The sequence below is a fragment of the Nelumbo nucifera genome, chromosome 1 (assembly GCF_055504915.1).
Source record: "Nelumbo nucifera cultivar China Antique chromosome 1, China Antique-T2T, whole genome shotgun sequence".
Taxonomy (NCBI): Eukaryota; Viridiplantae; Streptophyta; class Magnoliopsida; order Proteales; family Nelumbonaceae; genus Nelumbo; species Nelumbo nucifera.
The window spans coordinates 199,434,619-199,578,797 of NC_142649.1; the positions used below are offsets into that span (position 1 = coordinate 199,434,619).

General features: G+C 39.2%; 8 protein-coding genes and 1 long non-coding RNA gene across 13 annotated transcripts; 4 read left to right on the plus strand and 5 right to left on the minus strand.

Moving 5' to 3' along the window:
* Nucleotides 1–4,562: 4,562 nt before the first annotated feature.
* Nucleotides 4,563–47,325, plus strand: LOC104602385 (Oxidoreductase family protein). Its single transcript, XM_010266063.3, has 7 exons — nt 4,563–4,857; nt 26,414–26,584; nt 34,896–35,060; nt 35,155–35,319; nt 46,467–46,601; nt 46,712–46,809; nt 46,970–47,325. The coding sequence occupies exons 1-7, from the start codon at nt 4,681–4,683 to the stop codon at nt 47,160–47,162; spliced, it is 1,104 nt and encodes a 367-aa protein (XP_010264365.1). The 5' UTR covers nt 4,563–4,680; the 3' UTR covers nt 47,163–47,325.
* An 846-nt stretch (nt 47,326–48,171) lies between these two features.
* On the plus strand, nt 48,172–53,040 carry LOC104602386 (GPI-anchored protein LLG1-like). Its single transcript, XM_010266064.3, has 3 exons — nt 48,172–49,793; nt 49,879–49,935; nt 52,531–53,040. Exons 1-3 carry the CDS (start codon nt 49,712–49,714, stop codon nt 52,890–52,892), a joined length of 501 nt encoding a protein of 166 aa, XP_010264366.1. The 5' UTR covers nt 48,172–49,711; the 3' UTR covers nt 52,893–53,040.
* A 122-nt stretch (nt 53,041–53,162) lies between these two features.
* LOC104602387 (polygalacturonase-like) lies at nt 53,163–58,770 on the minus strand. The gene is made up of 4 exons (XM_010266066.3): nt 57,483–58,770; nt 57,083–57,372; nt 56,515–56,743; nt 53,163–56,199 (listed from the first exon to the last, which is right to left on the minus strand). Exons 1-4 carry the CDS (start codon nt 57,906–57,908, stop codon nt 55,975–55,977), a joined length of 1,170 nt encoding a protein of 389 aa, XP_010264368.1. The 5' UTR covers nt 57,909–58,770; the 3' UTR covers nt 53,163–55,974.
* A 1,568-nt stretch (nt 58,771–60,338) lies between these two features.
* LOC104602388 (large ribosomal subunit protein eL15-like) lies at nt 60,339–63,337 on the minus strand. Its single transcript, XM_010266069.3, has 4 exons — nt 63,198–63,337; nt 62,512–62,678; nt 60,826–61,023; nt 60,339–60,735 (listed from the first exon to the last, which is right to left on the minus strand). The coding sequence occupies exons 1-4, from the start codon at nt 63,199–63,201 to the stop codon at nt 60,490–60,492; spliced, it is 615 nt and encodes a 204-aa protein (XP_010264371.1). The 5' UTR covers nt 63,202–63,337; the 3' UTR covers nt 60,339–60,489.
* Nucleotides 63,338–89,063: 25,726 nt separating this feature from the next.
* LOC104602389 (uncharacterized) lies at nt 89,064–93,030 on the plus strand. Of its 3 annotated transcripts, XM_088895823.1 has the most exons (5): nt 89,064–89,790; nt 89,942–90,009; nt 90,115–90,185; nt 91,153–91,246; nt 92,531–93,030. In XM_088895823.1, the coding sequence occupies exons 1-5, from the start codon at nt 89,420–89,422 to the stop codon at nt 92,770–92,772; spliced, it is 846 nt and encodes a 281-aa protein (XP_088751949.1). In that variant the 5' UTR covers nt 89,064–89,419; the 3' UTR covers nt 92,773–93,030. The 3 variants fall into 3 exon arrangements, with proteins under 3 accessions (XP_088751949.1, XP_010264373.1, XP_010264372.1); XM_010266071.3 differs by having other exon boundaries at nt 89,066–89,790; nt 89,942–90,185; nt 91,364–93,030; XM_010266070.3 differs by having other exon boundaries at nt 89,068–89,790; nt 89,942–90,185.
* LOC148804340 (uncharacterized) lies at nt 91,445–94,433 on the minus strand. The gene is made up of 2 exons (XR_016080893.1): nt 93,093–94,433; nt 91,445–92,816 (listed from the first exon to the last, which is right to left on the minus strand). It is a non-coding gene; the product is annotated as an uncharacterized LOC148804340 (long non-coding RNA).
* Nucleotides 94,434–94,577: 144 nt separating this feature from the next.
* On the plus strand, nt 94,578–104,258 carry LOC104602390 (Exostosin family protein). Of its 3 annotated transcripts, none has more exons than XR_016080892.1 (6): nt 94,578–94,863; nt 95,408–96,106; nt 96,204–96,334; nt 100,199–100,547; nt 101,916–102,897; nt 103,842–104,258. XR_016080892.1 is itself a non-coding variant. In XM_088895822.1 (6 exons), the coding sequence occupies exons 2-6, from the start codon at nt 95,722–95,724 to the stop codon at nt 102,597–102,599; spliced, it is 1,443 nt and encodes a 480-aa protein (XP_088751948.1). In that variant the 5' UTR covers nt 94,595–94,863; nt 95,408–95,721; the 3' UTR covers nt 102,600–103,441. The 3 variants fall into 3 exon arrangements, 2 of the variants coding, with proteins under 2 accessions (XP_088751947.1, XP_088751948.1); XM_088895822.1 differs by lacking the exon at nt 103,842–104,258 and having other exon boundaries at nt 94,595–94,863; nt 95,408–95,869; nt 95,976–96,106; nt 101,916–103,441; XM_088895821.1 differs by lacking the exon at nt 103,842–104,258 and having other exon boundaries at nt 101,916–103,441.
* A 4,480-nt stretch (nt 104,259–108,738) lies between these two features.
* On the minus strand, nt 108,739–110,023 carry LOC104602391 (transcription factor MYB114-like). Its single transcript, XM_010266075.3, has 3 exons — nt 109,751–110,023; nt 109,518–109,647; nt 108,739–109,320 (listed from the first exon to the last, which is right to left on the minus strand). The coding sequence occupies exons 1-3, from the start codon at nt 109,884–109,886 to the stop codon at nt 108,993–108,995; spliced, it is 594 nt and encodes a 197-aa protein (XP_010264377.1). The 5' UTR covers nt 109,887–110,023; the 3' UTR covers nt 108,739–108,992.
* A 16,497-nt stretch (nt 110,024–126,520) lies between these two features.
* On the minus strand, nt 126,521–130,004 carry LOC104602392 (splicing factor-like protein). Its single transcript, XM_010266076.3, has 2 exons — nt 127,280–130,004; nt 126,521–126,889 (listed from the first exon to the last, which is right to left on the minus strand). The coding sequence occupies exon 1, from the start codon at nt 129,868–129,870 to the stop codon at nt 127,315–127,317; it is 2,556 nt and encodes an 851-aa protein (XP_010264378.1). The 5' UTR covers nt 129,871–130,004; the 3' UTR covers nt 126,521–126,889; nt 127,280–127,314.
* Between the last annotated feature and the right edge of the window lie 14,175 nt (nt 130,005–144,179).

Below are 144,179 nucleotides of genomic sequence, written 5' to 3' on the forward strand. Positions count from 1 at the left end.
ATGCGAGCTGACACTCTTCGGTCCATGAAAAATCTTTATTCTTTTTTTATTGCCTTAAAGAAAAGTAGGCACCGACCCGCCGATTTAGACATAAACCGGTTTAGGGCAGCTACCCGACTAGTTAGCCTTTGGACTTCCTTTATCTTTTGGGGTGGTCTCATATCTAATATAGCCCCGGTCTTGTTTGAGTTGGCTTCGATGCCACGTCGGTTCACTATGTAACCGAGGAATTTACCTGAGGTGACCCCAAAGACACACTTGTTCAGGTTGAGCTTCATGTTAAATTTTCTCAAAATTTGAAAAACATAATTTAAATCATCAATCAAGGAATTCGAAAACTGTGTCTTCACAACCATGTCATCAACATAACATTCCATCTTATTACCAATCAACGGCTCAAAAATCTTGTTTACAAGTCGTTGGAAAGTTGCTCCAATGTTTTTTAACCCGAAGGGCATTACTTTGTAACAATACAGCCCTAGCTCGGTTACAAAAGTGGTCTTGTCCTGGTTGGCTATGTACATCCTAATTTGGTTATAGCTGCAGTAGGAGTCTATGAAACTCAGCAACTCGTGCACCGAGGTCGCGTTCACTAGGTAGTTTATTCTGGGAAAGGGGAAACAGTCATTCAAGCAGGCTCTATTAAGGTCAGTGTAGTCGACGCACATGCGCCACTTCTCATTGGCCTTTTTTACCAGCACGGGGTTGACCACCCAGCTCGGGTAATGGACTTCCCTAACGAAGTCTACTGCGAGGAGCTTCCCGACCTCCTCGTCGACTACCCTTTACCATTCCGGGGCGAGGTTGCGTTTTCTTTGTCTAATTGGCATGACTAAATGGTCCACATTTAGTTTGTGAGTAATCACACTAGGGTCAATACCGGGCATTTCTGTTGCAGACCAAGCGAAAACATCTAAATTATTAAGTAAGAAACTTACCAGTTGTGATCGGAGCGGTTCACTTATCAGGGCACCGATCTAGAAGGTCTTCGTCGGCTCAATTTTGGAAACCAGTACATGGACTATTTCCTCCATTGGAGTAGCTTGCTCCTCCGAGTAGTCAGATGGTTGCTCCAGTTCGACGTCATCTGCTTAATGTTGCCACATAGCACTTACGCGACTCCAGCTGGTCACCTCGTACTACCCCCACTCCACAATTCGTCAGGAACTTCATCGACAAGTAATAGGTGGACACTACTGCTCGCAGAGCATGCAGAACAGGTCAAATACCCGCGGCAGATAAGCTCTTCAATCTCGTCATGAAGGTTCCGATAGTTCTTAGTGATGTGCCTGATGTCATGATGGAAGTGATAGTAGACATTTAGGTTCCTGGTTGCCGGATCTCCTCGTAGCTTGGGTGGCCACTTGACAAACGAAGAATCCTTGATCTCCATCAGGATCTCACCTCGCTTTGTATTGAGGGGGTGTAAGATGTTCTTTCAATAGGAGGGGTCATAGATCACCGACCTAACCTAGAACCCCTAGATGGTGACTTGCTTCTTTGATGAGGAGACTTACTTCTCCTCGGGGACTTACTCTTCTTCCACCTATACTTGTTGCTGCTTGCTCCTTCGTCTTCTCTCTTCCTCTTCTCGCCTTGTTGGACTTCTGCCTTCGAGCCGAGTGCTTTCTTTTGTACTCATGAACTGCTCAGTGAGGTCGAGGAACTCCTTGAATGTCCTTGGGTGGTGTACTTCGATGTACCACGCGAACTCCTTGTGTTTTACTCCCTTTCGTGCCGCAGTGAGGCACACGGCTGGGTCGAGGTCTGGTATCTGCTGACATTTTTCATTGAAACAGTTGATGTAGCTCCGAATTGGTTCGTTCTCCCTCTGGACCATGTTCAGAAGGCTTTCTTGTAATTTTGGGCACTTCTTACTAGTGACAAAGTGGGCAGTGAACATGTCGGCAAACTGGGCCCAACTTTTGATTGAGCCTGGTGCTATGTTTCTATACCACTACCTTGCTAGTCCTCTGAAGGTGGTGGAGAAGACCACGCATGTGCACCCTTCGTCTACTTTGGCAAGGTGCATTTGTGACTAGAATGCATCGATGTGGTCATTGGGGTCGAACTTCCCATTGAACGTCTCTAGAGTAGGTGTCTTGAAGCCTTTTGGCCTCGGTGCTGCTAGTATCTCGGGTGACAAGGGGGAGGGCCGGCTCAACAATGCTAGAGCCAGCTGTGCAACTACTGAGCTCACTTCCTCCCTCACCTTGTTCAGTTGTAACGGTTGACTGCTTCTTGGTGGCAAACTATTCCTAGTAAAAGATTGGCGCATCTTGCAACGTATTCGCTGCTTCTTTACTGCTGTTGACCTCTTATCAGGTACTTCTACTTGGGTTCGTTTGAGCCCCGAACTTTGTCGCGAGGTGGGAGTGGGTTCCTACCAGCCCGCGCCTCTCGCCCTGAGCTGGTGATCGTTGGCTTGCAACCCGTGATTGTTAGGCCGCGAGTGTTGTTGCTGATTGGTCCTTGCAACCTCTATCTTTTGGGTTTCCTCTTTGAGAAGGTTGGGGTGTGCGCTGACCGTCAACTCTATCCCGAGGTGGGGCCCGATCCCGAGGAGGGACTAGGACCTGTGAGTTTCCCACACTTCGAGGAGGAGATCGGCATACGCCCTGGTGCTGCTGTTGATCATGGGCCTGATGCTGGTTCTGGTTCTGATTCTGAGGCCGATGTTGATACTGGTGCTGACGCTGGGGCTGCAGCGGTGGGAACTGTTGTTGATACTGTTGGTAGAAGTAGTACTGCTGGAACTAGTGCATCTGCTGCATTTATAGCTGCATGGTTCAAACACTCTAGACCAGCTTGTCGAACTGTTGATGCCCAACCCTAGGAGGGACAACGGAGGGTTCTGGCACGGAGAAAGTGGTGCTTACCTGGGGAAGGGGAACATTCAATGACTGGGTTCAGTACTAGGCCTGTTGTGTTGATATAATTGGGACCCCCAAAACAGTGAAGGGGATAGTAAACTGGCCGGTACAGACCATGGGGAACTCTTGGCTAGTTGAGGTCTGTTCCTATCCCTAGAGGCGGTCATGTCTACGCTCCTTGTGGTGTTGCTTGTAGAGGCCATTGAGTGGATGAGAAAATAGGGAATAGAGATTGGCTTTTTAATCAATTCCCACAGATGGTGCCAATTGATCGTGCGCGATTTGGATGCTCCTAGCTGTAAAGCAACTCGGACGTCAGTTGCCAAGTGGATCGTTCGAACTGCAAGAAAGAGGGAACAGAGAACTCGGAGTGACTAACCCGGCGAGGTCGCTCCGATGCTTAAGTTAGTACTCAATAGGTAGATGCGAGCTGGGAATCAGTAAGTAGAAAGCTAGAATGCACTTAATCGTGCATACCTTATGCTATGGGGTGAGTGCCCTTATATAGTTGAACTGCCGTGAGCCCTAAGGAGACTTCTCTGGGATCTTCGAATAGGGTGGTAGGAGTCTGTTCCACTCCAGGAAGTGGATAACATGCTGGCTGATAAGGCTCATCGTCTCATCCGAAATCGGGCGGAATGAGGATAAGGCCTATAGTTCCGCGTCATGATTCCAGAGAGCTCAGAGATAGTTGGCGATCTTCTAGAATTTGCTACATACCACTTTGCCAGTCTCAGCCATCCGAGATGCCCAGAGTTCGATGCTATCTGAGGTGACTGGGACTCCTGAAGTGACTTGACTTGCTGAGGTGGCTTGATTCTTTGAGGTGACCGTAGTGCTAAATCATTGTCCAGTTGGTGGGCTACATCCACGTGTCCCCTACTTATCAGGTCGGGCCAAATCACCCCTCATCAAAAACATTTCTCAATATTTCAGAAATACCTCATTTATTATTCAACCCAAAACCCATTTTTCAATTCTTTGGAATACTTTAAAGCATCACAATGAGAGCAAATTGTCCCTTAACAAATAAAAATCTTTAGGCAGTTGGGCATTTAAGGGCATTCTAATCATAAAAATATGTTTAATGAGGTTGACTTACCATTTAGGGGTAGTTTGATCATGAAAATCTCATTTATGCTGGCATGGACAATTTTCGTCAATGTACACTCTAACACTGGAGAATACAAACTCACTGACATGGGGTTTTTTAGACATTTTAAAAAGTTATGATGAATTAAAGAGAAATGCTGAAAAATCATGGTGGATTTTAGATAATTTAGTTATTGATTAATTGGCTCACCAAACGGTGTAATCCAAATAATTACTTAAAAAAATGTAAGTGAGTGTAGAAAGGACTCCGAACACTAATAACTATTTTTTCAAATAAAAAATTAAGAATCTAAGAAAGGACTCCAAACACTAAGAACTATTTATTCGAATAGTTAGTTACTCATGAAATAAGTAGTTATATTATAAAAAATTCTAGACCGATTCAGTCAGAGCAAAGTCCATTCGAACGGATATCATACCTTGCATTGGAAATATCTCGCAGAACTACGGAGATATTCCCGATGAAAGGTTGTAAAGGCTGTTCGAACACTGTTCGAACGGGCGTTGCTCCGGACTGTACCGATAGGCAAAAGAGTCTAGATACACTGATACCTGCGGCTGATATAAAAATGTCAGGTCATGGTTCTCAGTTTTGTTGTGTATTCCCCGTTGGGCGTTTCAGCCGGGAAGAAGATAATATAAACCAAGCCAAGGCCGTAGTGAGACTGATAGTCTGACTCTGAGAGACTGAAACATGGCGGGAATAGTGAAGTACGGAATCGTAGGCGTGGGGATGATGGGGAGGGAACACCTGATCAATTTAGCCCATCTTCGGACGGAAGGCGTCGCCGTCGTTGGTATCGCCGACCCTCACGTCCCTTCTCAGAAACTCGCTCTGGATGTAGCCAAATCCTTTAACTGGGCACCGGAGGTATGTATGCATGATGATCAGATTTACAAATTTTCTTTCCGAAATTCCACTTCTACTAAACAGTAAGCACTCTTTAATATCCTCCATATTTGATATTTGGAGCAACTATCTGTCAACAGTCAACAGAGTAGGGTGGGTTTCAAGTTTCAATTTCCAATTTCGGCCATTCTTTAATTAATATAATAAATAAGTAACCAGGCCTCATTCTCTTAATTTTTGCTCATTCTAGCTAAGAATAAATAACATTAGAGAAAATTTCCGATAAGATCATGTACTTTGGCTCGAGTGACAATTTGGTTCCCAAACTTTAAATGGGACAATCAGTACTCAAACATTCAAAATGTGATAATCTAATACCTGAAATTTCAAAATGTGACAATCCAAAACCTATGTTAATCAGTCCGTTAATAAGCCTTTAAGTGACATTTGAAAAGTAAAAGTTGCCCTAATAATACAATCTAATTCTCTTTATCAAGCACCCAAACATTGATAATAAAATGAACAGTCCTAAATTCTAGATTCTTCTAAGTCACCAACTTTTTTGAATAGAAGAGGCTAATATTTGGGACTGTTCAGTTTTTTGTCAATGTTTGGATGGTTCATAAAGAGAATTAGATGCCATTCGAAGGGCATTTTTGACTTTTCAAATGCCACTTAACGGCTGATTAAAGGACTAATTAACAATAGGTACTGGATTGTCACATTTTGAAAGTTTGGGTACTAGATTGTCACATTTTGAAAGTTCGGGTACCGGATTGTTGCATTTTAAAGTTTGGGGACCAAATTGTCACTCGATCCTAAGTACATTGTATTGATCGGGAATTTTCTCTTCTTTTTAGAATGAAAAATCAGCTTCGTAGCACAAAAATTGAGTAGCTTGTAGCATGAAAAATAATCATGCCCCATCTTGCTCATTTCATTCTTTGAGGAAACTTTGTCTACAAAATTGCTGCCATAAATGTTTAATTTTGTAAAAGCACTTTTACAAAAACACTTTTATGAAAGTACTTTTACATGAAAGCACTTTTATGAATCCACTTTTACGAAAGCACTTTTACGAAAGTACTTTTATGAAAGCACTTTTTTTGGAAGTACTTTTACAAAAGTACTTATATAAAAGCACTTTTATTGAAGTACTTTTCAAAAGCACTTTTACGAAAGTACTTTTATAAAAGTACTTCTACGAAAGCACTTTTATAAAAGTACTTTACTAAAGCACTTTTATGAAAGTATTTTTATAAAAGCACTTTTATAAAAACACTTTTATAAAAGCACTTTTATAAGAGCACTTACGAAAGCACTGCTACAAAAGTACTTTTACAAAATCACTATTATAAAAGCACTTTTATGAATACTTTTATAAAAGCACTTTTACGGAGTACTTTTATGAAAGCACTTTTACGAAAATACTTTTATAAAAGCACTTTTATGGAAGTACTTTTACGGAAAGCACTTTTACAAAAGTACTTTACAAAAGCACTTTTACAAAAACACTTTTATAAAGCACTTTTATAAAAGGACTTACAAAAGTATTTTTACAAAAGCACTTTTATGGAAGTACTTTTACAAAAACACTTTTATGGAAGCACTTTTATGAAAGTACTTTTATGAAAGCACCTTTACGGAAGTACTTTTACAAAAGCACTTTTAAGAAAGTACTTTTATAAAAGCACTTTTACGAAAGTACTTTTATTAAAGCACTTTTGTGAAAGTACTTTTACAAAACATCTATGCCAAGTGGTAAACATTGACTGTTGAAGACCTAGGCTGGCAGTTTGTGAATACTGGCATGATTTTTTTTTTTTTTTGAAGAATGAAAATGAGCAACATAGGACATTTGTCAATATGACAAGAATTCATTTTTAGGAAATAAATGTTTGGTTCATAGAAATATTTTCTCATTCTGCCTATTTTTACCAATTCTTTTCCATTTTAGAATTTCATCTTGGGTAAGAATGAGAAAGAATGAGAATTGAACCAAACATGGCCTAAATAGTCTCTGATAAGTAGACTTGGCAAGAAAAGTTTACCCAACCCGAAAGGCGGGTTCGAGTTGTGTTGGAACACAGGTCGCTACGGGTCACTTCTTTTCGAGTTGTCATTGAACTGGGTGGTTGAATTATTCAAACCGTTTGAACCAGTCAGTTATACCCGTATTTTTTACCCGTCTGACCTGTGGGTCACTCCTAACTTGAATATTTAGGATTAGGGTGTAGCTATTGTCAGCTGACCCAAATTGACCCGAAATTACCTACATCCAACCCAACATGACTCGATCCAATTGCCATGGATAAGGATAAGGTTGGTCAGGTCTAGATAATGTCCATGAATGCTAGGCTGACGTTTGATCTCTTTGCTCGATTATTAGTTGGGTGGAGCTAGAACAAGACGAAGTTGAGATCTACACGTCGTAATTGGTCGGACCAAGGAGTGCTGGACTTTTTCTGCTAAGTAGTTTAAGGGCATATGTGCAAGTAAAGATGAAAGGATAAAAACATAAAAAGATGAAAAGATATTTAGATTTTGAATTTTTTACTATATTTCTTTAAATATTAATCATAGAAAATGCTAGTGTAGAAAAAATCTCCAGTATGTTAAAACCAAAGCCATTAACCAATGACAATCATCCACTACCCACGATGCCTGATACCTATAATGGTGGGTAACAATACAGGTGTGACCCACCCTTATTAATGATCATCAGCTCAATTTTGGCTTTATGGTGTGGCAAAAAATTTTCTCTTCATTGCAATAGGACTCTTTTAACCTATTTATATATGATGCTGTAATTTAACATTTTTGGCCTGCACAAAAACCTAAGGCAAGTATATACATCATTATATAGTACTAGTGTAAAAGGACATGTTGTGCACCAATGCAAGTATTAACCATATATGATACATGGTATTTGGATTTAACTTTTATGACCTGTATCAAAACCAAGGCAAGTATTTGTTTTATATAGTATAATAGATAGATAGATAGATAGATGACTAGGTGCATCAGTGCATCCAATTTGAGTCACCCCAATACTAAAAGTGAAATACAATTATAGAAACTGACCCATGAACACCTGTTCTTAATCTTGATGAAGATTGTGTTGTCTAGAAGAAAAGAAGGAAGGAAGAGAGAAGAAAGAAAAGAGATTTGGAGTCTCAAAAGGATGCTGGCGACGCCAACTTTTTACTATTTTACTAGGGCGACAACTTAAAATAAAAGATGCTGAAAGTACCAAAGTACCCTTGCGGTACTAAACTTACAGAATAATAACCTTTCAACATTCCCTCTCGAGTTGGGACATAGATATCAATCATGCCCAACTTGTCACATAAATTATAATGTCGCAAGTGATGTAACCCTTTTGTGAAGATGTCTGCAAGTTAGTCTTCAGAACTGACATAGGGAGTATACATTTCCCCTGTGACAACCTTTTCTCTAATGAAATGTTTGTCAACTTTGATATGCTTAGTAGATAGTAGAAACCACTATTTGCTGATTCGGTCAAGCTTCTTGTGGAAGGAAGAGGTGAAAGCTGTAGATTTCAGCAATAGAAGAGGAAAGGAAAGAAGAGAGAAGAAGGTCAACTAGGATTGTGTATCATAACCCTAGCCGCCAGCCCCTCATTCTATTTATAATTAACTTAAATATGAGATATTACAAAGATGCCCTTAGTAGGGCGGCAACTCAAACTAAATAGTTACAACTCTTTAAAAAATAAAAACTAATGGGCCCAAGGCCCAACAACTTCTTAATTTAAAAGAAAATAAACTAAACACAAATCGGCCCACTCAACACTCCCCCTCAAGTTGGGAGTAGATGTCACACATTCCCAACTTGCGTAGATCATGCTCCAGCTTATTCTTTGCAATGCTTTTTGTGAGAACATCAACAAGCTGCAGATCAGAAGAAATGTATGGAAGACAAACTTCTCCAGAAGTTACCCTTTCTCTGATAAAATGTCTATCTACTTCAATGTGCTTAGTTCGGTCATGCTGGACTGGATTATGGGCAATATTAATTGCTGCCTGGTTATCGCAGTATAGCATCATAGGTTCTTCTGCCTGTACATCGATTTCTTCAAACAGAGAACGGATCCAGAGAAGTTCTGAAACTCCATGTGCCATGGCCCTATATTCGGCTTGTGCACTTGATCTTGCCACAATTGTTTGTTTTTTACTCTTCCATGAGACTAGGTTACCCCCAACTAGGGTGCACACTCCTGAAGTTGATCTTCCGTCATCAAGGCATCCTGCCCAATCCGCATCTGTATAGGTCTCTAGCTTCAGCTGTCCATGATCAGTAAACAATATGCCTCTACCTGGATGCCCCTTCAAATAAGTAAGGATCTTGTCAACTGCCTTCCAGTGCTGGTCTCGTGGAGCATGCATGTATTGAATCACTACACTTACTGCATAGGAGATGTCCGGTCTTGTTATACACAAGTATAGTAGTCGACTCACAAGTCTTTGGTACCTCCCAAGGTCCTTTACTGGTTCACCTTCTGATGCACTGATTCCATGGTTCTGATCAATGGGGGTGCTAGCTGCCTTTGTTCCAAGCTTCCCTGTCTCTTGGAGAAGGTCCAAGACATACTTCCTTTGAGAGATAAAAATTCCATGTTTCGATCTTGCAACTTCGATGCCTAAGAAGTATCTCAGTTCTCCAAGATCCTTAATCTCAAATTCCTTATGCAGGTTCCTCTTCAGACTATCAATCTCACTTAGATCATTCTCAGTGACAACAATATCATCCACATAAACAATTAGGATTGACACCAAAGATCCCCTGCGCTTCACAAACAAGGTGTGATCAGATTGAGTTTGAGTGTAGCCAAAAACAATCAAGGCCTTTCTGAATCTGTCAAACCATGCTCTGGGAGATTGTTTCAAGCCATATAGTGACTTCTTTAGCTTTCATACCTTTCCTTTTTCAGCATTATCATAAAAACCAGCTGGAAGATCCATATACACCTCTTCTTGCAGATCCCCATTTAGGAAAGCATTCTTCACATCCAGTTGAAACAAAGGCCAAGAGTATGAGGCAGCAAGAGAAAGGAGTATCCGAACAGAGGTCATCTTTGCAACTGGCACAAATGTCTCTAGATAATCAATGCCATAGGTCTGTGTGTACCCTTTTGCAACAAGTCTTGCCTTGTACCTTTCTATACTTCCATCTGCCTTATACTTTACTGTGTAAGCCCATCTGCATCCAACTGTCTCCTTGCCTTCTGGTAGGTCCACAATCTCCCATGTCTAATTCTTAATCAAAGCCTCCATCTCTTCCTGCATAGCTGTCTTCCACTCAGGTTTGGAGAGAGCCTCACTAACACTCTTGGGTATAGACACTGAATCAAGAGAAGAGAGAAAAGCACGGTAGGAAGGAGAAAGTCCATTGTAGGATAAGTATTGTGAAATGCAATGAGCAGTGCACTTTCTCTTCCCTTTTCTAAGAGCAATAGGGAGATCAAGGTTATCTGTAACAGTGTTAGTAGGACTAATGGGAACTGAAATAGTAGTGGGATCAAGAAGAATACCTGAATCTGTATTAGCCGAATCTGAAGTCTCCAAGGGATCGACAGGAAGTGGTGTGAGTTCTGCTCTAGTGGAATCAACCGCCTAATGAAGTCTCTGCTGTGAGTAATGCTGTGAGACGGAACGCAAAGGAGGTGGCAAGGTAGGTGACATCGGGTGGTGGTCAAGCACAATAGTAGACACAGGGACTGGAACTGGGAGAGGGATAGACTGCTGACTTACTTCCCTAAAACACTCCCCCTGAGAAGGATTCCTTGAGAAGAAGTACGCAGATTCAAAAAAGGTAATGTCCATAGTAACAAACCGGTTCCCAGAGACTGGATCATAGCAGCGGTACCCTTTCTGATTCTCTGCATATCCAAGGAAGACACATTTCTTTGCCTTGGGATCAAGATTCGAACGGTAAGGACCAAGGATATGTGCAAAGCAGACACACCCAAACACCCTTAGAGGAATATGAAACATCTCCCCCCTGAGGAAAAAGAAAGCCGAATGGAGTGCTGAATCCAAGTATACGAGAAGGCACCCTGTTAATCAGATATACTGCTGTGAGAACAGCATCACCCCAAAAACGAACCGGAACTGTAGCTGTGATCATCATGCTTCTTGCCGTCTCAACAATGTGTCTGTTTTTCCTCTCTGCAACACCATTCTGCTGTGGACTGTAGGAGCAACTACTCTGATGGACAACACCATACTCCAACATATATGAGGCAAGATGTCTCTCAAAATATTCCCTAGCATTGTTAGATCTGAACATCTTTATTCTGGTTCCAAACTGTGTTAATACCATCTGGTGGAATTGCCTCACCAAGGATGGTACTTCATCGTGGGATTTCATCAGGTAAATCTAGGAATATCGAGAGAAATAATCCACAAACAGGAGAAAATAGCGATAGCCGCCCATAGAGGGAACATGATAAGGGCCCCACACATCCGAATGAATAACATCAAAAGGAGAAGAACATCTTTTATTACTAGGTTTAAAAGAGTGTCTACAATGCTTTCCAGGTTCACAACCTTCACACTTCAACCTTGACAAACTCACAGACTCAAACAGTTTTGGAAACAAAGAACATAAAGAAGAAAAAGACAAATGACCCAGATGATTATGCCAAAGTATAATCTGATCCACAGATTTTGACTCACTGTCCTTGCAAACATGATGACTTTGGTGAATTGGAAGAGCATCCAGGAGGTAGATTCCATTCACTTCACGACCACTCCCAATCGTCCTCTTTGAATCCAGATCCTGCAAAATACAATGTCCAGGAGAAAAAATTACTGAGCAGTTCAGGTTCTTAGTCAAACTACTAACAGATAATAAATTGGTGCTCAATCTAGGAACATGGAGGACAGAGGGTAAACAAATGGAATCATTAATCTTGACAGATCCCTTCCCAGCAATAAGAACATGGGATCCATCAGCTGTGGAGACCCTATCTCTGCCAGAACAGAGCTGGTAAGAAGAGAAAATAGTGGAGCAATGGGTCATGTGCTCTGAGGCTCCAGAGTCTATAATCCAAGGAGATCTCTCCTTACCTGAAGCAGAAACATAGTTTGCAGTGACATGTTGAATACCTGTGTGGGCAAAGGAGGTAGAGTGAGCTCCACCTATGCTACCTGTACCTTGTTGTCCGCTTGCGGCTGAACTGGAACTAGTTGTATTCCTCTGATTCAGGAGTAACCCAAACCTTTCAAGCTCGGCCCTTACTACAACAACTGCAACAGACTCCAAAGCAGCTGTAGTAAGGGGGGCCGGAGTGTCACCGGTAACTGCCATGTGCGCATTTCCTTTCTTATTCTTCAATTTGGTTGGCACAAGATGTGGGTGAAGCTTCCAACAAGTATCTCTTGTATGCTTAGGCTTCTTACAGTAGTCACAGACTAAGTCCCTTTTGTCTTCCTTGTTTTCATTGCCATTCTGTTTAGATTTCACAGCACTTACCATAGCGGACTGATCAGACATGAGATTCTTCATCATTACATCCCTCCTGCACTTCTCTCCTGACACAAATGCATATGCTTGGGAGAGAGTGACACTGTCCCTGGAAAGAAGATGTTGTCGTGCAATGTCATACTCAGGGTTAAGGCCAGCAAGGAATTCGAACACCCTATACTTCTCTAAGTGTCTTTGATAGGTAGCTGCATCCTTGGTGGTTTCCCAAGCAAAGGTCTCTAGATGGTCGATCTCCTACCACAGGGTCTTAAGGACTGAAAAATAAGCTGCAACAAATCTATTTCTCTGCCTTGTAGCAATAATCTGATTTCTCAGTTGATAAGCCCTAGCAACATTCTTCTTTTGTGAATAGGTTTCTGCAACCACATCCCATATCTCCTTAGCAGTATTTGCTCATAAAAAAATTTTACTTATATGTGGCAACATGGAATTACACAACCATGTCATTACCATATAATTTTCTTGCACCCACCGGGAGTTGCCAGTTTCAGGTTTCACCTCCACCAGTAATATACCCCAATTTTCCACGAGCCCCAATGGCCATCTTTGCAGATTGGGACCATTCCAAGTAGTTTGTACCATCCAACCTAACTGTAGTAATGGTCCTAGCTCCGAAGGGGTCTCCAGCACCTTCTCCCACAGGTCCCATTTCATTCCCGGGCTTATATTCAACTTTGTGTCCCTCCATACTTCTCAAAAGGGTATAGAAAACAAATAAAAAATGCAGCAAAAACAAACAAAACACCTTCTGGAACCAACAACACTTCTTTGGTGTCCTGAACTTTCTCCCCACGAAAGATTCCCTTTCTGTGGAATGGGAGAAGAGAGAGAAAAGGCAACCGCCCTCTCTAGAAGCCTCCAAACCACATGGGACTTGAATTGCCCCTTATAAAAAACTCCAAGGAACCTTAAAAAAATAGGGCGCCACTACCTAGGTCAAAATTGAAGAGTCTAACAAAAACAGGACTTTTCCCCTTTCTCTAGTTTTTCCTGATTTTGATGAGAAACCCTAGACCAGCTACAGGGCATATAGATCCATCAAGAAAATCCAAAAACTGGGCTTACCTGAGAGCTTCAATCTGCCTCTTAAATCTCCATGTAGTCGGCCTTCTAGGGCTGCATGAGAGAATCACTTCCAGAACCTTCAACCTGCTCTGATACCGAGTAGAAACCACTGTCTGCTGATTCGATCAAGCTTCTTGTGGAAGGAAGAGGTGAAAGCTGTAGATTTCAGCAATAGAAGAGGAAAGGAAAGAAGAGAGAAGAAGGTCAACTAGGATTGTGTATCATAACCCTAGCCGCCAACCCCTTATTCTATTTATAATTAACTTAAATATGAGATATTACAAAGATGCCCTTAGTAGGGCGGCAACTCAAACTAAATAGTTACAACTCTTTAAAAAATAAAAACTAATGGGCCCAAGGCCCAACAATTTCTTAATTTAAAAGAAAATAAACTAAACACAAATCGGCCCACTCAACAGTTCTATCATGTAGCACAAGATTAGCAGCGATGTTTATGGTTGCTTTGTTATCACAGTAAAGAGTCGTAGGTCCATCAACTGGAAAGCCCAATTCACTCAACAAATTTTTTAGCCACATAATTTCAGCCACTCCATGAGACATTACCTGATATTCAGCTTCAACACTAGACCTAGCTACCACATTCTGCTTTTTTCTTCTCTAGGTAACTAGGTTCCCTCCTATAAAGGTACAATAGCCACTGGTTGACTTCCTGTCATTCAAGAATCCTGCCCAATCTGCATCGGTATACACTAACTTTCAAATGCCTATTCTTTTGAAACAACAAACCTGCACTTGGGAACTTCTTAAGATATTTGAGAACTCTTTCTGCTACTTCAAGGTGGGTTTAAGATATTTGAGAACTCTTTCTACTGCTTCAAGGTGGGTAGTCTTAGGGGCATGCATGAACTAGCTAAGAACACCCATTGCATAAGCAATGTCTGGTCGAGTCATAGAAAGATATAGGAATCTTCCTACAAGTCTTTGAAACTATTTCACATCCTTAATGGGTTCACCTTGACAGTCTCCTAATTTGTGGTTAGGATCAATAGGGGAATCAACAGACTTCACTCCCAATTTTCCTGTATCCTGGAGTAGATCTAAGACATACTTTCTTTGGGAAATGAAGATACTCTTTTGTGAGCGAGCCACTTCAATTCCAATGAAGTACCTTAGAAGACCTAGATCCTTCACTTCAAACTGGGTAGCAAGGAACTCTTCAACTTTTGAATTTCATCATTCCAATCACCAGTGATAACTATATCATCAACATATACTATTAGTGTTGCAATCTTTCCTTCCCCTATTTTCACAAAGTGTGTGATCAGATTGACACAACTTGTATCCTCTTTGCTGAATTGCTACATGGAACCTACTGAACTAGGCTCTCAGTGATTGTTTCAGTCCATATAATGATTTTTTTAACCTACACACTTTCTGTTCATTACCTTGAGCCCGGAAACCAGGGGGTTGTACCATGTATACTTCCTTCCTCTTCAGGTCACCATTTAAGAATGCATTATTGATGTCAAATTGATGAAGGTCTCAGTCAAGATTAGTAGCTAAGGAGAAAAGAACTCTAATGAGTTCATCTTAGCAACGGTTGCAAAAGTTTTTGCATAATCCACTCCATACACTTATGTAAACCCTTTTGCCACTAAACGAACTTTATACCGCTCCATTGTGCTATCGGCCATATGTTTTAATGTGAAAACCCATTTACACCCAATTGGTTCCTTCCCCTTAGGAAGATCTATAAGTTCCCATGTGCCATTTTTATGTAAAGCATTAATCTCTTCCTTCATAACATCTGTCCATTCAGGTATCAAAAGAGCTTCTGCTACATTCTTAGGAATAGGAACACTGTCAATGGAAGAGAGAAATGCTCGAAATGAAGGTGAAATGTTCTCAAAGGAAACAAAGTGGGACATGGGGTGTTTAGTGGTGCAAGACCTAACACCTTTCCGGTGAGCAATAGGAAGGTCAAGGTCATCAGCAATAGAGGTATCAATGGCAATAGGGTTAGGAACATCAATGGGAACCAAGGTACCTAGTTGGGAAGGATCCACCCCGGAGAGTTTGATGGCATTGGTGGTACAACTTCTATATGCTCCACAGCTCTTGAACTTGGCTAGCCTTTGCGACGTCGAAAGAAAACACGAAAGGGAGGAGGACCAGGAAGAGGAGGTAGCTGAACTAGTTTCTCCTCATTCCTACACTCCCTCTGAGGAGAAACAGGGAAGAAAGGCTCACTCTTAAAGAAAGAGACATCCATAGAAACATAATATCTCCGAAAGACGGGATCAAAGCATCAATACCCCTTTTGAGTGAGGGAGTATCCCAAGAAGATGCAAGGAATAGCACGAGGATCCAATTTTCCACGGGTGGGTGCCAAATTTTGAACAAAGCAACGACAACCAAACACACGAGGAGGAATAGAAAAAAAAGGGGCCTTAGGAAAAAGAAGCTGATGTGGGGCTTTGCACTCTAACCAGTGAGAGGGCATACAGTTAATGAGATAGGTAGCACAAAGGACAGCCTCAAGCCAAAACCGTTTCGGGACATTCATATGAATGAGTAAACCCTTGGCCACTTCAAGAAGGTGTCGGTTCTTTCTTTCAATAACACCATTTTGTTGTGGTGTTCGGGCACATGACCTACGGTGAAGTGATCCATGCGAAGCAAAGAATTCCGTGAGATCATTATGAAAATATTCTTTGGCGTTATTGGATTGGAAAATTTAGATCTCAGTTTGAAATTGGGTGATATATCCATGTGTATCTAGAGTAATCATCAATAAAGGTAATAAAATATTTGTAGCCATTCTTGGACGGTAAAGTAACAGGGCCCCAAACATCAGAATGAATAATATGACAAGGAAATTCAAATTTATTATTCTTTGAAGAAAAATGAGTTCTACAATGCTTACTCAATTGACAAGTTTGACATGTAAATTGTGACACTAACATTGACTTAAATAATTCTGGAAACACCAATTTTAAAGACTCAAAAGACAAATGACCGAGATGACTGTGCCATAAATAGACCTGACTCGTACTAGACTGACTCTTGGACTCTGTAACTGTAAGACCAGCCTTATTCTCCAGCATGTAGAGTCCATCCACCATACGTCCTCTACCAATCGTCTTCCCCAAGGCCAAATCCTAGAGTACACAATAAGAGGGGAAAAAAGGTTACTGAGCAGTTTAAAGAATTAGTGATACTAACAGAGAACAAATTAATAGGGAATTTTGGAACATGTAAGACATTAGTCAGGGTGAGGCCAAAGGGAAGAGAAATGGTTCCTTGACCAGCTATGGTAGAATATGAACCATCAGCTAGTCTCACCTTGTCTCTTCTAGAGAGGAGGTGGTAAGTCTGGAAATAAGTGGACTTACTAGTCATATGTTTTGACGCTCCAGAATCAATTATCCAAGGAGAGTTAGGGGAATGAGACGATACATGGAAAGCTGTGGCAGAGTTACTTGATGTAGACGCAAAAGAAGTTGAAGGAGGAGAATCCATCTGAAGAATTGCTCCACCATAGATTTCTAAATGGTCACAGAAGGAATTAATAATATCCTCCCTCGGGTCAGAACCAGAAGTGTGTGTTTGAGTCATAGTAGTGGTGGGGGGCTGATTTTCCTGAGAAGCCATATTTGCTGTGGTGAACTTTCTTGGACCTTGCTGTCTTGACTTCTTATTCAGATCTGAACCTTGCTTCTTGTTCAATTCCTGGGCCCATTTTGGTTTCCCATGAAGATCCTAACATGTTTCACAGGTGTGTCGGGGTTTCTGGCAATGGGTGCACCATAGTTTGTCTTTGTCTTTGTCTTTCACCCTTTTTTGAAGGTCCCCCTTCTTAAAAAAATTTCCCCCACCTGTAGTAACATTCCCTTTTGCTGCCAACACAACTGCATCCCGTCCAGAGTTGTTCATTAAATTTCTTCTACTTTCTTCTGACTGTACTAATGCATAAACCTCCTGGACAGATAGAAGATCTTTGCTGCCTAAGATCTGGACTCTGATGGATTCATACACTGGGTTCAAGCCATGGAGAAATGCAAACACTCTTTGTTGGGAAACAAGCTTCTTGTACACTTTTGCATCTTCATCACACTTCCAATGCACTTTGATAGTGATAGTTGAAAAACAACCCACTTGATGTATGGAACTGTTTGAGATTAGATGCAAACCAGAAAATAAACAAACAAGAGAGGAAGAGAAGAGAGAGCTGGCGGCAGTGAGTGTTAGAGAGTAAGAGGTTCGAACATAACCTCTCTCTAACACTCTAAGCATCTTATTAATAAGTTAATCTTTGACAAATTACAGAGAGGCCCTTGAGTGGGCAAGAAAATACAAAAACAGAACATTACAGAGTATGGGCCCAGAATGAGGCACACAATAGAGAGAAACATAACATAACATGAAATGACAGTCTATGGGCCATTCGGCTCATCTTCTCTACACTCCCCCTCAAGCTGAGCATAGATGTTAATCATGCCCAGCTTGCTAGTGTCATGTTGAAGCCTTACCTTGGAAATGCCCTTGGTGAGGAAATCTGCCAATTGTCCTTCAGAAGTAATGAATGGAAGACACACTTCACCGGAGGAGACTCTTTCTCGAATAAAGTGTCTATCAACCTCAATATGTTTGGTTCTATCATGTTGTACCGAGTTGTGAGCAATGTTGATGGCAGCCTGATTATCACAGTACATCATGGGTTTGTCATGATCAATTCCAAGTTCTTTCATTAAGGACCTTAGCCACAATAATTCCGAGACTCCATGTGCCATGGCTCTATATTCTGCTTCTGCGGAGGATCGGGCCATAACTAATTGTTTCTTACTCCTCCAAGAAACAACATTACCAGCCACCAAACTGCAATACTCTGAAGTAGATCTTCTATCATCAATATTTCCAACCCAATCAGCATCAGTATAGGCTTCAAGTTTCAGATGACCATGTTTGGCAAATAAAATTCCTTTTCCTGGAGAGCCTTTTAGATATAGCACAAAATCCGTTATGCTGCTGCCATATGGGTATCTCTAGGAGCATGCATGAGCTGGCTAATGCAACTGGCAGCGTACGCAATATCTGGCCTAGTCATGCACAGGTACAGAAGCTTCCCAAGAAGTCTCTGAAAGACCCCTTTGTCTTCCAACAAAGTTCCATCCGAAGCTAAAAGTTTGTGACTCATATCAATAGGAGTTGCAGCTGGTCTTGCACCCAATTTTCCAGTTTCAGACAACAAATCAAGGACATATTTCCTCTGGGAAATAAGAATCCCATCCCTGGATTTGACAACTTCTATGCCAAGGAAGTATCTCAATTCCCCCAGATCCTTAATCTCAAATTCTGTACGGAGGAAAGACTTAAGGGCCAGAATGCCTGAGGCATCATCATCAGTCACTATAATGTCATCAACATACACAATGAGATACACTGCTAGAGATCCACTTTTCTTCACAAAAAGAGTATGATCTGACTGTGTCTGAACATAACCGAATTTAACAAGTGCAGCTCTAAATCTCTCAAACCAGGCTCTAGGAGATTGTTTGAGGCCATAAAGAGATTTCTTCAGTTTACATACTTTTCCTTGCATATCTTTCCCATACATTCCTGGAGGAAGACACATGTAGACCTCCTCATGTAAGTCACCATTCAGAAATGCATTCTTTACATCTAACTGATAGAGAGGCCAATCAAAGTGAGCTGCCAGAGATAAAAGAACCCTTACAGATGTCATCTTAGCAACAGGGGCAAAAGTCTCCAGATAGTCAATCCCATATGTCTGTGTGTAGCCTTTTGCAACAAGTCTGGCCTTGTACCTCTCAATAGTCCCATCTGCCCTGTATTTAATGGTAAAAACCCACTTGCACCCAACTGAATCCTTCCCTTCAGGCAAATCCACCACCTCCCAAGTACCATTTTCATGTAGAGCATCCATTTCAGTCTGCATGGCATCTCTCCATTCTGGAATCCCAAGAGCTTCTGATACAGACCTAGGAATGGGGTTAGAAGCAACTGAGGAGAGGTAGGCACAGTATGAGGGGGAAAGTAGGTCATAAGAAAGGTGTTTGGGAATGCAGTGTGCAGTACACTTCCGCTTTCCTTTCCTAACACCAATGGGGACATCAAGATCTGGGAAGGATGATTCCAAGGGAGCTGAAGCAGTAGTTGTTATCTCATCTGTGATTGGGAGTGTATGAGCCTCATCTGTTGTAAGGGAAACCACTTGCTCATTCCTGGATCTCTGCCTTTGATACACTTTGGGATTATGGGTAGAACGAGGAGGTAAAGAAATAGGAGCACTAGGACAAGAGGAATGAAGTGGCTGATCCTCCTTTGATTCATTTGGTGAGGATACAGGTTTGTCAAGAGACTCAACTGGGACAGGAAGGGGAAGAGCAAAAACTTGTGACAGACTCTCCCCCTATTGACAATGTCCTTCTTGAGAGGAACCATAAAAAGGAGAAAGTTCATCAAAGGTAACATCCATAGAGACATGTCGGGTGCCAGTCTTTGGATCAAAACAACAATAACCCTTTTGTGTGGGGGAGTAACCAAGGAAGATGCACTTGTGGGCTTTTGGTTCAAATTTGTGTTTCTGCACACTTGGAATGTGAACATAATAGGTACAGCCAAACACACGAAGAGGAATTGGGAAGAGATCCTTGTCTGAATGAAGAAGACTGAAGGGGGATTTAAACCCTAAAACCCTGGATGGCATACGGTTTATGAGATAGGTAGCAGTAAGTACAGCATCACCCCAAAATCTTGTGGGAACATGTGAGGCAAATAAAGGCTCCTTGCAGCTTCAACAATATGTCTATTTTTCCTCTCAGCAACTCCATTTTGTTCAGGGGTTCTAACACAGGAGCTTTGGTGAATAACCCCCATGTCAGAGAGACACAAGGATAAACTCTTCTCAAAATACTCTTTTGCATTGTCAGATCTGAAAACCTTAATTCTGGTATCAAATTGAGTTAAAACAAATTCATGAAATTGCCTTACAAGTCTCGGGATTTCATTAAGTATATCCAAGTGAATCTAGAAAAGTCATCAATAAACAAGATAAAATATCTATAACCCCCCATAGATGATAAGTGGTAAGGCCCCCACACATCAGAGTGTATGATATGAAAAGGAAAAGAAGATCTTTTATTGCTCACAGGGTAATTTTTTCTACAATGCTTTGACAACTAACATGACTCACAATTGAGACTGGACACACTGACTCCCTTAAACAGTTTGGGAAGCAAATGACTTAAAGCAGAAAAAGGTAAATGACCCAACCGACAATGACTCAACATAATTTGACTGACAGACTCTGAAGAAGTAGAACCAAAAGCAACATTCTTGGGATGATCAAAGCATTGGCCAGGGGTGTCGAGCAAGTATATTCCATTCGCTTCATGGCCACTCCCAATCACCTTCCGAGACTTCAGGTCCTGAAACACACAGTGAGAAGGGAAAAAGGTTACACAACAATTCAATGACTTGGTCAAGATACTTACAGATAACAAGTTGGTATTTAACTTAGGTACATGAAGAGTGGAAGATAAGAGTAAAGAGTCTGTAGGCTTGACAGTTCCCTTGCCAGAAATAGGGGCAAGAGAACCATCAGCTAAGGTGATTTTGTCACGACCAGTAAGCAAATCATATGACACAAACAAAGTGGAAAGGTTGGTCATGTGATCAGAAGCACCTGAGTCAATGATCCAAGGGGTCTTGGGATTACCTGAGGTGGATGCATGGTTAGCAGAAGCCCTTATACCTGAGTGAGCAAATGCGGTGGTGGCTGGACTTCCAGAAGGGTTGGATGATGAAGTTACACCTTCAAGCTGGCTGATCATCTTTCCAAACTTCTCATATTCAGCTTTCATGGCTGCCAATTGTGCACTGGCAGACTCCACCTCTGTATCTGTACTTGTGGCTGCATGTGCACTTCCTGTCTTTCTACTATCATTCTTCTTCTGGAATCGGATAGGGACAAGACTGGGATGCAATTTCCAACACTTGTCCTTGGTGTGTTTCGGCTTCTTGCAATATTCACACACCACCTCCTTCTTTCCTGTGCCACGCTCCTGTAACCCCTTTGGGTTTAATTCTCATATTTGCAAAATGATCATTGGTACCGACTCCTTGAACCTGCACTTGCCTCCTACTTTCTTCACTGTTGACCAAAGCATATGCTTGAGACAATGAAACATCTTCTTTGGACAAGATGTTTTGCTTTGTAATGTCATATTCAGAATTCAGCCCTGTCAAGAACTCAAAGACCCTATTCCTTTCAACCAATTTCCTGTATGTTTCAGCATCCTTAGGGGTATCCCATGTCATAGCCTCTATCAAATCAATCTCTTGCCATAGAGATTTTAGGGCTGAGAAGTATGCTGCAAGTGACTTCTCCCCCTGTCTTAGATTCTTCACATCACTTCTCAGTTTGTAAGCTCTCGCAACATTCAACTTATGGGAGTAAGTTTCTGCAACACTATCTCAGATTTCTTTGGCCGAGTTCATCCACAGATAGTGCTGACTAACTGTGGCTGCATTGAGTTCACAAGCCACCCAATCACTGTGTAGTTTTCTTGCACCCATCTCTCATAAGATGGATCATCATCTGGAGGAGCTTTCTTGCTCCCAGAAATAAAACCCCATTTTCCTTTGCTACAAATATGGATTTTCACTGATTGTGACCAAGCCAAGTAGTTGGTCCCATCTAGCTTAACTGTAGTTACAGCCAGCATAGAATCGGTTGGGGTTCCCAAAATCTGTCCATATTCAGCAGCATTCTTGTTTTCAAGGCTTGAGAAATCCATCATGTAAAGGCTCCAATTAGGATTTTCAATAGGTTTCCCAAAGTACTGGGGTCTTGATGAGTTTAGTTTGAGCTGAATAGGCAACAACAACTAGCTCACAGAATCAGTTCAATCTTGATAACTGTGACAGTCCAGTTCGGTGGTAGTTCTTTCTATACTGTTTCAGCCTTAAAAGGACACCCAACAAACCTCCAAACACAAGGTATTTCAGGTTCCCAACAGCCGTTGTCCCAAAGAGAAGAAGAAAAAAAAAGGTCACAGTTCTTAAGAGACCTTTTGTCGAACACTCAGAGTGCAGTAGTTAACAGCCTACTGCTAACTAGAAGAAACCACTTCAAAGTGTTCAGTATAGGTCCAAGAAGAGGCTGGGATGAAGATGAGACTAGTACCACTTAGTTTAGATCAGTTTCAGTAGCTTGGCAGTCCAATAATCAGCCGAATAGCACTTCCAAAACAACCCAGAAATTTCTGAGTAGAATCAGTCCAGCAACAGTGGGTCGAATGGAGGTGGGCTTTGAATGCTTTAACAGTCCTCCCAAACAACAAAAAGTAACCCAGCAAAGGACTGAGAAAAGACTTACAGTAAGAGAGTCTCTGGTTTGAACTATAAACCAGGCCGAACACTTGTTCTCTGAGATAACTTCGAAATTCTTTTTCTCTGATTTCAAATCAGGCCAAACAACTTGCTCTCTAATTCTTCCTGGTCACCGAACCCTTCTCCAAGTTTATAGAAACTTGGGCACCCTCCAATGACCTCCAAGAACCAGGCAGATGACTGTAAACTTTCAGCCCTAGAACTTCCTCATACAGTTGGCTGAACAGCCCACTTGAAAAACAACCCACTTGATGTATGGAACTGTTTGAGATTAGATGCAAACCAGAAAATAAACAAACAAGAGAGGAAGAGAAGAGAGAGCTGGCGGCAATGAGTGTTAGAGAGTAAGAGGTTCGAACATAACCTCTCTCTAACACTCTAAACATCTTATTAATAAGTTAATCTTTGACAAATTACAGAGAGGCCCTTGAGTGGGCAGGAAAATACAAAAACAGAACATTACAGAGTATGGGCCCAGAATGAGGCCCACAACAGAGAGAAACATAACATAACATGAAATGATGGTCTATGGGCCATTCGGCCCATCTTCTCTACAGTGATCTAACTCCTTCCAGACAGAGGTCAAGTCTGAATAGTACGTAGAAAGGTTCCTCTCCCCCTGTTTACAAGTGGATGATTCTGCCTGTAACTGATAGATTTTTGCATAGTGACGTAGTTCAGAATAGGTCGATTTTGCCTGCTCCCAAATCTCATAAGCTGTTTTAGCCCACATAAAGTTCCTTCTTACCTGAGGTTGCATAGACACCAAAAGCCAGGACATAACCATGCTATTTTCCTGGTTCCATCTATCATACTCAGCACTCCCAAAATTCGATTCTTTAATTCTCCCATTTATATACCCTATCTTCCCCTTGCAGTAATGTATAACTTGATCCCCCTCGACCATTCTAAATAATTCAAGCCATCTAGGGGTATAACAGCCATAGGGAAGGATAAATCTATACCCCCACTTATTCCGTTTTGCATTGAAGAGACTCCAGATGTGGCAGAGTCTTCACCACTCATAATCACAACTTCAGGTTACACTCCAGGTGAACACAAAATCCCTAAAAAAAACAGCCGAACACCCCAACAAAACTCTTTGCACCAGGGAATTAGAGACAATCTGTTATGGATGCATTCGTGGGAAGGGCATACCGCCGCCGCCGGCAGCAGCAGTGAGGAGGGCTCACACAGCAACTTATCTTGCCACGTCAGCTTATCCTGCCAGCTCTCCATTAGCTTACTTTATCCAGTTCTGTTCTTACTTATCTATTAGAGATAGGAGTTAAGTTCTGTTCTTAGTAAGAGTCTGTTTACCTATTAGAAGTAGGAGTTTGATTTTAAATTGGATTGTCCTAGCTTAGCCGAATGGAATAAGGAGTCACCTCTTGTAATCTCCTATTTAAGGAGCTGTGAATTGGGAATAAAAGCATTCAGTTTTCCAGTTAAGAGAAGAGTGAGGAGAGTTCGGGTGGTCTCTTGGACAAATCACCCATTCGGTTGCCACAATAGGGTCTGCATGCAAGGGAAGGCGCAAGGGGAAGCAAGAGGTTCTCCCCGTGGACCGACCCGTGACGAGATCCTACGCCCGGGCCCATAACACAATCACTCCCCTCCTTTTTCCCCTTTTAAAGCTCAGTTCTTCAAACAAAACCAGCTGTTGTTACAGAACTAACAGGTCATCACCGGCCTACCATAAATCAGGTATGGCTGCTGTCGCAGCATGTACAGGTCCTCTCTTGACCTACAAATCAAGTGTGGCTGCTGTTGCAGCATATACAGGTCATCCCTGACCTACAAATTCATCAGAAGGCTGCTGTCACAGCATATAAAGGTCATGTCCGACCTACAGTTTGTTACAGGGATCAGCCAATCCCACAAAAAAGGAAAGGAAGTGCTGCTCACCGCACATTAACTAACTGAACCTATTACAGGTTCTGTTCTGGCACATGACCAGAAAAAATAAAAAAAAGAGAAAGGGAGAGAGAGTACTTCAGTCCGATGCAGAAATGAAAACTGGATCTGGATCTTCAATAAATCTCACTGTAGCTGGCGAAGGAAGAAGACAGAAAAGGTTTGCTCGATCTCTTCTTTCAGATCTGACAGTCCCGCTCTGATACCATGTTGTCCAGAAGAGAAGAAGGAAGAAAGGAAGAGAGAAGAAAGAAAAGAGATTTGGAGTCTTAAAAAGATGCTAGCGGCGCCAACTTTTTATTATTTATACTAGGGCGACACAACTTAAAATAAAAGATGCTGGAAGTACCAAAGTACCCCTGCGGTACTAAACTTACAGAATAATAACCTTTCAACAGATTGTATTCGTAAGTTTTTCAATTCAATTTCATTGTCTAATACAGAGTCATGCAGTCACTGTCATAATGCTAATAAAAAATGAGTTTGTTTCCTAGAGTTCCAAAATGTATCTGTATTGTTGTAAACTAAGAAAAGTGCATATTTTCCATTGGTTTTCAATGTTGCATAATGTATGTGTAATATTGTTATCTAAATTCCAATTAGGTATGAAATTATAGTGTGTTCTCATTTGTACCACAAATCACAGTACACATACAACATGTCTTGGAAGGGTAATGCACATGAGTGGTTTTACTGCTTTTAGCACGTTTCTTGTATAAAAATGTTTCCATGAGGCATGGAACCTCTATAATTCAACCAATGAGTTCAAATTGTAAAAGTAATACTATGAAAAAAATAATACAGTAATATACATGTTCTCCATCAAAACTTATGACAATCTCTTTGGTGAGCTGTGAATTTCCATCAGCCCACACAGATCTTGTAGAACAACCCTATACTATCTTACCATCTCCTGAAAAGAAAACTCTGATTTTGCAAAATTACCCCCTAACCAACTTAATATAGTCCTTGAAGGCTGCATTTGTTTCCAGTGCAAAAACAAATATGTACCATTCAAAATTCCTTCTAACTGGTTTAATTTTGTACTAATAAATTTTGAATTTCAACCAAACGGTTTTTGGTTGTAATGAGTACAAACATGGGTTCCAAGAGTAAAACTCATCTTTTTTTTCTACATTTACCAACCATGAGTGCAAAGTTTGTATCCAAAAAATTGATATAAACTTTGTATTCAATTGTGAGTGCAAACATATCTTGAAAGTTGTGATAGCCGTCATTATCAGTACACAAATGTATGCTTAATAAGTGCTTGCAAAACTGAACCAGAGTACATTTATGCATTGAACTGGCATTTGCACTGCAAACAAACGCAGCCCATATGAACCATTGAAAATTGAAAAGATGCTATTAAGTTGAATTTCGGCAGTTTCTAATAAATTACCATATGGTACTTGCATTCCTTAAATCTCCCTCCACTACCAAGGAATGATCTGTACAGCTATCACTTCTTAACAAATGTATCCCATGGTACAGTAGTACTTTGGTGGGAATTGCACATGCTTTTCGTATTCTGTCTACTCTGTATGTGACTTTGAGAGTTCTGTAGGTTTTCTCAGGACACAAGGAATCTGTACAGCTATCACTTCTTAATAAATGTATCCCATGGTACAATAGTACTTTGGTGGGATTTGCACATGCTTTTCATATTCTGTCTACTCTGTATGTGACTTTGAGAATTCTGTAGGTTTTCTCAGGACACAAGGAATTATTGGAGAGTGGACTTTGTGATGTAGTGATTGTATCAACTCCAAACATGACTCACTATCAAATCCTTATGGATATCATCAACCACCCAAGGCCCCATCATGTACTTGTGGAGAAGCCATTGTGCACAACAGTTGCAGATTGCAAAAAGGTCGAGCATATGTGGCTATTATTCTATGGTGTTCTAACTCCATGATATAATTATCTTTCCTTGCTTTATTTACTTGAATCATATTAAATGGAACATGAAGTCTATCACTGTTAATTATCTTGTTCTTTGTAGTTAGTGATATTGACTATAACATACACTACCTAACCTGAATTTGTGCATCACCCTCCACATTTTCCCTATATTTGAAAACTGAAATTAGAAAACTCTAGCTAGGATATACAATGGGAAGTTGAGAATTTGAGATGTCTTTTCCATTCATCCCCTCTTGATATGCACATTCCATCATTTCTTTTTTCTTTTAATTGACAATTTTATTATTTCTACATTGTAAACAAAAAAACTAATTGCACATAATTGAAAATTTTGTATCTTGACTGTCAGAGTGGACATCTCGTTCTGCTGGAGCAGACAATTGGGTTGGGAATGGATGGGAAATTTTTGATTGGATCTCAGCCCGTCTGGGTTAGCTTGTTGGGTATCTAAGGGTTTTGTTGCATTGCTCAAGCTTGGTCTGTGGTGTTTGGCCTAGGTTCTTGACCATCTTGTTCTGATGATCTTATCTTCTCTTTTATTTCTCTTTTCTTCTGATTTTGGTATTAATAAAGTTGCCTTTACTAGTACAAGAAATAATAGTGAAATTTGCTTAGGTTTTAAAATTTCCTGATATAATTGCTAAGGTACTTAGACAACATCAATTTGGTTATAGGGAAATCCTTGCTGCAATATCCCTTTTCTCAAGGGTTTATTGTATTGTCATTGGATAATCTTAATGTTTATCTTGTAGTTTTGATCGACCTATTCAAATCTTTAGTTCTAAGAACAGCCCTCCATCGTTCCCACACAGTCCTCTAAAGTCAAGGCAGGTAAGCCTGAAGGTAAGGGAATGGAGTTCGTGCAGGCAGGTCAGTGGAGGAGATCCTTGAAGGTAGAAGCAAAAAATTTCCTGTTCGAAGAGATGAGAATCAAGGGGAAGGTAAGCCTGAAGGTAAGGGAAGCGAAAAAGGGTACAATATTGCTGGAAGGATTAGAAGTGATCGAGTGGCTAAGAGAGTTCATAGCTGGAGCCTATTCAAAAGGTAAGCAGATAAACTGACAGGATTTTAGTACATTAGAAGGGAGAAGATATGTTGTTGAATGTAAGAGGAATAGAAAAGGCTTCTTCATAGCTTTGTCTTAATTTTTTGGTAAGGGACGAAGGCAACTGGTGTGTCTACCAGCAGGAAAACAGAGCCAAGGATGGGGGGAAGTTGACTGGTTGCTCAAAGAGTAGCAAATGATAAAAAAGCTTCCATAAGGGAGGAGAAGGCATATCTCAGCAACAGCAGGGTAGAACAAGGGCCAGTGGTCATGGCAAAAACAAAAGGCCAATGTAGAACGGTGGGAGGTCTAGAGAGAGAGAAGAGTGGGATAGTAAGTTTGTGATACAAGCCAAAGAAAAGGTTAATGATTGGAGGAGGGTAGCTGACTTACTGGCAACCAGGTTGATGCTGAAGAGTGTCTTCATAGTAACCCCCTTCGATAACTGTAAAGCCCTCCTAGATCCAGTAGAGAATGAATTGGAAATATCAACTATCAATATTCAGGCTGATTTCGGATCATTCACAGTCTTTAAATGGAATCCAACATCCAACTCCAAGGATTTATTTGTCGAAGATGGTGTGGTGGTGCGTGTAATAGGCTTGCCATTTCATCTGTGGAAACAAGAAGTAGCAGAGTCTATAGCAGTATTGTGTGGAGGAATCTTGAAAGGAGCTTTCTCAGGTGATATTTATTCAGTAGTAGTCCTGTTAAGTGGTGTGAAGCCAGAAGACATTCCACGAAAGATAGAGGTATGAACAGAGGGGAGTTTTGTCTCTGTGTGGCTAGCATCCTCCGTTGAAGCAGGGCTATGGAAGGAGACTCGTATGGTAGGAGGGGAGGAGGAAGAAGAAGCATTACGTGGACTTGTGAGATTGGTTAATTCAAATGGGAAGGAATGTTTCACTAAAAAGGGCCAACAAATTCTGGGAAGCCAAAAATCTTTGGGGCAGATGGAAGGTCAAACCTGTAGAAAGCAAGAAAAGGCTATGACAAATGGCAGATCTTTTGTGCAGGTGGTGTCAGGGAAAATAGTAAAAAATATACCAGTGTCTAAAGGGAGAGGGCTGAACCAGCAACCTCAGGCAGGGAGGGTTGCTGGTTCGACCATTAAAATAGGGGGCGTAACTTGTTAAGAGGTCATGTGGGAGGAAAAGACTTAGAAAATGGACCCAGTCGTGTGGATCCGTTTTCTGGTAGGCCGGAGAAGGCCACTCAATTTAAGGTTTTAAAGCTGGGTTCTTATATTACAAGTTTTGAGCCCAAGGCCCATTACAAGACAGATGGGCCAAGGGACCCTTTAAGTAAGCACGTGACTGGGAGGAGGGATGAGCTGATAGACGAGATTAAGCGTCTATCTTCTTCTACCTCAAATCCCTCCTTTCGGTTGAACAGTTCAGGTGCAAAATCTCAAGACTCTCAGTCTTGAGGCTCTTTACAGTGGGTCCCATCCAACCTGGCGAACCGTCTCTCACCAGATAGGTGCAACCCGAGATATCTAAAGCCTAGTGATTTGAACAGAACAGGGTTTGAAGATTGGTTGAGTGAACAAAACAGCAGTGGCGATTCTAATAGAGACGAAACTGTAAGTTTGGGAAGTCTGTTTCCGAAAAGCAATAAAGATTTACTTGAAATAGAAAGTTTGCATACAAAGTTGTTGTTTTTAGAGGAAGAGATTGAAGAGGCAGGTGGCGGGAAGACTAGAAATGGCGAAGAAAGTGGTCCTAAAGCTGTGAAAACTCTTCTTCCCTTCGTCGAGGGAGCTGACCTTGAGTCTAATGAATTACAGGATGTTGGTGGAGAGGGACAAGAATCGGACGTGAGGATGGATGTGGGTATTCTAGTGTCGGAAACACAGAGAAAGGATTTCCAAGTGGGTAGGTCGTCAGGAAGTGATTCTTTCACTATGTCTACTTCACAACTTTGTCCAAAAAGGGGAAAGGCTTTAAAACCATTTGTCGCCTGTCAGCAACTCAATTCCAGTGATTCTAGTCCTACCCCCGTCCTACCAGGTATGGGTGTCAATTCTTTTTTAGGTACTGACTCGTGTGCTATGCCTGTAACAGATATTCTAGCTTCCCATCCAGGAGGTTCTGGTGCAAGAGAGAGGGTGATAGTGGAAGGAGGAGAGAGGGTGATGGAAGGAAGTAGTAAGGGGGAGGCAGACAGAATTTGGGAGTTGATCTGTACAATGATGGAGGAACTAAAAAAAAGGAAGGATTCTTAGAGAGATGTTGTAGCCAAAATAAGTGTGAGCAGGGTAAAATTCTTCCTCAGACATTGGCTAGAAAGGATGGAGAAAGAAAGAGGATGATTGTTGTATTAGGAAGGGGGGGGGGGGGGGGGAAAGGAACAAAGAAGAAAAAAAGATCTGAAGTGGAAAGGCTAATCTCAGACATTGAGGGAGATTTAGAATTTAGAGGTAGAGGGGATAGGGGGAAGGGCCTAAAATGAGGAGATTATGGCCTTTTCATGGGTGTTTTTGCTATTTTGTCTCGATGAAAATTATTAGCTGGAATGTAAGAGGATTAGGGAGTGCAAGAAAGAGAAGGGTGATTAAAGATCTACTCCGAAGGGAAAAACCCGTTATTGTGTTGTTACAAGAATCCAAAATGATGGAATTAGATGGGAGATGGGTGAGGAGTTTTTGGAGGTCTAGAGGTTTAGTTGGAGCTTGTCTCCTTCTTGGGGAGCCTCGGGGGGGGGGGGGGGGATCGTAACACTGTGGAGGGAGGATGTGGTGGAAGTAGTGGAAGAATTGATAGGCAGATTCTCAGTTTCCATTAAGTGTAAGAATGTAGAGGATGGGTGTGTATGGGTCTTAACCAATGTGTATGGCCCTAATTCCTATAGAGAGAGGAATGAGATGTGGGAGGAACTATATGCAATCAAGGGGCTATGGGATGTCCCTTGGTGCCTGGGCGGGGATTTTAATGTCATTAGATTCTCTGATGAAACCAATAATCCCCAACGGGTAATTACAACAAGCATGAGGAAATTTAATGGTTTTATTGAAGAATGTGAATTGAAGGAAATACCTCTGTTGCAAGCCAGTTACACTTGGGCCAACCTTTAGGAAACCCCTTTGTGTTCGAAGTTGGATAGGTTCTTATTTAACCTTGCCTGGGAGAATAGTTTGGAAAACTTGGTTGCTAGAGCGCTACCCAGGGTCACCTTCGAAATCACTGTCCTATCTAGATAGGTATTGAGTTTTTTCCTACAGGACCCAAACCCTTTAGATTCGAAAATATGTGGCTTACCCATCCAGATTTTGTAAAAAAAGTGAAGGAATGGTGGGGTGAGGAGGAGAGGGGGGTAAGATGGAAGGGGATCAAGTTTCATAAGAAATTAAAAAGGTTGAGAGCCAAAATAAAATAGTGGAATAGAGATCATTTTGGTAGAATTGAGGAGCAAAAATTGTGCCTAATCTCTCGAATAGAAAACTTGGATGTAAAGGAATCTCAAAATGGGTTGACCGAGGAGGACAGATTGTTAAGGAGACAATTGAAAAAGGATTTGGAAGAGGTGTTACTGAGGGAAGAAATCAGTTGGAGACAAAAATCTAGACACAAGTGGATTAAGGAAGGCGATGGGAACACTAGATTTTTCCATGATTTGGCAAATGGGAGACGAAGAAAGAATCTTGTGACTAAGCTAGAGATAGGCGAGGAGGTGATTACCAACCAGGATGACTTAGCCAGAAAATTTGTGGACCACTTCAAATCGATTTATAAAAGACCTTTGAGTGAGAGAGCAGTCGTGGAAGGGGTGGAATGGCCAAGAATTGATGACGGAGTGGCAAGGTGGCTGGAAAGGGATTTCGAGGAAGAGGAGATTAAGAAGGCCATCTTTCTAATGGATAGATCCAAGGCTCCAGGTCCAGATGGCTTTACAATGGGTTTTTATCAATACTGTTGGGAGGTGTTGAAAGAGGATTTAGTTGAAGTCTTTAAGGAATTTGCAGACAATCACATTATAAGCCCTGGAATCAATGCCACCTTTTTGGCCTTGATACCTAAGAAGAATGATGCCAACCACCCAAAAGATTATAGGCCTATTAGTCTGGTGACAAGCATCTATAAAATTCTGGCTAAAGTGCTCTCGTTGAGGATCAAAACAGTCCTCCCTTCTATCATTAGTGAAACCTAGGGGGCTTTCATTCAAGGGCGACAAATAACAGATCAGATCTTAATTGCGAATGAGTGTGTGGAGGAAATGAAAAGGTCTAGGAAGAGAGGTTTCATTTGTAAATTGGATCTTGAAAAGGCCTATGATTTGGTGGACTAGGAGTTTCTATTAGAGGTTATGCGAAACTGTGGATTTGGGGACAAGTGGTGTAGTTGGATTTTTGGGTGTATCAGTACTTGTCACTACTCTATTATGGTAAATGGTATGGTGAGGGACTTTTTTCCAGCTTGTAGGGGTGTCAGGAAAGGGGATCCACTCTCACCCTTCCGTTTTACCTTAGTAGCTGATGTGATTAGTAGGATCATTACTAAGGCTGACAGTGAAGATGCCATTAGGGGTTGGAGAATAGGGAGACACCAAGTCCCCGTCACCCACCTTCAGTTTGCAGATGACCTAATGATCTTTTGTGAAGGAGGTTTTAGCGAAAAGGTAGCAAACCTAAAGGAGCTAATCAAGGATTTGAAAGTATTTCTAATTTGAGAATTAATTTGGAAAAGAGCTGCATAGCGGGTATAAATTTGGAGGTAGGGGAGGTCGAGGCTATTGCGGAGTGTCTTGAGTGTTCCACCTCTGCTTGGCCTATGTCATACTTAGGGCTTCCTTTAGGGGCAAATCCTAGGGAGAGTAGATTTTGGACCCCAGTGATAGAAAAGTTTGAGAAGAGATTGGCCTCATGGAAGAGGAATTATGTCTCTTTAGGAGGGAGAACTACCCTAATAAGAGCTACCTTGGCTAACTTACCTACCTATTTTTTGTCTGTATTTATGATACCAGTTAGGGAAGCTAGGAAATTGTAGAAGTTGATGAGAGATTTCTTATGGGAGCTGGGACAAGAAAAAAAGGATCACTTGGTTAATTGGGAAATTGTGTGCAGAAGTAAAGAAGAGGGGGGTTTGGGACTTGGGAGGGTAACTAGAAAAAATCAAGCTCTGTTAGGGAAATGGTTGTGTTAATGGCCATTGGAAAGAGAGAGATTGTGGCATGAGGTGGTGGGAAGCATTCATGGGAGGTCAGAGAATGGATGGGATGTTGGTGTATCAAGGCAAGCTAACCTTGCAACACCTTGGAAGGCCATTCACAACACCCTTCCTCAATTCCTCAATTTTATCAGGTATGAAGTTTGTTCTGGCAACACTGTTCATTTTTGGGAGGTATTTGGGTAGGAGACACACCTTTAAAGGATCTGTTCCCTTCGCTATTTTCTGTTTCTTTGTACAAAAAAGAGGTGGTCTCAAAATTTGTCTCACCTTTGGGAACACCCTTAGATCCTACTTGGGATTTTGGGTTTCGTAGAGGACTTAGGGATGATGAAATTGAATCTCTTTCTATCTTGCTTGGTCGTCTTAATCAAGTTTGTTTGGATCCCTCCAAGCCAGATAAGAGGGTATGGACTCCTAGACCCAATGGAACCTTCACTTGTGCTTCTTTCCTCAAGTCCATCTCTCAACTTTCTACTCACCAACCCTTTCCGTCAACATAAATTTGGTGCAGGCCAGTTCCCCAAAAAATTATGGCGTTTTGTTGGAAAGTATTCCATGGGAAAGTAAACAATCTAGATAACCTACAAAAGAGAAGGCCTTTCCTCTGTATTTGTCCTAATTGGTGTATCCTCTGTAGAGCTCACGGTGAGGATTGTTACCACCTATTAATATCTTGTCCCTTTTCTACAGACCTTTGGGCTTGGCTACTTTCGTTGTTTGGGAGCAGTTGGAGTCTACCAGCAGATGTTCACATGCTCTTCAACCATTCTACCTTTTATTGGCCTACAAAAATAGGGAGAATTATGTGGAGATGTGCTCGTGCTGCCTTGATTTGGACTCTTTGGGAAGAAAGGAATGCTAGAATTTTTCAAGAAAAGGAAAGGAGCAGTCAAGAATTGAAAGGCTGTGTGTTAAATAGGGCAATACCTTGGCTGAAGACCGTGGAAATCTTTCATCAATTCTCCTTTGATGACCTTTGGAGACATTGGTCAGCAGTAGCGAGGTGCTCATCCCTAAAGGACAAATCAATTACAAGTTGGTCTCCTCCATCCGAAGGCTCACTGAAGTTGAACTTTGATGGAAGTAGCTTGGGTAATCCAGGATTATCCGGAATGGGGGGTGCTTTGAGAAATGAGAAGGGAGAGATTTTGTTGCTCTACTCAAGTCCCTTGGGAACTGGGGACTCCATCAGGGCAGAACTTTTAGCTGTTGTACAAGGGGTGCAATTTGCAAACCAGCTGGGGGTACAACACCTAACGATCGAGGGGGATTCCAAAGTGGTGGTGGGTTGGTTGAAAAATCCTGAAGAGGCTATGTGGCGTTACAAGAATGAAATGAAGAAATTTAGTTGGTTGACAAGGAATATGTTGGTCACTGTAGAGTGGGTGGGGAGATCAGCAAATACTTTGTCAGATGTGTTAGCCAAGCAAGGGGTAAATAGGGAAGAATTGTTTTGGGCTCAGTTGTGATTCTTGCTTTTCTTTCCTAGTTTACTTGTAAGATTCAAGGAGGGGCTGCAGCTCGTGCCTCTCCCTAGGATCTTGTATGAACTCACTCTAAATCTGCTTCTGAATTAATAAATTTATTATCATTCATAAAAAAAAAAATCTTAATGTTTATCTTTTGGTCAGAAGAAGATTTCATTCTGACACAAGCATTCTTTGAATGTTGTTTCTACCTTTGTACTAGAATTATAGTGATGCCGGAATTATAAAAGTTCATTATGCTGGAATAATTGTGCGAAAGGGGGCTATCGTCATTGCCTTTGTAATGGACTTATGAGAAATAAATAAAATTATGTTTGTTTTCCTAAGCCCCTACACATAAACCTTCTTAACCCCCCTTAGGGATTATGATTCTGCATCTACACAAACACACATGTAGTATCCATATACATTCACATATTGTGTATATTTTTACTGTTTCTCATGTTTACTTCCCTTGTAAAATTGCCTTCAGCTACCTTAGGCTAGTTTCTGTCACTTCTGTTATTAACATATATTGGGGTTACATCAAAGTCTCAGTGAAACCTGGGGTTCTCCTAGGTAATAGATGCTGCTGGTAGGAGGCCAGAGATATTGGTGCAAGTTGGCCTGGAGTATAGGTACATGCCACCTGTGGCTAAGCTGATAGAAATAGTTAATGGTGGAATACTTGGACAAGTCAAAATGGTGGCAATACGTGAACACCGGTTTCCTTTTCTGGTTAAGGTAGCATGTGCTATTCTCTCTTTGTTCTTTCCTTTGTCACTTCCAAACTTGCTACTATATTAATGGATTTTTGTTTCCTTCCTTTTTATAACAGGTCAAAAATTGGAATCGTTTTAATTGTAATACAGGAGGAACTCTGGTAGAGAAGTGCTGTCACTTTTTTGATCTCATGAGACTGTTTGCAGCTGCAAATCCAGTTCGGGTGATGGCTTCTGGAGATATTGATGTTAACCACAAGGATGAAATCTATGAGGGAAAGGTAAGTCTTAATGAACCGGGAGAACCAAATTGTAAGCATAAAGGGATAACCGGATAAGTAAAACAAGTCAAGCAGTAACTTACAAATTATTTTTCTGGTATATATTGATACTATTTATAAGGTACACGAGCAGAAGGGCACTTGAGGAACCTGGCACTTGAGGAACCTGAGTGCAATATGAACTTTTCTTTTTGAAGATAAATAAAGAAAAAACTTTATTGCTAAATAGAAGAAAATACAACAAAAAACAAGTGAGACAACACAGAAACCACAAAAAACGAAACTTTCAGGATCAAAAACAGACATCAGAACTCCTTTATGAGTTCAGAGAAGTCCAGAAATCAGCACAAAAGTCTTCTTTCTTCCAGCCCATGAAACTCTGGAAGCAGCAGCACCAACCAATAACTGTCAAACTGATGACATCCACCACCTCTTCCATTTTTTTTTATTTTTCTCCTAAGAAATTCTTCTGTTTCTTTCCTTCCAGATCTCCCAAAAAACAGCAAAGGGAATACAGGTCCATAAATCTTAGTTTTAACACCAACTTGGATTCTTGGCCAGAAACTAAAGATTTCGGCTGGATTTGACATAGAGCACCTGTCCACCTTGAACAGCTTGAAAAAATAGGACCAAACTGGAGTTGCAAAGCTGCATTGAAGCATTAGGTGAAGAACATCTTCCTCTCCAGCAAAACACAGTGCACACCTACTTGGAAACTGAAAACCTCCGAACTTTAAGTTGTTTTGAGTTAAAATGCAACCTCTAGCAATCAGCCAAGCAAAGGCTTTAGCCCTTGGTGGCACTGGTTTCCCCCAAACACCCCTAACTGGATCAGCTGCCACCTGATTTCCGATCAGAGCCATATACATTGACTTGACTGTGAACACCCCATCCTTACACTCTTTCCATAATCTGATATCTGCAGCTGAGGGATTGATCTCCAAGGCCTGAAGCTTTGCCAACAGCTCCAAACACTCTCCACCTCCCAATCGAAAAGAGGCCTTCTGAAATTTGGATTCCAAACCACAGCACCATTAATTACTTCATAGCATTCTGAAATAGGCACTTCCTTCTTGCCCAGATTGTATGACCTTGCATGGGCAGATTTCGCAGAATTTCCCAACCCCTGACCAATCATCTTCCCAAAACCTTATACTCGAACCACTTCCTACTTTCCATGTATAAAAAGGAATTGTCAAAGAGTCAAATCTCATGATCCCTTTCCATACACTAACTCCATACAAGTGTCTCACTTCCTTTGAATCCCACCCAAAGTTCACTACCCCATACTTACATGCCACCACTCTCCTCCAAAGTTTCTCCCTTTCTCTCCCAAACCTCCAAACCCACTTCCCCAATATGAACTTATACCTTATCTTCATTTATTATATATTGATGTTACTCCATTGAAACTGCTCTTATTTTCATATTGATAGGCAGATTTGTTAATGAACCAAGTTTAGCTGAGCTTTTCCAGTCCAGCTTGATTTGGGCATGTTACCAACCTAAGGCTTAATTTCTCAGTTCAGCTCACCTAAGTTAATTTTGGGTCTCTTTATGACCTGGAGTTGGAAGCTTGCCAGATTCATGTGGCAAAACATTTGTTTCATGTCAGTAAAGTGAGCAAAAGAAAATAAAGAAGTTTGTCAAGTCAAAATATGGTATATTTAGGCCATGTTTGGTTCAACCCTCATTCTTTCTCATTCTTGCCCAAGATGAAATTCTAAAATGGACAATAATGGGTAAAAATGGGTAAAATGAGAAAATATTGCTATGAATGAACCAAACACTTTTTTCCTGAAAAATGAATTCTTTTCAAACTGGCAAGTGCCTTACATTGTTTATTTTCATTGTTAAAAAAAAAAATTGTGTTAGCAGTCATAAACCACCAACCTAGGTCTCCAAAATCATTAGCATAGATGTTTACCGGTAGGGCTGTCAATTGGACTGGATTTGGTCCAATCCAATATTGGTCCATTTATAAATGGACTGGACCAAATCCAAACAAACCAAGTCCAATCTAGTCCAAATAAAATGCAAGTGGACCGGATTGGGTCCAATCCAATCCAAATTGAATCAAACACCAAAGTAACATGAGAAATCCAGAAAATATATAAAAAACTACAACACCTGCCACAATCCAATCCGGTCCAATTAAAATGCAAATAGACCGGATTGGGTACAATTCAATCCAAAGTGAATGAATAAAAGCACTTTTGTAAAAAGTACTTAAAGTGCTTTCATAAAAGTACTTCGATAAAAATACTTTCACAAAAGTGCTTCTATAAAAGTACTTTTGTTATAGAAGTGCTTACGTAAAAGTTTTTTCATAAAAGTGCTTTTCTAAAAGTACTTTCCTAAAAGTGCTTTCATAAAAGTACTTTTCATAGTACTTTTATGAGTGCTTCTGTAAAAGTGCTTTCATAAAAGTGCTTTCGTAAATGTACTTTTGTAAAAGTGCTTTCGTAAAAATACTTACGTAAATGTACTTTTCATAAAATTACTTTTATAAAAGTGCTTTCATGTAAAAGTACTTTTGTAAAAGTGCTCTCGTAAAAGTACTTTACTTACGTAAAAATACTTTTCATAAAATTACTTTTATAAAAGTACTTTTGTAAAAGTGCTAATTTTGGGGGTTTGTTTTTTAGAGGCTACTAGGGCCTATGATTGCCCGTTTTCTAAGGGCTTTGTTTGGGGGTTGGGTTTTAAGTGGTGTTTTGTTTTTTCTTTGGGTTCTTGGCCTAACCTGGGAGGTTGGGTTCCTAGGGAACTTTCCTCATCCTTTTGATGTATACAACTTGTATACCTTTTTTCTTTAATATACTTTCCCTTTTTCAAAAAAAAAAGTACTTTTGTAAAAGTACTTTGCTTTCATAAAAGTATTTTTCATAAAATTACTTTTATAAAAGTGTTTTTATGCTGGTGGTTAGCTAGCATAGATTTTCTTGGGAAACACTTACCCAAGTAAGTGTATTTACCCATGTTCTTTTATTTCCCAAGTAAAAAAAGGAAATGACCATTTTAGCCATAAAAATCCATTATTAAAAGGGGCATTTTTGTCCCATTCAAGTGTTGGAAACTTCCCCCCCTGGTGGGAAAGTTATTTACCCACCTAGGAGATGGGTATCACTTACCCGGGAAAATAAACTTTCCCTAGTTCCCACATTAATATGAAAAAAGAACATGGGATTCTTGGTCAATGGGAACCAAAATCCCATTGACCAACTTTCCCCCCTCTCAAAATCCAAAAACAGAAGGCCCCCAAATATTTAAAGAACTGGTCATGAACCAAGCTAAAGCCACCCTCTTTTAGCTTGAGCTCATTTAGCTAAATGAGATGGACTCTATAGTCAGTCTTGGCTTCTTTACAACCTTAAATAGGAATTAGGGTGGAGTATTAAATCAGTAAGATGGTGTAATTGAATAAAAAATCTAAGAAGTTCCATCAGCTAATGGTCTATAATCTATTCAGTTAGTATTTGCCCACCAAGCCGTTGCATGACTCATGTATGCACGGTTCACTCAACATAACCTGTTAGGACCTATCTCTTTCCCTGTATCTTATCTTTCTGCTCTCTTGTACATATATGCCTGAACAAATATAGAGAAATACAATTTTTACTCTCCACATAAAGTTTTCAGTTACGCACCATTCTGTTTCTCTATCATTGTTTATATGGAGTTATATATTAGCTTCATTGTGCAACTTGGCCAAAGCTGAAACTACTAGAACTCTCTATAAGTAAATCTATGTGGGTTATCATATTAATAGTTATTTTGATATGTCATTCAGAGACATTTGTTTCATGTCAAAACATCTAGTCAATCAAATAGAAGGGCTAGTAAGCCATATATTTCCTATGCTGAAGCTTACAACCTGATGCTTCTAGTTACCATCTTTCTATATTTCTGTTTTGTCTACAATTGCATTTGATTTTTCTGATGAGCTTATGGTTGTCTTCAAAGTTCAAACTAGTTGAAGGTTCAAGAGGCCAAGTATATATTTTTTAGTTCACTCTCAGGATTTAGCATCTCTATTCATGGAATCTCATCAATAAGCTTATACTACCACTACTATAGAACCCCTGATCATGTTGCATACCTGTCTTGTGCATATTATATATGGCGTATGGTATGGTTACTGCATGGGCACTTCAAAACTATACATGGACACTTCTAAAAATATATAAAAGTACCTTTATGAATCATAGCATAAGAATTTAAAATATTACACCCATAAAATTTGGCAATATATAATCATTGAATAATGAGATTACTGAAACTACATGTAAGGCTATGTTTGGGTTCGTGACATCAGGGGATGGAATGGAGCAGGACAGAAAGGGCAGAGGAGCCATAAATGGAATGATCAGCTTTCTTTAGGATGTGTTTAGTTTGAAAGAAAAGGTAGGGAAACCTGTACAAACCTTGTATAGGTTTCCCTACCTTTTCTTTCAAACCAAACACAGCCTTAAGGATTTCAAAATCCTTTAAAATGGCAAACAACCACTGCTATGTGCCATCTGGAGTCTACTCTCTTCTTTTTCCAAGCCAAATGGTGAAAACTCAGAGCGCAGCTGATTCACATATCCCCTTGAATCTCACCTTGTTGTTTCCGCTGCAATCCATACACAGCCCAAAGTCATGTTATCATCATATTAATCGAGTTACTCATCAAAATATCCATGTCTTAGATCTGAAAAGTGAGAGTAGTATTCCTTTTTTCCTTTACTCAATGCTCATGTTTGTATACTTGGGCATCTCATCTAACAAGTAACAAGAAGAGCAACTAAGACTTCACTTCCTGAAGCCTATGTGTCTAGGCGGTTGGATACTATGTTACCCAGATATAGCAAGGCACAGCTGGATACAGTGCCAGATATGAAATTTAAACTAAAAATTGAGGTATCCAACATGATATAGAGCCTTTGTACAGGTATTCTAGGACCACAAGTTGAACAGTGTTTTAAAGGCGTGCAAGGCGTGTGCCTGGTTGTGTGCCTCCTGCAGGCAAAGCACCCACATAACGCCCTGATGTGACGGATCAGCCACCATCAGCATGCCATCTAAGTGTCTTGGGTTGGGTCCTTGTACTCTTTTTGTAAAGGGGGGTATGCCAATGGCAATTATGTAAATAGTAGTATGAATATTCAGTATTTTGATGTATCATTCTGTCACTCCCCCAAAAGCTTAACGTACTCTTTGAGGGGAGGTAGGTAGTCGAGTGAGCTCATAAGCGTGTAAAGGTTAAGCACGAGATCCCCTCGACACTGTATTGTGTGTTTGTGCTTACTACTGATTAATGCAATACAAGTTGCCTTTTGTCTAATTTGTGTGCATTCTTGTTTCCTTTTGTGTGTTGTTGCTTGCATTTGTAGGCTTTCTCGACCCCATCGAGCGCCGCACAGGGCCCCGTCGATTAGCCCCCGTGACAGTTGGTATCAGAGCCTCGTTTACACTAGCGGCTGTCAAGCCCAACGAGTCCCTGTTGTGCCCCGCAACAACACCAGCCCGATGAAGAAGCATGATATGCGAGAGGAGATCCAGGAAGGGATCTCACGGGTCTATGATGAGGACGAGCCTAGAGGTAGCTCTCCCAAAGACAAAGGCGTCAGCTCAAAGCCTAGCAAGCATGACAAGTCAGTTGGCAAGCTTGCGACCATGGACAAGCGCATCATGCGCTGTGAAGCAGTGGTTGGTGAAACTCGTAACCGTGCGGACGAGCTTCAACTCAACCTTGAGACCGTAGCAGCGGTTGTGGAAAGATTGGAGGACCAGCTCGGTGACAGCTCCAACAGGCCAGACAACCCACTAGAAGACCTAGTGAAGGGCATACAGATCCAGCTCGACGACTTGAAGGGCGAGGTGACCCTTCTGAAGAGACTGATGGCCAGTACAGCCAGTGCACCTGCTGCTCCAGCCCCTCCAAAGATCAAAGTCCGCGAGCCTACCTCATATGCAGGGACCCGCGATGCCCGGGAACTTGACAACTTCCTGTGGCAAATGGAACAATATTTCACTGCCGCCGAACTCGTTGAGGAGGCGGCCAAGGTGCGTACTGTTGTTATGTATCTTACTAATGTTGCTATGTTATGGTGGCGCAGGAGATGTGCCGATGCGGAGCGAGGATTATGCTCCATTGATACTTGGTCCGTGTTCAAGAGCGAGATAAAACGCCAGTTCTATCCAGAGAACGTGGAGTACCAAGCCCGTCGGAAGCTCAAGAACCTAAAGCACACAGGCTCATTGCATGAGTACGTGAAGGAGTTCTCTGCACTATCGCTCGAGATCACGAACATGTTAGACAAGGACTTGCTCTTCAACTTTATGGACGGCCTACAACAATGGGCCGAGCTTGAACTCCAGAGACGAGGTATGAAGGACCTCGCCACAGCCATGGCCGTTGCTGAACAACTAGTAGACAACAGGCGACCAAGCAAAGATGGCCCCAAACCCAACTCATATCAGGGCCTAGGGAAGATAGGAGGTGATAGGAAACCTTACTATGGGCCCAAGGGAGACTCCGGGCCAAGTAAACCCAACACTTTTTAAGTTCAACAGGAGACCGGAAGGGGACTCTGGAGGGTGGTCAGTTTGTGAAGAGAACACCTCCAGCACCATGCTTCATCTGTGAGGGAAAACATTGGACCAAGGATTGTCCTAGTCGGGGGAAGCTCAATGCCTTGCTTGCAAAGCTTAGTGATGATGAGCACAGCGAGGAGGAGAAGGAACTAGAGGAGACAAGAATGGGGGCTCTACGAAGACTCAATGCAATGAAGAAGAAGGCGAACCCGCATGAAGCACCGAAGTTCAAGCCGAAGGGACTGATGCATGTAAACATTCGCTTGAATGGTAAGCCCACAAGAGCCATGGTGGATACAGGTGCTACACACAACTTTATCTCTATGGAGGAGGCATCCCGAGTAGAACTTGCACCTACCAAGGAAGTCGGATGGTTGAAGGCTGTGAACTCTAATGCCAAACCCATACAAGGTGTAACTCGTGGAGTGGTCTTGCAACTTGGTGACTGGGAAGGGATGATAGACCTCTCAGTCGTGCCCATGGATGATTTTCAGGTTGTTCTCGGCATGAACTTCTTAATCCAAGTAAACGCGGTGCCCATGCCCTTCCTCAACTCAGTGTGCATATTTGAAGATCAGGCTCCTTGCATGGTTCCAGTTGTGCCAGAGACCAAGTCCACCCCCAAGATGCTCTCAGCATTGCAACTCAAGGGTGGAGTGTGGAAAGGAGAGACCACTTACCTAGCCACATTGGTGGACTCCGACTTGCCTGGCCCACCAACCGGGCATATCCCGCCAGCAATTACAATGGCACTAGAAGAATTCCAGGATGTCATGCCTCCCACATTGTCGAAGAAGCTTCCCCCAAGGAGAGAAGTTGATCACAAGATTGAGTTGGAGCCTAGAACCAAATCATCGGCACGCCCGCCATACAGAATGTCTCCTCCCGAGCTGGCCGAGCTACGAAAGCAGTTGAATGAGTTGTTGGATGCTGGGTTGATTCAGCCTTCTAAGGCCCCTTTTGGAGCACCAGTCCTGTTTCAAAAGAAGCATGATGGATCTCTTCGGCTCTGTATTGACTACCGAGCTCTCAACAAGCTCACCATCAAGAACAAATATCCCATACCTTTGGTGGCCGACCTCTTTGACCACCTCAGCAGGGCCAAGTACTTCACCAAGCTAGACCTGAGGTCGGGGTACTATCAAGTGCGTATAGCCGAAGGGGATGAACACAAAACAGCTTGTGTTACCCGATACGAGTCCTTTGAGTTTCTTGTCATGCCCTTTGGGCTCACTAATGCTCCAGCCACCTTTTGTACATTGATGAACAGAATATTTCATCCCTACTTGGACCAATTTGTTGTTATGTATATTGATGATATTGTAATTTACAGTAGAACCTTGGAGGAACATGTTGACCACCTCCGTACTGTTTTCTAGGTCTTGCGGGACAACGACCTGTTTGTTAAGAAGGAGAAATGCTCTTTCGCCACAGAAGAGGTGGCCTTCCTCGGCCATATAATTCGAGCAGGCACAATCAGCATGGATCCAGCTAAAGTCAGGGCCATTCAAGATTGGGCACCTCCCACCAGGGTCACCGAACTTCGCTCCTTCCTTGGCCTCGTGAACTACTATCGAAGATTCATCTCTGGATTCTCAGCACGAGCCACTGCCCTCACCAACTTACTGAAGAAGACTAGCATGTGGATCTGGAATGAATGTTGCCGAACAGCTTTTGATGATTTGAAGAGAGCTATCTCAGTAGAACCTGTCCTCGACTTGCCTGACCCAAGCAATCCGTGTGAGCTACACACAGATGCTTCTGACTTTGCCATTGGTGGGGTCTTGATGCAAGAAGGACATCCCGTCGCCTATGAGAGCCGCAAATTGAATGATACAGAGAGGAGGTACACTGTGCAAGAGAAGGAGATGACAGCCATCGTCCACTGCCTCCGCACATGGTGACACTACCTGCTTGGCTCCAAGTTCATGGTCAAGACTGACAACATAGCTACTAGTTACTTTCAGTCACAGAAGAAGCTGAGCCCTAAGCAAGTTCGATGGCAAGATTTCTTAGTGGAATTTGACATGACTCTAGAATACAAGCAGGGCCGATGAACAGGGTTGCTGATGCACTTAGCAGGAAGGCCGAGCTTGCAACATTATCCACAGGTGAAGGTCCCTCTAAAAGTCAGATCAGACTGGACCTCATTGAGCGCATTAAGAAAGGACTCCAAAAGGACCCCATTGCTCAGAGCTTATTGACAGCTGCTCGTGAAGGGAAGACTAGGCGATTTTGGGTTGAAGAAGGCCTTCTTTTGACAAAGGGAAGGCGGATATTTGTACCGAGAGTTGAAGACTTGAGGAAGACTCTCCTACGTGAATGTCACGACAGCTTATGGGCAGGACACCCTGGGTGGCAGCGTACCTTGGCACTTCTACAACATGCCTACTATTGGCCTCATATGGAGCAAGATGTTCGAGAATACACAAGGGCATGCCTGATTTGCCAGTAAGACAAGCCTGAGCGTGCCAAGCCTCTTGAACTCCTACAACCTCTTCCAACGCCCTCACAACCTTGGGAGAGTGTTTCCATGGACTTCATCAACAGTCTTCCTAAGGTGGGAGACTATGCATCCATTATTGTTGTTGTTGATAGATTTTCCAAGTATGCCACTTTCATCCCAGCACCAAAGTACTTTTCAGCTGAAGACACGGCATACCTTTTCTTCAAGCACGTGGTGAAATATTGGGGAGTCCCACAGAACATTGTTAGTGATCGGGATCCCCGATTCACTAGTGCTTTCTGGACAGAGCTATTCAAGCTTCTTGGTTCGAACTTGAACTTCTCCAGCAGCATCCATCCAGAGTCAGATGGGCAGACAGAGAGAATGAACTCCCTCCTTGAAGAGTACCTCTGCCATTTTGTATCAGCTACACAGAAGAATTGGGTTCGATTGTTGGACATTGCACAGTTCTCCGTCAATACACAGAAGAGCTCCTCCACCAATCAGAGTCCTTTTGAAGTCATCACCGGCCAACTACCAAGATGTCCGCACAGCATCGTCAACGACCATCAAGGGAGAAGCCCTCGAGCCTTCACTTTCACCAGGGAATGGAAAGAATGCCTTGACCTCACACGAGCCTCACTAGAGAAAGCCTCCAAAAGAATGAAGAAATGGGCCAATTTGGGTAGACGACCCGAGAACTTCCAAGTAGGTGACCTGGCCTTAGTAAAACTCCATACCCATTGCCTTAGGTTCTTTCGAAGAGTACACCCCAGGCTTGTGAGAAAATATGAGGGACCCTGTGAAATCTTAGCCAAAGTAGGAGCATCAACCTATAGACTTAAACTACCTCCTTGGCTAAAAGTGCACCTGTCTTTCATGTAAGCCAACTTAAACCCTACCATGCCGACAGCCAAGATACCTCCCGAAACCAAAGCCAACGCCCACACCCATCCTACCAACCACCCAAGAACCGATCCCTTGACTCCATCCTCAACCATAGGTTGTCCCAATCCTCCCAAACATCAGAATGGGAGTACCTGGTGAAGTGGAAGGGACCTGCAGAAGAAGTCACCTGGGAGCTTGCAGAAGACCTTCTGTTCGCAGTGAAGCTGGACAAGTACCTGAGGAAGAATCTTCGAGGACGAAGATTGAATTGAGTGGGGGAGACTGTGACGGATCAGCCACCATCAGCACGCCATCTAAGTGTCTTGGGTTGGGTCCTTGTACTCTTTTTGTAAAGGGGGGTATGCCAATGGCAATTATGTAAATAGTAGTATGAATATTCAGTATTTTGATGTATCATTCTGTCACTCCCCCAAAAGCTTAACGTACTCTTTGATGGGAGGTAGGTAGTCGAGTGAGCTCATAAGCATGTAAAGGTTAAGCACGAGATCCCCTCGACACTGTACTGTGTGCTTGTGCTTACCACTGATTAATGCAATACAAGTTGCCTTTTGTCTAATTTGTGTGCACTCTTGTTTCCTTTTGTGTGTTGTTGCTTGCATTTATAGGCTTTCTCGACCCCATTGAGCACTGCACGGGGCCCCGTCGATTAGCCCCCGTGACACTGAGGCATATGCCAGAGGTGTTAATACCTCTGAGGCATATTCCTCAGGTGCAAGAGGCGTACGCGTCATACGCCTTTTTCATGAGGCGTGCTAGAGGCATACGCGATAGGCCTCATATGCCTCTTTCATGGGGTGTGCTAGAGGCATATGCCTCATGCACCTCACAAACACCTCATACAAAAAGACAGAAAAAAAGAAAGAATAGAAAGAAAAAAGAAAGGTAAGGAAGATAAATAAAAAGAAAGAAAAAAGAGAAAAGAAAAAAAAAAAAAGAAAAGGGAAGGGAAGATAAGGGGAAAGAAAGTGGGCCTCCTCCCCTGCATGTTAGCTGCTTAATTGAACTTTGGAGACAAATTTCCCAGCCAGAGTAAAATATTATATGTTTTATCTTTATGTAGTTTAAAAATTAAAATGAAGACCTGGAAGCATTTGATCTGTATTGTGTTGAAATTGAGTTGTTTCAGATAATAATTCCTGAAATGTAATAGTTTTTGCTCTTATCTTGTTGCTTCCTTTTGTCTGTACTCACAACTTACCTCTGGAAGCAGGTACCTGATATCATTGATAATGCATTTGTTATCATTGAATTTGACAATGGTTCTCGTGGCATGCTTGACCTCTGCATGTTTGCTGAAGGGAGTAAAAATGAGCAAGAAATATCTGTTGTTGGTGACATTGGGAAGGTAGACCACTCTTTCTTCCTAACTGAGAATCTGAGATAGACAGCCAGTGGATATTGGGTATTTGGTTTTTTACTGGTCCCATCATGACCCAACTTAACACTTGTTTACAGGGTGAGGCCTTTGTTCCTGAGAGTATCGTGCGGGTGGGCAGTCGAGCAACAGGGAGAGATGGAGTGCAAACTTTAAAAGCTGAGGACAAACGGATTAAGTGTGTATAGACTCTGTTTTGATATTTCTTGCTCTTTTCATCTTTTGTCAGCTTCCCCATGATGCATGTTGATGCACTAGTTGGTCAACTAAAATCAATTATTGACTATGGAAAATATTCTGACCACTCTTTTGAAACTCACTGGGATTGCATTCACCAGATACGATGGGCTGCATCATGGATCGAGCTATTTGGAACACCTCAATTTCCTGTCTCTGCTGAGAGCTCAAGGTGTCCGAGCCCCTGCAGTAGATTTGCAGGATGGATTGCTTTCTGTCGCCATGGGTGTTGCAGCCCAGCTTTCAATAGAGAATGGCCGTTATGTTACCATTGAAGAAGTAATGAAGGAATAGATCCAAATCATACAATAAATAAAGCTTCTCTGTTTTGATTCCTTTCACATCTGTATGTTTTACTTGCTCTATTATATTATGGTTCTGTTTAAGTGTATTAAACAGAATTTTGTCTTCATGTACTATCAAAATAAATTTGTAAATCTGTAATGAATTGGAACCACGGGCCTGGCTAGTTGGCTTCTACCCAAAGTAAAAAAGAAAAAAAGAAAGCCACTGATATGGGAGGTAGAGCTGTCAATGCTTGGAGCCAACCTGTAAGACCCGGATCAACCGGATCCTATATCACACAGGGTCTGGCTCTGCATTTGAGTCCCGATTATTAAGAGGGTCAATTCTGGGTTTGCATTTGAGTTGCAATTAAGACCTGAACTACTAATATATGAAGAAGGTTATTCTACGCTATTTTTCTCAACATTGCACTTAAAAATTTTTCCAAGTTACACCCCCCCCCCCTCAAAAAAAAAAAAAAGACCTCTCTGGGGCAATGTAGGTCGCCAATCTAGATCATGGGCCTTCTTCATTGAATTTGCATCTGTACCCTCACAGTACATCCCAATCGTATATTGAAAATATTTTGCAATAACAACAGGGAAATATTCTTAATGCACGGGGGCGCTGATGTAAACTCTTCTTCATCACCCATAGACCCCATCCAGGTAAGTATATTCTTTTGAGAAAACTTAACATAAGCACTTCTAACTATGCTGGACAAATCAAACCCGGTGTAGTTGAAATGGATTGATGGTGGTGTGGGAGATTATGGTTAGGGACTTGGGGGTACTACAACTTGAGTTGGGTTGCATCAAGAATTTGTTAAATTTTCAATGGGCTCGAACCTGGTCTACTTGAAATTCTTTTCAAGTTGGGCAATCCAATTTACAGCCCTAATTGTAGTAAGACTCCGTTTGGTCTGTGGGATGGGAATGAGAATCTCTTATTTGTTTTGAGGGAAATAGAAAAATGCAATGAGAAAAAAGATCTCAAAATCGTAAAATCGGCGTCACACCAAAACAGTGGAATCCAATGGAAAAACTCAAAAAACCACTGTTCATTGCCTTCCAGCGACAACGAGGAACAATGATGACGACAAACAACTCCGTTACTGATTCGCTATGCAAACACAATGGCCTCGTTCTCTGCATTGCATCCTTCCCAAACGACTCCGAATCTACCTACGAAGCTGCATGCAATCTCTTGCAGCTTTCCTCATTATCGGTCTGCATTTCTCTCCTTCACTTCCAGAACCTGAATTCCTCGCCGCAGTCTCCAAATCAGAGCTCTCAATGCTGTTCAACCCTATGATTACGAGGCAAAGATAAATGACCGCTTAGAGAAGAGCACGAAGCTAAAGATCGCCATTATTGGGTTCGGAAATTTCGGTCAATTCTTGGCTAAGACCTTGGTTCGACAAGGGCACACTGTTTTAGCACATTCTCGATCGAACTATTTGGCCGTGGCTCGTGAATTAGGGGTTTCGTCCTTTTCTGATCCTGATGATCTCTATGAAAAGCACCCAGAGGTAATCCTTCTTTGTACTTCAATTACTTCCACCGAGTCCGTTCTTAGGTCGTCTACATAATGAAGCAATTAGAGAGGTTGGGTCAAGCTTTTGAGTCACTAAAAAAACAGCTTTTCGGTCACTATATAATTAAGGAGCGAATCAGTGCGGCGGTGACAAGAAAACCAAGCGGCAGTGCGGCGGTGGCAGGAGAACCAGGTCGTGAAAGTATTTTTTTCATATATAAAATTAAATTTTGAAAAGTTAAATTTTTACATTTTCCCATTTCATCCCATCTTATTCGAATCTTCCTACAAACCAAAGCAACCAACATCTTTTTCGCATCTCATCCAATCTTCGTACAAACCAAACCAACTAATATGAGATTGACTGCATCTGAATTCCAACATTTTATTCTTCTAGGAAACATCAAATGTGATTTTGCCCCTTCACCTTTCCTAGAATTTCCTTGTTTTTTATACCCTTATTTTTATTTTTGTTGAAGCCAATAGAATTTGCTTGGTTAAGCGTTGCAAGATTTATCTACCCTACGTCATGTGAAGTCAAAGCTCGAAGCCATTGGTTGAACGTTGAAGCACATGGGCTCCACACCTGAGCCACCGCCAGTTCAATCATCAATGCCAGTGACAGCCCGGCTGGACATCAGTGGGATCCACCGGAAAAAGGCAAAATCGATTTAGGTAACCTGTAACCGGACGACTGAATAATCTTAATTAGTAGTTAACACTAATTATGAAAACATTTAGTCAATTTATTTCGGTAAACAGTTACCATATCTTTCCTTAATCATGATGAAAGCAACATTTCTCACTTCTCACAAGTCACAATTCACAACTCGCAATCCGCAAGATACAGAAACGCGTTTCTACTACAGTTGAGTTGATATACAGCTCAGAATCTGGAATTGGGCGCGGTCATCATCTAATTCTATTTCCTTTACCCAAAACGAAAGCATCTTTTTGAGAGCTCCGTGGAAAGGAAGATCAAAAGATCTCTTGAAACAAGAGGAAAAAAAATTAAAATTAAAATGGTGCCGAATCGCTGCTTGTCTGCAGCTCTGTTGTTCCTCCTTTGGATGGGCTTGGCTGATTCTTCGAGCTTCATTTCAGGTGACTTTAAATACGTTTCGAGTTTGGCCTCCCGTTTGTGCGGTTGTTTGTTTTCTCATGTTTGGTTTCAATCCAATCTTTGCAGATAATGTCTTTGATTGTCACGGATCTACCGGTCGGAACCTCCTTCAGGCGAAAAAAAGTTAGTTTTCTGCGCTTTCACTCTCAAATTCTTTCGTTTTTTCTCATGGAACTTCGGTATACTTCTGTTGCATTTTCAAGATCATAATATCTGAAGTGGGTTCAGAGTCCCTTTTATTTTTCTGGAAATGTAGACAGTTCGTTGTGAACTTGGGGCTTTTATGGATTGACTAACTTAGCGGTATAGCGTTTACTTGTAATGCTCTATTCCGTGCTGGAGTTTTCAGATATCCGAAAATATCCTTGTTGATTTCAGGAAAGAAAGGTAGGAAAAAAATCAGAGTATGGAATTTCAATCGGGAAAGAAGCAATTCACTTGAATGATTTTTATTTTCTTTATACGAACTAGTGCTATAATTTGAGTTGTTATTGAAAATTTGCATAAGCTTCTCATGTGCAAGAATTATTCACAGTTCTTCGCACAAAATAGAGAAATCAGGTTTGCCCAACCCCACATATTGGGTGTTGATTTCTGGGTTTGGTGGCAGCAATGTTGTCGATGAGCTCCAGCTTGCCAGGTCAAACATACGCGTTAGACTATTGAACAGCAAAAATGTGGTTGGTTTAAGCTCAATGCAGCTGGTTCCAGCTGGCAACCGTCACATTGTGCAAACCTAGTTTGCTCACCAAAAGAATGAAAAAATAAAAGAAGGAATTATTTCACATTTTTTTATGGGAAATTCTCAGTCAATCTTGAATCTCCCCAGCCCCAAACCCCCCAATTTCGTTGCCAGTTCTGTTGTTCTAATTGGCTTATTGTTTATGATGTGATTTAATATCAAAATAATTATGTTGATTGAGTAAATCGGTGTGATTAATCTTCTATATTTTCAATAAGTGAAAGTGACTGCTTGCTGCATAAAGTGACATGTATAAGATGATAAGATTTGTTATTTGGAATAACACTTTTACAGTTGCATTTGTTACCTTAATACAGTGCATTATCTCTTGTGATATATAGACTGCTGGTGCAAAGAATTAGTGGAATTATTCCTTTCTGGATATCTGGTTTTGTGCTTTCTGTGGGCTTTTTTAAATTAGATTATAATGAGCTTTATATGGATCTTTTTTTGTGTGTGAAAAGCTTATGTTAGTTTGGATAGTGTTTCATTGCAAATGCAGATGTGTTTTTTTTTCACAATTTTAGTATATCTGTCAGTATCATAGTTTTTAATTAGTATTCATAATTAAGATAACTGTATAGAAAAATTCGACCTTTTGATTTGAGTGCACTGATTTATTTAGTAGCCCATTGACTCTGTATCTCTGATTGATTAATTATTTGTTTTGGTGTTTGATCATATGAACCACTAAGGTTACTGTGACTTGTGAGGGAAAATCGGTGGCTTTAGGAAAATGTGTGAACAATAACTATCCTTATTGTATATTAGGCTGCGTTTGGTTGCAATGCAAATTTATTTGCACTGATGTAAAATTATGGTAGTGCAAATGATTTAGGTCCAAATTCTGATTTATTTTTCTTTCAAAATTTTCCGTATTTTGTTTGATTTCAGTAAAAAATGAAGTAAAATAAGACTTGAAGCAGAATAAAGTAAAACCCAAAACAAAATCAAATCAGAATTTGCATTCTTTTCATTTGCACTCCCATGCATTTGTATTAGTGCAAATAAAATTGCACAGCAACCAAACACAGCCTTAATATCAAAATTTATTCTGTTGTATGACAAATCTGTTCCTAAAGTATAAAACATTGAAAAAATTGCATCTTTAAGTGTAAAATACTAAAGGTACACTAGTATTAATGATAAGAGGTGGAAGATGTTATAAGATATGCCAAGTTTTTATTATTTTCTATTTTCAGTAATAGCAGTATCACTTGTAGCCTATCATCTGAGTTCAAGCAATCAACAAAACTCTCGAATCAAATGCTTCAAAACTTGATGTGTGGCTAAAGATGCACTTGATTTTAAGAATCTTGGTTACAAGTGCACTGATTGGAAAAAATAAAAGTATACATAACATTTGAAACCTGAGATGTACAAGGTTTTTATGACTTATCATTTTATTTAAAAAAAAAAAAAAAACTTGAAAGGTATGTTTTGCACATACATTTAAATTTTTAGAGCCATCAATTGGCCAATTCATGTATCTAATATAAGTTTCAAGACATTTAAAGAATAGCCATAGTCAGTTCATGAATAATGATGCCCTGAATAGGAATAGACCAATATAGGTTAGTTCATGTATGTTAATAATTTATTAGAAAAAAATGTAGCCAGGGTCAGTTCATTGAGTAGACTAACTGATTTTGCCAGATCTGATAGGCGCAATTGGTGAACACATTGAGTAGGCACACTGATTGCCATTCTCCATGTGTGCTCAATTCACTGCACATATGGGATGGGAGTCATGCTGGTGGTTCAGGTGTTGCACACTGATTGTGTGCTTTCTCAGTGTACTCACTTAGCGTGCCTCGCAGATCTGGACTCCAAAACAGAACAAACTGGTAGTTAATTGGGGTATAGCTAAAGCCATGTTTGAATGTATCCGATAGCAATAGTTTTGTAATAATTGCATCATGTTTCCAGATGTTAAAATGATGGTGAAATAATGTTCTTCCTCTGGTGATCTGCAGGTTGCCCCGTGAACTTTGAGTTCCTGAACTACTCAGTAATAACAAGCCAGTGCAAAGGGCCCAAGTACTCTCCAAATCTCTGTTGTGGAGCTTTTAAGGAGTTTGCATGCCCCTATGCAGTGGAGTTGAATGACTTGACCAATGATTGTTCATCGACCATGTTCAGCTACATTAACCTCTATGGGAAATATCCCCCTGGCCTTTTTTCCAGCGAGTGTCGTGAAGGAAAGGAAGGGCTAGCATGCCCTTTAGCACCTGAGGTATCTCCTAATGATGCAATCAGAGGTCAGATTGGTCTAACTGTATTTCCACTCTTAGTTCTTATAAGCTCAATCCTCATGTTTCTATTCCAAATGTTGTGAAGCCCAGATGTTAATATCATTCAGATGGTGCTTGTTTGTTCTTGAAAACTTTATGGTTTTCTTGAGCCAGTCAATGTTGTACTACTTTGTGTATCAAACAGCTTTAAATTCCACATTCTTTAATCAAGATAACCCCAAAAAGTATTATTTCTAATATCCGTTCGTGCATAGAGCATTACCAGTTCCGTACATGTAGGATGCATGCCAAGTGAGTCCCTAAGCAGCAACCCATGCATGAGCATAGCCAAGCAGAGTCTTTGACCTACATATGATGGGAAAAAATCTTAATTTTCTAAACAGAAAAACTACTGTAATAATGGTGTGAAAATAAAAGCCCTTCAGTAAAACTTAAAACAACCAAATAAATGCATCAGGTTACATGAATCATATAAATTGTAAGATTTCTTTAAGAAATGGTTTAAATGTAAGATTCAAATATATAAAAATAATAAAATTTTCACAACAATGAATATTAGTGCCACATTCATTTTTCACTTCTTATAATCTTAAATATACCCGTGGGGGTGGGGAGCGCAGATGAATTGAATTCTAGGCCTCCATCTTTCTGATACATTATTTGCCAGAATTGCCCTAAAGAAGGACAATTGCCACCTTAGCTATCATTCTGCTACCAGCAAAAAAGTCCTGTAGCAATTTCACTGTCCCACATCCTCTAGTCTTATCTAGCATAGACCACTATAATCAGAGTCCTTACGCCATGGTAACTACCCGTGGTTCAAAGTAGCCTAAGCCCTGAGATCACAGAGCACCTGGTTCAGATTAGATTACGAAATGCTATAAATGGTTATCATATAAGCACCATTCTCAAAGATGATGTTCGGAGATTTTAGGCAACTAGATTATCAGCAGGTCATTCCTGTTAATAGCTTGTTACATACATAATGAGCAGATCAGGTGCTCGGTGTTGTGCAAGCAAGACACCATACTTTCTTCTGGTGAAATTCTTTGCCGGGAATATACTTTTCAAGCTTAGACACGGTGGAATCAAATAATTAATGCCTGGTGGCTGTTCAAAACAATATATACATTGGGAACCGGTCCCGATCCGATAATAATCAGGACCAAAAAACAAGAACCGGAATCGATCCATCAGTCCAAATCCTGAAAGTAGAACCAATACAATCAATTCGGTTCAGACCCAATCCATTGACAGCCCTAATTCGGCCCGATACTTCAGGTCAATGGCTCTAATTGACCAATGACCATGTATCCATCCCTTGGGTCATATTACAAAATGTGTAACTCATCATTTTCCTATACTTGTAATATTGCAAAAATGTGTCAAAGTGAGATAGGGCTGTTCATAAGAAGGCCCGACCTAATTTGAGTTGGTTGGGTTTTCATCAGTATGGGTCGGTTTCAGGTTGTGCAAATTCCTAAATCGATTATTCGGGTCGGTTTCGGTTTTTACACAAGGAAACCGAAACCGACCCAAACTAAACCGACTTAGTTCCTAGTTCAAACATGAAGTTCCAAAGCCCATTAGGCCACCTAGTTTTTGAATGGTTGCAAGAAACTTTGGATTAGTGAATTAATGAACAACTTTTGTGATTAACTTTTCATTTAAATTTTATCATAGGAGATGGCTGAAGTGATGTTCAATTTATGATTGTTTTTAAAATTAGCAAGATTTTATCACAGGGATGAACTTAGAACCGAAACTGATCCAAACCGACCCAAGCCGAATCAAACCGACCAAGTCAGTTTTGCTTAACACTGGGTCGGTTTCGGTTTCTATGTCAGGTAACCCAATCAGGTCGGGTTGGTTGAAAAAATCGCAGTAAACAGACCCAACCCGACCCGTGAAACAGTCCTAAAAGTGAGATATGCTTGTTCGTCTCAGCTACAAAATGTTTCCATTTCGCATGTCTATAGATCAAGGAATTTGCCAGCCCATGACATTTCTAAGCATGCTCTATACTTGGGTCAGTCTGAATCTTGGGAGGTCTACCGGATTTTATTCTCTGATTTTCAGGCTAATTGTACCAAGACTCGGGTGGTGTTTGATAACACTTTTCAGACTTCTGAAATCTGAAAATGTTGCTTTTCAAACATCAAAGGTGTTTGGAAGTGTATCTGAATTTGGGTCTAAAAATTATCTTCAGATCTGAAATAATAAGACATGGGTCAGGCGTTGAACGCGTTCAAATGTGTTTCAGACCTTGTTGAAAGTCCAAAATACCCTTGATCTCTCTCTCTCTCTTCGTTGCAACCGAATAGTCTAATTTAGGGGTAAAATAGTAAAATTAGTGAATTTCATATGCTAAAGGTTTGATCCAACACAAACAACCTTCTTTATTCAGAGCCTCTAAAAAGTCAAAAAACAACTCTCTAAAAAGTCAAAAAACAACCACCTCAATTGAATCAACGAATTTTCCTTCCGGCTTAAAAAAAAAATAAAATAATGTTTATTAGGAGTGCCATTCAACAATTAGTTTTATATGGACTGAGCAGGAAATATTTTTAGACAAAAAGGGTCAGAAAGTGCATGAAAACCCTAATCTAGTTTTGGCAGTCCAGGTATGCACGGAGATTAATGTTTAGCTCACTGAGACACCATTGTTAAACCCTAATCTACCTTTGCATCAAATGAATCCAAGTCACCATCAAAATGAAATTATGACATACTCTATCCATGTTCATCGTTGTGTCTCTTTACAGAAGACAGATCTCCTCAAATGAAACTTGTACATTGTGCAAACTTGTAGAATTGTACTGTATGAGGGAGCCTAAGGCATCTTGTGGTCTGCAATACATGATCCAAAATGAGGAATTGCAACAGTCTTTCTTCAGATCTAATTACACTTAAATATTGGGGAAAATATAGGAGAACAGGATATCTTTTTACAACACAGGCTTTTATTCTCTCAGACATGGGTTTATATAAATTATATACAATTGTTGAACATTTTTCTTTGCTTTACAGTAACAAATGTACATGATCTAATATTTTGTCCTGATTTCTACCCAAAAAAAAAATTATTTTGTCCTGATTTACAAGGAGAAACAAACAATCAATTAAAAAGATAAGTAATTTCTGCTGTTACGTTTGAAATAACAATTATTGTATTAAACAGCTTGGTGGGACGATCACACCATGAGCTACTCCACGTGCATTCTGACAGGAGGACTGTGCTGGTTTACTCTGGTAAGTGAGATTTATATCTTGTAAGCCGATATCTTTGCATGGAGCAGTTGGACTGCAATCGAACTTCACAGCAACTTTAGTAGCTGATGTTCCTTTAATGTCTCTATACGAGATTCCACTTATTTGCACTCCAGAGTCCTGTAGAAAATATCATAACAGATACGCTGACTAGATCACATCAATGTGAACTGAACCAATAGCACTTTGCCATTTACTTCTATACAACTTCTGCACCCGCCAAAGAAAAAGAGAAAACGAATTCAACAAATTAAAGCTGAGGACTACCATCATAGGAGTCCATACAGACTATAGCTGATGAAGAAAATCCCTCATCAAATGGAAGATAATGGATTATTATTCATGTTCTCCCTATTCTAAGACTCTGTACTTTGTAGGCTTCAAAGCTCAGAGATACAAAAGAAACCTCTAACTGAAAATTATGTAATTGTTTACCTGGTAAGGACAATTCTCATTACGTGGGCAGTAATTTTGATCGATAACAATTGGGTTTTTGACATTTTTCATCACAACGTGCTTGTACACCACGCCTCTCACAAACCCATTACTGGGTCTACCCCAAGATTTGATCCTTAGACCATTTTGAGTTCCTGTGAACACCACTCTCTGCACCACCACGTTTTGCACACCTTCTTCTTCCAGGTCTTTAGCCAAGCTCCCAATGCTGCAACATGCACAAACACCCCTTCAGAATTCAGATTCAATACATGAAAACTCATTGGACAGGTCAAATACGAATAGGATTAGGAGCTGCACAGCCTGAATCTTGATAGCCGGCGGCCAGAGCCCGGATGGCCAGGCAACCGACCGGATTGGCTTCATCGGCAGTTCAGATCGATTGAGAATTGCCGCCCAAAAGAGAGAAGCAGGTATATATGACAATGGCTCAAAATCAAGGGCTAAGCCTCTGAAATCTGATTCTGATACTGAGGTCAGAATAATTCTGACCAAATCAGACGTGAAAAACAAAAACGATGGATATGCAAGAAATGTAGCATCTCACCTTATGCCATGTCCAGGCCCGCAAGCAACACCTTGAACCTGCAAGTTCGTTGTTCCAGGACCAATGGAGATACAGTCATCACCGGTCTTGATGCCTGTGTTGAATACGCTGATATTAATCGAATTCTGCACATGTATGCCATCTGTATGCGGGCTCTGGTCTGCGGCATGAATCAGAACTTTCTGTAATACTACATTCTGACATGTATGGACAACAATATGGCCTAGTTTGGAGTTGATCGATGTCAATTTCTGGACAGCTATATTTTTCGAGCTGTAGAAACCAAGTGACTGCACAAATGGATCATCATCGATCGTTATTCAAACGCAATTGATGATTAATCTATTACATGAAAAATAGATCAAGACCATGGCGATGATATGTGTATATATATACGTACCGTTGCAGCACCAGGACAATTCTTCGATACACTTTTGCACTTCCACAAGCTTGAGCCTCGTCCATCCAGATACCCTCCGAGAACAGACACCCCATCGACATCATCGAACATGAGCCAGTTCTCAGAAGATGGCATCTCCTTATAATCCGGAGCGACCAGGATGGCATCCATTCGAAATGTAATCCCAGAATTGTTACACGGCCCACGGAAGACCACTGGACGAAGGAAATACTTCTTGGGTGGTACGTATATAGTTGCTGGCTTTGAAGAGCTGCAGGCGGCCGCCCATGCTGCGAGAAAAGCCTCACTTGCATCTGTCTTCCCATCTCCCTTGGCCCCAAAGTCTGCAACATTGATATCTGCATCGGTTGATGACAGTAAGAAGAGGAGTACTGAAAGAAGAGGGCTCTTTAGTAGTCTTGCCATGTTAAACAATTAATAAAGACTACTTGCAGGTAGTTTTGTAGGGGAGGGAGCTTCTCTGGTCAGGTTGAGGCAGATGAAGGGAAGATATCTAAGAAAGAAGGAGAAAGGTTTTAGCCTTTTAGGGGTTGATGGTGAGAAGCTACAGACAACAGCCAGCTTGGGTCCTTGTTCTTTAAATAGAAACGGAGAAAGCTCAGGCCTCAGGTGGCCAAAACACAAAGCAATACATGCCGAAAATGACAGAGAGGTTCAAAGGCAAAGGCACGTACGGCCGTTAACTTGATGAAGGGTGGGTGAGTAGTGATGCATGCATGATTTATATCTTTCGGTATAAGAAACGGCTTCGACGATGAGTAAGTATATGTCTATACTACCAGAGGAGAGAACGGTTGGAAAAGAGAAGACGTGCGTGTGCACGGCCGGCCGTATTGCCCCGGTTGTACTCTACGTACTGAAAACTGAAAAGCCAAAGCTAGTCCTAGAAGTATTCATTCTTTTAATAACTCTTCTTCTTTTGTTTCTTTTTAAAGAAAACCAGCTTTTAACACTATCTTTGGGCATAAGCCTTGTCCGTTTTATTGCGTGAATGGGTAGCAGTGGATGCGCGCTTAATTAGATTCGAGTGAATGTTTACAGGGGATGGGAACGTCGTCAGATTTCTCACCTGGGCACGCCGTCGGCCGTCCAACTGTCCATGTCCCAATTCCAAATTTCCAATGTTCGGGATAAGAAAACTTTTTCCAAGAATTTAAAGAATCTCATTAGCTCAAATTTCTACCATTTGCGTGGCTTAAAAAAAAATAAACAATTATAATTTGTTTCTCCTCTCTTTTAATCTTATAAAAATTAGCCTGTCCGTACTTTTCCGTTAAAAATTAAGGCTGATGCATATATTAATTATGAAATCATCACATTATATCCTACCTACCCATCATTCCTCTGTCAAAACTCATTTAAATTTTAATCACAAATTAAACCTCTTCAAATACATGTAATTTCACTATCTAGGTTGTGTCCAACAATGGGAATGGTTGTTTTGTAAAACAAAAACAAATGCCACACCACCATGTCATAACATGTTTCTCTCCCTACTATAAACTGAAACAAAATTAAATTCCCTCTTAAAATTCAGTATTTTTTTATTTAAAATACATACTTCCGTTTGGAATTGGAATTTATCCCTCACAGAGCGCTGTTCACACCGATTTCTGCCTTTTTACAATCACATCCTACGGTGTATTGGAAACATCTCACATGAATAATAATATAAGTCAACGTTTTAAAAAATGACCCAGAAATGGAATCGTTCTGGTCACCGGTTTTCAGCTCAACGATCTGACCATTTGATTCGAATGGATGGTTTATTCTGACATTAAAATTCAAAATAATTAAAAAATAAAAAACGGTTAAAAATTATTGAATGGGTCGACAGTTCGACCACTCAATTCAACAGTTTGTTGACTTTTTCAATGGTTTTTTACCAGATTCCGGGTTTTGGGTAAAACGTAACCAGTTGCCTGAACGATTCCCGGGCCCAACGGTCCAACCATCCAGACCAAACAGCAATTCAAAAACGTTGATATAAGTAACGAGATGTTCAGATGTTCCTGATGTACAGCCAGTTGGTACTTGGTAACTCCTGATGTGAGGTCGGTGCAAGGAGCCCTTGTGTGGAGCTGATCCGGACACGGGTATGATTCATATTACTTCGATACTTGATCTAAGAGTTTTCAAATTTGAATTGATTTTCTTTCCAAACTAATAAGAAACACGGGCATCGTCATTAGGAAAGGCATAACGAATTTTAGTAGTTTTCTCCAATAGTTACTCTTGTCTCTTGGATATGAATTTTCATTTTGGCTTCTGGAGATTGCAATGGATGCATATGGAAAGCCACTGGCACAAGTATCGAGACGGATGCATATGAGGTGCTTTCAGCCTTTCACAACTTGCGACTTACAACTTCTAGCTCTAGGTTATCAGCATGTTTAAGATCATACTCCTGTTATTTGAGTAATTGGGAGTGGAGAGATGGAGGGGGGTGTCCGCCGATAATGTATCATTTTGTTCTTCGAAACATAAACTGCAACTTCAGTTGATCAGCATGTAGCAATTTTACTTTAATTTGAAAAACCCATGAATCAATACATTTCTTAAAGCTCAGATGCCTAAACTTGCTAATGGCATTAAAAGGTTGGAAATTCCTTAGTGTACAACCGTTAGTGGCATTCTAGACTTCCATCTATAAGACCTCAATATATTTAGCAAATTCAACAATTGTGGAAACTAGTATGGATAAAATGCTCAAAATAACACCTGTTTTTCTCTTATTTTCTAACCAAACAATCTCATCTTCACCTTAGTCCAATTCTACTTTTCAAAACAGAATTAGACGCAACGCAAGTATCCCAAGCATCAAAAAGCATTCAATGAAATGAAAAGGTGTTAAAACGCAACTAATATGCATGAAATGTCTAAAAGCTTCCAAACTGAACATGTCCCAAAATTTTTTCCGCATGCTAAAGAAACAAGAACAAGTAATATGAAAATCCAGGAGCAACAAGAAAAGCAGGTAGTAGGATCAACGGTAGCGACGAAGAGAGAGGGTATTGTTCCTCTTCCAGGTAGCCCTTCGGGAAGGTCGTGCCTTGTGGTGCAAATGCCCCTTTCCATGGAGACCCCTGTACTTCTTCCCTGCAGAGGTGAGACCTCTAAGTTCCCTATGCTTGTGCACAGGCTTACATATCCAGTTGATTCTTGGGTCATTGCGGATTGCATTATGGGCAGCATCCACCAAAATGATCTCATAATACTTATAGGTAGAATCCTGCATAAAAGAGTAAAAATATTACACACAACTTTCATATGAACAAATGCATGGTTGGAGGAAGAACCAGATAACATTAACACTACAAACCTCATTGATCCAATATGAGTTGAGCACCTTCAAGCCACCCAATTTCCGACCAGCTCGTTCCTCTGCAACTGACCTCTTGTTGCGCTGAAACTTCAGCTGGGTGATACCTTGGTTTGTTGGCTTACCATACATAATACCCTTTGGCACAGGTCTCTTGCGACCACCACGTCTAACTCGGACACGATAGATCACATAACCCTGGAAACAATATTTCAAGTATAATCCATGCAATATGAGACAAGTAATTATAGCATATGAGAAACCAGCCTCCAAATTAAAATATACAGATAGTTGTAGGGATGCAAGGTAGACAAGATGTAAAAGTCAATAGTTTTGACACAGAAACAGGGTAAACAATCAAATAATCATCTCAAGATTTAAGACAAAAAGTACAAATTAGATGGTTAGGCCGAAAGAAATAGCCTGCAGATGGGCTTCAGAAATGAGGCATACACTTGTTCATAGGAAGCAAGACCTCGTCAACATTATTAAGGTGGTTCAAGCAATAAACTTTCGCAATGCATACCTCACCATAGTGGTTTTCATTTTTTAAATTATGGTCTAGAATTTCATAAAAGGATCAAATCTACTTGATAACATTTCATAGTGTCATCGTCAAGACAGTTCTCTTCTCCTGATCCCTCTAAATTTTGTGTCTTTTTTAATTTTTGAAAAGATAGAAAGTATTAAATATGAGGCTATTTAAACTCGCACGTAATTTTCATTTTTATTAGGAAATTTAATCTAATAATTTCCCTGTGAAATATGGGGTGTCTTTAACGCCCTTCCATTCATTGCTCAAGCCATTGTGGCAGGTTTTTAATGTCAACGTGGCAAAAGGTCCATGTTGTTTCACCTTTAAGGATACCCTAGAGTTACACACCAGGGCCTCAAGAACAAGTTAACAGAGATACAGATCATCCATGTACCAGGAAGTCCTTTTAATGTAATTACTTTTTTTATAAATCTTTTAATGTAATTATTTTGAATATCAGTCTTCCGGTTCACAGCAACTTATTTATCAGCAATACAAGAATGGCTACAGAAACTCTTCAAAAAAATGGGAGGAGAAAGACAGCTGTATTTAATAAGATGGTTGGTGACTATGTAAGGAAGGTCATGGTGGTGAATTGGTGATTCCCAAAAACAATAAAAAGAAAAAAAGGGGGGCGGAAGATTTAGCATTGCATTTGCTTCTCAAAATGGATGAAGACGGCCACAATAGAGTGCCCAATTACCTTTCCACTTTTTCTGTTGTATTAAATCTTTATTAACTAACTCATTTTATAATGATAAATTACTGAGATAATGACATAGCAGACATTCACCAAGCTGGTTTATCTTTTCTACATCGCACTATTTCATTTTGTAGTTAGAACAAAGCGGGACATGTCAATCTCACTGGTCAGTCTTATATTTACTATGATATCTGTTAACAATGCAGTCCCAGCTTCTATAACAATAAGAATGAAAGTGAGAAAACACAACGACAAATAACAATAAGCCAAAAAATTAAGATACTAAGTCATTGAAGCATAGAATTGATTATTTAATCTGAAACTATTGAGTTATTTGACTTTCGAAAGAACGTGCAAGATGTAACTGAATAAACATAAAAAATAGATCACAGAAAACACAGAGATACACTCGGTGAGGAAAATATAGATGGAATATAACAGCATTTACCTGTTTCGCCTTGTAACCCAACCGGCGAGCCTTGTCGGGGCGGGTGGGTCGAGTTACTCGGACAATCGAAGGCAGCTGGCGGTACTCCCAACACCTAACCCTCTGCAGAAACCTCATCACATCGGATTGTTTCTTTCTCCATAGCTCCGACACGTACTTATAAGCCCCTACATATCAAAGAAAAGAATCAAAACTCCATTCCCAGAACTTGACAAGCAGCAGAAGGCACCCAAAATACCAAGTACATAAAATCAAGAGAAAAAACCTCGGATCTTCAAATTGAGTTATAAATCTCGGGCCATATAGCATATGAACCACAGTTGATTAAGGAAAATAAATAAAACGAAGAGCGCACACAAATCCATTGGCCGACACAAATAAAACATCGACGTCGTAAAACGAAGCATTTAGAAATCTTAGTTAGAAAACAGTGCGTAGCTTCAGCGAGACAAAGTAAACAAAAATACGACAAATAGGTTCATGAATTTTTTACATTCAAAATCCAGAACGAAGCCCCATCATTTCATTACTAGAATCAAAATCAACAAAAAAAAATACCCTAGCATCGAGAAAATTAGTAAGGAAGCTGTGAAATGATTTACAAAAAAGCAATGAAATCAAATGAAGTCTAAAGATTTCCGGCATCGACCGATGAAACATAGATAAGAAAGACATTGTCCACTCACCCATGGTAGTGTTCCTCCGCCTGCACACTCGCTCTAGGGTTTTGGCTTACAAAGAGGACTCGACGCAACTGAGAAACAATATAATAGATCAAGAAATAAGATCTTATCCGTTCATTATCAAAACATCCTGTCCGTCTGTTACGAATAACAAGAAAACCCTAACCCTAAAAATATTTACCTAATAACGAAGGCAACCTCTAAAATTTATGTTCTTCTATGCAACGCTCTTGATTTATCAAATTACACAAGAGACCTAAAAGTATAAAAAACAAGGGAATAGTCCTTTAATTGACATTTTCATGTCAGAAAAATGATCCAATGAGGAATAAACAAACACCACCTTAGATCGAGCTGGAGAAAAAAACAGGAATAGAGAAAATTTTGGCTGCCCACGTTCGACAGCCAGTGGCCAGTGCTGTCCACAGGCTCACTTCACGTGACGTGATATATCAGTCCACGTAGTACCGTAATCGGATTGGATTTGGATCAAATCCAGTCACATTCCAATCCGATCCAATTAACTGAAACTCCAAAATATTAATTTTATGTTGTACATTTATATTTGTGTATAAATATAAAATATTAATTTTATTATTTTTGGTATTTTTTTATTGTTTATTTCACACGCGCATACATGCAATGAATTTTAATTGAATTGGATGTTAGATCGAGTCTTTGGACCTTCAAAGTCCATTTGACAGCCGAAATGCACATCGGCATGCTTCACATTATAGGTTGAAAATGAATCCAATTGAATTGGATACAGGTAGATGAAGATCCTAATTTGATTCATTTACGAATTAAAATCTTATCCGATATTGAAGTTCAAGTAAATTAAACTAATTAAAATTGGTCAAAGAATTATATGTTACTAAGGCTAAGGCTGTGTTTAGAATGGGTGTAAATGAAGAATGATGTAAATATTTAATTTGGTTCGGTTTTGTTTGTGTTTGGAAAGAATATGTAATAATGATCAATATAAAATTCTACTTCGATTCAGTTTTGTGTATATTTAGATGGGGTGGAGTTTTATATCGTAAATCAATGTAATACCTCATCATATGTAAAATTTTACATCGATTATTGATGTAAGACTTTACACCAAATGTGTCACATTTTTCAAAAATACAACGATACTTAATGATGGTTCAGTGTAAAATGTCATTAGTATATCTTTACACCGATGACGTTTTACATTGATTCCAAATGCAGTCTAATAAAATATATTAAAAAATGACTATTACCTTATATTTTTTGCATAAAATTACTTATATAAAACTTGAATCTATGACAATTTAGTAAAAGCACCTTATTCAAATTATCTTTACTTATAGATACAATATGAATTTTTAAGCATATATGGGTGTACATATTTAAATCAAATCGATTAGAATTAATATTTGATCCGATTATAAACAGATAAAATTTAGATCACCCGGGCCCCTAATGAAATCAAATCCTTATTCAAACTCGACAATCTGATACCATTTGCAAGCCTTATTATTCGTGTATGATGTTTATGTGCACTAGCTTGCCAACAGCGTGGGCTATTAAAAGTAGACAGCCAAATCTTTGTTCATGGAGCACGAAATAAAAAACTTTTGATGTGAAAACAAAACAAATTGGTTCTTAAAACAAAAACACAGGAAAGTTCTCGTTTGTATATGTTTTTTTTATTCCAAAACTGGAAAAAACGTGTACTGAATTCTTGGTATAAAGAACGTTTTTTCGTATGGTTATTTAATATCAACTTTTTAAATCATAAAATTGATAGTACAAAAATTTGTTTTTGTTTTAAAAACTATCATTTTAATGGTTTAATTAAAAAAAAAAAGTTTTTTTTTTTAACAAAATCAATTTGCTCTTATTTCTCAAGACAAAAACACACTTCAAGAATCAAGAGCGTGTTTTGTTCTTTTGATTTGGGAAATTCAAAAAGTAGTGAAAACAAATTAAAACATTTGTATTCTAAAACACCCCTTGACACTCATATTATTCAGTTCAACATGTAAAAATCATAAAAAAAAGAACAAAAAAATTTCATCAATTCACCATCGATTCAATTGAGTCCAGTCCGAGTTTGTTAACGTTGCATCAATTCTGAAGTTCATATAGGAAAAATCTATGATGGCCAAAAGATATGATACCAGAAAGGCTTTAACCAATCCCCCCACACCCCCTTATTAGTTATTTTTTATGATGCTGGTTGATTGGTTTTAAGTTTTGCAACCATCAATCTATGCTAGTGAGCTTCGATGGTATTGAGTTGCAAATTGAGATGCCCAATTTGAAGAATTTCAACTACAATAGGCTTGGTTTAGGGTTCAGGTTCATTAAAATTTTGAAATTTTAACAAATCCCAACCTAAGTAAAGTTGCACTCTTAAGTATTATGAATTGTCATTATAATTTAGTCTTGCACAAAGTAATGAATGGGATGCTTTGGGTCAAATTTTAAGCCCAAATAACCAAGATCGCATCTACATCAACAACATAAATGATATATAAGGTGAAGAAGCTGTAAAGTGGACGTGCCACAGTGAATGGGCATGGCCTGGTTTCTGTAGCAATCATGTAGTGCTAGGCCTGGCCCAAACCCCATGTTGTGTCGGGGTGGGAGTTTTGAGGTCCGCATGTCTACCCTATAAAGATTGGGTAGGGTTGGTTCGATGTTGGTTTCATTTGGCTCCAAGTAGAACCTATCCATTTGTTTACGAGTCCGAATCAGGTAGGCATGACGTTGTAAGCACGATAAATGAGCACTTTAATTTTTTTTTTTTTACACTTGTCCATTGAAACACCCCAACCTACCATTGAAAAAAGATTAAAGACAACTTTTAACAGTTGTCAGAATATTTATAAAGTGCTCGCTAAATGTACTTTCTATGTTGTGCCTACTAGATCCGATCCCTTTGCTCACCCCTAATACCAATTGGTTGGCTGTCAATTTTTTTCCAGTATCATATTGAACCCTTCCCTCACGAGGGCCAAAAACAGATGCAATTGAATGAATGTTGTGTTACCAAATTTGATTCATTTAAGTTTATCAATTCTGAATCCACGGGGTAACAACATTGTGGTGCAACTACATTTTAAGTTTATAAATAAAATTTCTTATTTTTATCAAAAACGTCAAACTAGACACTTTAAATTATTATTCACACACATGCATTTTTCTAATTGAGATGATATTAATATTATATATCATGAACAAAATGTTTCCAAAACAAATTTTATGACACTTGAACCAATGAATCTTAAGGTTGTGTTTGGTTGCAATGCAAATGAATTTACACTGATGCAAAATCACGATAGTGCAAATTATCTAAGTGTAAATTCTGACCTATTTTTGTTTTCAATTTAAGCTTATTTTGTTTTATTACAATACAAATGAAGTAAATTAATACATGAAATAGAATAAAGTAAAACCCAAAACAAAACTAAACGAGAATTTGCGTTCTTTTTCATTTGCACTCACATGCATTTATACTAGTGCATGTAAAATTATACTACAACCAAACATAAAAAAACAACATTTAGATCCACTTTACTAACAAAAAGAATATAACTTTTAAGTATATATATTATAACGATGATACTTTGCCTTGGTTTTGGTGTAGGGCATAAAAGTTAAATTTAGTAAATAATCTAAGGGTGGTGTTCGATTTTTTGGATTTTGAGGGAGGGGGAGGGGGGAAAGTTGGTCAATAGGATTTTGGCATTGACAAAGTTATATACTAATATATATGTTACATATCATATAAAATATCTATAATATATTATATTATATTATATTATATTATATTATATATTAGAACGTATAGTATTATATATATATATATATATATATATATATATCTTATAATTTATATAATAATATATTAATGTACATTTATATATTAAATAAATTTGGTTTTAACCGAAAACCGAACTGAAAATTTTGATTTTAAAAAATTTGGTTTATTCAGTTCAGTTTTTAACCAAATAAACCGATTGCTCACCCCTACGCGTGCTTTTTTCTCCTTTTTTTATTTGAGAACCAATGGGTTCTCAATGGTTCTTCGGCTTTGTCAACGTGGACGACAGTCACGAATGGCAATTTTTTTATGTCTTTATGGGAAAATTATACGAGATATGTTTGTGTGGAAATCATTTCAGTTACTTTAGTTGTATATCCATTTTGGTTACTACAATTGTAGATCTATTTGGGTTATTAATAAGTTTGAAATTCGAGTTCGACTCAGCAATTTGTGGCAAAACTAGGTATGTTCTCCTTACTCTTTTATTCATTATGTTTGTGAACTGAATATTCAATGTGTTTGTGAATTGTTAATCTTACCGAAAACCAACGTTAAACCAGATTATGGTTGAACAACAACCTCTATTTAATTGCTAGTGTTTGAGAATCTTGATAGGCCTATTCTGGAATGAGAAACATAGGTCTATTTTGGTGGGCGTTTTCACTTGTTTTCAAGCTTTTCTTCCAGAAATGCTTATTTCTAACAATGTTGCAGTAGTGGGGTAGCTCGTAAAATGGTTGACCTCCCTATTCCCATGTCTTGGTGTTAGACGCACCGGATAGCCTGGTTTTTCATCCTTGCACCAACTTGTAACATGGATCAGTTTTTCTATGCATGAATGAAGGAAATGTACTCAAGTTTCTTTAGATCCACTTAAGCCTTTGCCAGGGGTGTAAGTCAGGCGGGTTGGGCTGGGTTTAAGCTCAACCCAGGCCCAACCGTAAGAATTAGGCATAAGGTCTGAGCTTGGCCCAGGCCCTAGGTCAAGCTCAAACTGTCCAACCAGAGCCTGACTCACTAAAATTTGATTCACTTGGGTTAGGCTTAGGTTGGTTCAGACCACGCAAAAATTTAGGGCAAATTTGTTAAAGTACCCCTATGGTGTAGGAAATTGACTAATTCTACACTTATTATTTACATATTGTCTTAAAGTATCCCAAAGTTTTTTGACAATTGACATCATCGCTAAGCATGAACGAAATAAAATAAAATATCAAATTTTCCCTTCACTATTCCCTAAATTTTCAAAATAAAACCCAACTAGTGAAAATTTTCAATAATCATAAGATAGTTTGGGTCCATTTGAAGGATGAAGATGAATGAGGTTATTCTTATTTTATTATTAATAAATTATGTAATTTCTTCAATCTCACAAGTCAGGGTCTGATGGAAATCCATATAGAACTCTACTCTAATGCTCCTTAAAAAGCTGGATTTGATCTATGTGACAGCCGCTTGAAGCATCAAGGGTCCAAATTGGGTTGATGATTTTATGCATGGTTGTACGATATGTCTCCATTTAAACAATCTGAACCACTAAACAAGCTGATTAATAACTGGGTTTTAAGACTTTGGCTTCTCTGATGAGTAGGGAACAAAAAAAAGTTCAGAATTTAAAACTAATACGTCAAACTCATCAATCACTCTTAAGAAAATTCTTGTCTAGAACTGAAGTGAAGAGAAGGGAGAAGAGAAGAGAGAGGGGAGAAGAGAGGAAGAGAGAGGAGAGAAGAGAGATTTGAGAGCACCAAAAGATGTTGGCAGTGCCAATTTTTTAGTATTTATATTAGGGCGACCAAACATAACATAAAGAGAAGGGGAATTACAATAGTACCCCTGCGACAGAAATAAAAACACAAAGAAAAACAACTTTAACCCGTCTTTTAACACTCCCCCTCAACTTGTCACATAGATTATTGTGCCACAAATGATGTAGCCCTTTTGTGAAGATGTCTGCAAGTTGATCTTTAGACCTAACATATGGGGTTTACACTTCCCCTTTGACAAATTTTTCTCTAATAAATGCTTGTCTACCTCGATGTGCTTGGTTCTATCATGTAGTACTGGGCTAGCAACAATGTTTATGGCTGCCTTGTTGTCATAATATAAAGTTATAGGTCCATCAACTATAAATCCTAGTTCACTCAATAGATTTTTTAGTCACATTATTTCAGCCACTCCATGAGACATTACTCTATATTCAGCTTCAACACTAGATCTAGCCACCACATTTTGCCTTTGGCTTCTCCAAGTGACTAGGTTTTCTCCCACAAAGGTACAATAGCCATTGATAGACTTCCTATCATCTAGTGATCCTGCCCGTTCTGTATCAGTATACACTTCAACCTTCAGATATCCATGCTTTTGGAACAATAAACCTGCACCTGGGAATTTCTTAAGATATCTAAGAATTCTTTCAGCTACTTCAAGGTGGGTGGTCTTAGGGGCATGCATGAATTGACTAAGAACACCCACTGCATAAGCAATGTCTAGCCGAGTCATAGAGAGATATAGTAGTCTTCCTACAAGCCTCTGAAATTGCTTCACATTTTTTATGGATTCACCTGGGCAATCACTTAATTTGTGATTAGGATCAGTAGAAGAATCAATGAGTTTCACTCCCAACTTTCCTGTATCCTGTAACAGATCTAGGACATACTTTCTCTAAGAAATGAAGATACCCTTTGTGAGTGGGCTACTTCAATTCCAAAAAAGTATCTTAAAGGACCTAGATCTTTCACCTTAAACTGAGTAGCAAGAAATCGCTTCAATCTTTGAATTTCATCTTTCCAATCACCAGTGATAACTATATCATCAACATACACTATTAGGGCTGCAATTTTCCCTTCCCTTCTTTTCACAAACAATGTATGATCAGATTGGCATTGCTTGTAGCCCTTTTGTTGTATAGCTACTTGGAATCTGTTGAACCAGGCTCTTGGTGATTGTTTCAGGCCATATAATGAATTTTTTAACTTGCATATTTTTTGTTCATTACCTTGAGCCCAAAAACCAGGGGGTTGTACCATGTACCCTGCTTCTTCTAGATCACCATTTAGAAATGCATTCTTGATGTCCAATGGGTGAAGGTTCCAATCGAAGTTAGAAGCTAAAGAGAAGAGAGCCCTAATGGAGTTCATCTTAGCAACTAGTGCAAAAGTTTCTGCATAATCCACCTCATTCACTTGAGTGAACTCTTGTGCCACTAGACGAGTTTTATACCTTTCCATTGTGCCATCAACTCTATATTTCACTGTAAATACCCATTTACATCCAATTGTTTCTCTTTCCTTAGAAAGATCCACCAATTCCCATGTACCATTTTTATGTAATGCATTAATTTCTTCATTTATTGCATCTGTCCATTTAGGCACTGAGAGAGCTTCTGTCACATTCTTAGGAGTAGAAACATTGTCAAGGGAAGAGAGGAATGCCTAAAAGGAAGGTAAAATATTTTCATAGGAAACAAAATGGGAAATGGGGTGCTTGATGGTGCAAGATCTAACATCTTTCTAGAGAGCAATAGGAAGGTTAAGATCATCAGCACTAGAGGTATCAATAGCAATTGGGTTAGAAATATCAATGGGAACTAAGGTACCTGGCTGGGTAGGATCCGTCCCTGGAGAATTTGATGGAATTGGTGGTACATCTTCTAGATGCTCCATAGCTCTTGAACTTGGTTAACCTTTATGACGATGATAGAAAACATGGAAGGGAGGAGGATCAGGTAGAGGAGGATTCTTAACCTGTTTGTCCTCATGCCTACACCCCCCCCCAAGGAGAAACAGGAAAGAAAGGTTCATTCTCAAAAAATGAGACATCCATGGAAACATGATATTTCCGAGAGACGGGATCAAAGCATTGGTACCCCTTCTAATTTGTAGCGTACCCCAAGAATTTGCAAGCACGAGAATCCAATTTCCCATGAGTGGGTGACAGGTTTTGAACAAAGTAATGACAACCAAAAACACAGAGATTAATAGACAAAAGAGGAACCTTGGGAAACAAAAGCTAATGTGAGGCTTTGTACTCTAACCACCGAGAGGGCATGCGGTTAATGAGATAGGCAGAACAAAGGATAGCTTCAAGCCAAAAACATTTGGGGACATTCATATGAATCAATAGTCCCCAAGCTACTTCAAGAAGATGACGGTTCTTTCTTTCAACAACACCATTTTGTTGTGATGTTCGGGTATAGGAGTTATCCACGTGAAGCAAAGAACTCCGTAAGATTATCATGGAAGTATTCTTTGGCACTATCAGATTAGAAGATTTGGATTTTGGTTTGAAATTGGGTGAAAATCATTCTTTGGAAATCTTGGATAGTTTTTGGTACTTCATCCCTAGTTTGCATGGGATATACCCATGTATACCTAGAATAATCATCAATAAAGGTAATTGATGCTGCACGATCCGAGCACTCCTAGCCGGCTGCTGACTGGGTCCTAGCTAGCAACGGACGACACCTGAGAAGAAGATAGTGAAGAATTCCCGGGGGACTTACCCGGTGGGAATACTCCGATGCTTAAGTTAGAACGCTGGAGAAAATAGTAAAGAGTGTAGGTCGCGCTAGATCACTGAGTTAGCTCGAGAGCAAGTAAGTTCAAGATAAGATCTCAGATGTTCTAGAGAGAGAGCCCTTCCCTTCAACTAGGGGGCTCTTATATAGGCGTTCTTGCCAAATCGGGCGTAACCGCCACTGGGCTTCTGTCACAGTCGTTATCTGCCAGGGCTGTGCAGGTAACCGTTGCAGGGTACTACCCAATCGGATGAGTGACACATCCCGGGAGGACAGGCACGCCACCATCTGTCGAGAGACATGGATGTAGTCTATTGAATTGGCAGGGACTGCGCCATCAGTCAGGAGACGTGGCGCAGTCTGACGGGTACGGTCTTGTCAGATAAAAGCCTCCTGAAGGCATCGCGTCACTTAGCCGCGAGCTACCTTGTTGCAAGCTATTCCATCGCATAGCGAGCTATCCTGTCGCGATCTACTTTGTAGCGAGCTCCTTGGGGTACTTCGAGGTGACCCCTCTCAAGGTTGCCTTTGGGACAGTTTTTCTGCCTAAGTGTTGGAGCGAGCTGGTTATCCTAGCTCGCGAGCTGGGATGGACTTGTCTCGGAGTATTCCCTTTCAGTAGCTCAGGGGACCTCGAGCTCGCGTTGTAGCGAGCTCCCCCTATAGCGAGCTATGGGGTAGCGAGCTACCCTGTGGGCTAGTCACTTAGTCGCGGTCAGGCTGTGGTGCTGAGCTGTTGCTCGTGCTGAGTCATGTCCACGTGTCGTCGTCTCAAGGGGTCGGGTCAAATCATCCTCTATCAATTGCCCCCCACTCCTCGGGCTAAGTATGCCACCTTAGCGTGAGGAGTTCATGAAGTGTGACGGGTGGATTTGACCGAAGTTCAAACTTGATTGATTGCTCGCATTAAATGCGTGCGTAGAAGTCAAGGGATTTCTGACGTTTCGAATGCTGAGAAACGCGTCGAAGCGGCTCTTAACTCTGGATGTCGTGCAACCGTCATTACCTCAATCATGGGAGACGTGCAGCCAGTCACATTTCGGTTTCAGAAGACGTGTGATCAACTTGACTGCGAACCGTTAGATCTGTCTCAATCTGGGTTGTTGATCTATGGGCATAGTGGCTATAAATAGGAGGGCCCCCAGGCCTCATTTTCTTTCACGCTAACTTGTTGTCTTCGGATTCTGAGTTCGCGCATCCATCTAGTCTGCTCGAGCTCTTCTCCTGTTCACACTGTTTCATCTTTTCTGATGAGTCTAATCATTCTGTCAATCATGTCTGGGTGTCTGTACCATGTCTACTCCCAGGATGAAAACCAGGATGACGCCCCCTCGAGCTCAGGGAGAGCTTGGGAGCAGGCTTCGAAGGCTCAGGAGGCCTCCGTCAAGGTGGCTTCTACTTCTCGGGGCAGGGAGCCCAACACCTTTGGTCCCTCCTCTATGACGATGGAGAGACTTAGATCTCTAGTTCATTACTTTAACCTTCCTGGGGACCTTATCTACGGTCTCCCCTCTAGTAACTTTCCCTGGGAGCATGGTCCCAATGGCATAGTGATTTTCAGGAACAGCTCGAGGCTGGCCTGCGTCTTCCTCTGCATCCCTTGATAGTGGAGGTGTTGAATCATTTCAACGTCACCATTGACCAGCTCCATCCCAACGCCATTTGGAATGTAGTTGGGACTATTTCTTTGTGCTATGAGTATTGTCTTCCCCTTGATCTTGATATCTTTTCTTCCATTCTCTGCATCAAGAATGCTACTCCCAGAGCGCCTCCGAAAAGGCTTTCCTACAACTTTTCTCCCCGCCGCAGCTTCAAGCTCTTGCACGAGCTGTCGAACAGGGTCCCCGGCCGGGAAGCAGGATTATTTTGTGGTCCGTAACCCCGAGGGGTGGCCCTTCCCAACTTCTTAGAGGGCTGCCATCCAGGATTCTGGGGTTGAGTTGGACCCTGAAACTCGAAAAACGCTACAATCCTAGGCAGCAGTAGGCCTTCACTGTTCGGGCTACTTGACCGAGGAAAAGCTCGCGCAGGCTGGTCTGAGTCCGGGTAGATATATATATATATCTATATATATATTACTGGACTAATACCTTGTGGTTTTTTGGCAGCCATCATGTCTGGTTTTGATGCGCGCCGCCTTCTTTCCAACAACCAGAAGCGTAAGGCAAAGAGGCCACGTCCTAACCGAACTTCCACTTCTGGGGGCACTGAGTTCGAGTCTGCTGAGCCAGACCTTGTTTCTCCACTGCCTGAGGCTCCACCGGTCCCATATGAAGGAGTTGCCAGGGAAGGTGGCCCCGAGGAGGGCGAGCTCCAGAGGCCAGGGCTGTTTACTCCTGGGTCATCCCGTCCATTCCCCTACCCATAGTTCCCGGTAGGGAACTGGGAGGGTGTCAATGACTACATCGTGGCTGGGCAGAAGAGCCGAAGGGCAATCTGCCACGAGGAGGTCGCTAGGTGGGGGGAGATGGAGCCCAAGGTGCTCACCGCGTTCGCCACCTCTCACTGTATGGTGGTAAGTGGTCTTTTCTCTTTCTTCTCATTCTTTTCTTTCTTTTCATGTTTTCTGACCTTAGTCTCTTGTTGGCAGGTGAACACCGCCATCCACGCCATGGCCCTCCAGACCAACATCCACTCCGGCGACACTCGCAATCAGAGGGCCAACGTCCAGAAGCTCTAGGGCGAGCTCGACCAGGCCCGAGGTGAGATCCTTCAAGCTCGCAAGGGGAGCGAGGCCCAGGAGCTGCTTGCCCTTGACCAGGAGGCGCAGATCGCCAGGCTTTCTGAGGAGAGCGCGCGCTACAGGGAGGAGTCGTCGAGGGTGGCAGCGGAGAGAGAGCTTCTTCGCCAGCAGGTTTGAGACATGGAGTCTACACTTCTGGACCGAACTCGGAACTTTGACACCATGGTGGAGGCCGAGCGGGCTAAGACAGTCTGGGACTTCAAGGACTCCCAGGAGTATCACGACCTCCAAGTGGAGTATGGCTCGAGCTCGTACCGCTCCGGATTCAAGCTCTGCTGCTGGTTGGTCCGAAAGAAGTTCTCTGGACTCAACCTCGATGGCATCATAATGGAGGGCCTGGCTCCCGAGACGGCGGACCAGGCGGATGAGGAGGAGCTTGACTCCCCGGAGGACGAGGACGAGGTGGAGGAGGTGGACCCTTGAGGCTGGTGGCTCTTCTGATTAACTTCTAGTGGTTCCCGGGTGCTAGAACCCGGTTTTTCAAAAATCTTCTTCTTGGGCAGTTGTGCCCTTTTTTACTTCTTGTTGAACTTTCCTAAGCTTTTTTAGCTTGGTTTTTATTTATGCATTAGTTATGAAAATTTTCTTTTTCTGCTAAGTATGGTGTACTCTTTTATTTTTTGCCAAAGTGATCTCATCACTCGAGCTATTAGAGCTACATACCCGAAATAGGATTTTTCGGTAATTATTACCCCAAGCTATCCCTTAGTGTTTTGAAGCATTTTTATAGTATACCGCGAAGTAGTTACCGTGTTTGCCCGAACCGTATGTTCGTAGGTTGTACCTTATCCGGTCCAACTGATGTATTGATACTAGCTATGCTTTGTAGGCTTCAGACCCGAGCTGCTTACGCCTCTAATACTTCATACTTTGGCTTCGCTGGCGAAGCGGCTAAGTCTTTCATCGTGCCGAGGTCTTGGTTAGCTCGGTGTTTTAGCCCTTAGGCTGAGGGGTGACTTATAGTCTGCTCTTGGAGTTTGCCCATGCCATAGAGGCGACTGAGTCTCATTGCGCCGAGGTCGTGTTAGCTCGGCATTTTGGCCCTTAGGCTCTGAGAGTGACGCATGGTCTACTCAATAGTTCGCCCATGCCATAGAGGCGACTGGGTCTTATTGCGCCGAGGTCGTGTTAGCTCGGCATTTCGGCCCTTAGGCTCTGAGAGTGACACGTGATCTACTCAGTAGTTCACCCATGCCATAGAGGCGACTGGGTCTTATTGCGCCAAGGTCGTGTTAGCTCGGCATTTCGGCCCTTAGGCTTTGGGAGTGACTCGCGGTCTACTCAATAGTTACAGGTAATACTGCCTTAAGTTGACAATATTCCATGCCCGAGGTACCTGTTTCCCTTCAAGGGTTTTGAGCTCGTATGTTCCTTCCCCGAGCACCTGTTTCACTCGGTAGGGACCTTCCCAATTCGGTCCGAGCTTGCCAACGCCAGGCTCAGGTACCATAACTTTACGAAGGACTAGGTCGCTGACGCAGAGGTTCCGCTTCTTGACCCTGGCGTTATAGTACCGAGCTTCTCTTTGCTGGTAAGCTGCGATCCTGATATATGCGAGGTCCCTTATCTCATCGAGTAGGTTGAGGTTGGTACGTAGCTCATCTTCATTTTCCTTGTCGTCATATGCTTCCAGTCGTAGCAAGGGAACCTTAATCTCAGCTGGGATGACTGCTTCGGTGCCGTAGGTGAGGTTGAAGGGAGTCTCTCCTGTGGCGGTCTTCTCTGTGGTTCGGTAAGCCTATAGAACACTGGGTAGCTCATCTGCCCATGGTCCTTTAGCTCGGTCTAACCGTGCCTTCAGTTCGCAGAGGATATCTCTGTTCGTAACCTCTGCTTGACCGTTTGCTTGAGGGTGTGCGACTGAAGTGAAGTTCTGTTGGATCCCCATGTCTTGGAACCAGTTCTAGAATTTGATGTCCTCGAACTGCTTGCCATTATCAGAAATCAATACCCAAGGTAACCCGAAGTGGCACACTATGTTCTTCCAAAAGAAGTTCTGGACGTTTCGGGCTGTGACCGTTACGAGAGGTTCAGCTTCTACCCACTTGGTGAAATAATCTACTGCTACCACTAGGAACTTCCTCTGGCCTGACGCTGGTGGAAACGGTCTGAGTATATCGATGCCCCATTGTGTGAAAGGCCATGGGCTGGTGAGATACTTGAGGTCAGCAGTGGGTTGATGGTGGATATTGGCATGCTTTTGACACTTGTCACACTTTCTGACGAGCTCAATAGCGTTTGCTTTCATTGTTGGCCAGTAGTACCCCTGTTGTAGTGCTTTTTGGGCGAGGGCCCTACCCCCCAAGTGTCCACCGCACAGGCCCTCGTGAGTGTCGCGGAGTACGAGCTCGGCTTCGGAAGGTCGCAAATAGCGCAAGTAGGGGAGCATGTAGGATCTTTGGTACAGCTGTCCGTCTATCGCGACGTATTTGGCCGCCTGATGCTCTACACTTCTAGCGGCATTGCGATCTACAGGGAGGGTCTTGTGTAGCAAGAAGCTCGCGAGCGGGTCAATCCAGCTCGGCTCTGCTTGAATGACAGGAGCGACCTCCTCTGCCCCCCCGAGAATGCTAGGCCGAGGCAGGTTCTCTATGTACACGGTTCTCATGGTGTTATCACTGGTGCTGGCTAACCGGGACAGGACGTCGGCCTCAGCGTTCTCCGACCTCGGGATTTGCCTGATAAAGTGTGACTGGAAATCGAGCAGAGCCTCTCTTACTTTGGCTAAGTAGGCAATCATAGTCAATTCGCGAGCTTCGTATTCTCCTATGACCTGATTAACCACGAGCTGGGAATCGCTATAGAGCTAGCCCGGCTATCAACGCTTCGTACTCTGCTTCATTGTTGGATGCCGCGAACTCCAAGCGTAGTGCGTACTCCAGTTTCGTGCCACTTGGGCCGTGCAGAACTATTCTGTTTCTGCTGCCCTGCTGGTTCGAGGAGCCATCTACGTGAAGGATCCATGACTCCTCATCCCAGTTCGCGCTTGGCCTAACTAGGAGAGATGCCGCACTGGCTGCTACCTCACGGTGCTCGTGCTCGATCGGCCTGGGAGCTCCGAGCTCGCCCGAACTGGGGGCCTCATGCTCGACCGGCCTGGGGACTTCGAAGCTGAAAGTGCACTCTGCGACGAAGTTTGCTAAGGCTTGGGCCTTAATAGCAGTTCGTGGCTTGTATTGGAGGTCGTACTCGCTGAGCTCAACGGCCCACTTCGTCAGTCGACCAGAGACCTCGGGCTTGAGTAGGACTTGCCTCAGAGGTTTGTTGGTGAGGACGATAACAGTATGAGCTTGAAAGTACGGGCGAAGCTTTCGGGTTGCAATAACTAGTGCATAGGCCAATTTTTCTATCTCTGGATATCTTGTCTCTGCTCCCTGCAACATTTTACTAACATAGTAGATAGGTCGTTGGACCCGATCTACTTCTTTTATTAGTACCGAGCTAACCACTTCGTCACTTGCCAAGAGGTACAACTCTAAAACATCGCCCTCTTCGGGTCGGGTTAAGACCGGTATGCTAGCGAGGTACTTTTTGAGCTCGTCAAACGCGAGCTGACAGTCTTGGGTCCATTGAAACCCTTTGCTTTTAATTGCTTTAAAGAAAGGTAGGCAACGATCTGTCGATTTGGACATGAAGCGACTCAGAGCGCCTATTCGGCCATTCAGCCTCTAAACCTCCTTCACTTTTCAGGGTGGTCTCATATCTAGGATGGCCTTTATTTTGCCCGAGTTGGCTTCAATGCCACGCCGGTTAACAATGTATACCAGGAATTTACCCGAGGTAACGCCAAAGACGCACTTATTCGGTTTCAACTTCATATTAAATCTACGTAGAATTTCAAAGACTAAATGCAAGTCTTGTATTAAGTCGCATGAGAACTGGGTTTTGACGACCATGTCGTCTACATAACATTCTACTTTTTGGCCAATCAATGGCTCAAACAGTATATTTACAAGTCTTTGAAAGGTTGCCCCGGCATTTTTTAGCCCAAAAGGCATGACCTTGTAGCAGTACAGGCCAAGCTCGGTTATGAAGGCAGTCTTTTCTTCATCTGCCGGGTCCATCCTGATCTGGTTGTAGCCCGAGTAGGCATCTAGAAAGCTCAGCAACTCATGCCCCGAGGTCGTGTCCACCAGACGGTCAATCCTGGGAAGTGGGAAGCAATCCTTTGGGCAAGCTCGGCTCAGGTCGGTGTAGTCAACGCACATGCGCCATTTACCATTAGCCTTTTTCACCAGAACGGGGTTGGCCACCCAGCTCGGGTAATGGACTTCCCTGATAAAATCGGCTGCAAGGAGCTTCTCGACCTCCTCGTCGACTGCCCTCCATTGCTCTGGGGCTAGGTTGCGTTTCTTCTGTCTAACGGGCCTAACCACAAGATCAATATTGAGCTTATAAGTTATAATGCTAGGGTCTATGTCGGGCATTTCTGCCGCAGACCATGCAAAAACGTTTAAGTTGTCAAGTAAAAAGCGTACCAGTTTAGATCGCAGAGGCTCCTCAAGGGAAGCACCGTTCTGAAGTGTTCGGGCTGGGTCCTCCGTCGAGGCTGGGATGGAGACGGTCTTTTCGGTGGGTGCAACTCGCTCTTCGTTCTGCTCCGTAGGTCGCTTCAGCTCGAGGTCATCGGCTACCTTGGCTTTCCCTTTAAGGGCGGCAACATAACACTTGCGAGACTCAAACTGGTCACCTCGTGCTATCCCGATTCCGAAGTCTATGGGGAACTTCATGGCCAAGTAGTAGGTGGACACCACAGCCCGTAAGGCATGGGTAATCGGCCGACCTACTATGGCGTTATACGGGGAGGGGGTTGCGACCACTAAGAAATCGTGGTTAAGCCTCACTATGCTAGGCCAAGTTCTGACCTCCACGAGTACTGTAATCCTTCCCAGGGGCCTGACTTCCTCTCCGCTGAAGCCTACCAGGGGAGAGTTCGCGGGCTTTAGGTTGCTCTCCTGGAGCTGCAGTTGGTTGAAGGCTGCTTTGAAGAGGATGTCCGCTGAGCTGCCTGAGTCGACGAGGACGCGTCTGACTTCAAAGTCGTTGATCTTCACCTTTACGACGAGCGCGTCATCATGGGGGTAGTGGACCCCGCGCGCGTCATCTTCTGTGAAGAAGATGGGATCTTCCATCCTTGAACGCTTTGGGGGTTCTGCTCTTCCCTGGCGGCTTCGTGAGCTAATGCGCGAGCTACAGCTGAGGTGCAACCCGCCACAATCAAGCCTCCAACTATGACGTGGATGGTCCCCCGAACTAGTCTCTCTTCGGGGGGCTGCTTCTGCGGTTGTTCCGCTTGCCTACTGGACTCAGGAGCGTTTCTACTCTACTCTCCTTGCCGACCTGCTTTATTATTATTATTATTATTTTGTATAAAATTTCTTAGATATCCGCGACAGATGAGTTCTTCTATCTCATCGCGGAGGTTTTTACAACTTTTGGTGCTATGACTGTGATCTTTATGAAAGCTACAATACAAATTTTTATTTCTAACATTAGGGTCCGCCTTCAGCCGAGGTGGCCACTTCACGTACGGGGCGTCCTTGATCGCCATGAGGATCTCGGCCCGCTTCGTGTTGAGGGGTGTGTAGTCCCTTTCTACTGTTGGAGCTCGGAAAGGCTGATTTGGCCTTGCCCCCTGAGCTTGGTTCTTCTTTTTCCTGCTGTCGCCCTGAGCTGGGGGCTCTGGTTCCCTCTTCCTTTTCTCAAGGGCCTGCTCGCCCTTCTGGTTGATTTCTTCCTCCGTCCCTATGAACCGATCCGCGAGCCTAAGGAACTCAGTCACGATCTTGGGCTGATTAACAACTATGTGCCACTTGAACTCTTTGTGAGTAATACCTCGCTTGGCTGCGGTGAGGCGAACTGCGGGATCCAGGTCGGGTATCTGCAAACAAGCGTCATTGAACCGCTTGATGTAACTCCGAATGGACTCCCCTTCCTTTTGAACTATGCCGAGGAGGCTTTCTTGAGTTCTCGGGCACCTCTTGCTGGTGATGAAGTGGGAGGTGAAAACTTGCACGAACTACGCCCAGCTTCTTATTGAACCGGGCGCGAGGTTTTGGTACCAGGTGCGGGCTACCCCTTTGAAGGTGGTGGAAAAGGCCACACACATGCAGGACTCGCTGGCTCTTGCCAGGTGCATATGGGACTGGAAGGCGTCCACATGATCATTAAGATCGAAGGATCCATCCTACTTGTCCTGTGGAGGGAACTTGAAGTCCCTTGGCATGGGGACAACAAGGAGTTCTGGAGATAGTGGGGAAGAAACTGAGAGGAGAGGGGCAACTTCCACTTCACCTGAGCATACCTCATCTTTTCCTTTAAGCTCGGGTAGTAGTTCGGTGAGCTCGCCGGCGTCTTCGCTGCTGCTTTGCTGGCTTGGCGTTGGTGCTTGATGCTTTAGTGTCGCCGAGCTCGATGGGCTCGGACTGCTGGCGGTGTCTCTGAACCGAAGGGCCCTTCCAATAGTTTGCGGCCAGGACCTCGAATGGGTTCTCTGCGAGCGGGAGCTTGATTTGCGAATGTTGGGGCGATGCGAGCTTGGTTGGCTGGGAGGCCCCCGACCTGCCCACAGGTTGCAAGGCGGGGGTGGTTGGCCTCTCCTTCCTACCAAGGGAAGAGGCTTGGCTCTTGGCGGGATCTTGGGCTTGGGAGGCCTCTCCTTGGCGAGGTCGTTCACTCCGGCGGGAGGGCTTGGTCTGCTTCGTGGACAGGTGCCGAGGGGAAAGCGGCAACTGGGCCTAAGGCAAGGAGGGAAACTACTGCTAGTACTGGTACTAGGAAACCTGATGCAGCTCTTGTTGTTGGTAAAGTTGGAATTGTTGAAATTGTTGCATTTGAGTTTGTATGGCTCGCATGCATTGCATTAAGTCTTCCAACTGGTTCGGGTAGGCCACTGGGGGCACAATCGAAGGTTCAACAAAGGTTGCTCCCACCGTGGAAGGGAGTGGAGCGATCGCGGGTGCCACTGTGAGAGGCACATTCAGACTAGGAATCCCGTCCACAGAGAGGGGGACAGTGAACTGTTTGATACAGACAATGGGAAGTTGGGGTTGCCCCCCAGAAGCATTTTGGATGGCACCACGTCCGGCGTTGCTGGAGAAGGCCATGAATGTTGAGTTCTCAAAAAGAAACCGTAGAAGCTTAGAGGAAGGCTTTTTGAAGCGGTTCCCACAGACGGCGCCAAATGATGCTGCATGATCCAAGCACTCCTAGTCGGCTGTTGACTGACTCCTAGCTAGCAACGGACGACACCTGAAAGAAGACGGTGAAGAATTCCCGGGGGACTTGCCCGGTGGGAATACTCCGATGCTTAAGTTAGAACGCTGGAGAAAATAGTAAAGAGTGTAAAGAGGCTAAGAGTGTAGGTCGTGCTAGATCACTGAGTTAGCTCGAGAGCAAGTAAGTTCAAGATAAGATCTCAGATGTTCTAGAGAGAGAGCCCTTCCCATCAACTAGGGGGCTGTTATATAGGCATTCTTGTCAAATCGGGCATAACAGCCACTGGGCTTCTGTCACAGCCGTTATCTGCTAGGGCTGCGCAGGTAACCGTTGCAGGGTACTACCCAATCAGATAATTGACACATCCCAGAAGGACAGGCATGCCACCATCTGTCGAGAGACGTGGATGCTGTCTGTTGAATTGGCAGGGACTGCGCCGTCGGTCAGGAGACGTGGCGCAGTCTGACGGGTACGGTCTTGTCGGATAGAAGCTTCCTAAAGGCATTGCATCGCTTAGCCGCGAGCTACCTTGTAGCGAGCTATTCCATCGCGTAGCAAGCTATCCTGTCGCGAGCTCCTTGGGGTACTTCGAGGTGACCCCTCTCAAGGTTGCCTTTGGGGCAGTTTTTCTGCCTAAGTGTTGGAGCGAGCTGGTTATCCTAGCTCGCGAGTTGGGATAGACTTGTCTCGGAGTATTCCCTTTCAATAGCTCGGGGGACCTCGAGCTCGCGTTGTAGCGAGCTCCCCGTATAGCGAGCTATGGGGTAGCGAGCTGCCCTGTGGGCTGGTCACTTAGTCGCGGTCAGGCTGTGGTGCTGAGCTGTTGCTCGTGCTGAGTCATGTCCACGTGTCGTCGTCTCAAGGGGTCGGGTCAAATCGTCCTCCATCAGTAATAAAATACTTATAGCCACTTTCAGATGGTAAAGTAACTAGGCCCCAAACATTAGAGTGAACAATATGAAAAAGAAATTCAGATTTCTTATTCTTTGAAGAAAAATGAGTTCTACAATGTTTACTCAATTAACAAGTTTGACATATCAACTCTAACCCTAACACTGATTTAAACAACTTTGGAAACATAATCTTTAAGGAATCAAAGGATAAATGACCAAGACGGCTATGCCATAAATAGGCTATTCTCTTAATAGATTGACTCTTAGACTCTATGACTGCAAGGCCAGCCTTATTCTCCAACAAGTAGACACCATCCACCATACACCCTCTACCAATCATCTTCCCTGAGTCAAAATCCTGAATTACATAATAAGAAGGGAAGAAGGTTATTGAACAGTTTAAGGAATTGGTTATACTACTAACAAAAAACAAATTAACAGGGAAATTGAGGAACATGTAAAACATTAGAAAGTGTAGGACCAAGAGGAAGAGAAATAGTTCATTAATCAACTATGGTAGAGAAGGAGCCATTAGCCAGCATGACTTTGTCTTTTGTAGAGAGAAAATGATAGGTTTGAAAGTAGGTAGACTTACCAGTCGCTTTGGCGCTCTAGAATCAATTATCCAAGGAGATTCAGAGGAATGAGATGATACATGAAGAGATGTGGCAGAATTATATGATGTAGACGCATATAAAGTTGATGGAGGAGGGGCATCCATTTGGCGAATTTCCCTACCATGAAGTTCTAAATGATTACGAAAGGAACTAATGATATCCTCCCTAGGGTCAGAACTAGTGGTGTATGTCTGAGCTATAGTAGTAGTAGGGGGTTTGTTCTCCTGAGTAGCCATGCTTGCTGTAGTGAATTTTCTAGAACCTTGCTGACCTAGCTTTTTATTCAAATCTGAACCCTATTTCTTAATCAATTCCTGATCCCATTTTGGCTTCCCACAAAGGTCCCAACATGTGTTACGAGTGTGTCAAGGCTTCTGGCAATGGGTGCACTATAATTTTTCTTTGTCATCCACCATTTTCTGAGATTCTCCCTTCTTAAAAGGATTTCCTCCACTTGTAACAACACTTCCTTTTGCTGTCAACACAACTGCATCTCCCCCATAATTATTCATCAGATTCCTTCTATTTTCCTCTAACTGTACTAGAGCATATACCTCTTGAACAGAAGGGAGATCCTTGGAAGCAATGATCTGCACTCTAATGGATTCATATATGGGGTTCAAGCCAAGGAGGAAGACAAAGACCTCTACTGAGAAACAAGAGACTTATATGCTTTCGCATCTTCATCACACTTCCAATCTACACTCTGGTAGTGATCCAACTCTTTACAGATGGAAGACAAGACTAAGTAGTACACGGAGAGACTCCTCTCCCCCTGTTTGCAAGTAGAGGATTCTGCTTGTAATTGATAGATCTTTGCATAGTGTCTCAATTCATAATAGGTTGACTTGGCTTGTTCCCAAATCTCATAAGTTGTTTCAGCCCACATAAAATTTCTTCTCACTTGAGGCTGCATAGACACTAAGAGCCATGACATTACCATGTTGTTCTCTTGGTTCCATCTGTCATGCTCAACACTCCCACAATTAGGTTCTTTAATTCTTCCATTTATATAGTATGTTTTTCCCCTTGTAGTAATGTATAGTTTGATCCCCTTCAACCACTCTAAATAATTCAGACCATCAAGAGGTATCACAACCATTGGGAAGGATAAATCCATACCCCACTCAGTCCATTTTGCATTTATGAAACATTGGAGGTGGCTGAGTCTTCACTATTCATGATAGTTGGTTTAAATCACACTAGAAGTGGTTGAATCTTCACCAAACAATAAAAAGGTCAGATCTATCCAACTTATTTTCCCTTTCACACGCTGTGTTATTTCTGAAAAAAAAATTTCTGCACCAGGAATAAAAAAAACTATAGGCAACCACCTTCTAGATCGACTACAGTAATCACCATAATTTTTTTTTTTGCTGTTGCAAAACCTACAGGTCATCACCGACCTACAAACTACCCACTGCACTATTGTTGCAGCACACACATGTCATCTCTGATCTACACACACTCCACAAAGTTGTTGTCATAGCACATACAAGTCACCTCTGACCTACAACCACCACAAGGATCACTTGATCCTATGAAAAAGGAAGGTACAAGTGTTGATCACCTCACATCCGATTGGTTTTTCCCTTTTTTTAGGTTTGTCTTGATACACGACCAGGAAAAAAAATAAAAAGAGGAGAACAAAGCTTCTAAGGTCAGTCCAAAAAAATACCTTGGTTCTTTAGAAAAAAAATATCAGTAGCACGATGAGGAAGGGAAGAAGATAGCGGACTCGATCTCCTTTTAGGTCAGATGAACCCGCTCTGATACCATCTTGTCCAGAACTGAAGTGAAGAGAAGGAAGAAGAGAGAAAGATAGAGGAGAGAAGGATGAGGAAGGGAAGAAGATAGCGGACTCGATCTCCTTTTAGGTCAGATGAACCCGCTCTGATACCATCTTGTCCAGAACTGAAGTGAAGAGAAGGGAGAAGAGAGAAAGATAGAGGAGAAAAGAGAGATTTGAGAGCACCAAAAGATGCTGGCGGTGCCAGCGTATTTAGTATTTATATTAGGGCAACCAAACATAACATAAAGAGAAGGGGAATTACAATGGTACCCCTGTGACACTAACAGAAATAAAAACACAAAGAAAAACAACTTTAACTAGTTTTTTAACAAAAATCATGGTGCTAGTAGAAGTTCCAATCGTAGCAGAATCATAAAAATGAAGAGCAATGAGTTGGTTTATTCTTGAGGGCACATCCTACATTAGAGTTTATCCTTATGGATGTGCAAACTTCATTTTTTTAATGCAAAATCAAACAGAAAACCAAAATGATTTTTCTGTATCAGAGGCCATTTAGAGATCATTAAGAACAAACAAGTTTTTCACCATCACTGTTCTCCTCATTTTACACCATTGCATAGAGCTCTTATTCCTTGTATAGTTTGGTTACTAGTGTTATAATGATTTCCTTGATATATTTCTGTAGTTGTCTGAAACTATAGAGTTTTGTGGCAACATAAAGAAAGAGAGTTCCAACGCATTAAACTAATCGGTAAGCTTCGACTGAGCGTTACGCTGATATTCAAGACACTTGAGAGCGGACATGGCAAAAACACACTCATCTCAATCATCAATTTATCACTTTGAACCATATCCATGAGTATATAGGGGATGATTAATCCTTCCTTCAATCTTCATTACAGTAGAGATTTTGGTTTGTTCTCAAGAAAGGGGTACTTTAGGAATTTTTAGAAAAAATTATCAATCACGTGATGTCACGTGTAAATGGAGTGTGATGGGAAGTTAACGGAAATGGAGGTTTTAGACAATTGTCAGAAAACTTAAGGGTACTTTAAGACAATATGTAAGCAGTAAGGATAGAGTTAGTCAATTTCCTAAACCATAGGGGTACTTTAAGAAATTTGCCCTAAATTTATATATATATATATATAAGCTTGGGTTAGGATTAGGGGTGCAAGTCGAGCAGGTTGGGCTGGGTTTATGGTCAACCTAGGCCCGACCCTAAAATTTGGGCTTAAGGCCCAAGCTCGGCCTATGCTTGAGGTCAAGCCCGATTTTCCCAACTCAAGCCTAGCTCGCCATGTAATTGGATGCACTCGAGTTGGTCTCAGGCCCGGGCTGGGCTCAGGTTGGTCAATGGACCTAGTCTAAAATTATACATATATAAATGTATTTATGCAAATATATATTCATATATTTATGTATGTATGTATGTATGTAAATATGTATGCAAAATATCTATACAAATGTTATATATACAAATATGTATGTTATATAAATATATGTAAATACGAATGCAACATTTACATACACACACATATATACATATATATATATATGTATGTATAAATGTATATAATTGAGTCAGGCTTGGGCCGGGTTCGGGCTACCTAAGGGCTAGGCCTGAGCCCAACTCGAAAAATAAAAAAACCCAACTTCTTGGGCCTGAGCCCAGCCTGAGGACTGAAAATCCAAGCCCAACCTGTGTAAAATTCTGGGTTGGGCCGGTTCGGGCTTGGGCTGGGCCCGCCCAAACTAGTTAGGATTAGGTATGGTTGGGCTCAAGTCAAGTTTAGGTTATTTAAGGGCTAAGCTTAGGTCCAGCTTGAAAAATAAAAAAAACCCAAACTTTTAGGCCAAGCCCAGCTTGAGGCCCTAAAATCCAAGCCTACCTTGTGTAAAATTGCGGGTTGGGTCATCCCGAGCTCAAGTTGCACCCCTAATTGTAGATAACTATAATAAACAATCTTTACTCATGCCTTAATTAATTATTCTCTTATTAGAATCCATTTAACATAGTATAAATAATCCTTTAATTAACTAAGTTTCTTTAGGGAAAAACATTATGTTAATTTAATTATATACTTAGTATACAACTTTAAATTTATTGGCATTCTAAAAAACCTTTAGACTTGTTTACTTTAATTTGATTAATAATTTAGATAATATTAAATTTAATTACAGTATTTTAGTTTAATTATATAATTTCAATTTAGATGATATGACATCAACATGATAATTAATAATTAAATTAGTTTGGTAAAAGGAATATTTAAATTGATCAAACTTAATTAATCATAGTTGTCCATATAAGCATCTAAAGATGGCAATTTGGGGCCCTGAATGAAATGTTTTTTGTCTAATCTTAAATAGGGATGGGAATTCTTTTTGCCCCAAATAAGGGGTGTATAGGGCATGAGGTTTGCATATAAATCTCCAAACCCATCCCATCCTGAATGGGGAGAAGGTTTTCCCCGATCTTAAATCGGGATAGGGTGAGGATGGGGAACTTTTTTTTGCCCCCAATCAAATGACAAGGTTTGCATATAATTCTCCTATAATCTAAAAATAGTAAAAATCAGTAACTTAATTACTTATTTAACTAACTTATTAACTAATAGTTAATTAATTTAGTTAGTTAATAATTTAAAATCAAGCTTATTAATTTTAAAATTATTTTCTATTAAGATAAATTATTTTAAATGATAAAATTCACAAAATTAATAAAAAAAGAAATTTAACAATATAAAGTCAATTAGAGATAATAAAAATTAACACAGACTTATCTAACAATAATTAAGATACATAAAATACTAGTGAAACTAATAATTAACAAATATTATCAAAACTTAAAAATCCATTTATAATGTTACAATGGAAAACATAAAAAAAATTGTCTACTTTCATGCGTTTCTATTGTTTTGCTTAACACAGTGTGTTATATTCATACACACACAATGGGGAGGTCGGGTACCCAAGTGGGGATAGAGAAAAATGGCATCCCTACTCACAACCTTATTAATAATTTATTCACAAAAAACTCCAACATTTATCAAACAATCTCAAAATCTTAGAATATAAACAGATTGGATTAGATTCGAATCTAGGTATATATCCAAATATGATCCGATAATACATATACTAGATCCGATTCATTTGCACCCATGCGGAGCCTTACTTTTTTTTTTTGGTGGGGCATTATCCAATCGGTCTCATTCAAGTTAAAAAATCATTTGATTGGGATGATACAGGCATCCAATTACTCCACTAAAATGAATGTTGTCATACTTGCACCAGCCACCAAGCATAAAACTGTTTTAGCCAACGGGTCATGGGTCAAGTGGTTTGCTCATCTAGTTCAATCAATTTTTATATAAATAAGATTGTTAAAAAATAAAATTCAAAATAACAAATAGTAAATAATAAATTATTCAAATTATTTGAACTGATATAATGCCGGCCGATACTTGTCTGATTGTCTCGCCTTCATGTTCAGACCATCAAAAAATCTAATCCAAATCGTCCTTTCTATCTCTTTCACTTAACTAATATTCCTTCTAAAGCTAGTACATGATTCTACCAAGAAAAGGCTATTATATTAACTTTAATAATACATACCATTTGAGATACGACTAAAACCCACTAATGCATGTATTTGGAAATTCTCATCATATGCGACCACTGTATCAGGATTATGCTGAAAAATCCAATAAAATACGGACACGTTACCCCTTGGGAACATCCGTCATCAAGTGATTGATTCTTGGGGTCACAAAGGCTATATTTAGCTTGAAGGAAAAGGTAGGGAAAGGAAGAAAAAGAAAGAAAAACCTTTATAAATCTTGTATAGCTCTGCATTTTCCTTCTTTTTTTTATTTTTTCCTTCAAACCAAACACAGCCTAATTGAATCGCCTCAGCCTCAGCCCTCAGGATTATCCAATAGTCCAATGCTGGGACGAGTGTCGCAGCTTACGTGAGCGTTTTTTATCAGTGATGGAGGTGATTGACGATAACGATATTACTGTTTTTTAGCTGCAGAGTTGAAGTAATTTTCGAATTCACATCTGCGCCCCACAGCATATCACAACCGTGAATTGATAACATCTCTCGCTGATAATTTCGAGAGATGTTTCAAATGCACGCTGAGATATGCACGTGGGGCACCCTCTGTTGGGCCAGACGTAGTTTCCATTCAGCCGTCGTTACGTGGGGGCCTCCTTTCCTCATCTCTGATCAAGAACAAACAAAGTTGCATTGGATCACGAGCCTGCCACTTGTTCGATTATGGTGGATTTCAGAGGAGAAAGATAAAGATAAAGGAAGAGGTCGCTGGCTTTACGCCATTGCTGATTGCTGTGTGTACAGGCCGGTCCCACGTTCATTCACTTCCATCATGTAAGAGATGTACTGTTCTAGTTTTCTTTTAGCTTCCCGATTAAAAGGTCTCATCACACCAGTAGATGCTGGCTATCAGTGCAGGCGTATAATTGAATTTCATACATCAGCTATCTCCTCCTTGAATCGAATGGCACTTCATATTTAAGAGATTTTTGTGACCTACCACTTAAAAACCCAAAAAGCGAAGAAGAAAAAAAAATACAGATTTGAGGGAGAGAGATAAGATATTAAACATTCCCAGAAAGAGGAGAAGGAGGAGCTTGTTTGGGAAAAATAGGGAGATGGGAGGAGGAGGGATGCTAAGAGCAGTTGGAAAGGTAGTTGGTGCTGGTGTGGGTGGAGTCCAAGAGGTCGTCTCAAGGTCCACCACCACCGCCCACAAGAGGCCCACCACCTCCAACCTCCGCTCTCTGCCGTCTTCTTCCTTGGCTTCTTCACGTAACCTTCCCGTCTCGGCCACATCTGCGACCGCACCCACTTGGCCTTCTAGCTCTCCTTCTCACTGTTTCTGTGACGGTGATGAGTGGGAGTGGGAGCCTGTAGATGGGATAGAAGACGAAAGAGTAAATGGGTTTTATTACAGTAGTAGATATGCTCTGGGATCGGTCCCGTCTATGGATGAAGTCCAAGATGCCATCTCTTCTCTTCGGCAGTGAGTACCTGACCTTTTCTAGCTGCTTCCCTTTCCTCCTGTGTTTCTTTTAGTTTCCCTATGTTCTGGCATCATCTCTTACAACAACCTTGGTCATGAAATAGCACTAAGCAGAACATAAAGCCCAACTGCAATGGTTTTGCTCCTGTAGGGTCCTTGCCCCAGCCTCGTGTTCTCAGCTTGTTGAACATGGATTTCCATCTACATCTGACAAGGATGTGACTTCTCAAATTTCAAACCCAACCAGTTTCTTGCACAGGGATTCTCCACATGGGTCACATAGGGATTGGATTGAGCCTCCTCTGCACCTTCACAATCCAAGAATGTTGCAATCTCATCAATGTGAAAGAGTTTATGATGCTTTTCGTTTATTTGAAGCAGATCTGTCTATTAAGGTGCCTTCTATTACTTAGAATTCTTCTTATATCAATTTGATATCTTATAAATATGTTTTGCTTGGTTTTTCTTGCTCAGATTTCTCTAAATTTCTTATTCATGTTATGTTATAGGAGCAAGAGTGTACACTTGTTAAGAGTTCTATATTCTCAAGCTATTAAATTGTTGCCAGATATTGTAATTCTAAGGCTCTACCACATTTTTGAAAAGAAAAAAAAAAGAAAATTGTTCACTACTATTATTCATTTAAATTATGACTTTCCATCTACTTGAATCTTTAGTTCATGTTAGGCTTGTATGGTTATATATGATTTATTGGAGGATGGTATACTCCATGGTGTACAGAAGGAAAATATCATGGTGTCTGGTTTACTTGAGAGTTGGTCTAAGATAATTTGATGCAGGTAGGTATTTAGGGAGAAGATTTTCTTACCTTTCCTATTCCCACTTTTCAATCTCTTTTTTCTGGTGCAGACCAGCGATTTTGGTTAATGGATTCATCACTTTACAATTTTCAAATTTCTTTAACTGCATCAAAATTTAGTTTTTTTAGGCAGGACTTGATCTCAGGTCTCTGCTACAACCAACTAGAGACTTTATCAACTCCTCTCCAAATGAAACCTTCAGTAAAGTTGAAATAAGTTAGTTCAAATAGGTTGCTCATTCAAAGGGTTGGAGATTTTGATTGTGGATTGGCAGCCTAGTTAATGAAATCTCGTTCTGTGCAATTTCTTTTATTCTTTTTTAATCCCCACTTGTTTAACCTTTATTTTGGAAGTAACTGAAAAACACAATAGAAAAACAATTCATTTTTATCCTCACATTTCTTGCAAGAATTTATGTAGAGAAGAGCCAAATATAAATATACCTTACCATTCCAAACTGGGGATGATGTTTTATATAATTCTGTAGGTGCTATTTTTTTCTGATGTTTGTATCTTTATAAGGATCTCTGATTGAATGCAGAAAATGGTTATTTCATTATCTACTGATAAAGCTGTGTGGAATGCCATCCTGAACAATGAGGTGGTGAGAGAGCTCACACAATCATTTTCTGCAGGTTTGTTAGTAATCTGGAAAACAAATTTTGTTTTTCTTTATGTTTTGATAAACATCATCACAAAAAAGCTGATTCCATGATTATTCCTATGACAGTTTTTTTTTTCTTTTTTTGTAGATATCTCATTGATCATGTGGATATCTTGACTCTCTAGTTGTATCAGTGGATAGGTTGATTTTAGGTGCTATTTTTGTTCTGCATCTTACTTCTATCATGGCACAGAACAGAACATGATGGTGAAACAGGATTCATGTGGCGGACCTGGGGCAAGGCTTAGATGATGACCTAAATTTTGTCTGTATAAGCTCCATTTTCTTCCTTTTCTGGAAAACCGTGGATGTAGATGACAAAATCAGCCTTAACTTCACACATCAAGACATGACTCTGCCATACCTTATCAGTTCACCAGGATGGCATAGATAACAATATCATCCTCACCTCAGTCTCATAGAGCAGTCACATCATCTTGTTCCAAGATGAAGCTAATGTCTGTCTATGTTGAGAAGGGAGGCCCCAAAAAAAACATAAAAGATAAAGCATTGTAGGTTCTTTTTAATTTTCATTGCACACTAGATAAAGAAGAGAAGCTTTAGATCTGATGCTTGTACTTGGTATATGAGTCAATTTGAGAATACTTGAGAACGCCTACATGTCAAAACCTTGTTAACTGAGACCATTCCACCCAAATGTTAATTGGGTTGAGTAATTGGAGCACCTATGAGATATGAAGAAGAATACTGCTATAGACATAGCTTCATTCTTCTGTACCTTCAGACTGCTTCAAAAATTTATGATCTACTCTAATCCCATTATCTTACAGAAACAAGAAGAAGCATTTATTTTATAGGCAGAGAATAAGGATATTAAATGGGAATTTTTTAATAGGGCAGAGATATAATAAAGATATTAAATGGGAAATTTTTAATAGGGAAGAGATACAAGGAAATTTAAGGGGAAGTTTTTAATAGGGCAGAGATATAATAACTTAATAAGGATATTAAAGGGGAAATTTTTAATAGGCTACACTTAAGTGTGGTGCATAAATAAGCTAAAGTTAGAAGTTAGAATGTCAAAATATTTAACCTGTTGGCTTCCAAGTTCCAGTAGTACAAAGGGTAAAGATGTAAAGTTGTTTATTGTTATGTGCAATTGTTAGTAGAACTTCAGATTTTCGGGTGTAGATATAAACAGGACAGGAGTGCTAAAAGGGGAGAAAATGTAGCTTTCAGATTACTTAGGAGAAAAATAATATTTCACACATTAGATTTATCATGTTCTATGCAGCCGAAGATGGTAGCATGCAGAGCTCTGATGTGGCAGAGAGCATTCTCAGGTGGATTTTGGGCAGCGCTAAAGCAAGAATTATGGAACTAATTGAAAAGATTACAGAGCTAGTCAATGAAGTGTTTCAGCCTCCTGAAAGGGGGAAAACCATGGATCTCTTTGACGACAAATTAAGAACCTCCTTCTTGCTCTCTATTGTTGTTCTCTTTGTTGTGGTCGTAACTCGAGCCCAGGGTGCTTGATCATCATTTCATGGCACGAACAACTATTAATACCCACTGGTTTCCTGTTTCATGCCATGATGGCTCATTATCTCCAACCATGAAATATTAGTGTAAACATGGATCTTATAATAGTTGTTTTGACCATCAGCTGCAACATATTGATGGATCAACTGTTTATTCTAGGCTGGTGTTAAAGATGAAGATGCCTCAGGGCATTAATCAAATCGAATGTAAAATCAATAAGAAGAAGATTTAGATGTGCAGCTTCTCATTTTAGTTTTTATCTCCACTCGTCTCTCTTTCAATTGGAATTTACTCCTACTTTAAATCGAACTTACCAGTTGCCGCTCCTAACCAGGGGGCGTTCTGTAGCTCGTCTTCTTGAATGGTTGTGCACTTCATTGATTCGTTCACTTGCACATGGTCTTTTTTTCCTCATCCTTGCGCTAACCGGCGCTGACAAAGAAGTGACGAACACAGACTGAACTCGGCCTCCAGGATGCGATTCAAGCAGTCTGAAAAGACTCCGATCCCAGTTCATGAGAAGATCGGAATCTGCTTCGGTCATAAATCATATAGTTTGAGCGCAGTTTCTTCTGCAATACAATATACCTGCTTTTGGTCAAGAAGCCATTGACCTGGATGTCAAGCCAACGAATCGATGAAACTGTTATGGTTGAACCAGTGATCTGTCTGTCACCCAGAGATAAAGCCGGGTCCATGACTCCATTGACCTGAAAGAATATAATTAAGCTGTCTAAAGGTAAAGGATTCCGAAGATCCGATTAACTTGGATTAGATGCGGCTTTGATCCATTGAAATCGGATTTTAAATTTCAATAATTGTTTGGAGATATCAGCGCCCAATAGGGGCGCCCCACAAAGTCTCACAGCACATCTCATTTCTTGTACTATTATTGGGAGATGCAGATGTTTCTAATACAAGGCTGAAATGTGCTGTGGGACGTTGTGGGGCGCTCGAACTCCCCAGGGGTGAAGCGGATATTAAGATCCTTGGCATTTTTACATGAAGTGGGGTTGTTCTCAGATTAGGGCCACAATTTGGGCCGTTTTAGCCCAAACCTAAACTGGTAAAAAAAATTTCATTGGGGTGTAGCAACTGAGTCCAGAAGTGCTGAACATAGAATGCTAGTCACATACTCACATCATTGTGCACTTAACATCAGAGCGCCACACATTGAGAACATCTTCCCTTAGAATGACGATGAATAGTTTAAGAGATGTTCCCAACGTGCAACTATAGATGTGTAACTTTATATTCAACATTTTGTAGTCAGCAGACTCAGGCTTGTAGGAACCAAGATATCAACTAGTAATAAAAACCGGCTGGTCGTAGACCACAAAAATAGGCCGGGGCCGGTCCTATTATCCTAGTTCCTGCAATCTGGAAACGGGTAATCATCATAGAGCTGTCAATGGTCGGGTCTGGCCAGGACGGGGTGGACCCGGTCTCAAATCAATAAAACTACCATGCAAAGTTGCAAACCCAGTCTCAAACCAGAACGGCCGAACCCAAATAAAACTTTTTATGACCTTTTTAGACAAAAAGTATATAATCGGTTCAGAACTGCAAAAACCGGTATCGATCCAATTATAATTGGACAAAAAAAGGTTAGAACCAAAACCGGTATAATCGGTTCGGTTCTATTGTAGCCAAGGCCCAAGAGCCCAAGGCCAGCTTAGATCCATGGGACCAAACATTCCCAGTGAAGGGACGTGTAGCGAATGCAGAGGTGGAGACAAAAGCGTTAAAACTTAAAACCATATAAGTATCGAAATCGTTGCCGTCTCTATCGCCATCCCAGGTCTTTCCCTCAATCTTTCAACCATGTCATGGCAGCTCAAGCTTTTTCCACTTTCTTCTTTTTCCTTTCTTCTCTCTTCTTCTCTTATTCAATGGGTTCTTCTCTATTTTGTCTGCACCAAATCGTTTTTTCTCGTTTGTCGTTATAATTTCTCCGCCTCCCTGTTTCATGCACATATTTATTTTCGGAAAAAAGGCACCATTTTATCCTTATTCGGCGATTTTCGGACGTAATTGTGTTGATTATCGTGTTTATACATCTCTGTTCAAGCTTCATAGAAAAAGGTACGGAAGCTCTTCGTGATGTTTTCGTTTCATGAATTTAATGCGATCTCTATGTGTCGACTTGTTTCGTTCAACGCTGTTCTAGTTTCCTAATTTGCTCAGACTCTGTTCTATAGGGTCTTTATTTTTCTTATTGAAAGGAGAACTCAGCACTGTCAATTCGTTTACTCGTAGCGAAGAAAAAAAAAATAATTCGTTTAAAGTGAAACCTCCCTCTATTCAAATTGATTCCTCTCATGGTTTCTTTATTATGGTCATGTCTGAGGTAATTCGGTTTCGTTTTTGTGCATTGAGTAGTCATAGTATCTCTATACCCTATTAATTTTGGTAATCCAACTGAAGAGCATCTCTATATGTTTCTTTTAGATTTTTTGGTTGTTTATTTAAACCAGACGTTGATGTAAATTAATCTTGCGTTAATCTGCGCCATTTATTTTATAATCCTGGATTATAGTTATGGCGAAAAGTTCATTAACGTTGACTTAATTTCTCCTTTTTCTCTACTATGACTGAAAGCAGTTACCTTTTGCGCTGTGTCTTTCAGGTTTTTGTTTATTTTTTCAGATGTTGTGAAGTTATCATACGAAGAGATTCTGCTAAGGGAGAAATTTGGTATTTTCCTTGTTAAGAACTCAAAGGAGTTTACAGTTCACGACTTCTGGGTCCAGTTTCTTCAAATGAAAGCTTACAAAGATGTGCTCAGGCTTCGTCATTGCGTTTTAATTTGGTTTATAAGATTGGAATGCTCCAGTAGCATTGCCTTTCATCCTTAGATGATGATACAAAGGACATACTACATGTGATCTTTGTTTCTCTGATGAAACAACTCAGACGCCACTGTAGAATATACAGAATCGAATGGAGAAAATTGTTTTTTGTTGTTGCCATCGTTACAACAGCTGGAACTGTGCTTCAATCGTGTACTCTTCCTTATCTACTGACCATGTCGTTTCTCTTTCCCCCAGCAACAGTCTCATCACACAACGCCTCAGTTGCTATGGTACAGGTTAATGACACTAATCCTCTGGTGAGGCCTCAACAATTTTCATCTGTTTCAGTTTCTTCTCTAGTTTCTCTGAATTCTACCACTGGTTTAATCCAATCACCACCAGGAAGGGTAGATAAGAAGGAAGTATTACCAAGTAGTTCTAGGAGGAAGAGGAGGAAGCGTGTTAGGAAAGAGACATTTGATGAGTTTAAGGTCGCACCCCCTCCACCTAAAACAGTGCCCTCTAAATGGCAGGTAGGATTTATTTTGAATTTCTCATTTATTCTTTGCAGTTAGACTTTGGGAGCTTTCTTAGTTTGTTTTGTTTTGTTTTCCTTGGTATTTGATATAGAAATATGTATGGTCTTTGCCACCTCATGAGGCACTTTTATATGCCAAGAAAGAGATCAACCACGCCCCAGTAGTTACTGATGATCCTGATCTTTATGCTGCTTTGTTTCGAAATATTTCAATCTTTAAAAGGTAAGTATTAAAAAATTCCCATGTTGGTACCTTTTTATTATTTCAGTATATGCAATGCAATGGAATCATTATACTGTGAGTTAAATACGGCAATCTGAATAGCTAATATAATTAAAAAAATAAAAGGAAAATTTCCTTTCACTATTTGAAGGGGTAACTTGGCCTAAGAGTGCAGAGTTGTGTATAGTTTGCCTGAAGTAACTAAAAGTTGTATTTGACGGGATCTTTTATATGGCATATAATTTTGACAACTTTATTTTCAATTCTATGAGATTTTTTTTTGAAAGCATTTCATTTGTTTCTCTTCAACAGAAGTTTCATTTTCCTATAATGCATCCTAATTTTTGGCCTAATTTTTCTTCTGATGGAGGGAAGAACTATCATTAGCTTTTCATGAAATTTCCAACTGAACAATTTCATGAAAAATTTTCAATATCTTATTGTACTATGTTCAACTCACAGTGTTTCTCTTCCATGAAGTACATTTTGTAAAAGGCAAAGTATAGTATATTGAAATAAAACCTGATCAAGGTCCTTTGTACAACGAGAAACTGTACAAGACTACCCACTATGGACCCCCCAAAAAATCCACCCTCAAAAAGGAAGAAGAAAAAGTATCACTTCTAAATACATTATGAACAGACAACCAACTCTTTAAGAAACCTACTGCAGCATTAATCACCACTGCTTCTGAACCTAGTTTCTGCTAAAAAATTCTGCTATATCTTTCCAGCCAGATGGTCCATAAGATTGTAGCCGGGATAGAGGACCAACACAGCTTCCCTTTCCTTGACATACCCTGGACCATCCTTTTAGCAGGTCCTTCACTGACCCTGGAGCACACCAACTCAGATTTAGAGTAGCAAGGAAATAGTTCCATATTGAAGCACTGAAATTGCAATGCAAGAACAAGTGACTGGATGCCTCCAGCTCTCTGTTACAGAAGACACACAACAGATCAGAGGCATTGAATATATAGAAATGCCTATAACAGAGTTTCTATTTATTAGTAGTAACAACTACTCTAGGAGAAATATTATTATGCAGTGCTAATGATTTAATATCCATCTTTGTAGCTCTCAAATATTTTGGTTTATACTCCTACCTATTATCTTGATATACCAAGAGAGATATAGTATCTAATGAGGCTACTATAAAATATCTACTCATTGATGGAGCAAATGTATAACTTCCAAGGAACTTCAATTGTGCTTATATTCATCACCATGGGAATTAGGCTGCAAATGCTGCATTCAGATTCTACCTGTTGCATGAGAAAAAGGTTCAACAAATAAGCTAATGCAGACATAATTACTGCAACTTATTGAAAATGAATAAAGATGATGTTTCATCTAAGTTTAATAGCTAGGATGAGCCCAAACATGATGCCTTTTTGTTGTTGCGATCAAATTTTCAGGAGGAAGAGATTGAAAAATGTTTCCCATGTAGGGGTTGTTCAAGCGAAGATGTTGTTTTGGAGTATTATAGACCAAAACAAAAAAGGATGTCTTTTGAGGAGAACGTTCTGAGATAGAAATAACCCTTGTATGCTCTACTGTGTTGATGCTTTGTGATGACAAAACATTTAAAAGGATGACTTCTCTGTTTGGATGGATGATTTGCAGGAGCCACAAAGCTAAGAAAGATACATGTAGAGGTTTTTTTTTTTTGGTGGGGGTAGGCATGAGGAAGCTATGGGTCAATCTAATAGATGATGAGATAAAGGACTCTCCATTGTGATAGATTTTTTGGTTGCAATGAAGCCATTATTAGTAACTGCAAGGAGGAATTCATTGGTTTCTGTGAAAGGCTTCCAAAGGACTGCAGGTTAAAAATGGACATGATTTAGGTTGATGAGAAATGATTTGAAAAAGTACCGATATGGTATTGAACAGAGTTGCGCTATGTAACATAGTTTATTTAATAGCTGGGGAGATACATCAAAGGCTTGCTTAATATAATTTGGTTCATATATGAGAAGTTATTCTACTTGGCAATAATGTTGTGCTGCAGTCAATAATTGACTTCTAACTTCCTGCTTGCATGAGCCATAATATGTTTATAGGCAGAATGACAGAGATGATTTCTTTGTTGCCACTGGCCTTAATATGAGTTGTTGTACTTGTTAGACTAAAAGTAGTAGACTTTCTCACTCTTTTTAGTTCATAAAAGTTACAAATTGATTTATATTCTGAGTACATGTTGTTAATGGCATGGTATTCTGTCCTAACAGTGGCTTATCTTCAGCTTCTGTATGCATATGGTTTCCATGATAATGGTCATATATAGAAGGGCTATAGATGTTAAGACATAGGAATGGTACCCAACCTGTAGTTCTGTATCGACTCTTATTTTTGTTTTTATTACAAACTAGAGAGATGGTTTTGGGATATGATGTATCTTGTATATCTTCTTGGTCATCAATGTACTGAATTGGTTGGCCAAACAAGTGGTGTTAGCCCAATGTCTATTGGGTTTTTCTGATATCAAGCATTTGAGCCACATCTTTTTTTTTTTTTGAATTCTTGTTCATCCTTCCTGATTTACCAAAGGTTTCAAACTGTTCTGTGATGTGTCTAAAGTTTAAATAGCATTGAAGTTCATACCATTAAGCCAAGTATTACCTTGGAAGTATACTTCTATGGCAGTATCCGTCTATTATCAATAAATTGTTTGGAACTTCTATGTGCCTTACATATTATTGGGGAACCTTTTCTCTCCAAGTTCTTTATTGTATCAGAATTGATGGTTTTTTCTTTATCCCCACTAAACTCTCATTTTCTTACTCTAAAGGGATGGTTTTCTTGTAAGAATTACTCTCTTTTTAGATATTAGGTCCTCTTGGTATCATAAAATTATATATCTATTTTACTAATACTGTCATAATGTAGGGCAAGATAGTCTGGTCTCAGAATCCTATGAATCTGGTAACACAGAGCTGAATTTTTAGGGTTGAAATACTGATGCATGTTTAAATTTCTAGTAGGACAGCCCACATGTAAAGTTTCCTCTTTCTGGATCTGTTGCACTGCTACTTACCATTGAAAGACCTCAAGGTGCAGACTAGCTGGAACCAGCATTGTGTAATGGCCCTTCTTAACCTTGAAAGACCTCATAAAAAATGTCTGATATCCTCATGAGAATTGCTGAATTTGAACGACTAAAGTTGTTGATGGGAACTAAATGATGGAAAATTGAAAAGAAAATAAAACAAAAGAAAGGAAAAACAAAGAAAATAATAAGGATTGTGGCTGGATGAATGGAACATGAGAACTGGGGATGGAGTTAGAACATCCAAACTAAATTCAGGACATAATTTAGATTCTAGGATTACTGGTTAGTAACATTATAGTAAATGAAAGCTAGAATACAAGTTATCAAAGACAAATAAAATTGAAGTGTGATAAAAATGAATAGAAAGTGGAGTCCCACCTATCTTATTGAGGTTAAAATGTGATTATAATCTTAATAACCTAGAACAAGGTCTTGACAGAGTTTCATGATCCTCACAATCAAGAGAAAGTCCTGGAAGATTGCACTGCAACACATAAAGTGAAAGCTTTATCTTTCACTCAACATTGATATGCACTTTTTAGGGCCTGTACTTTGGTAGATAGGGCCTGTACTTTCTATCAGGTGTGACCTAGTATGGTGTTTCCCTTCCCCCTTTTTCTTTTTATAATTCATAACAGTACTTAGATTTAACTGCTAGCTTACTCATATTTAGGTTTGATATAGTTCTCATGTTATATGAGTATGAAGTTACAAGTCATTATGAAATTTGAATAAATTACCGGGATTCTTTTCTAGTATCTCAAATGGAAATTGTGGTATTGACAAGCCACTGAACTGTCAAACTTCCAGGAGCTATGAGCTAATGGAAAACATACTCAAAGTTTACATCTACAAGGACGGAAAAAGACCAATTTTTCACCAACCACATCTATTCGGCATTTATGCTTCTGAAGGATGGTTTATGAAGTTAATGGAGGAAAGCCGGCAATTTGTCACAAAGGACCCATCAAAGGCCCACTTATTCTATTTGCCTTATAGTGCACGCCAGATGGAAGCAACACTTTATGTTCCTAGCTTGCATAGCTTGCAGCCCTTATCAATCTTTCTCAGGGACTATGTGAACATGATAGCTGCCAAGTATCCTTTCTGGAACCACACACGAGGATCAGATCATTTTTTAGTTGCTTGCCATGATTGGGTATGGTAATTGTGCTTCTCCTATTTATGATATACAGTGGAGCCTATTTTATTTTGCTAAGCTATTACAGAGTTTTTGAAAAATTATTTTTCTGTTTAGATGTCTTCCAGTGAAAATAACTGCAGAATTTCTAGACACTATAAATGGGTATTTGGCAGAGATGTATTTCATGAACCATGTGTTTCACTGTGAATCAGGAAAGCACCACCCAGATTAAGCATTGTTGCTTTGAAAAAAATATTTTTGGTGGAGATGCATGATAACTGGGCGTTTAAAGTGCTTTGACTTTATTATTAATTTTTTTATTGCTATCAGGATATGATATCTCATAAAAGTTGTCAGATTTTTCACTTTTTTATGTATCACATCAGAATAGTGATTCAAGATCACCAAGGTTATTTAAGAAGCATCAAAATAGTGATTCACGGATCATCTTTATCCCAAAATTCTAGGCAAATCATTGCAAAAACTTTTCTGCACGAATCAATTTTTCCAAACATGATGCATTCCTGATTCCATAAAATGCTGATGTGGCAACTTCGTGAAATGGACCATATGTGAAATGCATTAATCCCAAACACTCTTCAAGTGACAGGAAGGGAACTTCCTCATTTAAAACCAAAGTCATAAGATGTTTCTAAGTTCCAAAGTTTCAACCTTTTATTGACAAAACCAACAACACCCATTAATAGAATGTTTGTACAATCTTCCATAGGCCTAATTGTGAATATGGTGCAAATAGATCCGCCTAAGAGACCTACCAGACTAAAAATTGTTGATTGAATGGTTGTAATTATTTGAGTCCCTATGCCATTTCTTTCCTTAACATGCAAGATATGTAATGGACCAGATAGACTCATTTGATCAGGTCAAATTTTCAACTGGGAGATTACCCATATTGAGTGCTAAACGATCCTACTCATCATCCTTTATCTCTTTGAATTGCATTATTTTATGAAGCTCTAAGGGACATTTTCCAATGTTGGTCCTGGCTATCTGGGGTTTTGGGACGGGTGGACTGCATACGAACCTAACCTTCATTATTTTGTTGAACAAATTGGCCACTGAGACTCAAACTTGCATTCTCATACTTGTCAGCCCAGGATTTTCCATTTTCATATTTTTTTTCTTGTTCAGCAAATTTTATTTTGAATTTGGACAGTGGCACTAGTTCTTAAGCTCCAGTTTTCTCTCTTTGTTCCATAATCTATAACATCTTATCCTTTGAGATGTATCACAGTGTTGTTTTATTGTTGAGATTTAAGCAAATTTGCTTTCTCTTCTCTTATGCTCCATATATGTTAATCAAGTCCTAGTATCTCACCGATGTTCTTACTGTTATTGTCACTTTGTTTTAATCTTCTGCAGGGTCCATACACTGTGACTGCGCATGAGGAATTAAGCAAAAACACCATAAAAGCTCTATGCAATGCTGATCTATCTGAAGGAATTTTTGTTGCTGGAAGAGACGTCTCCTTGCCAGAAACCACCATAAGAAATCCAAGGAAACCTCTCAGAGAAGTTGGTGGGAAAAGAGTTTCTCAGCGCCCAATCCTTGCCTTCTTTGCTGGAAATATGCATGGTAGGGTCCGTCCCATCCTGCTCAAGTACTGGAAAGGTAAAGATGAAGATATGAGGATTTATGGTCCTCTACCAAACAGAATTTCCAGGAAGATGTCTTATATTCAACATATGAAATCAAGCAGGTTCTGTATCTGTCCTATGGGCTATGAGGTGAACAGTCCCCGGATTGTTGAGGCGATATATTATGAGTGTGTTCCAGTGATCATTGCAGATAATTTTGTTCCTCCATTTAATGAAGTGTTAGATTGGAGTGTATTCTCAGTGATTGTTGCAGAGAAGGATATACCGAATTTGAAGGATATCCTCTTGGCAATCCCTTTGCGACGGTACCTTTCTATGCAAACAAACGTGAAGATGGTGCAGAAGCATTTTTTTTGGAACCCAAGACCAATCAGATATGATATCTTCCACATGATTCTGCATTCAATTTGGTTTAATAGGCTGAACCAGATCCAACTTCCACAATGATAGTAAAATACTGAGAGTTTGTTTGGGTGAAAATGGAATATGTCAGATGTATCATAAATTAGTCTTTCCTAACAATGTACAGAACAGACTCACTCAGAAGAGAGCTGACCTTGGAAGACGAAATGGATGGAGCAGGACTACAAATTCAATGAAGTGTATAATTCTCATTGTTATCGGAGTGAAATAAACGGCTCTTAGGGCTACTCTAGAATGTACAGTTTAGACAAACAGAGCTCAGAGCAGGCATGAATATCTGAAAGGAAGAAAGGCTGACCAAAATGAAGGTCTTGTATTGTAGGTATGGATTTAGTTGTGGCCATCAATGCTTATCTAACACTGTTGCATACATTCATTCATGCAGGACAGATTAGTGACATGGGGCTATTAATTTATTTGACTGTATGGAACTTGATATAAGCATTTGTGCTATATATGATGTATAGATACCATTGTATGTAAGGTATATAAACAATCATCCTTGTTACAGCTATTGCCCGCTTTGTATTCAAGGGCTTTTAATTGAATTAAGATTGTAGATCATTTTACTAGGATTCTGCTATTGCAAAAACTGTTGGATTCTCACAGCCATACTCTTCAGTTACAGGAAAACAAATATGAAAATATCCTTTTGAGCATTGGGAGGCTGAAGATGGTTAGAGACTATAATAGATGTGTACCTGTACATGCCTAGCATACTGGTGCCTGATACATCATTCATCAGATATGATACCGAATTATGCATGGATACTTATAGATGTACTTTACTGCATTAATACTAACAAAATGTGTAAAATGGTATGTTTGAACAAGTTATAGTGTCATACTATGAAGGATCTGCTCATGTTAGAAGTTTAGTTAAATTTGGCAAAACATAATTCTTGGGAAATGACATTTAGCTTCAAAAAAACTCTTATAGGCATAAAAGCATGGTACAAGCATATTAGATACTTGTATCTGCATCAATGTCTAGGATTTTAGCAGGTAACAAAACATAAAAGAAAGATGGCTCTTATTTACTTCATTCTCCCCATAGTTCCTTTGTTTTTCATCCTTCAAGGACAAATTGGGTCTTGCATCCTGTACTGTTGCTTGTTTTATTTCCATGTGAGATTCAAAAACTATGTTTTTAGTGTTTTTTGGTCCTGCTCCTTGACTTCTATATATGCTTTTCTCTTTGAATATTTCATTTCCTTTTGAAATCTTTTGTGTACTCCCATGAATTTGAGAAAAAGCATTGGATAGGTACAAAATGTTGGTTGAGCTAATAAGTGCTGCCTAGGGGGTTTTGGGGTGCAAGAGAAGAAAGAGAAGTATGCATCTGGGGTTGGCAACGAGGCCACATTTCACACCTAATACGAGCTGGCCGTCTCTTATAGGTGCACTTTCTCTTACTTTCCTACAGTTTCCTATCTTCAAGTATTTTCTTTTTTCTTTCTTTTTTTTTTTTTTTTTGAGTTGGGCGCTTCTCTGCTGTAAGAGAGGTCTTTTTATAAATGTGTAAAATAGAGGGATGAATCATCATTGAATCCCAAGAAGTAAGAACAAAGCGTCTGAATCCATTTCACACTCTTAACATTGTTACAAGTGGGGGCAAAGTCTGCTTTATTGTATGTGCACGCCTTTGGTTGTATCTAATTTTGATTAAGTTATCTGCTTCAATTTTCACTCTCCCTAAATAGGTTTTTGGTTATTTATACTATTTTCCAACGTGCAGAACGTTTAATTTGTTTTCTTTTAGGATAAAATACAAAAATCTCCCTGAAGTTTCTGACAATAATAAAAACCCCCCCTATAATTTCATTTTAACAAATATCTCCCTTGAGCTTTTGATCAACTCAACAAAGACCTCCCTTTCATCACTGTCCCAGATGGAAAATGTAAGATTGATGCACCAATTTTTTTCAAATGCCCATTTTATCCTTTTATAAATTGTTTTACATATAAAATTACTGAAATAACCCCATTTTAACTTAACAAAAACCTCTTTTAACGATCATTTCAATAATTTTACATATAAAATTACTGAAATATGTTTTTTTTGTTGAGTTAAAATGGGATTATTTCAGTAATTTTGTATGTAAAATAATTTATAAAAGGGTAGAATGGATATTTGGAAAAAACTGGTGCATCAATCTAATGTTTTACATCTGGAACAATGACGGAAGGAAGGTTTTTGTTGAATTTCTCAAAAGTTAAAGGGAGGTATTTATTAAAATGAAACTATAAAAGGGGTTTTTATGATTGTTAGAAGCTTCAGGAGAGATTTTTGTATTTTACCTTAGGCATTCAAGATAAGAGAGCCATTTCTTGGATTCACACTGTTGTTGCCTTAGAAGTGGTTACAAACGGATAAATTCTGGATTGCATATTCACAGGGATGTCAACGGGTCATCACTCCAACCCGACCTGACCCCACTAGTTTGAATAGGGGCACCGAACCCACCTCACCCTGCTCGACGACCATGAACGGTGTCACTGTTCTTAGCGAAGGCCATATCTGTATTTTTCCCCGGGGTTATACTAGCCTGTGAGAAACATAGGATACGAGAAAAGTCAGACATGAGCTAAGTAGCTAACCCAATCAAAATCTGATCTGAAACCCAATTAAAAGATTGAACCGGCCGACCTGGCTCCACTAGTTTCCCATTGGTGAAACCGGTGATCCATGATTCAGAGGCAAAGGTGGTTCAGCCTCCGGATCGATTTTTAAAACATTGTTCTCATCACATTTATTAGTGAGAAGTGAGAAATACGTTAGATCTACGAAAGACCATCAGTCTGGCTTTCCTTTCACATTGATCAATGTTTGAATCCGGATGGTAATTTGGAGAATGTGAGAATCTCCGTGTGGGCTACTGCAACTGAGTGAATTGACAGCCTCCGCACATGATGCAAACTCACAGAACACCACCGCCGTGTATTAGATCTCTCCAATGACACCGTTGTAAAATTCTATACTTGGTATACTTTTGTAGCTGTTTGTTTTCTATGTAAAAATTATATTGAAAATTCATGTAATCATGTTTTTTGGTTGACTTTTACCCTAATAATTTAGGGCTATTCATGGGTTAGGTTGGGTCGGTTTATTGACGTTTTTCTAACTGACCTGACCTGGTCGGTTTACCTAGAAATGAAACCGAAACCAACCTTATACTAAGTAAAACTGACTTGATCGGTTTGAATCAATTTGGGTCGGTTTGGGTCAATTTTGTGAATGATTCTTTTGGTGTGAATGGTAAAGGATTCAAGTCTAAGAAGCGAAGACTGGATGTCTAAAAATTAAAAATGATTTGATGGATTAAAGCTGAAGTTTTATATATAATATGTATATTTCCGAAATAAAACTAAAATATACATATATATATATATATATAATATCTGAAATATATTATAATAAAACTGAAATATATCAGATATATATATAATATATCTAAGTCGGTTCAGGCCAGTTTGGTTTCGGTTTTCATATCGGTTTATATTTTTTTGTAACCCGAAACCGACTAGTGTTGAAGAAAAATCGGCCGACTCAGGTTGGGTCAGACCGGATTAGTCGGTTTGGGTCTTGTTATGAACAGTCTTATCGATAATCGATATAAATGATACATTGATAAAATTGATGTACTTTTACATTCATTCTCACTTAAAAATTCTCAACGGTTTAGCAATTTTAAACCGACGAATTTTTACACATTGGATTTTTCCATGATTGGCTTTTACATGATGGATTTTTTATTTTTCCATCGCATTTAAATACGACTTAAGGGGGGGGGGGTTCTTCGATCTGGATTGATTTTATTGTTGTAATTTGTACTAGCACAAATGCATGGAAGTGCAAATGAAAAAAAATGTAAGTTCTCGTTTAATTTTATTTTGGGTTTTACTTTATTTTGCTTTATGTCTTATTTTATCTCATTTGCATTGCAATCAAACAACACTTCATTTTGCTTCATGGTGATTCCCCGATTTTCATGCTATTCTGATTTTTGTTGGGTGATCAGATGGCATCCTACGTGGCAGGGGACGAGAAGATGTTCTAGTGCTTAAATGAAAAATAATCACTATTGAAAATCAATACCAAACAATCTCAAAAATGATTTCTAAAAAATCGACTGACATGGAGGAAATGATACCAAATAACAAAAAAGAATAATTTTTGGAAAATCACTGATTTCAATAATCATTGATTTTGAAAAAATTAGGTGGGAGGAATAATCTTTGATGCCAAACATCACCCAAATGTGGTGATCCCTGCCCAGGCTGATTTTAGAGATCGATTTTTTTTTTTTTTTGCTGATTTCCCAAAAATTGGCATAATCAGCCAAACAAGCAAGGAAAAATATAACTGATTCTTCAAATTCTGATGTGGACCCTATGTGACACCCATTTTTGGGAAAGTGGTATCCATGCCAAACTTCACCTAAATTGGGATGGGTGTAAATCTTTTTATAAAGTAGTATGACCTTTTGAATTGTTTCTTTCATAGAAAAGTGCAACCAAGATATAAGCTCGTTACAAAGCAACCCCTAAATCATTACAAAACACACCATCCATACATAACAAGGAGAGGTCATTGCTTGCCTTGCTTGATGCCTAATAATGGTTTGGGTATTATCCACTTTGAATATCTAAATTTGAGGGAAAAAATAACAAAAGTTAGTTTCCTTGCATTCTGGTAATAAGTTGGGCATATCTTATCTAAGGGTGTCCACAGTTTGGTTAACCGAATCATAGCCAAAATTTTCAAACCGAACCAGTCCTACTGGTTTTTGATTTCTTCGAACTGAAACCAAACTGGTACTACTAGTTAATCGATTGGTCGGTTTCGGTTTTTTACCATTTTGATTTTTTGGTTCTTCGATTTTTTATATTTATAATATATATTATATAAATTAGACCTGATCATGGGCCGGGTTCAGGCTGGGCTTTGCCTCTTTATAAATAAAAAAAATACTAGGCCCAAGCCCAAGCCTGGCCCGGCCATCAGGCCTAGATCTTGAGTCTGAGCCCAACCCTATATAAAGCCCAAAGTCCAACTTTGATAGGTATTTTATAACATATTAATTATATGTTATATAATATTTTATACATTTAATATATATAATACTTTTTTGCTATTAATTTTATTATCACAATATATATTATGTATTACTAACTCATACATTAAATTTCTGTTATATATTTAATATTATCTGGTCAGGCTTATTTGAAAAAGCTTGAGCCCGACCCAAAAAATAGTCGGGTCCATTTTTTAGAACCCGAGCCCTAGCCCAAGGGTTTAAAATTTTGTCCAAACCCGATTTAAGACAGGTCAGGCAAGGGCAGCTCGTCAGACTACCCGTCACATAAACAGGTTTAATATAAATATATGTATAATATTATATTATAAATAAGAAATGATATATAATATATTTATAAATAGATTAACTGATCCTTCAATTTTTTAATTAAAAATATCAAACCAAAACCGAACCAATTGATTCGATTAACATTCAATTCGTTTTTTCGATTTTTTTGACACCCCTGATCTTATCCCAATTTTGTAGCTAGCGATCTCCCCAGGGAGAACAGATTGCACTTATTGGTTGATTATAATTTATATCAGCATCATCCGACTACTGTTTTGTACTTATGTCAAAAGTTTTTTAACGTTTTGTGGTTGATTTTTCTTATTAAAATCTTATTATCACTACTATTTTCTTCCAATTTCCCTGGCTATGATTCGGCCACAGTCATGACATGACATGAACATTAAAAGAAAGCATAGAAAAATGAAAGAGAGAAAATCACACATATACAGACAAAAGCAGTGAAATGAAGAAAATGAATAGATCCATTGAAGAACTCCAGTCCAGAGAAGACAGGTAGTCCATCCATTCAATATTGACTGGTTAGACCACCTAACCCAGAGACGTTGATGCATGAAGGAACTAGTTAATTGGTGTATAATAGAATAGAACCATCAATTGAAGCAAAAAGTACAGTGATGTGATTCCGCATGAGCTGCCCTGATTTTCAGAAACAAAAACAAAACGAGAGATTGTTAAGTCAGCCATCCGTCCAGATATCAATGAGCATGTGAAACACAGAAGAACCGGACCGTATTCAGATAAAGTTATTGGTTGGGAGTTTTTAATGTGTCAGAAGTGATCAAGTCTTCTATTATCAAACGATCAAAGTCTTTGAATGGTCAAGAAGCTTGGAGTTACAGACAAAATACCAAAGCTGGTTCATGGGTGGTGCACGACGAGGACAGGAGGAGTATGAGCTCCAGACAAACAAAACCCTTACTCTGATTTATTCTCCCACACTAATTTTTACAAGTAGAATACAATTGTTCCCAGTAAATTCATGAGAAAGAGATGCAATTAATTCGAGAAACACTTTGTGATGGCTTCACTGAAAATACAAGCCCTCATCAAGCTCAAAAAATTTGTTCATCCACTCCAAAGTGAAGGACTCTTCGCTTGAGAAATCAAAGAAGTCGTCCACGTTAAAACTGGTATCTGATTCTCCAACTTCTTTGTTACTTTTTTCACTCACTTCGAGTTGATCTATTTCTTCCCAAGATTTTTCGGATTTAGGTTCATCTGTGGTCGTTGAACTTTCAGATGGTTGTGGTTTTGGTTTCGTCTGGTTTATTTTCTTGCTCAAATGAGAATTCCAATAGTTCTTAATCTCGTTGTCCGTCCGTCCCGGCAGTCTTCCAGCAATCAATGACCACCTAAAAAGGAACACGATAAAAGATCCGTGTACCAGTCAACCAATTAAGTAAACTATACTCATAAACTGTTCGACCAAACACTCTAGGATTTTAATTAGAAAAGTAATTAATTGTTCAGATCCTAAGAAAAAAAATTAAAATTGGTGCTAGAGCTGTAACTAGTAGCTGAATAATCTCTCTATCTCTCTCTCCCTCACCTGTTCCCAAGGAGTTTATGGAGTCTAAGTATCAAGTCTTCTTCTTGGTCTGAGATATTGCCTCGCTTGATGTTGGGTCTGAGATAATTCAACCATCGTAACCTGCAACTCTTCCCACACCGATTCAGACCTGGAAAAACATGGGAAACCATATATCAAGCTCAAGCTCGAGTGAAAATCCAAGTCCAAAGAACAATCAAGTGCATGAGTGTAATGAGCTAGTCGGACTGCACCTGCTTTGGCTGCAACTAATTTCCACTTCTTTGCACCATGGATTTCAATATACTGAGCCAGCCTCTGGTCTTCCTCGGCCGTCCACGCTCCTCTATTCACAAACTTCTTAGTGGGTTCCTCGTTCTTCGGTGCCATGAGTGTCCGTGTGTTTGTAGGTTTGTGGAGAAGGGTTGGAGAGAGAGTGATAAAGATCAGAATCTGTGGGTTTGTTATATACGAGTCTTTTCTAGCTTCTTCTATCTACCGTTCTCGAGGGAAGAACCCAACTACCAATGTAGGAGGAGGAGACGGGTGAGTGAGAATGGTGCGTGGAAAAATCAGAAGAGAGGGGTTGTTGCTTTGATGTTGAAATCACTCAGAAAGGCCCATACTTGTCCTTTTGTAGAGAGATCCATAGCAAGGTTTTAATACTTTCGTTGCTAGACCATAGTTTCCATCTAGAAGGGCTAATTGGGGTATTTTTACATGTGCCACAAATTCTGAAGAATCATGATTAGGAGTTGGGCTCTGCACATTTTTTTCCTGCACTTCCGTGAATTTCCAATTTTCCATCTATCAAACATATCCCCTTGATGGCACCGAGGAAGGAATAACCAATTTAAGCATTCGTCACGCCAAGAGGAAAGGTCCAATGCGAATCCCAATGCAGTTAAAATGTCAAATACCCATATTCTATCCATGAATTGGAATTAATTCCGAAATGACACCTTTGGGCCTACAAATTCTGATTCCGGGCTGCCCAAAAATTTTCACCCTCCAAACAGGCACGAATTGGGTAAAATAAAACCCACCACAAATAACTCAAAGAAGCAATTCTTTTGTTAAGTTCCTCCGTGTACTTTGGAGAGTGGAGACCAGCATTCTTTCGTTCCTCCGTGGCATCTATTGATAGATCTTCACTTTGTTATGGGGCTATAGATGCTGAAGAGTCCAAATTGGCCGTAGATACAATAAAAAATATTTATGTACAGCGCAAGCGAGCTGGGCAACCTATCATGAATCAACACCTAAGTATGCATGTAGCCCTAGGAAGCAAAGAAAAAAAAAAACACCTTAATATGCATAAGGCGTGAGTTCGATGGGCCCCATGATAATTCGTCAAGCCAATGTGTGTGATCTCATGCCCATCAAGTTCCTCCAAATATGATGCATGGGATCAAACCCCATGCAACTGCATATTCTCCGTAGTAAAATTAGTAGGCCTCACGTGCACCCTGCTATGTCCCCCACGATCTCCTTATCCCCATTTATGTAAACCAGAAAAGAATGAGTATGAGACATACATAAACTGAATAATACCCCATTTTCTTTTTTGGACCTATTTGAGTCAACAAAGTGGAGCTGCAGGTGGGGTCATGATCTCATGGACAGCATAGGGTTTTATCTTTTTTCTTGTTTGTATCCTCATAAAAAAAGGGGTTGATCTTTTTATCCCTTTTGAGGGTTAGGTATGACTTTAGAGTATTGTTTTCTAAACTCAATATTCCATGTACTTAGACCATGTGGATGAATATTATTTAGAATTAATAAAATAATGGTGGAATTAAAAAGTGTGGAATTTAACTGAAGCATGTGGCATAATTATGATTCATAATGCTTTCTTGAAATTAGAGTTGGAATTTAACGGAATGATGATTACATTAAAAAAAGGAGAAAAGCTTGAAAGCAGTACTGAAGCTTTTAGCCATTTGATCAAAACCTTAAAAGATATTCGACCAAATTTCTAGATAGAGTGGCTGTTCACAGGCAGGATGGTCAATGGGCCAACTCGGGTTGGCCCAACTTAGCTTGAAAGCAGCACTGAAGCTTTTAACCTAACTTGACCTGATGTTCAACCCAAATCAACCTAACTCGATTTTCTTTCTTTTTTTAGTTGGGTTTGGACCATGATTTTTAAAATTAGATCAGAAAAATCGGAAATTAGTCAGGTGATTGGTTCTGTTTTACCCCAGAATTGTTATTTCCCCAAAAATCATTGATTTGGTCAACAAATTGTTAATCTAGATGATTAACGGTTTAACAATTTTTTTGTCAAAACAAGCCATTCATTACCATTCGAACCGAAAACTGGACCCCTGACTGATTCGTTGTCTGGTTCAATTTTAAAAACCTTGGTTTGGATTACTCTAATCCAAGTTCCTATCCTTTTTATATGTAAAAAGATGACGCCATGAAAAGTAATAGATCTAGAGGCAACATTATTTTATATGCAACTCAATCAAAGGGGATCTATATGTATATATGTGTCTCTAATAATGGTTGTTTGTGCCGGGAAGTTGGCCTCTAAATTATACTCTAATAATTAATTACCATCATGATAGAAGAACTCACATTAATTATCAAAGAATATTAATTATAAGCTATCAAGGAACTGTTCAAGCTTAAGCTATAAGGTGAGGTCTTAATGGGTTTTTATTCTCTAACATGCTCCATCATGCAAAACTCCATTCGGCTTGAAGCATGGACAAGCACACGACCACACGTTGTGCTGAAATTTGATTAATTATAATAGGTGTGGCAAGGATCGAACATTAAACCATTTGGTCAAACAGGCTTTGATTCCATGTTAGAGAGATTTGTTAAACCTAAAAGCTTAAGGGGGTGTTGGACAACCTGATTGGTTTTGTTTTAAGAAAACAAAAAAATTATAATTACTACATCAAAAATATTATATTGTTCTTCCTGATGTAATAGTTGTTTTTTATTTCAGTAACAAAACCAACCATGTTGTTGAATACCCCCTAATTAAGTTGTAAGGCGAGGTTTCAAAATGAATTTTTTTATTATCTAACATAAGCAAATGCTACAACAACAACAACTATTATTATTATTATTATTATTATTATTATTATTATTATATGGATACATTATTATTTATTTATTTATTTGTTTTTTGTTGAGAACGTATGTTCCTAGGTAGACCTAGCAAAAAGGTGACCCAACCTATGAATCCGATCCAACCCAACCCGAAAAAACAGGGTTAGGATCTCATATTTAGTTACCTGAATGTGATAATGACCCGACGCGACCCGACTCAGGAAAAACTGGGTTGGGTTGGGTTGGGTCATGGGTCAACCCGCTGACCCGATTGTCAAGTCTAATTGAGACTAATTATGCATTCTTAGAAGTTTTCACTCTTTAATTTATTCTATTTAGTCTTTAAATGTTCAAATTTTTTTTATTTTATATTTGGAATTTTAAGGTTAATTCCTTTAATTTTGGCATTTTTCATGTAGTTTTTCTTTATTTATTTTTTAATTTCAATTATTTTTTGAGATGACCCAAATTGACCTATGGGTCAACCCTAACCCAAACATTTAGGATTAGAGTATAGCATTTGATAATCCAACCCGAAATTCAATCTGAAGTGTATTGACCCAACCTGAACCCAAACCCGACCCACCCAACCCAATTGGCAGGTCTATTCCTAGGTAAACATGGTTGGATTAATAGGTTTACTTTCTAGCAAGAAAAGGGATGCATGGTCATGGTCACAATTCACTAAATAAGTAAATACCAGCTGGTTGACCACCCTAGTAAACCCTCTATCACCTTTGCAATTTGCATAGGTGGAAATTAATTCTTTGCATTTTCAAAGAAAAAGAATGTCTATTTGAACCGCTGAAAGGCAGGCTAAATTAAAGCAAGCAATAAAGGGCGGAAGGGGACAAGTTATCCTGTTATTGTGAGTATACAGAAAAGCAGTTGGATATATATATATATATACATGATGATACCTTACCAACTAATGGACTACTTTCTGACACGACACCGTTCTTCTCTCTCATAATTCACTACAGACGGGTGTTAAATGAAAATAAACAGTGCATTAATGAAAAGATGAAGCAGAGAATCTTCATTAATATATCATTTGAAATGATACTACATCTGTGACCGTTGGATTATATTTTTTTTTATTTTTATTTTTAAGTAGAACATGGCAAATGATAAGACAAGAGAGAGTACTGCATACCTCCTGTTCAACCAACCAAGGCCAAGTGGTTGATTGGTCGTTCAGGGTTAGTTTTGTACTTTTGTCGTTAAAATAATAATAAATGGCACAGATGGACCACTTCTGAATTCTGATATGATATTACCATCATAACATCCCAAGGGTGGTTGGTTCCATACTTCCATATGGATGGGCCCGGTGTACAGGTATGCCGGCCCACAGCCTAATGAAGATTTTGGTTATGTTTGACTCGCAGGAATTAATAGGGCCTGCAATCGGAATTGGATTTGGAATGAGCTACTCCGATTTGTGGAATTAGAATTTCATTTTCATTTTTGATAGAATGCCCTCTCTTACCAATAAGATCCCATTTCTTTTTATTCCAATTTTAATTCTCATTCCTATTTAAATTAAATAGATCGTTTCAATTCTGATTCTGATTCTAACTGCAACCCAAAAGGGAGTTTTGAAAATTTCGTTTCTTTGTCAGACCAATATTATAATCAGTCAGATCAGGATGATGGCTCACCAGTTAAAACTTAAAACTGCTTCGGATCTGCTGTAAACACGAGCGACAACCTTAAGATAGATCAGAATTTTAATTTTGAAAAATCCATGCTGCAGGAAAGATGTGATATCGGAAGAGCTAATTGGTTGCTTGGAATCATTGCCATTTTTTTCTTTTAACAACAGCGCCACTTCTTAAATCCGTTTTTTCAGCCATGATTGATGTTTTTGAAATTTGAGAAAATGTCTCTTTTGGTGTTTTCTCAATTTTTTTTTTTTTTTTTTTTTTAATGTTACCAGTAATAATATATTAATGTGGTATTGAAAAACACATTGGTTCCGAAAAAAAGCCTGATTGCTTACATATTTTTTTGGCATCGTAGCTAAACCTAATTTCCAAAATTCCAAACTTCTTTTTTGTGGTATGAAGACACCAGGTGTGTGTCCCATGCGTGTTCATACATGATTGGGTTACACAAAGCCTTGCCCCCAAGGCCCCAATCATTAAATAAATTATATCGACTAGATTTATTTTGGATTTCGTGGTAAAGATTTTACTTTTAAGGATGCGTTTGGTTGAAGTGCAAATGCTAATGCATTGCAAATTTGCACTTTAGGCTGAATTTGGAAGCAGTACAAATGTAAATATGTACAGCATAAATATAACACAAAATATAAGGTTTTACACTCCATATATTTGCGTTTATATTCTTTCCAAATTCAGCCTTAGTTTCATATTTCATCCACTTGCTTGGTAGGGGCTTAAAAATATACCAATTTTCGATGCAAAAATGTGCATAGACCAGGGTTTGCATCCAAAATAAAAGGGAATTTTACTAAGTAAAATTTGTTATCTTTCTCGGTCGGTCAAGCACAGCTTTGGGTGTTGCGTCCATTCTCAGGTGCCTTTCCTAACTCTAGGAAGAGAGAAACCCAGAGAAAGAAGGGTTCTGAACTGTGAGAGAAAAGTAACTGTAGCGATTTCAACCTCCGATCTCTGAAAACTGAGAGAAGTAGTAACTCTATTATTTCAACCTCTAGTATCTTATTGTTGTTTTTTTTTTTTGATTTCAATATGCCTTCTTTGGATGCTTTTCATTCAACTATTTCTGAATTTAATCTTTCGTTGTTGATTTTGTACATCTTCATTTCTGTTTAACCATTTTCTCATCCAGTTATTTGCTTTAGATTGTTTAATTTTTGTAGTTTCATCAAACCTTATTCTCATTAGGGATGGCAATTTCACGGGAATCTCCAGATATCCGACCCATCGACCCGTTTATCAAAACCCTATAGGGTTTGAGACAGGTTTGGGATTTTAGATTAAAACCCTATAGGTTTGGGACAGGTTTGGGTTTTGACTTTAGGGTATCTGATACTAGATACCCGGGATACATAAATATGAACTTATTATATTATATATCATGCACAAATTTATAAATTTTAAGTACTAAGATAATTATTCTATTATTAATATTTTATTTGTACAAATTTCTTGGGATTAAAATCATCATTTGATGTAATTATGTAAATTTGAATTTGATAGATTGCTTATTTCATTTAATTATAAAATGCTACTTTTAAATATCATTTCTTTTAATTTTTAGTTGGAATTGTTAATCATATATATGTATTTATTGTTTTGATGAACACAAAAGTTAATAAAATCTAGTTTATTTCATTAAATAAAACAAAAGGTGAGATGGCATAGTGGCTTAAAGTAGTGCTAAGAGATTTGGTGCTATCATCAATTGATTCGGGTTCAAGTGACACTATAAGCATTAAGAAAAATTTTTTTAGTAGAAAATGTTTGGTCAAGGTGTTTAACGGGTGGGACGGGTTTGGGAAATTGAGAGGGAAAGTTATATGGGTTTGGGACAGGTTTGGAATTAGGGATACATAGGCGGGTTTGGGAATGAGTAGGGCAATTTGCATGGGTACCTTACCCGTTTCCATTCCTAATTCTCATTGTCTCAAAAGCATGCCTTCAGGGCAAACAACACTAAGAAGTCCTTTGTGCATTCCATCAATAGTTTATTTTATGAAGGGTTTTTCTTTTAATTTTTTATTATTTTTCCTTAAATTATAAATTGCCATCAAAAGTTCTTGTAGCACATCTTCAAAGCATTTAAGTTGAATTAGTATTCGTGTACGTGCTTTGCACGTGACAAATTTTGTGATGATGATAGTATATAATATATTTCCAAAATTCTTTGAAATTTTTTATATTTCTACATCTATGAAAATTATTTTTATTCATCACATTTGTTATGGTTCATTAATATAAAGATATGTCAAAATAAAATTCTTGCAAAGGTAACAAGAATTAATAAATTCCTATTATTCTTATTTATTATGGTTCATTAATAAAATTAATAATTTTTATCAGTTACCTTCATCAGAATCTTATTTGCATTCTCGTTACATTTGCAAGAAGCAACTTTTATATGATGAATCCAACATCAACTCCTTCAACCACTAAAAATATCACTTACGCTTACAAATATATTGCCATCCAATGTTGTGGGCTTTAAGGTAACGGAAATGAAAAATTAACCCACCATATGGTGGGAATAAAGAAAGGAAACCATTTACTACCTTAATAATCAAGAACTGAATCAATGAAAATAGGTTAAAAATACTTAAAAAAACAACAAAATAGCCGGCCTAGCACGTGGGAAGCCCACACAAAGTGTGGGCCATGCCGTGCTAGCCCACGGGCTGTCATGGGCCATGCCACCCTCCCCAATGAAAAATTTGGGGGTCTGCCCAGCACGGCCCATGACCCAGGCCCGTGCTGTGCCACGGGCCGGGCTGGCCCATGGGCCGAGCCTTGAGCCAGGTCATGTTGTGCATTGGGCCAAACCTATTTATTTAAAAAAATTGACAAAAAACTTAAAATTTTAATTTTATATAAATTTTGTGTATAAAATTGTTTATATATGTAATAATTAAATAAATTATTATAATAAAATTAAAAAATATTTATTTTATTAATATATTATTATATAATTATAATTTATATAATATTATATAAATATATATATAATATATATAAGCTGTGCCATGGGCAATGCTGGGCCAGGCCGTGCCGGCCCGCGAGCAGCATGGCCCCATTTACACCTCTTTCAGAGGAATAAAGTCCATGGAATCTAAGACACATAATAAGGGAAATTAAGTTGCTGGTATCCGTTAGGAACTACTTAAACAGATTCCCAAGTCAGCAAACAACTAGGTAGATATGCTAGGTAGGTAGGAAGGGATTGAATAAAAATATCTCAGATTGGGATTTGCTTGGTCCTGGGACTGGGAGGGCTTTTGGACACGTAGAAAATGCTGATTACAAAGAGTTCTTCCAATCTCTCTCCATATTTGAAACAGAATTTGCAAGAAATTTATGCTAACATTGGCCAAAAAATTTAGTTTCACTGTTTGACTGTTTCATCCAATAGAACCTTGTCAATCAATAGAATCATTTATTAACAACAAATTGTTCTGATCATCCACACTTTTCTCTTGTTATGTACTTCTGTTCTCAAACAAGGTCTTGAGTCATTTGGAGCCAAGGATGAAGGATTCTATAGAACTTAGTTGTAAAAGGGATACTATAAGCCAAGGATGAGGATTCACATTATTCTTATAATGGGTGATTCCTTACGGTATAAAGGGATACTAGGTCCTTGTTGAATGATTTTCAGGCTTTCTCTCTCTCTCTTCTATCTTTGCTATAATTTTGCAAGCACCCATTACAGCCATCAATGGTTTACAGGTTCTTCATCAAAAGAGATTAATTAACATATGTAAAGGACTAAAATTGATTCCAAGTTTACAGCAAAACCCAAAATTTGCCCATTTTAATTATTTTTCATTCTTTTTTCCAAAATATTTTCACATGCTTTTGATATTTAGTTGCCCCCATAAGTTTCTATCACCCTGGCCTCATCTACCAAATTGAATATGAAACGACTTAACCGTTATTTCTTCACTTCTATACAGTGTGGCTGTTTTGTTTGGTTTTAGATGCTTGATAGTACATAGAGCAATCTACCAAACCATGAGGATTTTATTGACTATTGAACGCATGATTATAGTTCATTGAGATTTTCATTCTGATCCTTAAACCAATATTAGACTTTGCAGAATGGAAGGTGAGAGAGATCTAGGAGAATGTTTGTCCTGCAGCTTCCAGTTGTTTTTCCATCTACATAGTCCAATTGACGTCTCCCTTGGCCTATACCCTTCAATTGCATAGCATAATTCTAGTTTGGAACATTCTTTGGTTTCTCATCATCTAATGTCCAAAGCATCTAAGGAGCCATTTGATAATGTTTGGCATGGCATTACCAATCTTTTCGGCGTTTCTTAAATTTGTGTCAGTTGCAGAGATTTCTGAAACCATTTTTCTTCTAGTGCTCGTGGTTACCTGCTTTTGTCTCAAGCACGAATAACATGATTTTTTTATTATACAGACTAAGCAATGGAAACACGTAATAGGCTTCACATAAGAGATTCCCTATCAGAAAGCTTACCTGCTAAAATTAGCATATAGCCATACACATCAATGGAAACACGTAATGGGCCTCAGATAAGAGGTTTCTATGAGTGGTTTCAACAGATCTAGGTAAAAGGACCACTCAAACCCCTTTTAACTAAAGGAAAAAAATACATAAATAACTAAAAATAAAAATAGAAGAAAGGCATAAGTTCCTCAACTTTTTTCTCAGCAACTTGTTTCTATGAAATTAATTATTAAAAATACAGAAGAACAATTTGGTTTTCTGAACGCCTTGTAAAAAGCTAAGATTTTAAGAGAATATCTATACTTGCCTCAACAACTAAATCATGCCTCAAGAAATTGAAGGAATCCCAATTCCTTTATCAATCAGTGAGGATAAGATGTGGTGGGGAGAAGATCGAAGGGGACACTTCTCTATTGCTCAGGTATTCTATAACCTCCTCAATAAATAAATCATGCCTCAACAACTAAATCATGCCTCAAGAAATTGAAGGAATCCCAATTCCTTTATCAATCAGTGAGGATAAGATGTGGTGGGGAGAAGATCGAAGGGGACACTTCTCTATTGCTCACGTATTCTATAACCTCCTCAATAAATTTTGTTAGAGAAAGTTGAAAGCAGAAACATAGCAAATATGTCTTGTTCTTCGATCTTTGCATTAAAATTTTAGTAGTTTATAGGAAAATTCCTAATTAGTATTCTGTACTTTGGGCCTAGTGCCACTTTGGTCCCTGAACTTTAAAACGCGACAATTCAGTACTCGAACTTTGAAAATGTGTCAATCCAGTACCTATCATTAACCAATCCGTTAACTAGTCATTAAGTGACACTTGAAAAGACACAAATGCCGTTTGAGCGTCATCTAATTTTCTTTATCAACCATCCACATGTTGATAAAAAATGAACAATCTCAAATCCTTGGCTCTTCTATTCAAGAAAATTGGGGTTACGACTCAATGGGCATTCTGGTGACCCCAAGTATCTTGAATAGAAGAGGCAAGGATTTAGGACTGTTCATTTTTTTTTGTCAACGTTTGGATGGTTGATAAAGAGAATTAGATGATACTTGAAGGGTATTTATGTATTTTCAAATGACACTTAATGGATGGTTAACAGATTGGTTAATGGCAAGTACTAGATTGGCACGTTTTGAAAGTTCAGGTAAAGTACGGGTACTAAATTGTCATGGTTTAAAGTTCAAGGACCAAAATGGCACTAGACCTAAAGTACAAGGTACTAATCTGGAATTTTCTCTAGTTTATATCCTTACATGTTTACTCTTCTTTCTTAAATTAACATAGACTAAGTAATCTTCAGACATGGCTTAGAACTATTAAGAAGCACCACTTCTAAAGCTTATTTGCAGTGGTGGTCAAAAAATTAACTTTAATCTTTTCAAGGGTTGGTTGGTGTTATTTAAGGGACAGGTGTCAAAAAAATTGTTGAGTGCTCACCTTGTGTATGCATCTCTTCTTGATCTAGATTCTATACTACACAATTGTGGTAGATCACCTTGTGTGTGCATCCCTACTTGATCTAGACTACACAATTGTGGTTTATATTTGGCAACAGAGAAAAGGGATAGGTCCAAGTGCACTTTTGTGTGCATGGCTACCATTAGTCTAGTCAAAGAAAAATGTTGATGAGATAAAGGTTTCCAAAATATTATATAGTCAACGAAAAATGTTGAAGCAAAAAGAAAAAGCCCACCAGAAACACATGGCTGCACCATCAAGATTAGATTGATGCTAATGCCGGGGAATCGAAAACTTAATGTGCCTCCAAGTAAACTAGAGGCATAAGATGCTATAGAAACATGTTAGGATTCCTATCTTGTTATCAAGGCATAAGATACCACTTCAATGAGGTATAAGGTCGGTTGTCGGAATCTCCAAGAGAGATATTCAACAATTAGCATTCATCATTGAGAAATGCAATGGAATGTGCTTTTAGTGTTTTAAAAAAGCGATGGACCATTGTTGATGTCATCTAATACTTCAACTTTTATACACAAGTTAAGATTGTTGTGCCATGTTGTGTTTTTCATAATTACATAACAGGAGTAACCAAGTTACTCAAGAAGGAATTTGACAAAGTAGATAGACATATTATAGTATATGAGATTAAAGATGTAAATACTGACCCTCTATCACAATCTCTAATACAAAGACTCCAAAAGAATGAATTTGCAAGGTAGTCATCATTTAGGGATCAAATTGAACCCTACACATTTCATGACTCAAGGAAAATGTGCCAAGGTCTTATTTGATGATGCGTCTTAATTACTAGAACATCATTGATGTTAAACTATTGTTTTTATTATTGCACATGCTCTTTATTTAGTTTTTTTTTTTAACATGTTAGTTTTATTAATGAAACATGTATTAATCATGAATTGTACAATGTAGGTTAATTCACTTACAACTAATGTAAATGATCGTGTCATAGAGATATATAATGAAATGCAAGTGGTATTGGGAATTAACCAAGCTACAACTGAAGATGTTAATATTGAGTTGGAAAATGAAATAGAGGTCGAAGATACTAGTGTTCATCAACGAGGGAACCCAATTAGAATCCAATACATAACGCAAGGCAACCTCTTCAACAAATACAAAGTCCATGGCAATAAGACAAAATCCGATGATGAGCTTATACATGCAGTTGTTGCAATGAATAAAAATGTAACAATAATTACAATTCCAAGCGAGGGAGAATTTCTCAAGGAGTTGAGAAATATTTCATTTGTTTTGGTGTGAAATATACAATTCTAATTTGTGTTTTTGAAAATTTAATGATGATAATCATGTCCTAGGTAAGGTTTTTACATCAAGGCCTACCTGGGCTTGGCCTCAGCACCCAACCTGCACCCCAGGCATGATTACAACTCTGGGTCCAGTCTTGAGCAATGCTAGACATAGCGTTCCCTACCGAGACAAGTTTGCTTTAATTTTGAGTTTTAAAGCATGAAACACTTGATTTTTTTTTTTATTGTTTTGAATGGTGAACGGTAGATAGCGTATAACTCGAAATTTTCAAATGACCGGAGAATTTAATAACACTTGTCAAACATGGCATCAATATGTTTTCTTAACATTGCCCCAAACTTCGGAATCCATTAGGGCAAACCTGTGCCTACACCTTTCCAACAGTCTTTTCCAACTTTGCATTGGGAATATCTCCCCATGAAATAAAACACACAAGTAGGAGGATATTCTCAATGTGAGACAGTAAAGGATGTTAGAACAGGCTTTGCCCTGACTAAAGCCAAACTCAACTTTGACTCGTAATAAAACCTTAGATTCTAGAACTTTGGACCTTGACATGCCTGTATTTCCAAGGCTCAGTTTAGAAAGATTACAAATACAAATATATACAATACAAATACATACAAAATAATAGAAAATACATACTTTGCACTCGCGCTCTAATATTTGTATTTGTTCTCATTCCAAATTGAGCCTAAATAAATATAATAAAGCCATAATAACTACGGCATCATCATTCGGCGCCAGCAGTATTGTTTTGTATCTTTGCAGGAGAAATAGACATGGGACCGTTCACATTAATTATAGAACAAACCTCCCAAGCCTTAAACAAAGATGTGTATATTTTGAAATAAAACAAGAGAAAAACAGAAACTCACATATTTTGATTTTTCAAGATATTAATAATCTGCCCAGCTCGACCACGTAAAGGGATGTTCAAACCTCCCGATATGAAGGAGAGCTGCTTGTCCAATGTATATTTAGCCCAACTACCCCTCCCTTTTCCCCCCTCATCCCCCAACTCTCTCCACCGTCCAATTGGTGATCTAAATGTTTAAATTTCACTTGTCAAAAATAAAAGAAATGAGAAATAGGATTTGGATGTTACTCAATAGACCATGGCATGTACATTTTAAGCCATCTTTTCACCAAAATGACATGGCAAGACTGATAAGAATTACATTTAGATTATAGGGCTATCAAACTTCTCGCCAACAGTTGTCCCTACAAATTTCATTCTACTTTCTGCCATGGAAGTTTCCTACAAAAGTCATTAATTTCTGCTATTGATGTTACAATAATTTCCTTGTGGAACAATGAACAGGTAAGACCTACTGCCACGAAGATACTCTCTCAAGCAAAGCTCCAAAGTCTAAATTTCTCAGAAAAAAATCAATAGTTCAAGATCCCTCAGAGGGCTGTAGTTAAGTACTCTACTCTCCATAGTATGCGCCTTGCAAACTCATGTTTAAGCCTCCAGCCTGGTTTCTAGTCTCTGAAGCAAAGTCCAGAAATCATAAATGTCCAACAAGAAACAACCAAACCTCTTGAGTGGCTATTGTAAAAACAACCAAACCTCTTCTTCTATTCAGCAATTTTAGTTGAAGATAATAGAATCTAACAGGGATTCATCCACCTAAAATGTGCCACGGAAGGGGCCAAAAGATTTCAAATTTCATTTATAAAGTTGACCTCTTCATGGTTAAAATCAGAGTGGACTCACACGTCCAACTCAGTCTAAGGGTGGATAAGTCACTTGAACTCAACCCAAGCTGCAACTTAACTCACTTCTAAAGGTCTGAATGAGAGTACAAAACTCAAACAAACACTTTGCACCTCTAAAAGCTTCCCCGAAGAACTGGGAAAAAACAACTACTGGATCGGAGGAATCTGAGACAACTTTTGTTGCTAAAATATCAAAGCAGTGAGCACTAGCTGCAAATGCAGTATTCACTAAAGAAGCTATCTGGTGAATCATTTTTGGAGGCGGCTTTAATGCAAAGGCAGTCAAAAGGGATTTAGTACTCCCAACAGCCAAAACTAGACCAACCAAAGAAAGTGATGAGACATATAAGCTCCAAGCAACACCATTAATAAGGGAATACAACTTCTGAAATTAAATTTTAGATGCTGGCTGGGAACATTGATGGCAATGACATGCAGCAAAAATTCAGCAAGCAAAAAGATCTTGTTTTATTCATTATCATGAATAAAAGATTGGTTAAAAGAGCTCGTAGAAGTCCAATATGTATTCTTCTTTCATTTAATCTGCCGTCGGCAGGCGTTTGAATGATGTGCCACAATCTAGGGGGAGAGGGCATTCAGAGGACTAATCTGGTAAGGCTGGATGACAGAGGTGACTGGATGAGAATTGACATGGGGACCAAACAATAAAAAAGCCTTGGTTCTCTTCAAGGTAAATTCAAAGATGTTCAATGTACTGCCTGAACGGGGGGAAGCGTGTAGGCCACACGAAAGCTATCACTTTTTTACTCAAAAGGATAAAACAAGTGTCAAGTATAACGCTGTTTGTTTTTTAAATTTGAGATGAAAATTAGGCCTTTTATATGTAATTGATTCTATTATATAAAAATTTTATGTACATATGTAAATATTAATATATCCAAGCATATGATTAAATATATAGTAAAACCAAATTCCTATATTTTTACCAGCTAGACTATTTGTGAATAATTTGGCAATTTGCTAGCAGTGGTTTGGATGCAGCATTGAAGACAATAAATTCAACTACCCAAAAATGTGCCCTGGGTTCTATTAATGTCTTAAAAGTTGATGTAGGCCAAAAAGCTAATTAAAAAAACAAAAGATTAAGTGCCTATAATGCCAAAAAAAAAAAAAAAAACAGAGAACCTATAAGTGGATGCCAAGAGGTCTCCAATTGTCTACTCATATAGATAAATAAACCCATGGCTCCAACATGCTAGAGCCCAAGAGTTTCTTAGTCTTCATTAGTATTTCTTTTAATACTGTCTAGTTTCTAATTTTTTAAAATTTCAACTCCTCTACCAAAAAGAAAATTAGGATTTAGTTACCTCCAGTTTATTTGCAAGGTTCTACTAAAGTACAATAATTTGCAAGTTCAAGATTATCTTGGAGATAAGTTCTTTGATTTTCTATATTTGAAAGAACCTGAGAGATGGAAAAAATATATTACCCTTAGTTCTTTCTATATGCAGGCTATTGAAACATGGCTGGATTATATGGCACTATTCTCAAGAATTCCCTTGAAAAGTGCAATACTGACTCCTAAGGATTATCCAATTGTTCTCAACTCCACCGTAGACACCATACTAAATAGTAATTCACACCCAAGGAAAGGTGGAACTCTATGCCACACTTTTTATCTCCTCTTTCATTCCAAGCTTTCCCTACTATTTTCTTTGCCTCCTTCCACTCTCCCTTGTTCTACATGCTGCTTTTCAATCTCTCCTTTGTAGGGGGAAAAACTAATTCTTATAAAGTCAAAAACAAAATTGTGCACACAAAAGGATATAAATGCATACACACAATATAAGATAGCCAGATCCCAAGCTTAAAACTAAGCAAGGAGAGCTGTCATTGCACAAAAAAGCACTCTTTATTTTAGTATTTTTGTTATATTCCCTGCCAATTACTAGGTACTGACAGCCAAGGTGGCCTAGCGGAAATACACATACCCCGGACTGCTGGCTACTATTGTTCTTCAAATCTCAGCAATTTTTAATTTGAAGGCCAGAATTCTATGAGAATTCTACATACATACCACAAGACATATCCATCGACGCAAAGCTGCTAAATGGGAAAAAGTTGGAAACAAAAGCATTAAAGACCAATAATCCATTTTTGTTAGTAACAATGATCAAAAAGGCTTTACTAATGACAAAATAAAACCCTGCTATTTGGAAAAGGCAATAGCATGAAAAAACACAAATCATGTGATTATATTAATACCAAATATGTAACAGGTGACAAAAAAAACTCACCAAGTTTGTCAATTAATCCTTCAGAATAAATTATCATGCTACAGTGGCCAAGTGAGACAAACTCTAAGAAGGCATTGGAACAGCTCAGTGGTAAAGTTAGCATACTTCATATACAAGTTAAAAGAGAATAACTGAGACGCTGAAAGTTGAGATATCCAACTATACTAGGCAATGAATAAAAAAATGCAATCCTAGAGCCCCCAATAATTCTTGCCACATATTTTGATAAGTCAAATTATATTAAATTTTGAAGAACAATGAATGTTAATAAAAATATATGTACTGATGACTGAACCAACTGAGCAACATCTGAAACTTAATGCCCTTTCACTTAGAGCAAGTCAGCAACAAGGAAAATAGCAAGAGAATTAATTCCCTGAGTTGAATAACAATATTGGCCCATATAAGTTTCACTCTCAATGTTCCTTACCTTTGTCTTAGAAGAAAATTTCCCCAGAAAATACATCCCACAAGGGTCCTTAAGAAGGAGAAATCGATGGATGAGAAGTGAAGAGTTAAGGGGGAAAGGAAGAAGGCTGTGTTAACTTTTTTCACTCTTTCTCCTTCTCCCTATGGATTGGAAAAGCTACCTCAACTTATCTAGGTGCTAGATAGCACATAGGAAGGGTATGTAATAGTATCTAGGAAGGGTATCTAATGATCTGGTCATGGTTTATCGGTACATTCTTGACAGATAGCAACCCCTCCAAGGAAAGAAAAACAGGGAATGTGAATTGCATACATAAATGTAACTCCAAACATTGACGCTGAAAGAGATCCACAGATACCAATATGGACAACCCCTGACCTGTCACGTAAGAACTAGAAAGGCGCATCAGGCTAATATAGCAAAAATAAGCAGAAAAATAAGGCATATGTAAAACATCATAACAATATGCAAATTATCTGGCACATACCCAATACATGGATGCAGTATATTAAGAAATGGATCACCTGCTCTGGAGATGAAGGGGCCATGCATCAGGCAGCTTCAAGTAGCATTGTAACCAATGGTAACTAAAATCCTCACATCGGAAACAAGTGTTACCAATTAAAGCATTCATTAAAACAAACCATTGAAGTATTTAACCAACACGAAAATGATGAACAAAGTTATCTCAAATGAAATATAACAAAACAAAACCGTTAGTATAGATCATTATGAAAGTTCAGATAAAACTAAGAAAAAAACATTAGCATATTTAATGGCAGTCCCCTCATGCTACTGAAAACATCCAGCCACAGCTTCTCCTATATGACATCAAATGAAGTGAACATTCGGCCCAGAAATCTCTGCAATTGTCATAACAGTACAGCAAGGTTAAAGATGTGAGTCCCAAACTTCCAACAAGTTGAAGTCAGAGCAACAGGTAAGAAATCAGGTTGAGAAGAGCTCCAAGAAACCTCAAGCCTGCCAACAAAGTACAATCACGACCACAAAGGTTAACAAATGAAATATCATTACAAGACCAAAATAAAGGTGGAAATTTTCGAAATATTTGGGTGAATAATATTCCAGGCAGCATTATGCTCATCTCCCGTAGCCTTACTCTTTAGCTGAAAGAGATTTCTGCTTAATAAATAAAGCAAAGAGTTCAAAAGCCATAATAAAATACAGCACAACAGCCAATTTGTTATCTTGCTCCATCTTCTCCAAGACTAAGCATGATAATACCTTAAAAACATTTCTAGCAAATACTAGAATATATGGTGCGTTAACTAGAAAAACATCATTTCAAACAGATAAAACAACATTAAGATAGAAATAAAACAAGAAAAGTATTGTGGTGTTTGCCCTTACCTTTGCGACCTGGAACAGAATGTGAAACTGCCACTTTATTTCATCTCTGCCATGAATTTTTCATATTCTGAGTCTGTGCCATATGTTGTCTGTTCTGCAGATGAAACAGGTGGAGGAGGCACTGGATTGAGGGCCCAAGGGACACTTCCCACACTCTGGTCCACTGTTGAATGAGATGCAGGAGGAGGGACCGCAGTATAATAGGATGAGTAACTCAACGAAGATGGTGGATATGGAGGTTGAACATTTGGTGGAACTCCAGCTAACGAATTCCCATACATGTTATTGGATGCAGGTTGTGCAGATGTATTGTTTTGAGACTGCACACCAGGGGGAAAACTTTGTTGTCCCTCACTAGATGGCATGCTTTGAGAAGGGGCACCCGGAGGGACTGTCTGTACTGATGGGGGATATTGTACACCATAATGAGGCATTGGTTGACCTTGGATAGGAGTGAACATACTTGAACCAGGAGGGGGTGGAGCATAAGGAGCATAGGGAGGGAGAACAGGCGGTCCCCATGGAACTGGAGCACTCATGTAACCCCCAGGTGGAGTATTACCAAGAGGCCCACCTGGTGTAAATTGCTGAGAAGGATATCCACCAGTAGCCTGGTCTGAGCCAGGGTAAGTGGGCATTGTAGAAGCAGGAGGCCCTGGAGGCACCGCAGGCTGAGGTGGTTTACCTGCAACTCTTACAGCTATTACTCTCCCCTCTAGACGGTAGCCATTCATGCTAGCTATAGCTTGATTAGCCTGAGTAACATCAGAGTACTTCACAAAGCCATAACCTTTGCTCAAACCAGTAACCCGATCCTTTATTACCTTAGCCATTACAATATCACCAAAAGGTGAAAACAGTCGAATCAGACCATCATCATCAAGAGTGGGTGGCAAGTACCCTATGTACAAATTTGTATCATCATATTCCTTTACAGCCTTAGCCCCATTCAATCCCAAACCTGGATGTGACGTATTCCCAACACCACCAGAATTGTTACCACTGGCCCAAGGAGGATTGCTTCCCGAAGTGCTGGAACCAAGAAGTGGCACTGACGAGTTTGGCTTGGTAAGAGAATCAGGAGCAGTCCCTCCTAATTCAGCCAAGAAATTCTGATACTCGTCATCCATTTTCTTCCCTGCTGTACCTTTCATTGGGCAATCAATAGTGGGGTGGCCTCCATCACCACATATTTTACAGAGAACGTCACTCTTAAAAGTTGAAGTACGAGCAGGGCAAGCATATTGACGGTGACCAGGCTCACCACACAACCTACAGTATTCATCATCTCTAATTGTTCCATTCAAAGCGGCGAGTTCCCTAAGTTGTTGCCGTTTGTGCTCATTCAGTCCTTCGTCAACTGGCTGTAAGAGCTTCTCCACCATACTTGCAGCAGCATCAAGTGCTTCTTGTGTATCGGCTTCTACCAAAACATGTAAATCCTCATTTTCTGAAGGATCGGGTTTCAAATCACGCTTCTGTTGCAACCTACCCTCTTTAACAGATCCCTTACCCCGAATTACAATTTTTGCACCTGTTTCCTTCTCCATTCTTTTCTGTGTGTTTCCTCTTGGCCCAATTATAAGCCCTATAAAATTGTAACCTGGGTATTCTTTCATGGGTATGTAAAGCTTCTTCTGAAGCTTAGGAGGCCGGTAGTCCGCTGGCGGTTTAAAGGCAGGGTTCCTTTTGATCATTTGTGAGATAATTTCCTGTCTTTCCCGAGTCAGTCTTTCACGGGCACGATATTCTCGAGTATTTATACGAATCCCCATGTTATCATATATGGGCTCAGGGGAAGGCGAACGAGCGCCTTCAGGGCGGTCATCCAAAGGTAGACCCGATTGTAGCATCCGATTTATCTCAAGAAGCCTAATATTAAGAGCTTGAATTTCGGGATCAAGTTCAATACCTCCTGTTAAATCTTTCATGAAGTCAGGCAGTTGGAAAGGTTTTGGTTCTTCTTCGGACCATCGGGATTTTCTCTTCCGGGTGCCAGTACCAGCATCACCTTTCTGGTTGTCAGATTCCGACGGGGGATCCCACCTACTGCGGCGCCTCCGTCTACTAGTTGTCTCCTCTTCCCCACCAGAATAGTCCTTGTCGGTGCCGCTATGGGTGTTGTTGACACCATTATCAGACCATAGCGGTTTCTGGATCTCTGGTTTTGGGATCTGAGCACTCGTTTCTTGATCGTTGTCATTAGCCGGTGTCCTTTCTGGCGCATCACGATCCCCGGTTTCGGTATTCTCCACCGAAGGATAATTTGAAGCGATTGTTTCGGAAGAAAACCCATGATTTTGGTCATTCGAATGTTGAGCTTCTGAAGGCGGCACCGGAATTTGATCGTATGAAAATGAATCCGGCGGTGGTGGTGGATTCTGATCGAACGAAGATAGGGTTTCTGGAGGGGGCGGGGGATTTTGATCATAAGCAGCAAGGGTTTCTGGAGGGGGATGCGGGACTTGACTTTGATCGTAAGAAGCTAGGGTTTCTGAAGAAAAGTATGGATTCTCCGAGGTAAAGTGCGGAGGTTGGGAAGCTAGGGTTTGGAAAGATGGACGAGGAGGATTCGGTTGCAAAGAATCCATGGTTACTGAAGAGGATTGAGGGATTTGGTACGCGGGGAAGATGAGTTGATATCAAGTGATTTCAGCGAGAAAACCCTCTTCGTCCAAAGTGAGAATTTCAGCGTGAATTGGATGACTGAAGTTAAAAAGGGGCTAGGGCGTAGGGCTCGCGAAAATAAGTCAGCGGCTTTTAAATGGCTCGTTCGAATCCTCTGCGGTTATACTCGTACTATCGAGCCAACTATCAAGAAATGGACTTAGGTTTTACGATGAGACCCAGGCTCAGGCCCAGGCCCGGCCGGACAAGTAGTTCAGAAAAAAGGGAGAATGACGATTCAGCCTAAGGTCAGAATTTGTAGATTTAAAGTACAGTTAGGGTAGGTGTTTGCTTGGAATTAATGACAATTCACGGGCTGATACATAGAAGGTGGGTTTTGAAATCAGAAATTTGCACTAGGCCTGTCTATATTTCTCAAAAAAAATTATGGTTTAATAGGGGATGACAAGGAGAAGGATTTTGTAAATTTTAGGCCCTATTCACTTTATAATGGCTTCAATTTTCACAATTGAGACCCTTTCCATACATGAAAATGAAGAACCCCGAGACCCTACCCTTGTTTGAGGGGTGAGGTGGGGTAGGTAGCAAGTTGGGTAATTTCTTATTATTTTCTATTATATATAAGTAATAAATTAATAAAATAATATAAATAAATATCAAAATTTCTAATTATTTGATTAACATATATAACTATCAATTATTTTTTCACATAATATTTAAAATATTTTTAAATTTAACACCTAATACATAAGTTCATATGCCTTCCAACAATATCCAGATTAGATTTAGCTTAATACCCTACCTTATTGATCTCTATATAAATTGTAAAATCTCACACCCCGTCCCACCCTTAAATTTTCATTAAAGACTTTAATGGCGACGTATCACTTTGTCACTAATTCAAGATTTTGCTTTATAATGCAATTCATAAACTATAGGTTTTGACTAAGAACATTTGTATTTGGTATTTCCTAGAATGGAGAACTGAGATGACATGACCCCAGGTCGAAAGGTGGTTCACAACAGATTAACAAGGGAACTTAACCGCAGAGAAGAAATAAAGGAGACGTTTGGTTGTACACTTATACTATCTAAAAGAGCATTAAAAAAAATGTATATATTAAAAAGGAAATTTAAAGAATTTTCAGGCTCTAAAAGAATAAAAAATAATGTAAAGCCTATCCGGAAATGCTGCTCTCCAAACCCTTAGAACAATGAAAAATGGCCAAATTGCCTCATGAATAACATTTTTTACTAGTGTTATTAAACTTGACCTGAACTAAATTAAATGATGGCTTATCAAAAAAGAAAATTAACTGATGGGACCACCAAAATTGAAACTAAACAATCAGAACAAATTTTCGGTTGCCTAATTTTTAAAAATCTTGACATGATCAAATCTACCTTAAATAAATATTTAAATTTATATATAAGAAAGAATATGTATTGTATTAAGCTTAATTTTTTATGAAAAAAAACTTAAGAATATAATTAAAAAACTATTTGCTTTTTTTAATTTTATTGTCTTTTATTTTTAAAAAGGGTTCGACTATGATATGGAAAAGATATGATATCGGAAAAACAACTGATCAATAAACTGGAACATAAATGTGATAGCAAATCAAATCTTATTTATCAAAAATCATGAATGGGTTTTGATTGGTCAAAACTCTTTCCATATCATATCTTTCTTGTATCATACATTTTCCGTTTTAAAATTGGTTGAATTGAAACAATTGAACCAAATGATTGGACCCCCATTGTCATGAAGCCATCAACCCATGACTCCAAGAAGAAGAAGATAACCCTCCACGTTTTTATATATATATATATATATTGAATTTCATTTACCCCCGACCACTGATTGCACCTTCTTCTCACAAGTCACAACCCCAGGTGGATGTAATACACCCTCTAACAGTCAGTCCCTCCAACCACTTTCTGCTTGGATTTGTTTGGGAGCAAGAATACAACGGTACGCTATAGGCCCAATTTCAACCAAGAATAGTAAAGAAATAAAGAATCTAGGGGAGAGTAAGAAAAATCGAAAAACTGAACCAATCGAAAACCGATCAAAACCGAATTGAAATTTTTATTAATTGAATCTGTCGGTTTGGTATTTTCAAAAAACCAAAGGTAATAGTTTGGATTCGATTAATCAATATAGAAAATCAGCAGTTAATCGAACCGACTAGTATATATATATATATATATATATATATATATATATATACTTTTTTTATTTTTTATATATTATAATTTAATAAATATGAATTATATATAAAAATATATATTCATAATATAATATATTATTTATTATTTAAAATATAATATTATATATAGTTTTTTTATTATATATATATTTTTTATAATATATATTGTAAAAACAAAAAAAACCAAAAAGAATGATGAATCGAACTGTCAATTAACCGAATTGATCAACCGATTAACCGATCAGCTTTGGTTCAATTACGGTTATTAATTTTAATTTCCATAAACTGATAGTACTGGTTTGAACCAAAAATATACCCTTGGTTCGGTTGTGAGTACCCTTAAAAGAATTCCCATGCACCCCACCCCCGATACAACCCCCTCTATTTCGATATTTTATGTCGATATTTTGAACCTTCATTTAAGGTTTCAATAAATTAAACGTTGATGAGCAACATCCAAAGTCAATGCGGCTTTGTTCGCCAAGGCTAAGGTATGTTCTGATTTCTTCACTCTAGATATGACTGAAAGATGTAATGGTGTGAAGGAGAATGTGATCGACATAAGCTGCATAACCATATTTGGATCATACCACGGCTGACCACTATTTCGTATACCACAAAGACCACAACAAAATGATCACAATAAATTTAGACTCCTTTGATTACAGTTAGTTTCTTGTTTGTTTACGATTTATAGTTAGCTTTTCTTTTGAATTTCGATTGAGGTTGTCAACAAAATATTACTCAGTTGTACGTCTCTAGAGTTCCCATTTTATCCCTCGTTCAGCTAATCTTGTTGTGCATACCCTAGCTCATGGGTACACTAGTTTTCTATGCCCCTGGAGTTTGCAATCGAATGGCTCATTGCTAGACAAGCAGCTTTGTCTCTGCTTAGGAGTTTGTTTTCCAAATAATCCATGAAGGAGCTCTTGTAATGCTGTGTTGAGTATTTGGAACAAGCTTGGGGGATATCTTCAGAAAAAAAAGGCATAAATGAAAGTTGAAAAGATAAAACAAATTGGGCTCAATAACAAAATAATTTGATGGATTATGAAATGCAAAAACAAGGTAAATGGATGATTTGCTTTTAGAGATCCTATTACCTTCAACTGGGCTCTACTCGTAAAGCAAGATTGGAGCTAGGGCTGTTCACGGTCGGGTTGGGTCGGTTTATTGAGATTTTTTCAATTAATCCGATCTGGTCGGGTTACCTGAAATTAAAACTGAAATCGACCCTATGTTAAGTAAAACCGACCTAGTCGATTTGAGTCGGGTTGGGTCGGTTTTGGATCTAAGTTCAACCATGGTAATAAATTGGTAGATTGGAGAAAAAAAACTGGAATTTGATGTAAAAAAAGACACCCAATTCTATTAGAGAAAGAAGACTGAAATTGGTAGGGGGGGCGGACCAAGTTAGAATAGAAGTTATCAAGAAAATAGAAAGTCAAACTGTATTAGAGAAAGAAGACTGAAATTTGTATATTTCAAGAAACCTTCTAATCTAAGTAAAAAAATACACCTAATTCTAATTGTAATTGATTGCCTATTTGGTGTAAAAGACCATAAAAACTAGGATCCTTTGATTCTTTTCTTTAAACTTTTCCAAAAAAAATCCTTATCTAGTTGTCTTACAATACTTGCCATTAATGTCATTCCTAACTAGAAGACTAGAAATTAAGTTAGGTTGTAACTAGGATAGAGACAACTTAGTTAAGTAGGAACTAAGTAGGTTGTAAATACTAACTAGGAACTAATTACTAACTACTAAGTCGGTTCGGTTTGGGTCGATTTTGGTTTTCACATATGAAAATCGAAACCAACTGATGTAGAAGAAAACCCAGTTGATTCGGGTTGGGTTGATCCAGGTTGGTCGATTTGGCCGGGTTGGGTCTTCTTATAAACAGCCCTAATTGGAGCTTTTTTCCAAATTTATCATTTTTGTGGGCCTAGCCCTTCAGAAGTAAATACGAGTTTGGATCTGCTCTTCATAGAGCATGCCTCGTACCATCCTCACAGTGCACGGCATTTGTGCATTGGAAATATTATTCTCATTAATGATAACATCATGTACGTGAGTTGTTGTTTTTAATGCACACGTAAGATGCACTGTGAGGTTGGTGTGAGACACACTCTGTGAGGAGCAAATCCGATCTCACTAAATACTTATGTAAAGAACTTTTGGATAGTGGGGTAGTGGTTGCTTATGGGATCTTAGTGGACAAACACGCCCTTGCTAAAGGCTCATGTTGCCTGCCATGTTGGCTTGTGAAAAATGGAGCCAAAATTGATATATAGGATGGCCCTTAGATAGTTAGATCCCAAGGGCTCATTGACAATGAGCTCCAAGTTTATAAAGGCAACCCAATCTGTGGGATGACCCCAATCCACATCTTAAACACCTAATCAAACCAACCTAGTCATCTCAAAATTGAATATTAGATCTATCCATAAGTGTGAACTCCTCTAATCCACTATCAGATCTACCAAATTCCCTTTTAACGACCTTGATTGAATATTACAAGGTGCCATCTTATGATTTAGAACAAAATATGTAAAAGATAAATTCTTCACCACAATAAAATCAAGCCCAAAACCAATCCATGTCCAAAAGATCTACCAAATTCATCGTTAAACTTGCTTGGTTCTCATCCAATGGCCCAAATCAAGCATCATCCACACCCTTACCATTATTAGATCAGGCCAAATTATATGATTTAAAATCATAAAATATCCATTAACACCAAATGTCAATCATATAACTCCAAGATTTCACAACCCATCAATTAAAGATTTCACAACCCATCATAGACTCGATTAGCCAAATCAAACCATGCCACTAAACCTCTAGATACCTTGGTACACTTGCTCGCAAAATTTCATCTAACCAATACTCTATCTTATCCTTCATTAGACCAATATTTCAATATAGGCTCTTCCATTGGTTGAAACATTTAAACCCCTATATCTAATTCCCTTAAAACTGAATTGGACAACGGGCAGTTCAGGAGTCCGATTCTTGGGTTGAACGGTTCGATCGTTCAAATTAAATAGACAACCCATTTTGACAAAAGAAACAAAAAATTAAAAAAAATAAATAAAAATGGCCAAAAATTGTTAGACGGTTCGAATGGTTTGAATGGTTCAACCGCCCAGGTTAGTAATTTGTTGACTAAATCAACGTTTTTTTGGTCAAAAAAACAGTTCTGGGGTAAAACAGAACCAGCCAGGTGATCGGTTCCCAGTTTTTCCGGTCCAACCGTCCAGTCTGATCTGGTTTTGAAAACCATGATTCATTCACTACAAATAAACTCTATACACCTTAAAGCACTTTTCCACAAAATGTTGTCACAAATATACCCCATTTACATTAGATCAAGAGTCCAATCCAAGCTCTCTTATTGGCTAAGACACTCATCACCTAATCATCTTGACCCAAGTATTTTTATACCAATCATATCTCACCGTTAGATGTTGGACCCTCAAAAACCACCCCATTAAGTTTCATCTAAAAATATCTTCATTTGCCCCTTAAAACAAAAGATTCCATTCTAGCACATTTAATTGGTCCCAAGCCCTTGAGACCTTACTACACCCTCAAACCCAATCTCCACCATCCAAACTATACCTTCAAATCCTAGAAATCCTTAGGCATGTAAATAGAATAACCATCAAGCCATCCTGCCTTGTTAAATTACCTAAACACCCCCATAGTCTAAAACTTAAGAAAAAACCCTTAGCGGCCCTAGATAACCCTACCAATTTAAGGGGTGTTTTGTGAATGTTTTTTGTTTTGTGACCTTACTACACCCTCAGACCCAATCTCTACCATCCAAACTATACCTTCAAATCCTAGAAATCCTAGGCATGTAAATAGAATAACCATCAAACCACCCTGCCTTGGTAAATTACCTAAACACCCCCATAGTCTAAAACTTATGAAACAACCCTTAGCGGCCCTAGATAGCCCTACCAATTTAAGGGGTGTTTTGTGAATGTTTTTTGTTTTCACTTGTTTTCAAAATTGTTGTGTCAAAAAAATTAATACACGTTATCCAACCTTGTTTTTGTTTTGAACCTGAAGACACGATGCTTTTGTCTCAAAAGCAAATTATGTTTTTAAAACCACCAAAATTATGTTTTCTAAAAGAAAAACAAATACTTCAACCAACCCTCTGGTTCTTAAAATGAATTAAAGTACCCTTGTGTGTTACACCATCTTTGTCATCCGCTACATTATCACAACATCTTTGTGTGTTACACCATCTTTGTCATCCGATACATTATCACAACAACATATGTTTGCACTACATGCGTGTTACACCTTGGGTGCATGATGATTAAAACGAAGCTACCATACATTGCATGGGTGTTACAACTATGAACTTTAGCACATGCACAGAGTAGATAATGCATAGGATAAGATTCACTTAGAAGTGGATGAGTTAGAAGACCATCTTTAAGGTGGATCCCTAGATTGGTTAACACCTTAGCTAACTCACTTGTAAATAGAGTTTGAAGAGCAGATCTTTTCTGAAGGTCACAATACCTAGACTAATCTCAGTTGTAACTTTTAAACTTTTATCTCTTGTTTTGTCAACTAATGTTTTTAAATTGCTTTCTTCCTTGCAATCAAACTTTTAGCAGTACTCTTTCATCTCTTCATTAATCAAATATATTTCTATCACTATTATTGATCCCCTCCAGAAAAAAAAAAACAATCTAAGATTCATTACTTGGATAAATGCTATGCATTGTATTATATCTAGATGTAGAAAAACTTAAGTTTTTGCTAGCAAGATGGTTGATCAAACGGACTCAATCAAATTCAACAAAGCCTTGTCCAGGATGTTTTGGTTTTGATAGTCAAGTCTTGTTTCACAATCAAACTAAGGCACATCAAAGTGATCGAATGGGAGTTGTCACATACAAAGGCACATCAAAGTTGATATCATTCTTTGGAAACTTTTTTAGAGACTTGAACTAAATCTTCAATCTCATTTCTTTTTCTTTCATTATTGTAGCTTATATTAACTTATTTATGATATTACATCAATACCTTAAATTCTAGAACATATGTAATGTAGGAATGATGTGATCCCAAGCTGGATTGATGACAAATTTGAGGGAAATTGATAAAATAAGTGATGCTAGTAAGGGGTTAGATCCAAGGTTTTAGGTTCGGCTGGAGGTAGGTTGAGATAAGGGGGGATGTGGTTTTGGACACAAAAAGACTAGAGATGGGAGTCTTAAAATTAGAAACTTTGTGAACTCGGTTTTTTGGTAGATTTTTTCTGAATTGTTTTAGTGGGATGAAAAAGAACCTTAGAAGTATTGTCTAATGTGTACCTTCATTTGATGGCCTAAAATTCAAATAAGTGCCTCATGAATCTGCCCTCTTATTTTTCTTTCTAGAAGTTTTACTTTTCCTCAAAGCTTTTCTTTTCATATTCTCTGCATGAGGTTCATAAATACACAATATGAAAATAAGACAAAATAGTATTCTGAACCCAACTTATACAATTTAGATATGAAAAGAGACTCACCTTAGGACAACAATTTCCCATGAAGTGATGGCCCAAGGTTGAGTTCTTGACTTCTTGACTCCTTGATTGAGTTCTTGAATTCATACTTGAGTTTTTGAACTCATGCTTGAATTCTTTGTTAAACTATCATAAAAGTGTAAGAGTGTAAGAGTGCAAGAGTGTCAAATTAAACTACCATAAAACAAGATGCAATAACATCAAATTAAGTAACATTTCCGAGTCTCTATAACTCATGAGTTGCAATTAAATAGTAAATGTAAAACATAAGGTCCATAAATTAAAATCTAAGAAGTGTCAAAGACTAGTCACTGAATTAAAATATAATTAACAAGTCCAAATTTCAAATCCATAAACTCTTCATCGGCGGAGCCAACTAAAACCAGGTGGTACATCATCCTCATCTTCGGGTTGTGTTTCACCTTCATATACATTTACATGATCATGTCTTTGATTTTCCCCCAACATCTCATTGAAAGATTACAGTCATCTAAAAAAATAAATAGACAAAATTAGAATTCTACACACATTAATCATAAAGTCCAAGATTCAATACTAAAATATGAAACGAAGAATATGATATGATATTATCCAAATTACCTTCATCCCTAAATTGCTTGTTTGCTTGAAGTTCCAATATTGGATTTGTTGTACCATCACTACAAAGCATATTATCCTTTTTAGCATTGTCAAGTAACGAATGATTCTTGTCCTCATTTACCATTCAATCTTCTAGAATATCAATATGACCATCTTCAATTGGGTCAAACTTTTGAATTTGTTTCCTACAAGTTATTATCATAAATGTCAAAGTAAGATGAAGTGACATAAGAAATTAAAAATATATTAGACACTAATAAATAATAAATAATATGCATTATGAAACATAAAATGCATACCCATCCATAAAACGTAGGTTACAGTGAACATATACAAGATCATTGAGCCTTTGATGCTCCAGTCTATTCTTTCTCTTTGTGTGAATGTGTTCAAAAACACTCTAATTACGTTCACAACCAGATGAACTACAAGTCCGACTAAGAATCTGCACAACAACTTTTACAAGAATTGGGCCACCACAACCAAACCTTATCCACCATTCACCTAGAAATTACATAGATGATAGAACTAAACAAATAAAACGAAATAACAGAGTATATAATAAATACGAAATAACAAACATGTCATAAGAAAGAAAACGACTATTACCTGGAGCCATTCTCTTAACCGCTCTTAAAGCCATGTCCCTCCCAAAATCACCAAGATAAGATTCAAAAAGAGAGAGCCCTTCGTTCATATGTATTTGCACATTTTTTTTTATCTATAAGCCTCTCAATGACATCAAGAACAATTGACATGGTAGTTGGGGTTTTAACTTTTGAATTTATATCATATTGAAAGGCTGGATTGAGATAATAACCTATAAGATGAAGATTTTGATCCATTTGTCTATTTCATCTTTTTTCAACAATCTGCAAAATTGGGTCATATTCAGATCTCCTATTATGGAACTATTTTTTAATTACTTTCTTTGCCTTCAACATGACATGGTACATATACCCCATTGCAGGCCTCTTGTCTGAATCAACAATTCTCAATGCACTAACAAGTGGTGATATGAAACCTACAATTGTTTTGCATAATTTCCAAAAAACATGATCAAATACAATCTTTATCACTTCTTTCCCCTTTGCATCTCTTACATATCTAGATTCATTGAAATTTTTATTGGTCAGTTGGTCACCAAATATTGCAGATCATGCATGTGCTTTAAAATGCTATCTAATGCAATGAAACTAGTTGCAAAGCGGGTGACTCCAGGGCACACTATCTCTATCCAACCAAGTCTCTTCCTTAGCATTGATAATGCAAAAGTCAAGGTTCAAAGTATCGGAAACGCCAAGTGTATTGGAAAGGTAATTTAAAGAGACGTATCGGGATATGCATGTGTATCGGAGAAAAACTAAGATGCATATAAATACACTTGGAAACACTATAAATACTTCAATAAATCACAAAAATATATTAATAACACTAAATATAAGTCCTCAATGAGGTGTATATACATTAAAATAATATATTTTAATGGTTTTATGAAGAAATGTATTGTATTTAATTATAATTTCATTAAAAAACCTATGCTTAGCTATAAATTATAAATTATACTTCTTAAGTTTTAATGTTTTACGGGATGGGAAAAACCCAACTCTCCTGTCCAACCATAAAACATGCATTGGCACAACTTCTATGTGAAAATATAATTAATAATTATTTATTATTCATTTCCAAAAAATTATAAAAAATAAATAAACATTATATAATATATTCAAAAAATAATTATTAAATAAGAAATTTCAATTGCTTTTTGGATATGATAGATCATCCATAGAATTATAATATATTCAATCATTGTGATCAAACGATAAAATATAATTAATTAATTATTTTTTTATTCTAAAAATATATAAAAAAAATAATTATTAAAGAAGAAATTTCAATTGGTTTATGGATATGATAGATCATCCATAGAATTATAATATATTCAATTGTTGTGATCAAATGATAAAATATAATTAATTATTATTTATTTTTTAATTCTAAAAATATAAAAAAAAGTAAAGAAGAAATTTCAATTGTTCTATGGATATGATAGATAAATCCATAGATCTAAAACATATTTAGTCTTTATAGGTAGAGAAAAAAATTACATTTTCAAATTTTTTGTTAATTTATATTTTCCCCAAATATCTTCATGAAATTTCCATAAATACACTAATAGCACAAAAAAATTGTGATTTTGAATGTAAGAAATGTAGATCAACATAAATTTAAACATTCATAAAAAAAAGAAATTACAAGATATTGTAAAAAAATTGAAAAAAAAAATTACCTATTTTTGCCATATTTTTTCAAAATTTGAAAAATCTTTAAAATAATTAACGATTCACACCTATTTCTTGCAAACTTTTGCAAATCTAGCACTCTAGGAATGAAGATTAGAGTTTTAGAGTCATTTTGGGGTGAAAGAAGGCTTATTTTGGGGAAAAGAAGCATGCTTTTCCCCTTTAATTTTTTTTTTAAGTTTTTGGCTATATCTTTTTCGTCGATACGCTACTGATACGCCCCGATACACCCCCAATATGCCCTCGATACGCCCTGATACACCCCCAGTACGCCCCCAATATGGGTTTGATATGCATGAAAAAAGATGAAATGTTTGATTTTCATGCGTATCCCATATCTATTTTTCAAAGATATGATACGATACACCCCATATCAAATGTATTGTATCGTAATTTTAAACCTTGGCATAAGTATGATTGCATACAAACTTTGTTATTTTAGAAGCACGTCGAATCACATCTTCAATATAATCAATCTTTGCAATTTTTTTCAACATCAAGTTCAAGCAATGTGCTGCACAAGGTGACCAAAAAATCCATGGAAATTCTTCCTCCAATAATCTTCCTTAGCTACATAATTTGTTGCATTGTCTGTGACAGCTTGAACAACATTTTCAACCTTAACCCAATCTATAACTTCCTTGAACAAGCAAAACAAATAATTTGCACTCTTAGCCATGTTAGAGGCATCCACAAACTTAATAAATGTAATTCCTCCAAGACAATATGCCAAAAAGTTTATCAAAGTTCGATTACATGTATCTGTCCATCCATCAGCCATTATGGTACAACCAAATGATCCCCACTCCCTACGAAGTTTATTAGTAGATAATTGAACATCATTGACCAAATCTCTCAACAAATTAGTCATGCAACTATAATATGAAGGACTATTTAACCTTAACCAACACTAACAATTACATCCAACATTGATTACAAATATTTTGAGTTAATAGCATTCAAAGGAATGCAAGCATCGCACATCCATTTCATAACAACACGATCTACAAGTTTAACTATTGCCTTAGATGCTAATGTACTCTTAATGGATGGTTGTGCACCTGGAGTAGTTCGTGGAGCAAAATGGTTAGTTATTAGCCCTGTAGGTGTTTTCCTCTTTCCTAAGGTTATATTTGACTTTTCCCTTGACTACTCCTCAAATTCTCTCCATCTATACTAGATGGATGCACTTCCCTAACATCAACATCATCACTTGTTTCAGTACCACGCAATTCAAATTCAGAATATAAGCTTTTTTCTTTTCAATAATTCCATCTAACAATTGCTCCATTTTAAACCTAGCATCATATGGTACTTTTCGACAAACTGCAATTTCTCCTTTTCTTTGTGCAAGATGTTGTTTTATCCTATTAATGCCTCCTCCTTTAAAAGTCTTCTGACAATACATGCATGTCATTGACTTTGCTCCATTAATAGGATCCACTTTAAGGTTGACATGTTCCCATGTAGGATCAGTTTTGTCCCTAACATTTGAGGAGTTAGACTTTGTTGTTGGTTGTGAATCAGATTAATCATTATTTGTGCTTGTTTCCATCTCTATTCAATAAAAGAATCACAAACACCCATCAACCAAAGATTAAACTAAAGAACCAATTAAGCTAAACAACCAATTAAACTGGAATATATGAATATATGATTACACAATTCAGCTAAACAACCAAAAATTAAACCCATAAATTGAAATATATACTATCAAACAAATCAAATGAAATCAGACTAAAGTACTTTGTCTTCTTGAGCATTCAAATATCAGAAAACTAGCTAAAGAGTTGGAAATACAAGATTAACTGATTCAGGCATACCAACAATGAATGATGCATTATATAAAATCCAACTTTAAGGCTTTAAGCTTTAAATAAGAAAGAAATATACCAGTTTAAGCTTCAAATCAAAACTGAAAAACAGGGGATGCCTCAACCTCAGATTTTGTAGTGGCTCTCGGCTCCAATGGAGTGGTCACTAGCGCAAATGGTGGTTCAGTTCCTTGAAAAATTATAGTATTGCAAAAAAAAAAGAGTTAATGAAAAATCATTCAAATCACTAAATGAGAGATCAGAGAAAAACAAAAAAAAATCACTTAGTTACCTAAAATCTGAACTAAATAGTCATCGGCTCGTCGTTGTACTCCTACCACACTAGTCGTTGGCAGCCGCATCAAAGATAGTCGCCGGAGGTTGGAGTCCACAGTGGTCGCCGCAACGAAGATAGTCGCTGGAGTCGTTCCTTTCAAGATGCCATTGAGTTGTTCCTTCACAGATGTCAGAAGACTCGAAAGTTGAAACTTTGTTCATCGACTGCCTTTGCAACTTTGGTCACCGGCGGGTGCTTGCTTGGATTTTGGGAAGGGCGGTGCCAGTTTGTCGTTACTGTCGTCTTCGGTGAAGGCCTAAAGGGACTTCTAGGTTTGGCAAAATAAAACCCTAAGAGGAGAGTCATTCAAGGTAATAAAAACTTAGGATATATTTGTCTTTTTATTTTTTGTTTTTTTTTTAAATAAAATAAAAACAAATTTTTAAAAATACTGAACCGCTAACCGCTGCCCAGGTTGATGTTTTTCGACTCTTTCAATAGTTTTGCACTACAAAACAGTTCGAGGCAAAGCTGGAACTGTTGGAGTGACCGATTTCTGGTCCAAACGGTCTGACTGTTCGGGTCAATGACGGTTCGAAAACGTTGGTCCTACCTATGATGTAATTTAATAAACTAATATATATCATATATTATTAATATATTTTTATTATATATAATACTATTGAAATCTTAAAAAGTAGTAAAGCCGCCTGGTGCTTGAAATCTTAGCCAGAGTCCATAAGTTTTAAATTTTATCCAAGCCTAATAAAGAACGGGCTAAGCCGCGCAGGCTACCCGGCCCATGAAGAAGTATATACTAGAAAACATTTCTAGAGCTTGCTTTGATATATATACTGATATATATATATATATATATATATATATATATATATATATATATATATATATATATATATCAGTATTGCATTAAAATCACCCATAATAACCCATGGCTACTGCATGGCTCCCATAGATTGTAGCTTCATCCACCACTCTTGATTTCTTTGAGGTTCCGGGTGTCCATATATTGCTAATAGTACCCATTCTAGTTGGCAGATGCATATGAATGACTGCATGTATACATCTACTCGAGACAGAAGTAGCATCTATTTTGATCTCCTCACTATTCCATAATATCCATATACCCCCGGAAAAACCTTTGGGGTCAAGGATATAGGCTCCCGAATAACCAAGGCAAGAAATGATCCTAGAAGAATCAACATTCTAGATACGAGTCTCCAGTATTATAACAATATTTGGGCGATGCAAGCGTAACAAATCTTTCAATGCATCCTGAAAGTTTGTATTACCCGCTCCACATGCATTCCGACATAATATTTTCATTGATGGTTATGGTGGATTTTGAGAAGAACCTTGAAACACAATACACTGGTGTATCGTGCAACATGGTGGCATCCACCTCTTCCAAAGCCTCCCTTCATCAAACGAGTTTAGTGTTGGTATCATTATCATGTTGTAAAATTGGGTGATAAGGGTTGGAAGGATATTCAAGGAACTAGTTATT

Bases quoted from the DNA above. Each gene is read 5' to 3' on its own strand.
- LOC104602385 (XM_010266063.3), top strand. From the start codon at position 4,681: ATGGCGGGAATAGTGAAGTACGGAATCGTAGGCGTGGGGATGATGGGG. The intron at 35,061-35,154 runs GTAGCATGTGCT...TTTTTATAACAG, and splicing joins GGTTTCCTTTTCTGGTTAAG to GTCAAAAATTGGAATCGTTT. The intron at 46,602-46,711 runs GTAGACCACTCT...ACTTGTTTACAG, and splicing joins TTGTTGGTGACATTGGGAAG to GGTGAGGCCTTTGTTCCTGA.
- LOC104602390 (XM_088895821.1), top strand. From the start codon at position 95,681: ATGAAACAACTCAGACGCCACTGTAGAATATACAGAATCGAATGGAGA. The intron at 96,107-96,203 runs GTAGGATTTATT...TATTTGATATAG, and splicing joins CAGTGCCCTCTAAATGGCAG to AAATATGTATGGTCTTTGCC. The intron at 96,335-100,198 runs GTAAGTATTAAA...TCAAACTTCCAG, and splicing joins AATATTTCAATCTTTAAAAG to GAGCTATGAGCTAATGGAAA.
- LOC104602388 (XM_010266069.3), bottom strand. The intron at 61,024-62,511 runs GTAAATGCTGTT...TATTGTTTCCAG, and splicing joins TGGGTTACAAGGCGAAACAG to GGTTATGTGATCTATCGTGT. The intron at 60,736-60,825 runs GTTTGTAGTGTT...TCTTTTATGCAG, and splicing joins ACTCATATTGGATCAATGAG to GATTCTACCTATAAGTATTA.
- LOC104602392 (XM_010266076.3), bottom strand. From the start codon at position 129,870: ATGGATTCTTTGCAACCGAATCCTCCTCGTCCATCTTTCCAAACCCTA.
- LOC104602389 (XM_010266070.3), top strand. From the start codon at position 89,420: ATGGGAGGAGGAGGGATGCTAAGAGCAGTTGGAAAGGTAGTTGGTGCT. The intron at 89,791-89,941 runs GTGAGTACCTGA...TTGCTCCTGTAG, and splicing joins GCCATCTCTTCTCTTCGGCA to GGTCCTTGCCCCAGCCTCGT. The intron at 91,247-92,530 runs GTTTGTTAGTAA...TGTTCTATGCAG, and splicing joins CACACAATCATTTTCTGCAG to CCGAAGATGGTAGCATGCAG.
- LOC104602391 (XM_010266075.3), bottom strand. From the start codon at position 109,886: ATGGCACCGAAGAACGAGGAACCCACTAAGAAGTTTGTGAATAGAGGA. The intron at 109,648-109,750 runs GTGCAGTCCGAC...ATGTTTTTCCAG, and splicing joins ATTAGTTGCAGCCAAAGCAG to GTCTGAATCGGTGTGGGAAG. The intron at 109,321-109,517 runs GTGAGGGAGAGA...GTTCCTTTTTAG, and splicing joins CATAAACTCCTTGGGAACAG to GTGGTCATTGATTGCTGGAA.
- LOC104602387 (XM_010266066.3), bottom strand. From the start codon at position 57,908: ATGGCAAGACTACTAAAGAGCCCTCTTCTTTCAGTACTCCTCTTCTTA. The intron at 57,373-57,482 runs GTACGTATATAT...CCATTTGTGCAG, and splicing joins ATTGTCCTGGTGCTGCAACG to TCACTTGGTTTCTACAGCTC. The intron at 56,744-57,082 runs GTGAGATGCTAC...TGCATGTTGCAG, and splicing joins GGGCCTGGACATGGCATAAG to CATTGGGAGCTTGGCTAAAG.
- LOC104602386 (XM_010266064.3), top strand. From the start codon at position 49,712: ATGGTGCCGAATCGCTGCTTGTCTGCAGCTCTGTTGTTCCTCCTTTGG. The intron at 49,794-49,878 runs GTGACTTTAAAT...CAATCTTTGCAG, and splicing joins TTCTTCGAGCTTCATTTCAG to ATAATGTCTTTGATTGTCAC. The intron at 49,936-52,530 runs GTTAGTTTTCTG...GGTGATCTGCAG, and splicing joins CCTCCTTCAGGCGAAAAAAA to GTTGCCCCGTGAACTTTGAG.